At 34.0% G+C, this 118,378-nt stretch overlaps 18 protein-coding genes across 33 annotated transcripts; 9 read left to right on the top strand and 9 right to left on the bottom strand.

The window, feature by feature from the left end:
* The first annotated feature begins 2,432 nt into the window (after positions 1–2,432).
* Positions 2,433–5,758, top strand: LOC120251823 (serine/threonine/tyrosine-protein kinase HT1-like). Its single transcript, XM_039260475.1, has 4 exons — positions 2,433–2,611; positions 2,952–3,805; positions 4,347–4,802; positions 5,359–5,758. The coding sequence occupies exons 2-4, from the start codon at positions 2,957–2,959 to the stop codon at positions 5,626–5,628; spliced, it is 1,575 nt and encodes a 524-aa protein (XP_039116409.1). The 5' UTR covers positions 2,433–2,611; positions 2,952–2,956; the 3' UTR covers positions 5,629–5,758.
* A 497-nt stretch (positions 5,759–6,255) lies between these two features.
* LOC120251198 (beta-glucuronosyltransferase GlcAT14B-like) lies at positions 6,256–8,197 on the bottom strand. Its single transcript, XM_039259735.1, has 4 exons — positions 7,344–8,197; positions 7,168–7,243; positions 6,967–7,082; positions 6,256–6,879 (listed from the first exon to the last, which is right to left on the bottom strand). Exons 1-4 carry the CDS (start codon positions 7,900–7,902, stop codon positions 6,374–6,376), a joined length of 1,257 nt encoding a protein of 418 aa, XP_039115669.1. The 5' UTR covers positions 7,903–8,197; the 3' UTR covers positions 6,256–6,373.
* A 4,106-nt stretch (positions 8,198–12,303) lies between these two features.
* On the bottom strand, positions 12,304–13,540 carry LOC120251207. Its single transcript, XM_039259741.1, has 3 exons — positions 13,327–13,540; positions 13,015–13,249; positions 12,304–12,912 (listed from the first exon to the last, which is right to left on the bottom strand). The coding sequence occupies exons 1-3, from the start codon at positions 13,504–13,506 to the stop codon at positions 12,503–12,505; spliced, it is 825 nt and encodes a 274-aa protein (XP_039115675.1). The 5' UTR covers positions 13,507–13,540; the 3' UTR covers positions 12,304–12,502.
* Positions 13,541–24,531: 10,991 nt separating this feature from the next.
* On the top strand, positions 24,532–28,970 carry LOC120251962. The gene is made up of 9 exons (XM_039260613.1): positions 24,532–24,980; positions 25,085–25,396; positions 25,489–25,702; positions 25,857–25,966; positions 26,071–26,270; positions 26,842–26,945; positions 27,733–27,920; positions 28,003–28,202; positions 28,369–28,970. The coding sequence occupies exons 1-9, from the start codon at positions 24,695–24,697 to the stop codon at positions 28,672–28,674; spliced, it is 1,920 nt and encodes a 639-aa protein (XP_039116547.1). The 5' UTR covers positions 24,532–24,694; the 3' UTR covers positions 28,675–28,970.
* A 3,268-nt stretch (positions 28,971–32,238) lies between these two features.
* LOC120251907 (mannan endo-1,4-beta-mannosidase 2-like) lies at positions 32,239–33,957 on the top strand. The gene is made up of 5 exons (XM_039260555.1): positions 32,239–32,601; positions 32,679–32,876; positions 32,948–33,070; positions 33,160–33,374; positions 33,448–33,957. The coding sequence occupies exons 1-5, from the start codon at positions 32,239–32,241 to the stop codon at positions 33,851–33,853; spliced, it is 1,305 nt and encodes a 434-aa protein (XP_039116489.1). The 3' UTR covers positions 33,854–33,957.
* A 3,274-nt stretch (positions 33,958–37,231) lies between these two features.
* Positions 37,232–38,260, top strand: LOC120251188 (ethylene-responsive transcription factor ERF039-like). Its single transcript, XM_039259725.1, has one exon. The coding sequence runs from the start codon at positions 37,460–37,462 to the stop codon at positions 38,078–38,080; it is 621 nt and encodes a 206-aa protein (XP_039115659.1). The 5' UTR covers positions 37,232–37,459; the 3' UTR covers positions 38,081–38,260.
* Positions 38,261–45,555: 7,295 nt separating this feature from the next.
* On the bottom strand, positions 45,556–51,946 carry LOC120251524 (periodic tryptophan protein 2-like). Of its 7 annotated transcripts, none has more exons than XR_005533435.1 (9): positions 50,643–51,946; positions 49,958–50,209; positions 49,743–49,835; positions 49,126–49,497; positions 47,893–48,237; positions 47,214–47,441; positions 46,941–47,135; positions 46,179–46,281; positions 45,556–46,053 (listed from the first exon to the last, which is right to left on the bottom strand). XR_005533435.1 is itself a non-coding variant. In XM_039260070.1 (9 exons), exons 1-7 carry the CDS (start codon positions 51,846–51,848, stop codon positions 46,962–46,964), a joined length of 2,670 nt encoding a protein of 889 aa, XP_039116004.1. In that variant the 5' UTR covers positions 51,849–51,946; the 3' UTR covers positions 45,556–46,053; positions 46,179–46,205; positions 46,941–46,961. The 7 variants fall into 7 exon arrangements, 5 of the variants coding, with proteins under 5 accessions (XP_039116004.1, XP_039116002.1, XP_039116003.1 ...); XM_039260070.1 differs by having other exon boundaries at positions 46,179–46,205; XR_005533434.1 differs by having other exon boundaries at positions 46,179–47,135.
* Positions 51,947–61,173: 9,227 nt separating this feature from the next.
* LOC120251765 (carotenoid cleavage dioxygenase 8 homolog B, chloroplastic) lies at positions 61,174–64,116 on the top strand. Its single transcript, XM_039260410.1, has 6 exons — positions 61,174–61,513; positions 62,253–62,996; positions 63,147–63,340; positions 63,411–63,600; positions 63,682–63,784; positions 63,872–64,116. The coding sequence occupies exons 1-6, from the start codon at positions 61,220–61,222 to the stop codon at positions 64,015–64,017; spliced, it is 1,671 nt and encodes a 556-aa protein (XP_039116344.1). The 5' UTR covers positions 61,174–61,219; the 3' UTR covers positions 64,018–64,116.
* Positions 64,117–65,714: 1,598 nt separating this feature from the next.
* Positions 65,715–69,681, top strand: LOC120251108 (probable transcriptional regulatory protein At2g25830). The gene is made up of 7 exons (XM_039259648.1): positions 65,715–65,936; positions 66,037–66,164; positions 66,268–66,329; positions 67,502–67,658; positions 67,753–68,030; positions 68,112–68,232; positions 69,237–69,681. The coding sequence occupies exons 1-7, from the start codon at positions 65,843–65,845 to the stop codon at positions 69,327–69,329; spliced, it is 933 nt and encodes a 310-aa protein (XP_039115582.1). The 5' UTR covers positions 65,715–65,842; the 3' UTR covers positions 69,330–69,681.
* Positions 69,682–70,482: 801 nt separating this feature from the next.
* LOC120251178 (dehydrogenase/reductase SDR family member on chromosome X-like) lies at positions 70,483–73,131 on the top strand. Its single transcript, XM_039259716.1, has 9 exons — positions 70,483–70,750; positions 70,826–70,892; positions 70,981–71,009; positions 71,088–71,296; positions 71,556–71,674; positions 72,031–72,135; positions 72,228–72,303; positions 72,551–72,704; positions 72,813–73,131. The coding sequence occupies exons 1-9, from the start codon at positions 70,538–70,540 to the stop codon at positions 72,951–72,953; spliced, it is 1,113 nt and encodes a 370-aa protein (XP_039115650.1). The 5' UTR covers positions 70,483–70,537; the 3' UTR covers positions 72,954–73,131.
* An 11,022-nt stretch (positions 73,132–84,153) lies between these two features.
* Positions 84,154–89,408, top strand: LOC120251506 (protein unc-13 homolog). Its single transcript, XM_039260038.1, has 5 exons — positions 84,154–84,835; positions 85,641–86,504; positions 86,894–87,346; positions 87,768–87,957; positions 88,022–89,408. Exons 1-5 carry the CDS (start codon positions 84,338–84,340, stop codon positions 88,942–88,944), a joined length of 2,928 nt encoding a protein of 975 aa, XP_039115972.1. The 5' UTR covers positions 84,154–84,337; the 3' UTR covers positions 88,945–89,408.
* On the bottom strand, positions 89,250–91,162 carry LOC120251430 (ultraviolet-B receptor UVR8-like). Its single transcript, XM_039259951.1, has 2 exons — positions 90,969–91,162; positions 89,250–90,786 (listed from the first exon to the last, which is right to left on the bottom strand). The coding sequence occupies exons 1-2, from the start codon at positions 91,160–91,162 to the stop codon at positions 89,688–89,690; spliced, it is 1,293 nt and encodes a 430-aa protein (XP_039115885.1). The 3' UTR covers positions 89,250–89,687.
* LOC120251508 lies at positions 90,894–92,493 on the bottom strand. Its single transcript, XM_039260047.1, has 5 exons — positions 92,464–92,493; positions 91,897–91,977; positions 91,603–91,819; positions 91,455–91,490; positions 90,894–91,345 (listed from the first exon to the last, which is right to left on the bottom strand). Exons 3-5 carry the CDS (start codon positions 91,814–91,816, stop codon positions 91,242–91,244), a joined length of 354 nt encoding a protein of 117 aa, XP_039115981.1. The 5' UTR covers positions 91,817–91,819; positions 91,897–91,977; positions 92,464–92,493; the 3' UTR covers positions 90,894–91,241.
* On the bottom strand, positions 92,477–95,306 carry LOC120251507 (ultraviolet-B receptor UVR8-like). 7 transcript variants are annotated; one of them, XM_039260041.1, is made up of 6 exons: positions 95,199–95,306; positions 94,904–95,119; positions 94,761–94,796; positions 94,576–94,664; positions 93,180–94,493; positions 92,477–92,594 (listed from the first exon to the last, which is right to left on the bottom strand). In XM_039260041.1, exons 1-5 carry the CDS (start codon positions 95,254–95,256, stop codon positions 93,216–93,218), a joined length of 1,677 nt encoding a protein of 558 aa, XP_039115975.1. In that variant the 5' UTR covers positions 95,257–95,306; the 3' UTR covers positions 92,477–92,594; positions 93,180–93,215. The 7 variants fall into 7 exon arrangements, with proteins under 7 accessions (XP_039115975.1, XP_039115973.1, XP_039115980.1 ...); XM_039260039.1 differs by having other exon boundaries at positions 92,487–92,623; XM_039260042.1 differs by having other exon boundaries at positions 92,494–92,578.
* A 1,300-nt stretch (positions 95,307–96,606) lies between these two features.
* On the bottom strand, positions 96,607–98,413 carry LOC120251161 (CASP-like protein 3A1). The gene is given in 4 exon segments (XM_039259699.1): positions 96,607–96,934; positions 97,756–97,891; positions 97,968–98,159; positions 98,161–98,413. Coding segments are annotated over 4 exon segments (633 nt in total). The 5' UTR covers positions 98,250–98,413; the 3' UTR covers positions 96,607–96,718.
* Positions 98,414–99,291: 878 nt separating this feature from the next.
* On the bottom strand, positions 99,292–103,257 carry LOC120251802 (peptidyl-tRNA hydrolase 2, mitochondrial). 4 transcript variants are annotated; one of them, XR_005533491.1, is made up of 10 exons: positions 103,171–103,257; positions 102,848–103,033; positions 102,718–102,778; positions 102,522–102,558; positions 101,773–101,850; positions 101,590–101,662; positions 101,145–101,184; positions 100,096–100,156; positions 99,741–99,992; positions 99,292–99,643 (listed from the first exon to the last, which is right to left on the bottom strand). XR_005533491.1 is itself a non-coding variant. In XM_039260455.1 (9 exons), exons 1-8 carry the CDS (start codon positions 103,213–103,215, stop codon positions 100,104–100,106), a joined length of 573 nt encoding a protein of 190 aa, XP_039116389.1. In that variant the 5' UTR covers positions 103,216–103,257; the 3' UTR covers positions 99,292–99,992; positions 100,096–100,103. The 4 variants fall into 4 exon arrangements, 2 of the variants coding, with proteins under 2 accessions (XP_039116389.1, XP_039116390.1); XR_005533492.1 differs by having other exon boundaries at positions 99,293–99,628; XM_039260455.1 differs by having other exon boundaries at positions 99,292–99,992.
* Positions 103,258–105,003: 1,746 nt separating this feature from the next.
* Positions 105,004–106,432, top strand: LOC120251801 (GATA transcription factor 9). The gene is made up of 2 exons (XM_039260454.1): positions 105,004–105,618; positions 105,703–106,432. Exons 1-2 carry the CDS (start codon positions 105,343–105,345, stop codon positions 106,393–106,395), a joined length of 969 nt encoding a protein of 322 aa, XP_039116388.1. The 5' UTR covers positions 105,004–105,342; the 3' UTR covers positions 106,396–106,432.
* Positions 106,433–108,770: 2,338 nt separating this feature from the next.
* Positions 108,771–109,393, bottom strand: LOC120251803 (lachrymatory-factor synthase). Its single transcript, XM_039260457.1, has one exon. The coding sequence runs from the start codon at positions 109,380–109,382 to the stop codon at positions 108,876–108,878; it is 507 nt and encodes a 168-aa protein (XP_039116391.1). The 5' UTR covers positions 109,383–109,393; the 3' UTR covers positions 108,771–108,875.
* Positions 109,394–118,378: the final 8,985 nt, after the last annotated feature.

The raw sequence follows: 118,378 nt of genomic DNA, 5'->3' as shown, positions 1-118,378 counted from the left end.
ATGTTGTGACTGGTTTGAAAGTAAAGCAAAGTAAAGTTATATATTAAAATTATGAAAATACTCTTTAAATATTAATATACATACATACCAAACATAATTTTTTAATAATATATTTTTATTTATTACACTTATAACCATAAATGCTAAAATTTTTTCATTCCAACTTCATGATACAAACCAAAGTTCACAAATAACATAATTAACATAATGTAAATAACATAGTGTAATTTAATAAAATATTTATTAAATATAAAAGTATATAATGTTTTTAAAAATATTTTTTATCATGGAAAAGGGATCGTTTCAAGAGAAAGTTGTATTCAGCCAACGACCATTTTGAGTCCATTAGCGTCGGGTCCCTGCAGTAGGGGTGTTCGACTCGAGTGTCGAACGTGGCTCTCCGAGTTTGATCCCCATCTCGCGCAAGGTGAGGGCACGGTTCAGTGGTGAGCGTTGCTCCCCCACGTGTTCGTTCCTGGGTTCTGGCGCTTGTCGTCTTTCTCCAAAAAACACGTATTCAACAATTCGTCTTTGACCATTAAAAAAAAAGGGAATTTGTCTAAAATTAAATAAGAAAAATCTTCTATTTCAAAAAATTAAATTGCAAATTATAGTAATTAGGATAACATTATTTTGATATAAGAACTATAATCGTCTGCATTAAAAATTAAAAATAATAATAATAGAAAAAAAACATTAAAGTGGGGGTTAATAACCCCGATCCGGGGTTACAATAACCCTTAGGCCAAAGGTTACACAAGGGTAACCATTATAATTTATAATTAATTAATATAATAGGATCATGGATAGTCACACTAATCTATTCTATCGGTTAACCACTTATTATAGAGCTTTTTCACTTACTAAACCAGGTATCCGCGTATTATATTAAGTTTTCACTTAACATATTTCTACTTATTTTTTTATTTTTATTTTTATGGTGCTAACTTTAGTATAGGGGTTAGTAACCCCAATGCCAGGGTTACTAGTTAATAAATCATTTATTATAGAGCTTTTTCACTTACTAAATCAGCCACGCACATATTATCTTAGGCTTTCACTTAATATAACATGTTTCTACATATATATATATATATATATATATATATATATATATATATATATATATATTATAGTAAACTTTTATTATAGAGCTTTTTCACTTACTAGCTATCCACGTACTATATTAGGTTTTCACTTAATATAACATGTTTTTACTTTTTTTTTTTTAAGTAAACCATTTATTATAGAGATTTTTCACATACTAAACTAGCTATCCACGAATTATATTAGGTTTTCAGTTAATTTTTGCTTTCATCTTTGTCTTTTTTTTTTATATTATTTGTACTTTTTTTTTTTAATAAAGTAGTGATTTATCCACTTTATTCCAAAAAAAAAAAATCTAATTTTATATGTAAATAAACAACTCACTCTTATTTGGGGATGTAACATGGAAAAAGTGCCGGGGAGAGTTAGAGAGACAATTACATGAGAGCTTTCAACACTACTCCAGAGGAGTATTTTCTCAGGTAAATCTTCTTTTCTTGTTTTTTCTTTTTGGTTTATTATTATTTGTTTATGAGTGGTGATTGTCATGTTGTTATCTCAACACTAAATTTTCTCCATCAAGATGGTCTTAAAAAAATAATCGTTTAAATAAATAACTTTGTTATTTCAATAAATATATATAATTAAATCAGTAATTATTTTAGACTAAAAAAAATAGAAATTAAAAACTACCTGTCAAAGTATGAAAATAAAACCTCAACATATATGTACCTTCATTTTAAATAAGTTAAAAGTCAAATATATTTTGTTAATAAAAATTCAAACAACCTATTCAAAGAATTCGGTATCAATAAATAAGTAATTTAATTAAATTTTTAAAAATAATAAATAATAAATAAATAAATAAAATATTGGGTCAGCAGTCAACTTGTCTTGCTTGAAGGGCATGCAAACAAAGCAAGTTGAATTCGTAGGCAGGGACGGGAATCCCTCCCACTCACATGTCTCGTGCCCCTGCACGTGATATAAGTTGTAACAAACTCCAAGTCCAACATGCGCAAATAGCAGCAGCATGGCGTGGAAGTGCTGGGAAATTCCAGTAATCACGGACAGCACAACTTACTCATGGAATCCCTCTCCTATTAATATATTTATTATATTTTTCTAAATTTTTTTTTTTGTTCCAAAAAAAGCAATTAATGAATGAAATTGACAGAAAGATTACACTGTATTATTGGATTTGGACAATGTCGTTATAGCCCCTCATTGTCAACTTTTATCAACTCCCTTCGTTCCAATAATTAATTTAATTTTTATTTTTGAAAAAGTTTATTAATAAACAAAATAATAATAATAATAAACAAGGGTAGAATTGAAAAAAAATAAAATAAGTAATATAATAAGAAGAAGGAAAGAGAAGGAGAAGAAGGAGGGAGAGCGAGGACAAAGGCTTGTCCGTCTTTGGTACGGTCTCATATCACCGCCCAAAGAGGGAGGGACGGAAGGGATCCGTACCCGAATGCGTCGTCCTTTTCGTCGTCTTCTCTCCGCTAATTTTGTGGATTTTGATCGAGTTTCTTGGTAGAGAGAAGCTGGATTTGAGGTTTGTGTTTTGAATTTTGTGGGTGTTATTTCCGCGTGGGTTTCTCCGTGTCGTTGGCTGGAAGTGATTCCTGGATGCTTTTTTGTTGGGAAAGATGCGATTTTGATGTCAATGAGCCAGTGGTTGCTTGGTTTTTTCGCTAAATTTTAGTGCTAGGGTTGCGGAGAAGCAAGGATTTTTTTCTTTTTCTTCTCGTTATTTCGAGTTTGATTCGGATTTGGTAATTTGATTTGATTTCAAATTCGTGTATTTTTGAGATTCAAATGAAGTTTTTCTTTCTGGGGATTTCGGCATTGTGAGTTTCTACAATTGAAGGTTGCTTACTGTTCCTGTTGTTCAGGATCAATGGAGGAATTAGATGGTGGCTCTTGGGTTTGCAGAGCAAGGTTCCCCCGCGTGCCCTTCCCTAGGTTGGATACCGTGAAGCTTTCAGAGAGTCTATTATCTGCTCAACAATTGGATTTGAACAAGTCTAGCTTGGATTTGAAGTTGAAGAACCCAAGATCTTTGTCAAAAACTATGAGCTTTACGCCTGGATCAAATGTATCATCATCAGCTGCAACGTCCTCCAATGACCTCGATCAAAAGCTGAAGAAATTGAACGTAGATTCTTCTGAATCAAAGCCAACAACATCAAGGAAAATAGACCCTGATTCCAGGAAATCTAATTTGTTCTTGAATAGGAATGAACGAAGATCAAGGGGAAATAGAAGGTCTGTGTCTCCTCTTCGCAGTACCGAGCTCTCGGATACCTTCAAAGAGGCCAGGTCTCATGGAAAAAGATTCTTTTCACCACCACTGAGACGACATAAATCCCAAAATAAGAGTGTATCGAAAGATGCTTTTGTGCAACATGCTACCAGGGCAGCAACACCTTCAATTATGGACAAGCTGAAAGGCAAGAAAGACAATTCTTGGTCTAGTTGTTTTGATGCAGGTGTTGGGAAAGTCATGGCTATAGAGACTACAGAGGAGTGGTCCGTCGATCTTTCGAAATTATACATTGGGCTTAGATTTGCCTCTGGTGCTCATAGTAGGTTGTATCAAGGCCTTTACAAGGACCAAGCTGTTGCTGTGAAGATCATTAGGCAACCTGATGATGACGAAAATAAAACTATGGCTGTTCGATTAGAGAAGCAGTTCACTAGAGAAGCTACCCTTCTGTCCCATCTTTATCACCGGAATGTGATTAAGGTATGTGATTCTGGCAATTTTTAAGTTTCTGTTATAGTGTTTCTGCTTCGATGTTTTGTGCTAGTTGATGCATGCTACATGTATATATGATTCGGAATTGTTGAGATTGCTCTGATTTCATTCTAGTTATACAAATTAGCTATAAGTTGCCAATGTTTCTTTTTTCAAAAACGAATACAAAGCAATAAAAAAGAGCAATGAATTGGTATTGTCATTAAAATAGGGGAAAATAAAAGAAAGAGTTGCTTCAGAGTCTCATCTGCCAGACTGCCAATGTAAAGGCATATTAATTTTCCAATCTAACTACTCTATGCTGCGTTCAATTCTTTGCCAGCTCAGGGTTTGACTAGCACATGCATATTTGCATTTCTTTGTTTACGTAGAATTTTCCACAATAATAATGAGTTTGTGAAAATCTGTCTATTGAACTTGTTACGCCCTTGTTTATACGGTGATCAGATCTTATAAATATTGGAATTATAAATGAGTTCTAGTGAAAGTTATCATCGCATTCTTCTTATATGTATCTGGTTTGCTACAGTTGGAAGGAGCATGCAGAAATCCACCGGTGTTTTGCATTATCACTGAATATCTCTCTGGTGGTTCCTTGAGATCATTCTTGCACAAGCTTCAGCATGAATCCCTTCCTCTACAAAAACTTATAGCAATTGCTCTAGATATTGCTCGAGGAATGGAATATATTCATTCACAGGGTGTTATTCACCGTGACCTGAAGCCTGAGAACATACTCTTCGATGAACATTTCTGTGTAAAAATTGCTGACTTTGGAATAGCTTGTGAAGAGGCATGCTGTGATGCTTTGGCAGACGACCCGGGGACTTACCGGTGGATGGCCCCTGAGATGATCAAACACAAGTCTTACGGGCGTAAAGTTGATGTTTACAGTTTTGGTCTGCTTTTATGGGAGATGGTAACAGGCACAATCCCCTATCAAGACATGACACCCATTCAGGCGGCTTTCGCCGTTGTTGATAAGGTATGCGTCCTAATCACCATGAATTCTCTTTGGCTTTTTCATTCTGTATTTCATCCATATCTCTGATCTATCTCAATCATTTTCCCTTGGCATTCTTCTTGGCTACTTCTAGGCAATGATCTTGCATTATGCTCATAATTTGAATTCAATTATTTGATTATAATCTCCACAAGGGTCCAATATTAAGGTCTTCTTGGACTTGGTGACATCGAAAACATTGACAATTCTGCAATAGCTGACCATGCACCTCATTTATACATATGAACCATTCTAAAGCAGAGTAGGAGCCAATAAAATATCTGTATACTTTATTATAATCAGTTCACATTTAATATCTCAGTCATCTCTTTGACAACCTCGATGTCAACCTCATCGATTTGTGGTTTTCCACTCATTGTTTATAACAGATTGTTTTCTTCTCCAATGAAAATATAGATTGTACATGCATCTTAAGACTTGTTGACTTTAGGAGATTTTCTCTGATTGAGTTTTAATATGAGAAACATTGGAATCATTGACAAGCTCTAATGACTTGAAATTCAAATTTAAATTTCAGAACTTGCGGCCGGTTATTCCCTGTGACTGCCCTGCGGAGTTGGGATGCTTAATCAAGCAGTGCTGGGCACTACAACCAGAGAAGAGGCCCGAATTCTGGCAGATTGTCAAGGTTTTGGAACAGTTTGAATCTGATGTTGCTCGTGACGGAAAGCTCAGCTCAATACAGAAGTTGAATTTTCAAGATCATAAGAAGCAGCTGTTTAATTGGATCCACAAGCCCAAAGCATCCCATGCATATTTCAGAACTTCTTTATCCAAAATGTCATAACTTCTTTGGTTGTTTCTTCTTATTTCACTTTAGTTTTGATACCCTGTAGTTATTCTGCCCTTGCCTTTTTCTTTATTTCTTGTAGTATTAATCCAGATTGGTTAATTTTTCATTACTAACAATTCCTGCATTTACCGAGTTCTTCTGTGAATATAATACCATTTCTTTTTCAAACACAGATGCAAATTTTCTTGAATTATTTTTTTCCCTTTGCCGTTTCAAACTTTTCTTCACTTCACTTGCATTATTATTTTATTTTTTATTTTTTTTTATCGTTCTGCTGAATGTTTGGTAAAGATCACCAATCTGGTCCTTCATTCCTGGGGACCAACTGTTTGAGAAAGTGTCCATTGACTCCTTCTTAGTGACCATGAGCTTTTGGAATGTTATCACATCACAAAGTGTTGTTTATGCCCGGGCCCCCATCAAACCACAAATGCTTTCTTTTATAGTGTGCCAATTGATTAAGATTAAGGAATTTCTAATTCAAGACTGGTGGCTCTGTTCTTCTGGAAAAAATTTTCCTCAGGACAGCAACTTCTTCCTAAAAAATCAGCTCAAGGATTCTTCACATTTAGTTCCACATGCACAACATTGAGATAATCAATGAACCATGAAAACCAAACCAAACCAAACCAACAACCATTTTTTAATTTATATTAAGTCCATGGCTTTCTAATTTGTAAGTGTAAATGTAATTAACTGATCAAAAGCATTTATAATTAATGTACATACACAAATGATATCATCTACATTGATTACTCACAAAAGCTTTAGACCAAACTATCCGGTTCATAAGCTTAGCAAGCCTTTGTGCACCAGGACCAGGTTGAAGCTTGTTCACATCTCCAACCTTAGAGCAAGCACCACCACCACCTTCACACCAACCACCATAAACAAAACTATAATTCCTCCGGCCACCGAGAAGCTCGGCATCAATCTTGTCGAGCACCGGGTCATCCCTGTTGAACTTCCGGGCAAACGGCACGTTGGCATTGATCATCCGGGGAGCATCAGCAACTGAGAGAGTATGAGGATGCTGCTTTGGTGGTACATCCCATGCAATGTAGTGTAGATCATGGTTAACTGCAGTTGGGATATACTCTGGTGCATTGCAAATAACTGTCTGGAAATAACCTTCTGGAGATGATATGAAGTTGGTGTAATACATGAGTAGAGTTCTTGGGAGATTATCCCATCCCCATACACAGTATTCCACAAACTCTCTTGACAGAACCATCCATGCAGACCCTAATAATTAAATAAATAAATAAATAAATAACCACAAAACATTAAAATTAATGATCTGCACGTCTAAATAAAAAATAAACCAAGTACCAGTGAAGAGTTTGAATGCAGTTGGGGTTTCTCTCTTCTCTGTAATCCAGAACACATCTGACTTCTTAGACTTGTAAAGCCCTGGATCAATTATCAATGGCTTTGCTCTCTTGCTCCTGCACCAAAACCATTCATTACTTTAAAAACAAAACTAGTAAACAATGAAGAATTTAAGAAGGTGATGAGAACGAGTTAACTCACTCTTTCCAACCCAGCCGACTCGTGTGCTCAATGAAGCTCAAGTTCCTTGGTAATGAAGAGAAAGTATGTATAAGATCTGAAATTAACCACAAACATTAATATTAAAACCAATCATATATATATATTAATCTAAACCCAAATCACAACAATTTAATAACAAGTAAATAAATGCTTACCATCTTGTGTGACTAAAGGGTAATCAGAGGCACTGAGATTGATAAACCAATCCCAATCCTTGCTTTTCTTCAGAAGAATAGCACAAGCGTGGAGAGTGTTAGCCACCATTGTTGGACCTCTGTAAGTCACCATATTGGCCTTTGAGATCACAAACACATTCTGAACCACTGCAAAGATTGTGTCATTCCCTACTCTATACACAAGCTCATCTCTTTCCTCCACCGGAGATTCTAAGTCCAAATGAAGAATATATAGATTGCGAGGATGATAAAGACTTCTCACTGTCCTCCATAGCCTATCAAGATCACCCTTTGATCCAGAAACCAAGTAAGCAAACCTCGGAAGTGGAGGTTCAGATGACAGTTTGGATTCAACAAACACTGGAGATGTCCGGTTGAATGAAGATGATGCTGAGAAGAAGGAGTTCATTGTGCTTCCTATGTTCAATGAAGTGATAACAAGGAAAGCAAACACAAATGAACTCATGGCTATTGGTATTGCCCATCTCTTCTCTGTCATCAATGGTGCAAGATGTGATCTTGTTTTCAATGTTTCCATCTATGATCTCTTTGTCTCTCTCCACAGACTTGTTCCTATATATATTTATCATTCAAGGTGGTGGGAAAATGATAAAAAAAGAGATGGGAACAAGAACAAAATATGATCTTTGTGTCTATATATGTGAAAGAATAAACAAAGAATTAAGGGATGGTTATTCCAAAGGCAATAGAAACAAGGATGAAAAGAAAGAGAACAAACAGGAAGAGGTCAGGATTAATAAAGAGATGAGAAAAGATGGGAGGACGTTACGGAGTTGTTCTTGGTTTTCATATGACGTGTGAGTTCTTCTCTAGTTTTGGTGACTTTTATTTTTATTTTTTTATTTATTCTTAATTTTGTTTTTATAATGCATCATAGTTCAGAGAGTTTCAGGGAAAATGGTTGGTGTTTATTGGGGAATGGTGAGGATAAGGTCATCCTCAATCCGACCAAGACGGCAACACACAACTCTTTAACAACTACGTACACGTATATGTGTTTTTTTTGTTGAAATTTTTAATGTTAATTATTTTTTTTTTCCACACAATTCAAGAGGGAAGATAGCTATTGATTATAATGTTTTGACAGGAACAATTTAATGGGAGATGAGTTAGTGTGACTTTCCTCTGTGTAGTCATTGAGATGATGTTTTTTTTTTTCTTGGAATATGATAAATTACAGCAGGATTTGGGGGTAGGTTGTCCCTGGTTGGTGTGGGTAAACTAGTATGGCTTCCATTTTCTACATGTCATTAAAAAAAGTGGATTAACCCTTTTTATGTAAAGTAACTAGCTAGCTGCTCTATAGTTCTTTTATCCAAAAATATTAATCATAATTGGATTAACTATAAATTATCATTAGATACAAAATGGATGGATAGCAAACAAGTGATGGAAATGTAACCTGATTTATTACAGATTTTATGCAATCAGCCGGTGAGGATTAAGAAAAATCCAGTTTTTGTACTTTTTTTTTTTTTTGTTATAAATAGACAACAAGTATCTTTTAAATGAATATGTAACCGGATTTATTACAGATTTTATGGAGTCGGTGTGGATTGAGAATATTTTAGTTTTCTGATTTTTTATAAATTAGTGACAAATGTCCTTCCATTTAAGAGAAATTAAGGATATACATAAATATGGATTTAATAATATCTCAACTCACCTTGAATAAACTTTGAGATTCGATCTTAGGTTTTTCCCGAAACAAATACTCTACATAAAAAATTCAATACCAATAGATCAACATATTGCTAGTAGTTTTGAGTTGATTGGCTTTGTGGTTATTTTTATATGACCATGTTTTGAAAGCATTGTTAATAAAACTAGGCATTTTTCCCACATCGGAGAATTTAAAATTTTGTGAGGAGTTTTGAGACAATATCATATATAAAATAATATAATTAAACAACTTCAACTATTTTATATCTTGGATTTCAAAGGTCATATGACATTTATTACATAAATAATTAGGTGTAATTAATGTTTTTCAATTATTAATATTATAAATAATATAAATAAAAACTTAAATATTATTAAAAAAATTAAAATTATTCTTTGGAACGCTCTCGAAGTAGATTATACATCTACTTTAATAGTACGTATAGATTATCAAATGACATGTTAAAGTATTACCAACAATAAGAAATACATGAAATATTTTACATAATATTATTTAATAAAAATAAAACTATTTGTTGTAGATTTTTATATTATTGACATTTTGGGTTTTTTTTTTTTAAATATAGACAAATCACATATCAACGTTCACTGGTTCACATTTGTGGAGTTTATCTCTCAACACATGTGTTCATCACTTGTGAGAGTTGAGGTCATCGTTGAACATAGGGGGAAAGCACCCCCCTTGGCCCATGATATATATATATATATGTGCAAAACATTATGGACGTCTATAAAGAAATCTATGGATGTCCAATTATCAATTGTTAGATTGCTATCAAACAGCTGACATTAATTAACACTAGTACTGTGTATTGTACTATTCAAACAGTAATTACTGTACTTGTTATTGTATTAACTACTGTTAATTTTTTTTAAATTCTATCCCACACTATTTAAAATAAAAAAACAAAAATAATAGAATTATTATATTAAATAAATTTGATCTTGAGTTATAATAATAAATAATATAACTTATTAAACGTGGATCTTCAAATATTTTTATTTTTAAAGTTTATATATAGATATATTTTTATTGAATTTATACTACATAATTATCAATTTTTTAGGATATTAATATTAAAAATAGTACTAATTAATAAAAATAAAAATAAAACCCTAAAAAAAATGCAATTGCACTCTCAGATTCTTTTAAAAAAAATCATTGCAAGTTGTGTTGTTAGTGAGTTTTCTATATTTGCTCAATATTTTGCTAGTTTATGTTTTATCCTTCATTATAATAATTTTTTTCAGTGTGTTTTTTAATTTTATTATTTATTAATTTAGTGTTTTAATTGAGTTAAATCGTTAATTATGTAATGTTATAGATTTTTTACACCTAAATCAAAATTTGTAGGTGGTCGTATATTTTATATTTTTAAAATATTTATTATTATAATATTATGCTTGAATTAGTGCAATCGTTTAATATTTATAATTTTTTAAAATTTAAATTTAGTACCCTCTAATTTTATTTTTTAATTCCACCATTGGTTGAGGTTTGAACTTGTCTTCTCATTAGCACTCTACACAGAAGATCCAGATGTTAACAAACCAAAAAATTATTGGTTGATCTTTATACTTTTGAGAATATTGTGGTGGAAAAAAAAAAGAGAGAATTTGCAGCCACAAAATTTTTAAAAAAAAATTATTGCATATCAAATGAGTTTTAAATTGAAAACGATGAAATTTTTGTCCACTGAAGAAGATATGCAAGCGAGTGAAATAAATAATTAGGATATGGGACAAGCATGCCATTATTGAGTGCATGAATATATGGCTTTGGTTGAGTTGCTTGACTAGGAGTGACGTTTCTATGGATTTGATTAATTCGGTTGAAAACTTAATACAATTAAAAAATTTATTTTTAAATTTTCAAAACTCGAATCAACTAAATAAATGATTAAAATTGGAATTGAGTAAACAATAACTAAATGTTACAGATTATTACTTTGAATTAAATACAAGCAAAACTTTCATAATTGAGTATAATATCAATTAAGATGTTACAGTTAGATATAATTAGGGTTAGTTGGGTTGATTAGTTTAGGTTTTATTTCTAAAATTATTACTGTAAGTACATGTAGGATTGAACGATTCAAATTATTTTAGTTACTGTACATAAATTGATTGAACCGATCCTCTCTCACACATTAATTAATTATTTTTATTAAAATTAAAAAATTTACATACCCATATAAATATATACATCGAATAAAGTCAAGTCAGAAAGCCAATGAGGGAGAGAGAGAAAGAGTGGGGGGTGTTCTGTTAAAATCAATTAGAGAGGTGATTAATTAGAGGTTTTGTCCCTATTTGGGGTGCCGTTGGATCAACATCAAATACGCCCAGTTGACGCCTGTATCCCCATAACAAGTGGCCTCATATATATATATATATATATATATAATAAACTATGCTCCACATGAACAACATACCTCTTGAAAGCCTTTTGTTCTCTCCTCTATTTTGTTTAGCCTGACATTCAATCATCCATGACTGTTGGTGGTCTATTTGTATTTTTTTTCTTTCCCTAAGTAGTTGTTTCATTCATTTCTATTTGTGTTTTCTATTAATATATGCATGTAGTAGACCCATTTTTTGTTAAAAAAAAAAACAGCTACTTTCTATTTTCACATTTTACAAAACTGCCGCCATCTTAGTAACTATAAACTCCAATACCTCTAAGATTAGATCTAGACTCAAATTAATCCTCTCAACATGAATTATTAAACTCAGACATGAGAAGGAAACCTTATCAATACAATTCACATACATCAAAGTTCAATCACAAAAGCAAGAATCATTTACAAGATTTTTTATCACTCTTTTGTTAACAGAAAAGTTAAAGAGATAATCTAACACGGTCTCCGTCTTGAATCAAAACAAGATAATAATAAACAAAATGAGACTATAGTGACAAGATAACTCTATATTAATTAAAGACTAGTTCAGTCATTATCTCCCTGGTTTGTATAAAGTGAAGATAGCCTTTTTTTTATTAAAATATCTACTTGAAATAGAGGACATCAGGATCATTCCAAATTGACAAGGTGATAACACCAACCTTTAATTATTCTCATTATGATATTCACAATACAAACAAAAGCAACAACATGTATCTCCTTCTTCAATTCCATGTTTCAATGATCCTCACTTTTGATTTCCTTTCTTAAATTATCAATAGTTTCTGCAACCCATACCATAAAAATTAAATATAAAAATAAACAAATAAATAAATAAATAAACAAGAAGATGCTGAAGATGATCACATTTCACAAAATTGTATGTTGCTTCAAGAACAATCAACAGCAGAGAACTTAAACTCCCTCTTCACAACTCATAATTACAGATGGATTACACTCTGTAAATCCAGTCCAAGCCAAGCATGTTAATTAATACAAAGAAGGCAAAACCAAAAAAAAAAAAAAATCAATTCACACAACCTCAACAGCAGTGCAATGCAAATCAAAGGTGAGCATGGAGGCTCTTGGCTTTGGTTGCCGGCCGGAGACGGTGCTGATTGGCAGTGGCACAGGCCGAGGCATTCTTTCGCAGCTACTCAGCCACTTGGACTGCATATACTTGTGTTTCCTCCAAGGTGCCATATGCATCTTGTTATCCTTCATGCATTTCTTGGCTGCCCCGCACATAATCTTGATCACATTGCCAAGTTTCTGAGTCTTGCCGACGAAAACCTCGGGGAGTCTATTCACTAACATGTTATACTCTTCACTGGCCCTCGCCATCTCAAACTCCGCCTTAAAATTCAGCTCAATTACAACTCTCACCGGCCCTCTTTTCCCATTCTTTGATTCCATCACCGCGTCTATAAAACTATGCTCCCCTGAAATTATAATATAAATGCATATATATAAATCTCGGCCTCTTTGTTTTATAAAAAAACAATAATATTTAAACATGTAAGCCTGAGTCTATCAACTCATACCTGAAGGAATGTCGGGAGATCTCCTCCATTTTGACAGGCACAATGCACTGTTAAACCCAGCATCCTTCAAGCGATCGGAGATAAAACTCATCAAGCAATTCCGACATTCTCCGGTGTTCCCTCGATTCGAACAAACACAAACAAGCACCAACCCTTCTTCCCTCAATTTCCTCAATGATTTCTCAATCTCCATCCTTATCCTAGTCTCCAACGAGCAGCACCGGGACAAGGCTTCCTGCAAGGCATTAAGACAAACACCTTGAGCACACAAACAAGGAATGAAGTTAAGGTGTTTGATGAAATGACACCAACCTGAAGGAGCTGGTTTTGTTCCTCCCAAAAGGCTTTACGTTGTTGTTGGTCTTCATGTTCATCATCATCATCACCATCATCATCTCTGCCATTGTTGGCAAGAAAGGTTTCAGGCCATTCCTTTGTTTCTCTTTCCTCAAAGAACTCCATAACCATGTCAGAGAGGCTACTGATCTCCATTCACTTCTGTTTGTATACAAGGAAAGGCTCTGGTTTTGATTCTCATTAGACCATTGGATCATGGGTATATATATTATATACATAGAGAGGGAGGGGAAGGGGAAGGGGGAGGGGAATGGGGTGGGCCCAGGATGCCAACGTGGACAAACGGGACGCCGCGAACATGCGGGGACAGGTAACAATCCGACGTGGAGAGAGGTGATTGGCTGAGGAGCTGTTTGAATAGTTCGGATGAGGCTCAAAACCAGCGAGGATCCACGTCAAGTATCCGCGTCTGCTCCAATAATTATCCTCTGGGTCCCACTTCTCATCACATATCCCGGAATATTCTCCATCTCTAATCGTGCACCAGCGGCTTGATCAAGAATATTCTTTTGTTCTCAGGGCAAATATTAATTTCTAGAAAAAGTTTTTTAAATAGTCACTTAATTATTGGGGTTACTTCTATTTGAGTCATTGAATTATAAAAAATTTTAATTGAGTAGTCTAATTTTAGATTTGTGTTTAATTGGACCATCTTGGCTAACTCAGTTAACGGTGTGCTAACATGACATAACGTAACATGCTATATCATACTCTTTTGCCACATCAACATGCCACGTGGATAAAAATTCTATTTATTTTGGAAATAGTCAACTCATATAATTAATTCTTCATGTGATAAACAAAAAGTTATTTAATTTTAAAATTTTTAAATTTTTAAATCAAAAAGATTTTCACATCATCTATTATTTAATTTGATTTTTTGTCCATATGACATACTGATATAGTAAGAGTGCATGACATGACATACTATGTTAGTACTCTGTTAATGAAGTTAGCCTGGATAATCCAATTGAATATGATCTAAAGTTATGGTACTAAATTGAAATTTTTTATAATTTGGTGACTCAAATAGAAGTGACCGAATAGTTGAGTAACTATTTAAATAATTTAATCTAATATATATATATATATATAACAATGATATGACAGATAGACGGTAAAATTTACTGTACATAGACATGATGAGCAAGGTGTGTACCTTATGCTAATCTAATGATTAAGGTATTTGTTTTTGTGTGAAGGGTCAGAAGATTAACTCTCACCCAACGCATAGTGAGTTAGGTCATTTGAGCACAAACAGTATGGAGGACCCCATGAACCGGATGAAGGGTGTAATATATTCAAGACAAACCCACGCATGCATTAATAATGGTTTACGTTTACCCACTTTATAAAAAAACTCATATATATAAATAACAAAAAAAATATTATTAACATTATTATTATCGATTAAAATTATTGTTATTATGATCACGTAATGAAACATTTGATTCATATATAAGAGTAGAGGAATAATTTCCTCCAAATCTATGATTAAGGGATAAATAGAGTAACTTCCAATGGTGGTTTGCACCCATTATTTAAATAAGGAAATTTGGAGACCTTCACCCTTATCTAAAACAATTAACGCATATTATTGAATAATGGAAAAAAGTTATAGTTACATCATCATTGCATTTTATATAAAAAAAAAACCATTATTAACATTATTATTATTGACAATTGAATAAAAATTTGGAACGTACAGTTGAGGTATAAATACGATGTGCTTGCGGTAGTGGTTTGCGCACATTGTTTAAAAAAAAAACGTTAACTTGGAGGTGTAGGATAACGAACGAGAAACACAAGGACATTAGACCTTCACCCTTATCTAAAACAATTAACACATAAGGAATGGTTGGCATTATTGAATAATGGAATTAATTAAATAAAAAAGAAACTATATCTTATCATTAGATTGTGAATCATATGACCAAAGGTGGCATCATAGTTCCTTTTAATTCTTATCCCCAAAAACGTGGGCCCCTTCCTAACGTGGCACCCTGTGACGTGGCCTAATGAGGAAGCATTGGGTCACTGATTGAGTTAATTTTCAATTTTGTCTCTTGAGGTGGGCCCACTCTTGTCCCTTCTCATAATAGTCCCGGACCACTGAACCGGATAATTTAATGCTTCTTTAATGGTGTTTGAGATCGACCGTTGGATCTAGAATGGATGGTGGATGCTTGAAGATGGGGGTTGGTAACTTGGGTTCGGTGGTTGTAGATGGCTGTGTCATGACTAGACCTAACCATCTTAAAGTGTTTGGGCGGGACCCACAGAGGGACGTTTGGAATCGCTTCCGTGTTTGACGTGATGCCAATATGCCCTTTAACCACATATATAAATTTATAATGGTGTCTAATCCACTCAAACACATCTAACTTTGCCATTTGGATGGTCTATTCTTTTGGACTATATTTCACCTAAATAAGTTTTAATAATAGTAATAATATTAATAATAATATAAAGGGATTTTTACTTGCATACCCCTGTAAAATCATGAATTTGCTTAAATACACTCATAAAAATGATATTTGCTTGTATACCCATACAAATAAATTATATTTGCTTATATGCCCCTATGGTTAAGTTGACTCTTAATGGCGTTAAATCAATAGATGGAATAAGGGTAAATTACTTAAAATAGGTTTTTTATATATCCCTCAAATTTTTTCTCGGATGACTAGGTTGGATGATGTTAAGGGTAATTGGGTAATTTTGTTAAGTTAGATTAAGTGGGAACTATGGTTAATTCCATAAACCCTAACGGTGGCTAACGGTAACTAATGACATGGATATATAAGTAAAAAAGTTAGTTTTATAGGGGTATTTAAGCAATTTCATAGTTTTGCAGGGGTATGCAAGCAATTTTCCCTAATATAAAATATCTCTCTAAATTTTTTTTTAATAAAAATTAATAGTTAAGGATTGTAAAAATAAATGTAGGCAATTCAATAACCCTTACATTTTGAACTGAGAAATGTATATAAACCTTGATATTTGATTGGGGAGCGAATGAAATATAATTCTTCTAGTATGTGTAATAAAAAATTTTCATACAAACTAGAGGAAACCTAAGAATAATAGTTATTTTTTTTGCTCTATTTAAATTTTTTTCATAAAATTACAAACATTTATTTAAATATAAGATAATTATAAAAAAATAATAAATTATAATTATAAATAAAAATATTATTGAAGTACTTAATATTTTTGGATGTTCATCACCAAACTTCAAACTATGCTGGATGCAGTGATATCAAAAGTCATCGACCATGAGTTTATGTTTAAAGTCTAATCCTATGATAGCTGGGTGAAAATATGTGAATGAATCTCCATTATTTTTTGTGTACACACTCTGATAATCATCGTAAGTAACTATAAACTCTAAAACTTAATTAATTCTCAAATTATACCTTCATTACATGTCTTTGTCACTGCATATAGCTAAACTGTATTTTTTAAGAAAAAAAATTCTTAAAAGTAATTATTAGATTTGAATTAAATGCTCCAATTTGCATAAAATTTATATATATATATATATATATATATATATATATATATATATATATATATATACCTTTCAAGCGTTGGAAAACAATTAAAAGTTATTTATAGATAGATTGAGAAGATAAGCCTGCCTCGATTAGAAACAAAGACAACAGATATTTTTAATTAAAAAGCACTAAAGTGCCTAAAGAGTGACTATATCATATAAAGAATTATTTTATACCTGAGACAACAACGTTGCATTTTATATGAAAAAGTAATAAATCATGTCATCTCACTTTTGCCCACTAACATTTAAATATTTGATTTAATTAAATATTTAAATCCCCATTGCTTCATATTTTTTACAATAGGATTTCGGATGGGAATATTTATTTTCATTTAAGTAAAATTAAAAATGCAATTCATGTGATGAAAATGGGCTTTAGGTGTTTAGGTAACTATCATGGTCCATGGACCACTATTGACATCTTAATCATGCAATTAATAAAAAAACTTATTATATTGTTGGAACATTGACTATTTCAGTCTCCCCAAGTTTTCAATAAGGGAAACTCATTAAACATCATTAATTTTAAGATTTAATGGATTTTCTTTTTAAATTCTGTAGATATATTATAGCTTACCAATTAGTTTTGTTTAATGAAAAAAAATACAAAATTATTACCAATATTATAAAATACCCACAAAATGATTGTCACATTCATATGAAAATAAATAAATAATAAATATTACATTACTTTCATGATATCAACTAAAACAAGAAACCCACAATGCATCAAGTTGAGAGAGAATAAAATTTATGGCATATCATCTTAAACCTATAAACTATTAAAAATATTACCATTGGTGAAACATGCTTAACGTTCACATCGAATTACAAATGATTTTTTTTTTTTAAGGATTTGCCATTATTAAGTTTCTCAAATGACAACAAAGCCATCCCTCTCTTAGATAGGGATTGGTTTAACAAATTAAATGGATGAATGTGATTAGAAGATCTCATCTAATATTGCTTCAAGTGGCACTATAATAACATTGGTTAAAATTAAAGAGTCATTATACTAAGTAGGAAAAGATAATACTGTCATTCTCATTCACAAAAAGAGATTAGTTTCATAAACGAGGAACAAGTGTGAAAATTATTGAAGCTTATCCCTTACTTCAAGTTGCAAAGGCTTTGGACGATGATAGTAACTTATTGGCAAGTAGTCTTTTATATATATATATGTGTGTGTGTGTGTATGTATGTATGGAGTATATATTTTATAACTCATATGCAAGCCAAGGCATTGAGTTTAATATCATATATGGGTGATTTTAAAGCAAACGTAAGAAAATAAGAAAAATAACTAAACAAAATTTCATTTTGAAGCCAAGATTATATTTGTCCACATGTATTGTAATACTCTTTACATCTAACAATTAAAAAAAAATGTTAGGTTGTGTTTGATTACAACATGAAAAATAGGTGAAAAAAATTCTTAGAATATTTTTTCATGGAAAACAAAAAATTGTTATTTGATTGACATTATTTTCTGGCTAAAATATCAAGAATTTTCTATGAAAAATTCTTATTCTGTTGTTTGATTGCTCCTATTTTTCATGGAATTTGTTGTTTGATTGCATCAATTTTCCCCAGAAAAATTACATTTTTCATGAATTTTTTTTATATTCTCCAAGGAAATTGTATTTTTGGCTACGTAAAATGCTATTAATCCTAATCAACCATTTTTCTATTTTGTGATCATTCCAAAAAAAAAATTATTTCTGCATTATTGAGTTTAAAAAATCATTATAGTAAATCATTAAAATAACATAACTCATTTATATTCCTCAAAAAGTTGATTTAGTAAACCACAAAATTAAAAATTATCTTTGCAAATATATCAATTGTTTCAAAGTACTCCAACTAAAAGAATTCAAAGTACACATATTTCTTCCATTGAAGCACAAGCACAATTTGAGATATGGATCACTTGCCGAGCTTGTGATTAACCCAAGCATGCAAAAACACTTTACCATTAATCTCAAAGAAAAAACGAGCCTCTTTATCATCATGCACAAATATTTGCATGAGAGCCATAACATCATTATCCTCAAGACCCAATTCTCAGACTTTCTCTAGGATGACTTGCACATTGATGTGAGTATGACTTGCTTGCTTTTCGACCGCATTGCCCATTTTTTGTGAGGATTGAGAAATAATTGTGAGTGCCGAGGCGGAATCATCAATAGGTTTTTAACGTTTACGTTTAGCTCTCGGACCTTTCTGTTCTACTACTTCATTAGGTGCATTGGCTGTGCTTGAGCGACTTAGGTGTACTTCCTCCATTTCATCTTCATCCCCTAAACCAACTCCCACCGGGTTGTTGATTACGGCTTCATTCCTATGAGGAGCTCTGTGGATAATTCTGTTATGGTAGTGTTGCCTCCAGGGGTGTATTTGAGCCGAGCCGTTCGTGAGTAGCTCGGTGTTCGGCTCGATAAAGGCTCGTTCGTGTTTAGCTCATATTGTAAATGAGCCAAGCTTGAACATCATTTTCAAGCTCGATTAATAAACGAGCCAAGCTTGAGCAGCCAAAAGCTCGACTCATTTTGGCTCGCGAACACAGCTCGTGACCAAGCTCATGAACAAGCTCGTTTATAAGCTCGATTGTGACCTCGTTTATATATATATATATATATATATATATATATATATATATATATATATATATTAAGGTGTATATGTGACTATGTCATTGTTGTCAATTTGAGTTACACATATAGGGCTATAAAACTACTATTCGAAGGCTAAGCTCATTAAAAGCTCAGGTCAACTAGTTCATTAAGTTAAATGAGCTCATAAGATAAACGAGCCAAGCTTGAACACCACCAAACTCGGCTCATTAAATCCTGTGAAGAACTCGTTTATTGTATAATTAAAAGCTCGTTTATAGTATCATTAAAAATTTTATTTGTAACAATCATTAATATAATCAAACTCAAATCGAGTTGAGTCACACTTGATAATGATTCATTAAATAAGTTTACTAAATAAAAAAATAAAATATAAAAAAAAAATAGTCAAGCCTTAATCAAGTTAGCTAGCTAAGTCTAAGCTTCGAATTTTCTTAACAAGTTGAGCTCGAGCATGAAGCTCGAAAGAAGCTCGATTAGAGCTCGAGCTCGGTTGAAATAGTAACGAGCCAAGCTTGAACATAAAAAATGAAGCTCGAAGAAAGCTCGGCTCGGCTCGGCTCGTTTACAGCCCTAGTTGCCTCATATAATTATAATAGATCAATGAGGCTTGCATGACTATCATCCAAAACGCTACCCAAAGTTGATTTTCAATTGGTGCTCTCGGCATTCAATAACCTATGTAATTATTAAATAAAGATAAATAAATAATGTCTTAATTAAATAATTTGCTACCCAGTATCTATGTCATGAACATTATTCATATATAACATAATTTACTAGATGTCAATTGGCATAAGCAGCAGATAATGCTAAGATGTCAATTTGGTTAGGTGTATGCATAAACTAACATCACCGGTGCCCAATGGCGGAGCCCGAAATTAGAGAGTAAGGGGGCGAATTGCAAAAAAAAAAAAAACATTCAACTAATAAAATTTTTACTTTTTTTTAATTTTGTACATATGTGAATTTATAGTTTGGTTTATTAAATACAAATGTCAAATAATAAATTTTTACAAAAATTCTACTAAAAATATAATTTTATATATTATATAACTTAATTTGTAAAAATAAAAAAAACTAAAACATAGATTTTTTTAAAAAATAAATAGGTTAAATAATAATTTTTATAAATATTTAAAAAATATTATGTTTTAGATTATAGGTATTAATTTGTTAAAACATGATTTTTTTTAAATAAAAATAAAAAATCTTAAAGAGAGATAGAGATATTTTAAAAATTAAAAATAAAACCAAAAGAGAATGCGAAAAATAAAAACCGAGAGAGATTAAAATATAAAAAGAGATACCTAATTTATAAAAAAATTGGGGTTTTTGAAATAAAAATAAAAAAATCCTAAAAAAAGATAGTGATATTTTTAAAAATTAAAAATAAAAAACCATTTGAGTTTATAAAATTCAAATGTCAAATAATAAATGTTTACAAAAATTATACTAAAAATATAATTTTATATATTATATAACTTAATTTGTAAAAATAAAAAACTAAAACATAGATTTTTTTTTTAAATATACTCGAATATCAATTAATCAAATAATAATTATTGTAAATATTAAAAAAAATATTATGTTTTAGATTATCGGTATTAATTTGTTAAAGAAATTTGATTTTTTTAAATAAAAATAAAAAATCTTAAAGAGAGATAGAGATATTTTAAAAATTAAAAATAAAACCAAAAGAGAATGAGAAAAATAAAAACCGAGAGATGAAAATATAAAAAGAGAGATACCTAATTTATAAAAAAAAATTGGGTTTTCTAAAATAAAAATAACAAAAACCTAAAAAAAGATAGATATATTTTTAAAAATTAAAAATAAAAAACCAAAAGAGAGGGGAGAACCCCCTGCTTTCCCCCAGCGAGACACTCGGCGATGTGGGTCTTGCGGAGTTTGGAGGTAGCGGGGCGGTGGAGCTGGAGCTTAATTAAAAAAAAAAAATTTAAATTGTTTCTCAATTTATTTTTTTCAAATAGCTCCTTAGTTTTTCATGGAAAAGTTTTCATTGGGTTGGAAGAGGAAAAAGTGGTTAAGTGACTAGATTTATGGAAAAGTTTCCTATGGGAAATGTTTGCAATCAAACAACCCATTTGACTAGAAAATCCTTGATGGAAAATTTTTTCATTGGAAACGATGGCCAATCAAACACAGCCTTAGAGTTTGACACCAGAATTCCATTAGACCCGATCCAAAAACACTCACAATACGACTTGTGATTTTTCTGTGAAATCTTTTATTAGATTTGTGGTGACAATGGAGGGATTAAATTGATATACTACATCCCGTAGTCCACCACTGATCAATCTTATTGTATTGCAGTTGCAGGACCAAGTTCCCACAGTATGAACCTGTTCAGAGAATTTAGACAATTCGATTGCAGTTAAAGAGTAAGGCCTTAATCCAGATTAAATCCAGGTTATTCCGATGTTTAATTGAACGAACCTTCATTTAAATATCTCCCAGGATTTTATTTCATCACAGGTTTATGGGAGTGGTATAAGAGGGAAGACCTCTTTAAATCACTGTTTTTTCATACATAACGATTCAAATTCGAAACTAATTACTTAAGCAATATGAGTCTATTATATGGATCCAACTCTTGTTATTATTAAGTATTTTTAATAACGATTCAAATTCAAAACTAATTGCTTAAGCAATGTAAGTCTATTATTATATGGATCTAACTCTTGTTATTATTAAGTATTTTTAATATTGTGGAAATTTTTATATTTTTGCTTGTTATAGTTCATTATTTATTTTAAATATAATATTTTAGATAAAGATGATAGTTAAATTTATCTAATAGGAACTAGATATTCATGACAAACTTAACGTGCAAGCGTTCAGTGTGGGCTTTAGTTGACTCTTATTCACCCCAGGTCCCCAGCAAATTAGTAAGAGTTAGACCTAAACCTAAGTCCAAGTCCTTTACTTAAATAAGAGTGCATGTTTAGGCGACATTTATTATCTCTGTTTGAAAAATTGCATCTCTTTAGTTTATTAATATAAGTGATTTATCTATATTTATAAAAATAATTATTAAAAAAAAAACACAAAGGCATCTTTAAGTTACAGTTCTTCATTGTTTTCATCACTTCATAAATTGATAGTACCATGAGACACTGAAATGTTGTTTTATTTTTTGCATTGAAGAATCACATCCTGTAAGATAGGTAACAATTAACTTAAATATAATTTTCATCCTTTTAAATCATAGATCATCTTTTTCTACTTTTTTTTTTTTTTAAATAAAGAGCTAAAATCTTGAGATGATATGCATATTTAATTTTTTAATTTGAAAACCAAAATTACATGGATATATAATCTTATCATTTAAATTAACTTATATATTAAATATAATTTGAATAATAAATTCGAGACATGTGCACGTCAACCAATTCTAATTACTATAGTTTTTTAATAAACTCAAAATATGAGAACACCAGCATAAGCATTTCCCTCCCTTCTCTTGCAATGATAAATAGTGTTATTTTCTTAGTATTAATTGTCTATTGTCCATATCGAGAACTGTTTTAAAAAGAGGAACCTTACGATCACTTGTAAATTTGTATAAATCTTAATCAAATAATTTTTGTAGGTCCTTATTTAACAAATATATATTATATATATGAATGTTTTTTTAATTGCACTGTAAAATGAGCTTAAGTGGGTGATAAAAGCCGAAGGCTACATACACAAACTCAAGTACATTTCAAAACCTGAAAGTTGGGCTCTATTGGCATGGGTTGGATCTCATTTCAAACAATAGTTTTATGAATATAATAAAATTTCTAATCTTAATCCCTCAACTAGGACATGTATGGATTCGGTTTTAGATAATCATAAATTTGCAATCTATCTGTTTCAGATAAATGTCCAAATATCTTCATAAGAGTAAATATAGGCCCGGCAAAACCGACAAAATTCAATATTAAATTTGATCCCCATCCAACCCTATTTTTCCTTTTTTTTTTTAAATAAACTTTTTAACCTGATCTAAACACATTTTTAAGCTTTAAATGGAAAAAGTAAAAATTTAAAACCAATGATGATTTAACTATTTTTTTAATATATTTTTTTAAATATCGCTTTTCAGTTGATAAACATCGTTACTCATTTCCTAAAGTTCATTATATATATATATATATATATATATATATATATATATATATATAAAAGAATTATAATGTGTAATTGTGTATATATAATCTATTTGAGTTTTTAAATTTAAATACAATTTTTTTAAAAAAAATAAACCAAGTTCATCAAAGATATCCAAAAAAAAAAAACAGAACACTTATTTTGAGAGATAAAAAATATATTAGTTTTTCTTAAAAAAACTAAATCAACTTCGATTATTTCGGTTGTTCTTCCTTGTTTGTTTATACACGTGTGTATATTTATTTTATTTACTCAAGCCAAAGGAACTCCCTCACCTACCATATCAACCCCTCTTAAATTGTATAAAATAAATTACAATTATAATTAATTAATTAATTAATTAATTAATTAATTATTACCAGCAAAATCCTTAATAACTACGAGGAGAAAAAAAGAACAAATCGTTAAAAACTGTGATATGATAAGTGGAAGGACATATCATATAAGATCTCCATTAAATATTTTTTCTATAATTTAAAAGAATCAAATCTAATATATATCATACCTAAAATAAAAATTTTAAAAAAAAGGCTAATAATGCATCGGCACGCTTGGGTAAATCTATTCCTATATTTTTTTTTAAGTAATTAATTATATGCCAAATAAATGTTTGTTGTTTTTTTCTTCTTTTATTGATTTATTAATATTTATTTATTAATAATTATCATAATTTATGATAAATAAATAAATAAATAGTAAATAATAATAATAATTAGTTAGTGGTTATTTGTTAATTAAAAATATATAATTAAGGTAGTGCAAAAGAACATCCTGAATCTACGAACAAGAAGACATGCCCGCATGAATCCACGAACACTCTTCTCTTCGATCCTTCGAATCCCGCATTGATCCGATCGCCATTGTTGCTCCTCTCCAGAGCTTCGGATGCGAAAGAGTGGCAATCTGGGAAGGCGATGAGAGGGCGGTCGCCGCCGGCCCAAGGGGCACAATGACCGGAGGCTCACTTGGCCTGCGCTCCGGTAGTTATGGCTCTCTACAAGCCCAAATCAACGGTTCCTCTGCCGTCGTTGCCGTCTCGCCGCTGCCCACCCACTCCACCCCTCCTCCACCGCCGTCAGCCCGGAAGCCGTCCAAGATGCTCCTCCCTGGCTCGCGTGATAAGGAGCGGTGCCTTGCCTGGATCTGTAAGCTCGCTGGTCGCCGCCGCGTTGGGATGCTTCTTCTCCTCATTGCCTCTGCTGCCGTGCTCCTCTCCTTCTCCATCGTGTCCAAAGGTCCGTCAGATCCATCCTGGCTCAATGCGTGAACGCTGTAGCTGATGATCTGTTTGTGATTATTTCTGAGAAAATTTTAGTTTTTGTTATTTTTTTTTTGTCAGATTACGATGTTTCGGCTGGTTCCGAGACGAATCTGAACTTCTCGGATCAGCTGAAGAACATCACGAACATCGGAAGAGGATCTACTGGGTTTTCTCGATCTTCTTTGATTCCTTCTCGAGATGACAACCGGGTGAATTCATCTCCACCGCCACCATTTCTGGGTTTAGAGCAATTGCAGGCCAACATCGAGAACGAGACTTGGAGTAGTCCTGCTTCTCTTCTTCAGCATTACCAGATCCCTGCACGGCACCCTTGCGAGCATTTCGCATTTCCTCCACCGCCTGCTGATAAGAAGCGCACTGGCCCTCGCCGTGAGTTTGAGTTTCTTTGCTAATTTGAATGAATTGAACTCTTGGAAAGGTTCCCAAAGTGTTGATGATACTGTTAAATTTCGTATTTTTAGCATGTCCTGTTTGTTATGTACCCGTGGAGCACGCCTTGGCCGTCATGCCTGCATCTCAATCACCTTCCCCTATTCTTCAGAATCTAACTTATTTCTCTGATGAGAATCTGCTGCCCAACGAGTCAAATGCTAGTTCTCTTTTTGGAGGACAACCATCACTGCAGCAAAGAAATGAATCTTTTGATATAAAAGAGTCTATGACTGTGCATTGTGGGTATGTATTGTTACTCTCAACTTTGCTTTTTGTTCTTCTTTCAAAGGTGGCGAATTTATGCTTCTCTAAGTGTTTTATTTGTATCTCCTGTTTGGTGTTGAATTGTTAAAGATTAATTGCCTGATAATCTCTCATCAATCCTGCTATATATTAGATTTGTTAAAGGAAAGAAACTTGGGCAAGGTACTGGGTTTAACATGGACGAAGATGCTCTTCTTGAGATGGAGCAATGCCATGGAGTGGTTGTGGCTTCTGCTATATTTGGTACTAATCAACAGCTTTATTTGTACCACTTATTTTATACTTTTGTTTTGCATCTTTCTCATGCTTTAATAATAGTGGTCTGCTTCTACTTAATTTTTGACCAGGAAACTATGACATTCTCCAGCAACCAAAAAACATGAGTGATTTTGCAAAGCAAAATGCTTGTTTCTACATGTTTGTTGATGAAGAAACAGAAGCATATATAAGGAATACAAGCACCTGGAATGACTCTAATAGAGTTGGCTTATGGAGGGTGGTGGTCGTTCGAAATCTTCCTTATACTGATGCAAGACGCAATGGAAAGGTGCTCTTTTTTTTTTTTTGCTTTTCAATTTTTATGGATTAATTAGCTTTAAAGAATTTTAATGCGAGGCGCAGCTGGTTATAGAAATACGATGCTTACAAATCTTGCTGTATGGATAATTATGGGTAGAGAAGAACCAAGATGCGTGTACTGGCCTTGGTATTATTAGATCCATTCTCTTTCATCAGATTATCATTACCTAACAAGCAATATCATTACAACCATGGTTATGCTCATTGAAAGCAAAAATATGGTATATACATACTTAGAGTTTGATAAAATTGTATCTGTTGCCATTTCTGATAACAAAAACATATCTAGCAATTTAATTGAGTGCTCTTTGTTCTTAGGTGGAAAAGATTAATCAATTTTCATAACAACAAACCTACAATTGTACAGGGTATATATAGATACACAGTTATATAAATATGGTAGCTATACAAATATAGATACAACTGTATACACAGCTGTATTCCCTAACATTTGTCAACTGTAATGATTTTATTAAGATTCTGTTTGCATAGTTGAAATGGTACTTCAAATGCTTCATTGTATGTTTTTACCTTTGCAGATTCCAAAGCTTTTACTTCACAGGATATTCCCTAACGCTCGATTTTCTATTTGGATTGACGGGAAGCTTGAACTTGTTGTGGACCCTTACCAAATCCTGGAGAGGTGTGTTCCTTGTAGAATTTATTGCTCTTTATATATATATATATATATATAACCTGAATCTGAACATGTTTTATGCCATTTTAGTTACTTCCTGCAATTATTACCTATAATATTTTGTCGTACTTGCCCTTACCATCTTGGATTTTAAGATGTCAATATATTTTGTCATGTAAATTTAGTAATTATTTTGTTTTCATATTTGAACAGTAATAACTAATGCAATAAATATATCTAATAATGTAATTGCCACCTATCTCCCTCTGTTTGCCAATCACCCCTTAATACCTTCAAGTTTTTCCAGGTCAACCATGATCTTTGAATCCCGAGTTCTGTAGAGAGTAATCTTCCTTTTTAAAGTTGCTTATCTGATATTTTGCTGGATATATTGATAGATTCCTGATTTTTCCCCTGCATCCTTATTTTGTATTGGTCCTCTACTTCGTGCATTAAGTGCCACTATAAGGCAAAATCTTCTTACTCAGACATGACAGAGACAGAAAGACAACCAGATTTGTGATATATTAGAAGTTAGTGGACCAATCTTGCTCTATGTACTGTTGATTTATCAACTTATCAAATGGGGTTGAGTTCTTTTAACCTGTCTGATGAATTGTAGCGGGTGGGGAAGGGGATTGGCTGGCAGTGATAGCCATTGTTAACTGCATGTCATCCATACTCTTAATGGAGTTCTCCTCAAAGAACATGTTGATGTGTTGATTTTATGGACCTAAGATACTGTGATTGGTGCATTTCATGCATTGTAATAAGTAATTCTTTGATTATTTAGGTTCTTATGGCGGGTAAATGCCACTTTCGCTATCTCCAAGCATTACAGACGCTTTGATGTATTTGAAGAAGCTGAGGCTAACAAAGCTGCTGGAAAGTATGTCAATGCCTCCATTGATTACCAGATTGAGTTTTACAGGAGTGAGGGTCTAACGCACTATTCTTCAGCTAAGCTTCCAATTGTCAGCGGTAAGTGCTGGGACTTGGTATTTTCTAAGTTTCCTAAAGCATTCTGGTGTTTCATTGTTCTCCTGGTTCTGTGGACCTGCAGATGTCCCTGAAGGCTGTGTCATCATAAGAGAACATACTCCCATAACAAATCTTTTCACCTGTCTCTGGTTCAATGAGGTTGATCGCTTTACTTCAAGAGATCAAATCAGTTTTAGCACTGTAAGAGACAAAATTATGGCTAAAGTAGATTGGAGACTGAACATGTTCATGGACTGCGAACGCCGCAACTTTGTAATTCAGGTATTCCCTTCTCATCCAATGAATGACTCAAAGGAAAGTCTACCTGACTTGAAACTGCATACATTAGAGCATGTCCTGCTTCTTCACTAATTATATTATGAAAATATCCTGGAACTTCGACACTGTGCTTTCTCACTTCCAATTGAATTTGTTCATCTTCATGCAGGCATACCACAAAGATTTGCTAGACCAGAGGAAGTTACAATCATCATCCGCACCACCACCTCCAAATGCTTTGTTGTTCAATGAAGCATCTCCTAAATCAACAACAAGTACTGCAGTTGAGGTTGGGAAATCAACTGAGAGTGCTGCAGTTCATGTTAAATCAACTCCGGAAACTACAGTTGAAGATGGAGCTGGTAAAACCCCTGCTTTAAGGAAGCCGCCTCCAAGACGTGGGAGAGACAGGAAATCAGGCTCAAAACATCGCCGTCCCAGACCTCTCATTCCTAAAGACTTCACTCCAGTCTAAATTTTGCGTCGAAGTTCCTATTACTGTCTTTCACAATCATTCATTTGATCACCGCGGAGAATCAGGCTGTTCTAGTAATACTAGGCTCTAATTTGAGAGAAGATCCATCCATATTTTTTTGCCCAGAAGTGTTGATATCTATTCATTTTATTGTAAATATCCTCATTTAAAATAAGTTCTCATTAGTTGCTGCATTCATCCCACAGACCATTTTTTGAAACTTGTTTTGATTAAATGGAAACAAAGAAGTAAATGACAAGATGGTTTTTGTTCTCTTTCGGTAGAATACCCTAATTGATCCCTGTATTATTTTAAATGTGCCCCTTTAGTCCCTCTTGTTTTATTTGTCCTTGGACGGTCCTTTTATTATTTCAATGGATAAAATCAAGTCCCAGCCGTTACGGGAATTAGATTTTCCGTCTGTGAGGGCTTACATGGCATTTATATATATATATATTATATTATTAAAATATTATTTTTCAACCTTAAAAAAGTGGATCCGGGTCCAATTCGGACCCGGATCCAAAACTTAAACAAAACATTAACTTTTAAAATTAGTTTTATCCAACAACCATCATCCTCTTAGCCGCTATCGTCGTCACCGTGGTTGTCGTCATCCCAGTTGTGATGGCCGTCGACGTTGCCGTCGCCGTCGCAACATGTAGAAAATATCAACAAATTTTTCTTTGCACATAGGATAACTCTTCCTCCACATCAAGGATGCCCACCTTCATCGCCGTCGGCAACCGCCATCACCGTCGATAACGTAACTGTTATCGCCATCGCCAACAACTATTTTGCATCGGCAACCACCGTCACCAAAATGCTCATGCGAAAATTTATATATTTTTTAAAATTTAAGTTCTAATTTCAGATACTAAGTTATTGTAAAATATAAAGAAGAAAGAACGGTTCATCAATATTGATACTTCTCAATTTCTAAGCTTTTGTTGTGCATTGAATTCCCATGAAGATCAATTTCTAAGCTAATGAAGATTAACTCAAATGAAATCTCATCAAATCATTTATTTGAAGAATATAGAAAGCAAAGAAAATGTAAATAAATGTAAGAAAATGAAAATAAATGTAGTCCAGAACATGTGTTGCTTTTCTGTATTCAATAAAAATTAACAAAACATTCAAAAGTTTTCAACAAAAGACAATGGATTCAATTTTCACTTAGCTGAGAAACATAAGAATATATGAAAGAGTAATTATGATGAACAGCATCATTGTAACATCCTGTTTTATATACATGAACAAAACACCATTCCAAATAAACAACATGCTTCAAAGTACATTGATGATGCCAAAAACCATATGATGATATCAAAACCCCTTTGTCAATTATTCTTTGCATGCTTCAAGGATTAGACTTGTCTTTGGTGGTTGGATATGTTATGCTTTGTTGCGTAGAGAGTTCTGGAAACACAAATGATGCAGTGGTCTGTTGTTCAACTTGTTGTTCAACTTCTTTATCTTGGTTTCTCTTTGCAGCTGCAGTAACAATTTTTTTACTCTTCATTGTCTGCACAACATTATAATGAATAAGAAGATTTACAATATTTAAAAGAAGATTAACACCATTCCAAATAAACAACATGCTTCAGTAAAATTAGGACAAAATAAAAAAAAAATCTTTATATTTTAATAACTAGATTGAAGCTTTTGACCACACTGATTTTTGGTCTAAGTAAAAATTCCACAGTTTATGTGAAAAAAGAATAATGCAAATGGTATATATTCATCATATGCATAGTTATATGATAAAACATGAATGGGTGCTCAGGACCTTAAATATTGCAGGATATCTGCAAGGCCTCCTTTGTATTTTTGGAAACTCAACAACCATCCTAAGGATCATAAACATTTTGCATATTACTGAAAAAAATAGCAGAGCATCAAACTCAAACACTACTAACACTAGATTGAATTGATGACACCTATTGCCATTTCTATGACTTGCAACAGGGTTTATCCAATGTATGTCTCTAGATTGTTCAAATGGCATATATAGAAACTAGGAATTGAAACAGAACAGCTTTATAGACAAGTGTCACAGAAGCGTCACACTTGTGTTCTTATATTAGTTTTGGGATTGATTTACTTGACATCATCAACCATCCTGGAGGATTAGAAGCATTTCACATATTACTGGAAAAAAAATAGAAGCATCAAACTCAAATTACTAACACTAGATTGAATTGATGATGCCTGCTGCCATTACTATGGTTTGCAACAGGGCTTTATCCAATGTATGTCTCTAGAACGCGGCTAGAAAATAAGCATCAACTTGTTAAAATGGCATATATAGAAACTACAGATAAAAACATAACAACGTTATAGGCATGTGTCACCAAAACGGCACACTAGTGTGTTCTCATGTTAGTTTTTGAATTGATTTACTTGACATCATCAACTGCAAATTCAATAAAGCTCATCGGCGAGAACCAGATTTAGGGTCAGGGTTAGGGTTAGGGTTAGGGTTGATAAATAGAAACACAAAGAAATGAGTATCAATTCCCTTACCTTCAATGATGGCGTAGGATCCTCAGTAGTCTTCCGGATGAATGCCTAGCCGGGGAGCGGATCCTCAGTCGTCTTCTTGTACAAAGGAGCAGCAAGGATTGTGTATCCTTCTCTGGTGTCTACAATGGTGGCAGTTTGGTGTGTGTGGCGTTGACACTCCGGTGAGATGATCCGGTGAGATGATCTGGCGAGAATCGGCGGTTGGGACGACAATGGCGGGTGAAAGAGTAAAGTTGGTTAATGTTTTGTTTAAGTTTCGGATCCGGGTCCGAATTGGACCCGGATCCACTTTTTTAAGGTTGAAAAATAATATTTTAATAATATAATATATATATATATATAAATGCCATGTAAGCCCTCACGGACGGAAAATCTAATTCCCGTAACGGCTGGGACTTGATTTTATCCATTGAAATAATAAAAGGACCGTCCAAGGACAAATAAAACAAGAGGGACTAAAGGGGCACATTTAAAATAATACAGGGATCAATTAGGGTATTCTACCTTCTCTTTCAATTTCTTCAGGTTGTAATTACAGGCTTGTCTCATCATCAAGATGACAAAGCTCAAAACAAAATTAATAAATAAAAGAAAATTAATAAAGAGAAAGGAATCTGCGTTGGTATTGCAGGTCGGCATTTCAGATTTCTTAAATTTATCTCTTTAGTTTAATAATAGCTTAATTTTATACATCAAACTTTATTGTCATAATCTTAATTTTACCACCATTGATGTGGCCATCAATCTCCAAGCATTTGACTTGAAGGTGTTTTGAACTTTTGTTTTCTTCTTCCTACTTAGTTTCAAAGGCATATTCCTTCAAATAATTTATCATTATACAAGGCAAAAATGTATGCACAATTTGTTCTCACTCATTTGACTAATTTTTTTTTTTCTCTTTGGTGTTAATTAAAACTGTTAATTTCATGCAAGTTGGATGACTCCATTTGGAGCTTTGAGAGAGAACTCAATGCTTCATAATATAAGCTATTAATGCAATGGAGAATTGAAGGATTCCCATTTGGTTTCAAAGCTATGTTGTTTTCATCCAATGGAGTGTTGTATCCTACACTTGGCCTTGTCTTCTGTGTCACATTCATATACATGTCTTCCAAAGAAAATTTCTTCCAAATTGTAGTAAATTCTCAGATGAGCAGTTTTGTAATGAGGAATGGGACTCAATTCATGGTGGATGGGAAGCCTTTCTATGTGAATGGTTGGAACTCTTACTGGCTCATGGATCATGCAGTAGAGGACTCAAGCAGGCCAAGAATCAAAGCCATGTTTCAGGCTGGTGCTAAGATGGGTCTCACTGTCTGCAGAGCCTGGGCATTCAATGATGGAACTCACAATGCTCTTCAAGTCTCTCTCAGCCACTTCGACGAACGGGTTTTTAAGGTATTATATATGCAGTTATATTGACTACTGAATTTCTGCTGAAAAATTAATATGATCTTGTTTGAGAGGATTTACAGGCATTGGACTATGTTATTATGGAGGCTGGAAGATACAAGATTAAGTTGCTTCTTAGTCTGGTTAATAATTTGGATGCATATGGTGGGAAACCTCAGTATGTTAGATGGGCAATAAAGGATGGCATTAGCTTCAATTCATCAGAGGATTCATTTTTCTTTGATCCGGTTATCAGAAGTTATTTCAAGATTTACTTGAAGGTATTGTATACTGTACTGTGAAGTAGTTGATAAAGAATAATAAGTTCACTCATTTGTCTCATTTTTTACAGACTGTGATAACTAGGAAAAATCACTTGACTGGAATTGAGTACAGAGATGATCCTACTATCTTTGCATGGGAATTAATGAATGAACCAAGGTGTATATCTGATCCAACTGGTGACACTCTCCAAGTATGCCTTTTAATTTCCTTCAATTTGTAGAATCAATAGTCATTGAAAATGAAAGCACATTAATTTAATTCAAATAACATGAATTGCAGAAATGGATTGAAGAAATGGCAGGATATATAAAAACAGTAGATAAGAATCATCTAGTGACTGTTGGACTTGAGGGATTTTATGGTCCCAGAAACACTCCAGAGAAATTGAGTATTAATCCAAGCAAATGGTATGACAGTACAGGAACAGACTTCATCCGAAACTCTAAAACTCCGGCAATTGATTTCGCTTCGGTCCATATATATGCTGATCAATGGTAAACAAACAAGCATATATACACACAATGTATATACTCCTCACTAATGTTAATGATTATTAATCATTTGTAGGTTGATTGGAGCAGAGCTTGAAGAGAAAATGAAGTACATAAACAAATGGATAATCTCACACATTGAAGATGGAAACAAAGAGCTGAAAAAACCAGTGCTACTCACTGAATTTGGACTCTCAGATAAGAATAAAAACTTTGATCATTCACATAGAGATAAACTCTACAAGTCCATCTTTGACATCATGTATAAATCTGCAAGAGAAAATGGAGCTGGTGCAGGTGCATTAATTTGGCAACTCATGGTCCAAGGAATGGAAAAATACACCGATGACTATGTTATTGTCCCCGGTGACCGGCCATTTATCGATAAACTTGTAAAGAAACAGTCATGCCGTTTGTTAGCATTGCAAGATGCTAAACAAATGAGAACACATAAACAAAATGTGGATCAAATTTGTTCATAATTTTTTTTTTCTGCAATTGAAAACTGCTGCACATTGTCATCTACCAATGTTGCAAGTAAAACACACATATCAGAGATTAAGACAAAGAGGCTCAATAACAAGGGTTGTTGGTCTGTCAAGTGGTTATTCAAGTTTTTTCATGTATCTTTCCAACTTTTTTGTGGAGTGATTGGACATTGATATAATGGAATAGTCATCATAATTTTTGAGTTTTCCATGCATGCCATCCAAATCAGTGTCTTTTTCCAAGTAGGAAGCTTCGGTTGGGTTACTGTTATTGTAGCCAACTACTCAGACCTAAAGTTTAGAGTTGCCAACATGATATTTCATTTTGGAAGTTTCAATTAATAAATGATTCTTGATTTAGTGCTAATTGAAAGATCAAAACCATTTTTTTTTAATTTGAAGTAGCAAAAGTAACAATTGGGTCCACTTGATACACTTAATGATGGCTTTGTTAATCTTCCTGTTTTATATATTTCTTTAAATTTTTTTTATTTAATAAATATAATTTATTTACATCTTATAACTAATGATATGATACTAAATAAAATAAAAATATGTACATGAATATCTCCGTATAGATGAAAATTTGGAGAATATACTGTTGTCACCCTCAATTCCAAAAATTTAAGGAGTATAATTTCTTTAATCATTTACAACTGATGACCACTTCCAACTTTCTCACTCGTTTTTATATTTATTATGGTCACACCTACTCTCACTTTAGATGAACTTTATGATTTTCTTTTAATTTTATTTTATATCTTCTATATATTTTTTTTAGTTTTATTTGGCTGTTATTTTTTAAATAAAATATAATTTATATATTTTATTAAAAAAAATTGGAGAGTATAACAAATACATTAAGCAATGGAAAACACAATTAGAAGACTATTGGGCAATTATGTGATGTGTATAGACAACACGGTTGGTAGGGTACACAGTGCAAGACTGCGTCCAATTAGATTTCGTCAAAGTCATCACTGTGTTCAGTCGAGTGGACCAGGGTTACAATCACAACCGTCCAAATTAACACGTGGGCTCCACCTACTTATCAACTGGTCCTCAAGACTGGAACCATGTGGGAAAGCCCCATCTGGCACGTGCCATGAGCCGGATAAGAACACCTGGACGGATTTTGTCCTTTATGTTATGTTTCTCTCTCTCTCTCTATATATATATATGTAATTTATTCTTCTCAGTTTTAAATATAAAACAATAATAAAAATAAAAATAAAAATGAATACTCAAAGGTGTTTTGTGATTCTCCAATAAAAGATTGAGACTGAGTCTATTTTTTTTAAAACAATTTATTCAATTTTTTTTAAAAATGATTTTTTAAGGAAATAATAATAATTTTGTTCTAAAATAAATTTTAATCATTATTTTTAAATATATTTTACTGTAAATATTATGAAAACTGTGAAATAATGAGATGCATAATCAACAATATTGTATGTTAAGTTTAACATTTTTACCAATATATATATGTTTGATTTGAGTAATGTTACATAAAATAAAATTTAAAAAAATTCAACACAAACAAAAATACACACCATTACAAAGTTTATATATCAGTCGATAATTGTAAAACATTGCTTGAATAAATCTACATATTATAGATTTTGAGTAAAAGACAATTATGTAAACATATTAAGTTATATTTTTTTAATGATTAAAGAGGTATTAATTTTTTTTAACTACTAAAAATCTCTATAATCACCAAACTTAATAATTAGCATTCAATTAGTTGAAGAAAAAAAAAATCATTTTGGATCAAAAGCAGTTTTTTCTTTTATTTAAAATTATAGATAAGTAACAGATTTATAGCTGCATTTATACTCTTAAGAGAAGAATGAAATACTAACTCTCCTTAACTACTTCCACTCTTCTATTTCAAAATTATAATGATATAATATTCGATTTTAGTTGAGAATATAATTTGGCTTCCACCAACCAACACACCTTGATTTCTAGCCTCATAATCCATGCATGGTTCTAAGCTTAGCTCAATTAATGAATTGCTTCTAAAACTTTGGGTTCTACTATTTCTACATCTAGATCCACTTGTTTTGATTTAAGGTCCACTGAAATCTTTAGCTTTAAATAAAAAAATTAATTATTTTTTGTCATGTTTGGTTTTATAATGTTTTGGTAGCCAATGATATGTGGTTCGAATGAAGTCAATTATGTGTGTGCACTTAATTTTGATGGTACAATTCCAACAATAAATAATGAGTTGGTCCATTTTATACTGTCAAAAATAATAGTGATAAATATATATAAACAAGTCATGATCTACTTTCATATTAATAATACAAAATAATAATTTGTTATTTTATTATAACAACCTCCTTCTACTACCCACTAAGAACATCCTTGTTAAGTACACATAGTGTTTTTTAAATTATTTTCAATTTAAATTAAATTCTCAATTTATTAATTCAATGAACAATGGGCCATTTCATGATATTAATCAAGAAAATACAAAAGTAGTGTAGGCCACTGTTGTGTGGTGCTCTAAGGTCAAATCATGTTCCTAAAGATGATTGAGGATAAGAACTTAACTTTTTTCACAATTAAGACAAAAATTTTAGCCAATGCGAAGAATAATTAACATGCAAGAAATATTGTACTACCCTCTTGTTTATTTATAAACAAAAATTAAAAAATAAGAACAACAAGAGCAATTAAATATATCAGAAAAAGGTTGATAAAATAAGATGGTGTGGTGTATCTATATGAGACGTTCAAAAAGACTTTTAAAGAAATCTCATCACAATTAGGTGGCTGATTTACATACTCAAGTAAACACTCCAAGTAAACTATCTTTATATATATATAAAGAAAAATCTTATCACTAGCTTAATAAAATAGCTAGATAATTGGCCCACTTCAAGTAATCTAGGGGTTTTAGCATTCTAAAAACAATTCAAATCATATCAAGGCCTTGTGATTCTATTATTAATATAATCTTCTTTTTTAAATTTCATGCATACGTACGTTCAACTTTACACTTAATTATATATAACTACCCCAAAACACACAAAATAATACTTTAACTTAAATTAACATATATTGACCCTAACTTGTGTGCATGAAAAATAGTTAAACCCTAAAACAAGATATTGTGCTTAAAAGATGAAGAATCTCAGGAATAAAAAAATAAAAAACCATACAAAAGATTGAAAACAAAAACATAAACAGTAGTGATATACAACTCAAGCAGGAAGATGATAAAATAAAAATAATAATAAATAAAAAACAGGATTTAATGAAAGACAATGACCTTAAAATAAAATTGTACCAAAGTGTCTGGGTCCCGGTCCCCTCCCCTTGCCCTTCCCTCCTTATGTTGGTTATCACTTAAAGCCACACTCCCTTCCATTAATCCAAACTCCCAACCTCCCTAATAAACCCTCCCTCCACACTCCCTTCCTTCCTTCACTCACTCACTCACTCATTCATTCATTCATTCATTCATATCATTAAGTCCATGCATGCAGTGCTGCAACTGCATCTTCATTACTTTCATTACTTAGCTCTCAATGACTATAAGCTAGCTACAACAACAACAACAACAACAACAACAACAACAACAACATGAGTTCTTGTGAAGCAGCAGAAGAAAGTAGAAGCAACTCCATGTCACCAGAATCCTCACCATCTTCTTCTTCAAACCCAAACCCGAATCCGAATCCCAAGTCTAAACGGGCCCGGGACGGAACCGGGCGCCACCCATCTTACCGTGGAGTTCGGATGCGGGCATGGGGCAAATGGGTTTCCGAGATCCGCGAGCCACGCAAGAAGTCTCGTATCTGGCTCGGCACCTTCCCAAGCCCCGAGATGGCAGCTCGAGCTCACGACGTAGCCGCTCTCAGCATCAAGGGCCGAGCCGCCGTCCTCAACTTCCCTGAGTTGGCGGCTTCTCTCCCTCGCCCGGCTTCACTCTCTCCTCGTGACGTCCAAGCCGCCGCCGCCAAAGCCGCCGCCATGGACCCAGCTTCTTCCCAATCCCCCACTGATGATGACCTCTCCGAGCTCCTCGACTTACCCGAACTCGCCGGCTCCGTTCTCGGCTCAGCTGAGCCGTGGGCTTACCCTCCCCCTTGGTTATCGGGCTCTGATGACCCGTACCCATGCCCGTACCCGTACCCGTTTGATTTCTCACCCGACCCGTTATGCTCTCCTCCCTCCTTCGACGAAAGCCTTTTATGGGATTAATAATTATAATAATAATAATGATGATATTTTTATGTGTGTATATATATATATATATATATTAAAACTCCCTTTTGATTTTTTATTTTCATGAGGGGGTAGAAGAAGGGAATGAATGTGATTAATGGTGTTTGATTTGTAAATGTTGATTTGTAAAGGAATGTGATTAGATTTTTTTGGGCATTGCATGTGTTGGATTGGTTGGCTTGTGTTGTGAATCTGTGATCATTGTTTTGATTCCATTTTTAATTTATTCTATATATTGCTGTTTTTATATGAAAGAGAAGGAGTGTGTGATTCTTTGTCTTTTTGTCAGTTGAGGATCTTTTTATATATTTCATTGTTGGTCTCTTTCTTTGTGTGTTCATTGATACTGTCTGAGTTTGTACTGTGGATTGTCAGCCAGTGTCATGTCCTTTGTGTATTACTTGTGTTCATCTTTTTGTTCATTGGACTCATCTCTGAATTATTTGCATTAATGGTTCTCAATGTTTACTCTCAATTTTAATTCCATCTTGGTTTTTTTTTCTCTTTTTTTATACATTAATTTATATATCAGAATTAGAAGAAGAAAAAAAAATGAAATAATGTCTATGAGATTAATCTCATCCATGTTTTCACTCATTAATGTATTGAGATGAAGTTGAGGTGTGAACAGTGAAAACTCTCTTTATTTTGCTTTCAAGGTTTGGTTTCTATCTGAGAATCCAATGTCAATGAAAAATAAAGCATTGAATTCAAACCAAAAGCAATTGCCAAATGAATTATTCTGAAAACTTCTCTCAACTTAAGTTGATGTCAAAATCCAACATTCATGTTTTGTTCTTTTGAAAAAAATAAGAATCAAAATGAAAACAATGATTCATTGGGTACCTAGTTTAAAAGTCAATCAGCAAAGAATTAACATTATCAAATGAAGACTCTTTTTGAAAAAGACAATTTAAAAACCATGAATAGACTGGTGGGGATCAGTAACATTATTCGAACAATGAAAGAGACTTAACAATGTAGATGCTTGCTTAATGGCCATATATATCACCCACACTTGATGCATAATTCTCAGAAATTAAAATAAATAACTAATTAATCCATATTACTTTGAGTGTAAAAAACTGAGATGAACTTCATTATTTGAAAGATAATTTCACTTGTTTTAACATGCATGTAATTAAATAATATATGTCAAGTATAAATGCCATTGATCACTGTTCTTATGACTTGCACTTGCACTCATATCATTTAGGAAGACAGAATCAAAACTTGGTTTGAACTTCAAAGAAGAGTCCAAAAAATTCTCAAAAAGATCTAAGGCCCACATCTCTCAACAACTTAAATCTATCATCACCAAGAAAAACACATAAGTATGACAAATTTAAATCATATTATTGTACACATTAATATCACCTTCACCCCAAAGTTTGAGTGAACTTTGTACTTTGTTTAACCATGATGCTTTTCATGAGGACTAGTTCATTCATTTTTCAAAAAAAGAGGAAAAAAAGAAACACTGTTACATTAATATATCATCTGGTCTTTCTTTTTAAACAAAATCTAGTGGGCATTTGATATCATATATTAGCAAGTTGTCTGAATTTTTTATGGTATCTTCCAAGGTACTGTCCCTAAAAATATTAAGAAGAATGGCAGGTTTGTCTAATTACAACTAAGTCCTTCATATGCTCTAATCACATGATCACAATCTAATTAAAAGTACATAATCAAAGTTTTGTACACCACCAAATTAAGTTTTGTATGTGATATTAATTTGGATCTAGTCACTATCAGAGTTTTAGTGCTATTTCACCATTATAAAAGGATATATGAACTACATCTAACCAACAAAAAATAAATAAAATTCCATTATAAATAAATGAAAACTATAAACTCATACATATTCATCCATATTCAATCAGAGCACAAGGCAATATAATATATATATATACACACATTAATATATGGTTCTTGGATATATGCTGTGAATATGTAAGTGCCACATGTAATGTTTCAGTAAGTGTGTTATGAGAAGGATGACATGCATATGGACTATAAAGACACATCATGATTCTGCATAAACAGTACACTTAATTTGCAGAACATGAATTGAAGACATATACAAAAGCAAATGCTCATACCCCATACTTATTATTCCTTGTGATGTTGATCAGGAAGCTGCTTGGCATTTCATGAATGATAAGTTGGAATCCACCCTTAGATATGATACTCTGCCTTTTTCTTTACCAAATTTGGTCTTATCATGTTTGCCACTGCTTCTAGTACATCTATCTCTTCATATTCAAATTAATCATGAAAAAGAAAGTAAGCAAGTATATATGTGTATATATATATATAACTTTAAACTGGTTTAAAGCTTAGGAATGAATGTGGTATGTTTTCCTATCCATGGACCACATTTCCTTAAAACTCAAAAACAGTATGCAATAAAGAGTTGATGTGGCCTAAACATTGCCAACCATTTCTTGTAACAGTAATCTAATGCATGATCCAAAACAAAATCTCACAACTTGGTGAAATGTTTCACTGTCATTGGATTCCTAATCTCATGCATGGACAATATGACATTTGGCATTCCTTGTTGCCATTTGGGTTTAACCTCCTCATTAATTCTAGCCATCTCCTCCTCATAAATTCATGGTGCCTAATTAAGTGCCCCATTTCAGCATAGGGCTATAGCCATTGAGATGAACTTAATTATATTTTTCTAATGTTGTTTAGGAGTAATATAGAGATTAGAGTTTACTCCCACAAGTTAACTTAAGCCAAAATTAAACATTCAAAACATAAAGAGAGAAATCAAGCTAGTAGTAACTAATTATTTCATTGTTATCATAAGGTTATGGACCATTTATTTATTTATTTTTAACTCATGGTCCCTCCAAAGGTTGTGGGTCTGGCATTGTCACCAATGCCAATAACACCATCATTAGCTTCTTCTTTCATGTCATTAGACCCTTTAAATAGATTTGGTTCATTATTAACATTATAAAAGGTGATACTTTTTAGTGTGATTAGATTGGGATAATGTAATATAATAATATAATATATATATATATATATATATAGTGATAGTATAGAAGAAATTATTAAAGGATTAGTGATTAATGAGAAATAAAGTTAGGTGGTCTAGCTAATTCAACTAGAAGATTTTTAGAGTGGAGCCATTCTTCACTTCACTTTGTAATTTTATTCGCTCACTAGAAAGGAAAGCTGGCGCTGACAACGTCTTCTAGATACGGATTGATAGCGACTGTCGGCAACGTCCTAGCCCCACACGTGTCCTTTGAGATTCAAACACTCACCAAATTTAGTGGCTGAGATTGGATTTTTAATGTAAACATAAATAGACCGATCAAACATTTTTTATGCCAAACAACCTTGTTTTAATTGTTTTTGGTGAGATGGCTTTTAGAGTCCAAAGGAAAAAAATCAATTTATTAAATAACTAAAGAGAAACTCGAGGGATTAACTAATTAATGATAATTTGTTTTAAAAAAAGGATTGATGATAATTTTATAATAATATGATAAATCTAATTAATATTTAAATGAGGGAGAAGGTTTTTTTCATTAATTTTCAAACTAAATATGAGGTTGTTTGAAATTAATTATTGTTTTCTTTAGTTAAATTATTTTTTTAATAAAATGAATAAATTATAGTTTATTGAGTAAAACGACAAATGCGAAACAAAATAAGAGTTAATAAAGTGACAAACCATATAAATTTTTTAAAAAAATAAGATCATTAAATAGTAAACATCCACTGACGATAATGAAAAAAGTGTAAGCAATAGAAGAAGAAAAAATATGCAACAATTTACGAGCAGTCGGCATCAATAGCTCACGGCCCACTTAAAAGGTTACTTAAATCTCGACAAATATTACAAGGAAGTCCTTCTAAATCACTGGTTAAAGACCCTACACGATTGATGTTTTTTCTTCTTAAATAATAACTTTAATATTTTAAAAATAAAAATATATTTTTACATAATTTTCTGATCATGTAGCTAATCAATATATTGATCTATTTCTGATATTTTACTCTTAAAATAAAGCATAACGTCCGTACATTCTTAAAAACAACAATTGGGAATATTAAACTTTTTTTATAGTAGGACGATTTATTTATTATATTTATAGGCAAATGATCATTATATTATTCACAAAGTTAGGCAATAGTTTATCAAGCTCATATGATCCCTTTTGTGAATTGATTGAGACTCTCCTGAAGTCAAATACTCCAATCATTATGTAGATATTTATAGCAAAGTTTATTTCCCACTTGAAGAACAGTAATTGATATTGTTTGATAGATTATAGAAAAAAAAGACAAGAATTGAATACTAGTGATGGAAAGTAAAGCGTCCGCAGATGATGTACAATAACTTTAATAAAATTGGACGCCTGTGATTGATTCAGTTACTATGCTGAGATTGATTGCATGGTTCATATTAAAATACTGTATATCCCACTTTTTACTGTGCTTATAAATAGTGCATATTGTTACTGTTCATAAAATGGTGTGTAGCCGTTGGATTAAAATCCAACGGCCCATATCAACATTCACAGATTACAAATCTGTGAACGTTGACAGAGGATGCATCCTCTATATATATATATATATATATATATATATATATATGTATATATATATATATACACAAATAGTGGGAGATTAATTTAATTAGTCTTTGTCTTGATAATATCTAAATCAAAGAATCTAACGAAAAACAGTGCTGAAATCCAAAATATAAAGAGGATGTGATGTTAATGCCTTAATGGTGACAATATCTTGAAATTAAGTAGCACTAATAATAAATAGGGTGGGTAACGTACACTCACTAGCTTTCTGTGGTCACTCGAGAGAAGTTTGATCAACTGGTAAATCCTTTCATTAGGAAGGAAAATTATATTATTATATAAACTACATGGTTTAATATAAGTTTAAAAAATTCATAATAAAAGTTTAGTATCATGTTTCACTTCTGTGGATGTTTGGATAGCTCAAAGAAAAATGACACAAGTTGGAAGATGTAATTATCACAGCTAAATAAAATCTGGAGTTTCTGAGATCTCAAGAGCGTGATTCTAGTGATATGACAATGAACAATAATTTACCGAATACAACTTATCGAATTATGTCTAAGCGTTCACTGACACCTTCAAGGAGGACAGATACCTGGTCTCCTGTTGTGGTCTCCATTTTTTATTGATATTTCTGTGGAATGTATTTTCATATATGTTTTTAATATTTTCTTTTATTTCAACCCGTCTATCCACACTTAATAGATTTGTTAGATTTGTTCTTAACTTTCACGTCTCATCTATTTATTTTATTTTGTCAATCTTGTTTATTGTTTCATCTACCAATATTTTTACATGTATTACTTTATTTATTTTAACAAATTTGTAGTTAATTCATCTTCTCCAAAAAAAATTTAAAATTTAAAATTAAAATTTTTAAAAATAAATTTTTGGTTTTTTTTTTTTTTTTACAACTACTTTAAGCTGGACAAAATATGGACAGAATTATAAAATAGTAAGCCTCTCTTAACATGCATGTATAAACAAAGATTTAAAATCAAAACTATTTACTTTTTACTTAAATTCCACCACGTGCATAATTCCCGTTCGTCCATAATTAAATAAGACATATGAAAAACTGTATCTGTTCCATAGTATTTTATTTGTATGATTCGTTACTGTTTGCTTTTTAATGGTGAATATAAAGTACATTTTAGCAAAAAGGAAAAAATCTTGAACCCTATTTGATCTGACAATTCAATTTTACTACTATATTTAAGTTAATTTAAATGGGGGCTAACACAGACAGTTCACCATTATCTGTTCTTGTACTTAAGAAAGGAAAATAATACAATCTCAAACTCTAAATGCCCACCTTATTATTTTCATTATTAATTAGATTCATTGAAACAATAAAGACAAACAATGCAAGAAATTGAGGATTGTGCTGACATATATATATATATATATTAAAAACACACACACACACACACACACACAGGGCTCAAAATGGTTGGCAAAAAAGATTCTATGTGAATATTATTATATATTCATGGTTTGTTTGATAAGCTAAGCATTAAAAAATGCAAGCTAGTGGTTAGTGGTGCCTATTTCCATGAATTCAAGATGACACCAATCAAATATCTGAATAGTAGTACCATAGTGGGAATAAATGAAAAGCCACTTGCTGTGTGTATCCTTCTACAAATGGAATAGAGGTATCATCTTTTCACCCTTTTTAAAAATACAAACAACCATCAGGGACCACCTGTCCTTCTATTATATAATAATAATAATAATAATAATATATGCCCGTTATGTTTTACTATACTACACCATCAATAGCGATGTAACACCAAATGGTTGCATTTAGAGGTTGGTTGCATTTAGAGGTGGACACGGGCCGGTTAACCGGGTCCGGTTCACCGAAAACCGGACCCGGAACAGTCCCGTGCTACAGTAAGACCCGCTTGGCCGGGTTACCCGGCCCGGCTTTTGTAAATAACAAAAAATTGCCATGGATAGAGTTTGAACCAAACAACTCACACTTAGAGAAAATAAGATTAACCAATTGGCCTATAAATTTTTCTTGTTTTAAAATAAAACATAAATAAATATAAAGAAATTGCAAAATATTTTTTAAAACAATAAAAAATTTAAAATAATTTATAATAATAACTTAAAAATTTTTAAGACATATCAAAATAATTTTAAAAAGGATAAAAAAACTATATTTTTAATTTATTTATCTATCAAATTAAATTATTACCACACCTTTTTAAGTGCAACAAAATGTATATATATCAAGTAGTATTTTTATTTTAAATTGAAATTATCATCAACTTATTTATTTATTATAATTAGGGTTGGTTCTAGATTTCACTTTGGTCTATAACTATAGGGTTATTATTGTGCTTATCATGTTATCATTGAAAAAAATTACAAATCAAAATAATATGATGTTAACTATTATTCAAATATATATTTTTTTTTACTAATATATTTTTTTATAAATTGATATACATAATTTAAAAACAATTTTTTGTAATTTTATTTTTTTATTTTATAAATTGAAACAAAATAATTTAATATATATGTGACAAATAAGAGTGCGCTATTTAAGAGAATTTAAGAGTGTGCATATGTAGGGACTCAGTGCTTATGAACTAAAAGACGATTAACAAAATAATTATTTTTAAAAAAAATATTTATGAAAATTTATTGTTTGATAATTTGATATTTTACTAATTGATTTTTATAATTTTTTAATTTATTATATAGTTTCTTAATTTTTTATAAATTAAATATATATATGTAAAATATTTTGATCTATATCCTACTATATATAATTTTTTCCAATTGTAGCTCAAGTGGTTGGGTTTTTGCTATCCAAATTCAAGATCATGGGTTCAAATCCCATGACCAACATGCACTAGTATTAAAAAAAAACAATAACATTAAACCGGGTTTGACCCGGCCCGCCGGATCCCGGGTCGTGAAAACTCCAACCCGTAACCGGCCCGTCTACAGTATAGGCCGGTTTTCCGGACGGCCCGTGCCCATCACATGCTGTCAATTTGATAAACAGTTACAATGTAATATCGCCACATGGACAAGAACTAGAGGTTTGTGATGACATCACTCACCATCAGTACGATGTGCGAGTGGTCATGCGGGGACACCATCCCTGTAACACAGGGCAAGATGATAACCCGGTCTGGTTAATGGGTTCAATTTCAATGATACCGAAAACCAGTAACAACAAATAAAACAAAAAAAAAAATCGCTTGTATGATCGAGAAGAAAATGACAAATTAAATTTACAATGTGAATATGTATTTTCTCCGGCACCAAGCTCACTGATGACCACTGGTACCCGATTCCGGCTGAAGAAACTGGGTCCATGGAAGACGATGTAGCCTCTATTAATCTTGAACTCTGTAAATCAAACATATTGCGGAGGAGAATTATGAGGTGCATTGCTGATATTTGATTAATAGAAACCATCGACGTGTTAAAATTATGTACTTCCATCTATGGGGAATACGATAAATCAAACATACTAATGTGGAGAATTATGAAGTGCCGGACTGATATCCCATCAATAGAAAGCATCACCATGTAAAAATTCAGCAAAAGTAGCTGGTGAGACTGGGGACAAGCATTCTACCAAAAAAAAAACATGGAAAGTGAATTGTGGAAAGAAAAGTTAGAAAGAACTGAAAAGTTATGGCATTAGCAAAACATGACTAGCATAAGGCGTTGCAGTCACAACCTTGATTACAATAAAGAAACAGGCAGGCATTGATCATAATTGTCCTTGAAACTATATAATAATAGGCTCTTAAAACTACCATTCTGGTCTAAATAATAATCTATCCTATTTATATGAAAAGCAGTAGGCATTAAATGAATAAATGAACAAGTAGAGTTTAGTGTCAAGAGTAATTAATTGGTACAAAAGACGGAATACTTTTGCTGAAAGAAATCAACCAGCCTCAGCTTGTCTTCATGATGCTCATGATTGCTACAATTCTTCACAAATCAAATCATTAGAAACAAGTTTACAGCATGAGCAATTTCAGCAGTTACTCTCAAACAAAACATAGACAACTAAGGAGATTGAGTGAATCCCTATCTTGCCACCTCATGATAGTTTATAATTCTAAAGTGGAAGGAGCTGAGACATTATTATATTTTTATCCAAACCAGTCAAATTTGCAAGTGAGAAATGCAAGATGTGGGGGATTGAGCACTATGAAGAAAGAATTTTCTTTAAAAAAAAAAAAGAATAGTGACATGGACCTTCAAATATTACTTACTACCTGGGCTTTTTGCAAATAGTACTATTGGGTTTTCTCACTTGTGGAACATAAATACTGGAGCATATACTCATTGGAAGAACATATGTCAGAAAGATCTTCATGAATCTTTGTAATAGCCTTCTGCATGGATCTCAAAGATGGAAGAAGACTTCTAGAGTTCTGTTGGATAGAATGACCATGGGCTTCACAAAGGTCCTACCATGGATCAAGGTAAATCAGATGCATGAGTGCAAGGGCACAGTTTTAATGGAATAAAAAACACAGAGCATATACCTGGCACCACTGAAGAATAAATTCAAGATGGGGACAACTTTCCAAGAGATCAGCTAAAGCCTCAATCAGCCTCTGCATGTGCTTGAATGGTATGGATAGAGAGACCGCTTTTATATCCAGTGGATTCACTGAAAATATGCATTCCTTGATTAATGAGTCTTCATTTAGACGAAGGCTGAGTAACAATGCCCTTTGTGGGTTTTCTGCCATAAGAGCTTCATTTACAGCCTGTGCAAGTAGAATTGCTCCTTAAGTCAGTTCCAACAAACATAGTCCAAGCAAGATGTTTAAGATGATTATCAGTAAATTCTTTTCAGAAAAACAGTCCAAATCATGCACAATTTTTGCATTGGAATGATACAGAAATTGTAAGAAATGATCACACAATATTTTTCCATCCTTGTTCAAGTACAAGCAGAAGAGCAATTCAGACAAGAAGTCATGTGCCAAAGTAAAACACTATCAAGATGACCCCTTACAGATTCTTGGGGGGCAAGTAAATAGACAAAAAAGTTAGGATGAAAAGGACAGTGGGGAAAAGTAATATTAAGAAAACAAGAATCATGATCACCATATAATACATTCTTGAAAAGCACCAAAAATTTGATATTGCAATATGTATAATAAGCGCTTGTATGAAAATACATAAAATATGAATAGCACTCAAGCAGAGCCATACCTCAGGTGTGACATCAATGTCAAGATCTGTGGGATCAAACACAAATGAGTCATCAACAGAATACAAGATAACCCCCTCAGTAGTTGCCGCTGCCCAGCTTCTTCCTGTCGGTGCAATTTTAAGACATTTTGTACGAACAGTAAGCCGACCCCGGTTTGGCAAAGACCCTGGTAAATCACCACCTAGCTTAACCCTTGTTTGCCGATCAACACCTTCATTAATATCATCATTCTCGTCATTGATTAAATCCACTGGACCAGCATCTGTCATTCTTTTGGAGTTCAAAAAGTCGAGAACTCCATCCAAAGAGAGATTCCGAGTTATTTGAAACCTCCGAATCAATACCTGAAAGTATCGCATAATTACTAAATAATAAATATGTAGATCATTAAGTTCTATTTATTAAGACATATTTTACAATGCCATTCTTAATCAACAACAAAAAGAAATCCAGAAGAAACATTGCACAAGTCACTGGACTAAAGGAAAAAATTTCTAGATATAACTAAAGAGGATAGTCTCTCACATACTATAGTGAGGAGCAACAGCATCTTTTAAGATACTCATCCAAACACAGAATCTAGCACACAGAAAAATTTCTAATAGTAGGACAATTTGCTTGATGGACAATACAAGGGTGTAAACTGAGCACTTCAAATAAGTAACGCTGAGTTTTAGAGGAATTGCTTAAATATTAATAGAAATGTCTATATTCTCTTATTATGAGCTTAACCAAGAATGTCAGCATACACTAGTTATTTTTTAACAAAGCTGAGATCAATCAACTAATAAACTCTACATCTGCAATGAAGCTAAGAAATAAATTTCAAATTTGCGTTGAGAAACAGTAGAATTGCAGATATATAACCCAGTAACCTCCAAAGTCACACACAACTCAATCATGAAAAAGCACTGGGTTCCTTATTTTACATCGTAAAGGCCATAAGAGAAATGGCCCCTGAAAAAGCTGTCAATGGAAATTTACTAAATTACTGCTTCATTTCTAACTGAAAGATATGGTCATGTTATAAACTGATCCAAAGTATCATGGAGATAACGTAATTTATTGTTTTTGGTTTTATTGCAACTAAATTAAGTAGAAAAACTTTAGTCCTTAGCTTTAAAAACGAAGGATTCTATTGGAAAAAACTTGTAACCTTCAAATCAATAAACCAAAAGGATAAAAATAAAAATAAATAAAAGAAGAAGAAGAAGAAATGTGTGATGTCCAACCTGCTCTGAGATATCATACATGCATACATACTTGCTATTCCCTCCGGCTAAAATGTAACTCCCATCAGCAGAATAGCATAATGTTGTAAAGTATTTTCCTGAACTTGAATTGGCCGCTGAACGTCTGTCAGTCATAAGTCGCCCACCAGCAATATCCCTGCGGCCCTCAATAGTGTACATCAAGATGCCATCCATAGGATCCCAGAAATGAATTTGGCCATCTAGTGTGCTGCAGGCTATTTGCTTTCCATCTGGACGATAAGCCACAGTAAGAACATCATGTAAATGTCGAAATGTCTCAACTGCACCTTTTCCGTCAAAAACATCCCATAATCGAACTGTTTTATCCCATGAAGACGATGCCAAAACAGCCTAAAAGTAAAGCATAAACAACATCAACGCAATATTAGGGTACCAATCTACAGAAAATAAAGGATCCAACTTGACATGTAAATATAATACATTAAAAAAAAAAATTGAACAAGAATAATAGCATGGAATAAAAAACATTGTTACAAAAAAAAGTGTGTTATTAGTATTGCCTATGATAAACTAAAGCTAACCATTGCTGTTCAAATTATGCATCCCAGGACACACAGAAATCAAAAGTTGCTTACATTTGTTGGTGAAAACATTAACCCATGAACTGGGCCCTCGTGACCACTAAGAACATCCAACAATCGACCAGTCTTCATTGACCAAACAAAAATCTGAAAGTCCATGTAAATAAGAAAGAATCAATCATATAACCAACCAAACTCATCCACACCAAAGACAATTTTTTTCTTTTCTTTTTTATCTTAAAAAAGGGAAAGAAATAAAGGATAATTACCTCAAAGGAATCCAGAGTTCCAGCACAAATTACTTCACCACTTACATCAGATGCCAAAGAGACAAACTGCCTAGGTGAAGGAGTAGTAAATGTTCTAAAATTTCGATAACGAAACAAATCCCAAGCACGAACTGTCCCATCTAGAGAAGCACTCAGTAGACTATGGCTATTAGGCATAAAATGGACAGCGGTGACAGCATTAGTGTGCTCAGAGAATGTTACAAAACAAAAACCTGATGAAACAGTCCACACCTACAATTCAAATACCACATTAAAGCATACAAGGCGTAATGGCATAAACACAGGAGTTAAACTATCAAAAAGATTAAGAACTGAATGGGAAACCATATAAGTGTTTGCTTCTTAATGATCATAAAATTTGTTCAGTATATCCAAATAAGGGACGGGTTGAAAATCTGTACGAGCATTTGGAAGTGCAACATCCACTATTGACAAACATTTCAGACATTTACCATGTAATTTGTGACCAGAACAGAAAATAGCAGCACTGAAATCTAAATGAACAGTTCAGGTTTCTAATTATAAGTCTAATTAATTAATCAGCTCTTCAAAGCTCCCTGCTTTTTCCATCATAATAATGGTTTTGCCTTAAAACAAACCATCAGAACTAAGTAAAGATAAATGAAATCTGAGATTTGTAACAATAAATAAAAGTATCGGTTACCTTAACTTTGTTGTCATCGGCCCCAGTAGCAAGCATCTGTGAGTCAGGTGAGTAAGCAATACAGTTCACATCAAAATAATGTCCTTGTTGCTTCAGTATGTAAGTCTCAGAACGCCACTCCCACACAAGAAGCTGCCCAAGTTTTGCACAGCCAAACACCAGCCAATTACCAAGCTGATTGAAAACAGCAGTTGTGATTTTCTCCCTTGATATAGAAAGCAAGTGAATGCAAACGAAGTCTGGCATCTGGTAGAGCCCAAAAATCCCATTTGAGAACCCCACGACCACCATATCTAGCTCCCGATGGTAATCACAGGCAGTCAACTTCGCCGGGGTTTGCATGAAGAAATCCTTCTTCACCAGCTCCCATTTAGCCCGGTTCAAAGGGATTTCAGATTCTCCATCACCAAGCCGTCTTTTTCTACCATTTTCCTCAAATTCCTCCATACTTTCATTGTTGTTCTCTCCTGGGGATCTTTGTTCAGGGGTGCCAGGGGATGGCGGATCTAAATCCATCCGTTTAGAGTCATCAAGATGCTGGCTTTCATCCAATTTCCAAGTGAAAACAGCCCCATCTTTAGATATTGTATAGACCCGGTAAGCATTATCATTCTTCTTCATTGCAAAAAAGGCGCCAACAATGGACTCCCTGTGTCCTAGAAACAGGTAAGGCTTTTTAGAACCCCCGTAGCTCTTCAAGCAGTAAAGCCTAACAGTGAGATCCTTAGACCCTACTAGAAGGTACGCCGAATCGGGGCTCCAATTGATCACCGTCACGTCCGCAGCACATGGCCGGAGCTCGTGCACACGCTCGAAGGGAAAGAATTCTTTGCGGAACCCTGGTGACCTCCAAACCTGAACGCGGCGACCGATAGCAACAGCGAACAAGGCACCATCCGGCGAGAACCGCAGAGCGGAGGCAGGGCCTTTAAGCGTCATACCGTGGAGCAGCACGCGGCGGCGGAGGTTGACATAATACATGCGGCCGGCATCATCGACGGCGATGAGGAAGTGGCCGTCCGGGGAGGCGTCAAGGCGAGATAGGTTGGTGGAGGCCTCTAAGGTGAGGGTTATGGTCTGTGATTTCACGAGGTCGGTGGCGGCGATACGGTTGCCGATAGCGGAGAGAAGGGTGGAGTTCTCCGACACAACTGCGTTTCCTCCACGGTACGGCGCTCCGAGAAGATTTTGGAAGCGGAAATTCATGGCGGCGGCGATCAAGGGATTCGAGCGCTAGGGTTAGGGTTTCGAATGAAGGCGACGAAGGAGAAGGGGAGATAGCGGGAGCCGAAGTGCTAAACCCTAAACCCCCACGTTTGAAAGCATGGGCGGGTGCAAGTTATGGGCCAAGAAGGCCCAGGCCTAAATCTTAGGCTTGGGCCCAAAAATTAGGGGCCAACACCGCCCAAAAACACCATAGACACCCTTTGCTTCTTCTACAAAGCTTCTCTCCCGATCCACTGGTTTTTATCTTTACTTATTCACCCTTGTAAATTTTCATTTTTATCACATGTCTCCGAAAGGACCGTCTCATAAAGTTGAAATTGTGTTGGTAACCCCCTAGAGTTTTCAAAAATTATTTACATAGCATAAAATGGTGGTGCTGTAAAGACCATTATAAAATTTTAATGAAAATTATTGTAATTTTGATGGTTTTTATTTATTGCCCTTTGAAAGCAAAAAATTTGTTATTAAATTCATGCTTTATTATATAACAAAAATTATAGTAATCCTACCTTAATTATTGACAAGAATTAATTTTGCTTAGTTATTTCAAATTATGTTGGTGAACCCGTAGACTTTTCAAAAATTATTTACAAAGAATAAAATGGCGGTGCTGTAAAGACCATTATAAAATTTTGATGAAAATTATTACAATTTTAATGGTTTTCATTTATTACCCCTTGAAAACAAAAAAATTGTTATTAAATTCATGCTTTATTATATAACAAAAATTATTGTAATTGTACCTTAATTATTGACGAGAATTAATTTTGCTTAGTATGCTATATTGAGCAAAAATATTTGCTAAAATTGATTGAAAAAAATAATTTAATAATATTTTTAAAATATGGGAAATTGGAGGATTCAACTCCTCTCGTTGGTGGTATTTTATTGTATTTTAAAATATTGTGCTTACTATATTATTTTAAATTATTAATTAATAAAATTTTTATTAATTGAATTTTTTTTAGTTTGCAGTTCCCTTCTCCTCTACTCTGTGTAATTTTTGGCTCTGCCCTTGCTTGCAGACTTGTATCGATATCTTGATATATATATATAAAAAAGAAAAAAATTAAAAAAAACTTGGCTTTATGGACATAATTTTGGGGCATTATAATGTCTTCAATTGGGTTGAATTAGATATATTTCAAAAAAAAAAAAAAAATACATATAAGAATAAATTTCCATAAGCCAAATATTTTCAAATACGAAGTGGAAAAACAAAATAAAATGTTTTTAAATTTTAAAGAGAAGAAAAAACAGAGGTGATGATTTTTAAAAAAAAACCTGTCTAACACAAAATAAGACCTTGTTGAATTTTTTTTTTTTAGTTTCCCTTACCAAAATTATACAAAGTTAAATTTGTATGGGTTTTTTTTCCAGTAAGACCTTTTTTTTTTTTATTAATTAACTAAATAACTCTATGTGAAATTTATTCATCAATATGAGTTCCAAAATATCACATCATGCTATGTCATAACTCATGTGATGTGATGAGTTGGCCTTTTATTTTGGAAAATCACAAAAATGAGATTTTTTTATTTTTAAAACATTTTTAAGGTTATTTAAAAGTTATTTTTTCAATCACATTTATTTTAGAAAAATATGTTATTATTATATATAATAATAATAATAAACACATTGAAATAAAAAAAAAATAAAGACAAATAGTTTTAAACAATTTAAATCACAAAAACGTTTTAAAAAACATGCAAAATAAATAAATAATTCATATTTTGATAATAATAATAATAATAATAATAACATATTTTTTCAAAATAAATACTATTGAAAAAATTTGGTTTTTATAAAAATAATAATAACTTAAAAATGGTTTAAAATAAAAAAAAACTCATTTTTGTGATTTTCTAACAAAAAAGATGTGAATGAAAAAAACCAATACTCTTAATATCTCTAAAAGGTCAACTCATCGCATGTGTGATGATATGGCATGATGTGATGTTTTGAAACCCGATTTAATGAATAAATTTCACATGGGGTTAATTAGATAACTAAAAAAATATTAAGGTCATATTGAAAAAAAAAAACCAATTTTTATCGATGAAAAGTTAATCATCCAAATATTTTTATTTTGAAATTAAAACCAAAAATGCTTTCCAAATGAAAATAATAGAGATCCCAATGACCTCTTAATCTATTGGTACAGTGTTTGTGTTATTAATTGGGATGCAGGTTTGAATCAGAACTCACTCATAGTGAGAGTACATATATGTTGAAATAGTAACTCTATATTTGTGCACATCTACATGGCTTATCACCATCTTGTCAAAAAATAAATTAAAATAAAATAGTGGAGATTAGTAACCTCAGTATAAAAAAATGAACATGCAAATTATAAATCGCCACAAGATATTACAATTAAGAATTTTTTTTGAAGTTTGATAAATGGTCGAAATATATTTTCATATGTATTTTTTATATATATTTAAGAAATGAAGTATTAGATTAAAATAGCATAATATATATAGTTCTATTAAAAAATAAGCTATAACTACAAGTAATTATCCATGCATAATCCAAATCAAAGGTTGCTTATTTTTGGAATTAAATCGCCAATATCCTTGAGAGAAATTCATGCTTTATATATATACTCCGTTTCCAACATTAATGATATAAATAAGATTTAATTCATATAACTCTTCCGCATATGGTGACTCAACCATAGTTAAGTTTAATTAACCACAAGTAGCAAATTGGCTCACTCAACTATATATGGTTTAAAATTAATGAGTAATAAACCAAAATGAAAAGCTAACTGAATCATGTTTCATCTCTGGTCATAGATGCTTGTTAGTGTCATTATCTTGAACTAATTAGAAATAATTATCACCCTTACAATCACACACACGCAATCATTTTTTTATTTTTATTTTTTAGCCTTTAATTTTGATTATAATACACTTGACGTACTGATTACAACTTATTTGATAATTAATTTAGTAATGGTGATCTTCCATTGAATTCACCAAATCATCAAGGATGATATGTGTAGAAAGCTAAGAATTATTTAATGATATAATTAACATCTGATTGAACAAGACTTTAAATAATATATTCTTGATAAGCTAATTAAACTTCATTATCAGTTTAAAAATAAACATTATATATATATATATTCTTCGTGTAAGTATTTTGAATTTTTTATTTAAATATCATAATTTTTAATTAAAAAAAAAGAATGAAAGGACATAATTATATATATAATGAAATAAAAGGATAATTATCACAATAAATCAATGATACTGTTCAATCTGATGGAATATATGGTTGGTGCTATTTCACCTGATTTATTGTCAAAAATTGCATTAAATCAGAGAAGTATATACAAGATAAAGAAGTTAGTGTGGTAGATAAGAAATTAACCCTATATTTATAATTAATGATCAGGGTTAATTTGAAGGTTTTCATGAAAATTATGCATGTTCTTAATTAAATCAAATTTGGATGGTATAGCACTGTTTATATATGAATAGATTCAAAGCATCTAGTTTATTCTGTCACTAATTATTATATATTAAAGAGAGAACAAGTGCTGAACTTCATGTCAGGGATCAATGATCATGCATGCCACAAATTAATCAATCTCTCTCTATATATATGATGCTTTCATAAATAATTCATTTGATGATGGACGTGCACACGCCATACAAACTAAGAATATAACCATTATGCATGCCACGTCCCAATTAGGTAGCAAATGAACCAATATTTTTAATTTATTTCAGTTATATTATTTATTTATCAAAGAGATCCAAGTGCTAACTATTTGCTGTTACTTTGATTCCAAACAATCATAAATGTTAAACATATATGATAACCTCACTTTTCTTCTGAGTATACATAATTAAATTGATTGACAAGTTAAGAAAGAAACAAACCTTCCCTGATGTTATTCTAAATAGCATTTAGGAAAATGATCCATCTATTAGATCTTTTTCCAAACAACTAGTTCTCTATAATCTAAGTATAAATTCAAAAATGTAGGCAAACCTCATATTCAATTATGTATAATTAATATCTCAACACATATATATGTGCATTCACACTGTGTGCGTTGAAGTTTGATATAGATACAAACACCATAGTCTTTACGCAGAAAATCTAGTACCAAAGATTAAAAGATTTTTGTTTTTTTTGCTTATATTGTTTTTGATAAACCAATAAATCATATTTATAAAATATATATACTCCAAAAATCAAGACAAACACTAAAAAACAAAAACATGATTAAACTTTTCCAAATCCCATCTTAGAAAAGTAAGTTACGTTTGAGGCTTGGGGGAAGAGCCAAAACTTCAAGTTTAAGATTAATTAAAATTTGTAATTATTTATTTTTACCTTTGACTTTGTATTTATTAATTATGTGCAAGGGAGGAAGAAACTAATTAATGAATCAAGCTTGTGGCATTACCTTTCCATATATGTTCGGCAAAGTTCCAACATTACTTTTGAGACATTGAAATAAGGCTTTTAATTTTAAATTGTTAAACATTAAATAAACTATAATCCATAACTTTTACCTTAATGCCAAATGGAATTAATGGCAAAGAGCTAATTTCTTCTTAATTGTAGTCCTTGGAGCATACACTTGACATTATTTAGGAATTAGAATTAAATATAATTTATAAGATCATGACAAATAAATGTGATCATAATCGTGATAATATGTTAACATGTGGATGTGGGGTATCAACGGAAATTCTCGTTTATAAAAAGTGTTGGAATAATTAACATTCTCATGCAGATTAAGTTTATAAATATAGATGCAAGTATATATGTAAGTTTAGAAATCTGATTCCATTAGTTTTAAGTTTATAAATGATCATTTGTGCTTGAATTAAGCACAAGTGGTGTGTTTGATTCACATTTAATTAATAATAATGACAACCACTTGGCAGTGCAGTAGATTATCATATGGTCATGAACGGGCAGATATAAGGCTCGATATATGTACTTTGTATTATAGCAGTACTATTTATCAATTTTTTTAAGGTAAAGTTGTTTATGATACTGTTTAAATAAATTTCTACTGGATTCTCTATAAGGGTCATATCCCTTCTTTTCAAGGTTGCATTGCAAAGAAAATTTATTAGCTCGGTGTAGTTTTTGCAAACCTTTTGGGTACATGAGATAGAACTTGTATTACTCCATGTGATATTTAACTGGGTTAATAAATTTTTAAAGAGTTAATAAGACGTCGTAATTTGTGCACTTTTACCTATCCTTGGACAAACTCTTAAGCAGCGGCGGAGCCAAATAATTTATTAAGTGGTGTCAATATATAAGTATAATATGATTACATATAACATTAAAAAACATACACAAACATATATAAAATAGTTATGTTAAAATAATATAAACTTACAAATAATAAAAAAATCAATAAATTTTGTTTTAAAGACTAAAAATTGTAACTCACTTAATCAAATTATTTAATATACTTTGGACGGTGAAAAAAAATCCTATCATAATTAAGAATTTAAATTTAAAATTAAAAAAATTAGGCAAAATGATGGGAGAGCAGGGAAAATATTGATAATGATGGAGATAATAAAATGGTTTTAATTTTATATTTTCTAAAATTGTTAAAAAAAATTGGGTCTTTTTAATTTTATTTTTTATATAATAACCCATAAGTTTTCATTTTTTTTTTTTTGCACATTGATCCCTGATTTTCTAATCTTGTGGGGTCACCCTACCCCTAAAGGGGTAGGAGGGGGGGCGGAGGGGGGCTTGTAAAAAAAAATTAATATAATATTATAGAAGTTTGTTTATTAATTTGAATGCAAGGGAGCTATCTAAAGTAAACAAATTAACACTTGTCAAATTAATATATATATATTAAGAGTGCATATTAGAATAATTAATAACCTCATGTGAGTTAAGTTAGTAAACATAAGCATAAATATATAAGTAAAATTCATATTCTTATCTTAAGTTTTTGAGTTGAATCAAATCATTTTGTTTAACATGTTATCGACTTGGTTTATATAAAAAAATTTAAAATAATATCAATTTGGTCAATTGTTTTATTTTGAATGACTCAAATATATCAAATGAGTATATTAAAATAACTAATAATTTCACAAAAAATTAAATTAACAAATATATATATATATATGAGGACCCATCATCTAGGGACGTCCCTAGATTTCAAATCTAGGGATGTCCATAGTAGTCATTAGATGGTAATCTAATGGCTTTTATCATTATGAACAGTAGAAACCGCGTTCTACAGTGTTGTACAGTGATCATGAACAGTAAAAAGGTGTACAGTGTTTATGTAAACAATCAACCATCAGATGATGATCCAACGGCTTAGATTTAAAACATCTCTAGATTTCAAATCTAGGGACTTACCTAGATGATGTTTTTCCTATATATATATATATAAAAGTTGCATGTGTTTTTTCATCTTGGTTTCCATCTAACAAACGGGAATACGGAAAAACAATTTTAAACCACCGAAAAAACATAAAAACCAAAGCCCATTGAAACAAATGAAAACAAACATTAGCCAAAATTTAAGGGAACAATTAAAAAAAAAAGCAAATGACGATAAGCACCACTTGGTTAATGGGCGTTAAAGAGATAAATAGGTACAAAAGTACAACGGTTACTGTGACTTGACAATTTTTAAAAAATTTATTGTATGAGAAAGACTAGCTAAGACACAGGATAATAAGAACCTGCCACGTGTACACTATAATGATAAATCCCCATAACCATAAAAAGATGAAGAATACATTAATTCTTTAAACAATAGAACCCAATGCACAATAAATGACCAAAATTATACAGTATCAAATCTTAGTAAATAGTAAATAAACAGTATTTTTACAGTACCTCAAGTGCATAGTTATGACCCACACCTACCCATTCAAGTCCAAAGTGTTTCACCACTAAACCATATCAATGTTTGCCCACAACAGTTTAGAAGAATTATCTAACAACGTCACCGAATTAAAAAAAATAAAAATCTTCTTCACTGTTATTTGATGGTATTTATTGATTCTTTCTATTTTGGTTTTACCAAATCAGAGATTTCATCTAATTGATAAACATATCACCATCATTACATTAAATTCTCCACTAATAAAGGTAAAAACTCACATTGACCATATCTAATTTAGCCGAGCTCCCTTAAAATTTAGCCGAATTATAGCATGTAACCAAAGCAATTAATGAAGTCAAATCCACTCAATTAGGACCCCCAAATGTTAGGCACTAATTAGAGCGGTAGGGAATTCATTGGGTCCAAATGCCGGAGCATGGGGAGCCTCTTAGCCATATCTTTCCACCATGACAAACTTGGGTCCCATTCTCATGGCTCTGACTTGCCAAGCTAGTTGGCCGACACTTTGTTTATAGGGTCCAAGTGGGCAGACATAAGCCACTAGTGTTCCAATTGTCCTTTGTGACTTCCTACACCTCACCTTATTTTTATTTTATTAATTTTTACAAACTAAATATTTAATATATCATCATTTATTTAGTTCAAAATGCTAAATGCTCATGTTTATATATGTTTTATTTAAGTTCATATTCAAAGATTCCTCTCCAATTTGATTCTCATTACATTCCACACTCATCATGATTTTCATTCACGCATTTGTCCTACCACTAATCTTTGTTTTTGTTCAATATATATATATATATATATATATATATATAAAGTTAAGTATTGGAAAGTGATTTAATAAATTAATATATATGTCGGTCTACTCTATAGAATATTTTTATTTTATTTGTTCATGTCGCCACTATAATTTCCACTCTTGGCTTTTCTTTAATTTTTCTTCCCTAAAAACCCCTTGACAAGATTAATTTATTGCTCTTGTGTCATCATCTCAATTAAATTGCTATGCTTGTTGTTTATTAACAAACATATATACGAACCTTTAATGAAATATTACTTTGTGAATAATCATTAAACAAGAGCTTGTTCAAAAGCACTGTGAATTGTTCATGCATGCATGCAATGCATGGCATTGTTATTCTCCAAAACTCACAGTGAAACCTAAAAGAACATTTAATTAATTTCAAAGAAAATAATATATATAGGACTTGGTACACATATGGATATTCTCATGATCAAAAGAAAAAGAAATGAAATGATGAAATGGGAATCAGGGGCAATCCACCATAGAGCCTTTGAGGGAACAATGAGTGGACATTATCCCAAAATTCTTCATTCCTTTTTTTTTATTTTAATAAAAATACAGAAAACCACTTATACCAATTCACTATACAGAAAAGACGAGTAGTAGTTCATGCTAAGCTGTAATATTAACTAAAATATATATTAATTATAATAGATATAGATCTGTATACACACTGTAGAAAACAAAACACTCATGGAGAACTCAAACCACTGAGAGTGCTTAATAAAACGCAGAAAATATAATATAATGTATATATATATAAACGTAGATATATAAGGAAATGTCATGGAAGAACATGATTGCAGTCTAGAGAGGAGGGTCCAAAGGGGGCCAACATAGAGGACCATCTTTTCCCCACCACCATCACCACTTTGGGCGGTAAGGGAGGGGGAATCAACCATAGATTCCTTTTTTTTAATTCTCAGTTGGACATCCAACTCAATTAATACCGTTAATTCATTTCTCCTCTTGTATATATATATATATATATATCATTAATGGAAAACAAGCACCAACCATGCATTTCCTCTCATATATGATGCACATGACTTCATTGATTATGACTTCAAGAGTGCCTGTAGTTTTCCAACCATATAATGACGGTCTACATGTTTTTAACACTTCAAACTCAAACAATGAATAGAGTGAGTGAGTGACTGAGTGAGAGAAAGAGAGTTTATATGGCTTGTAATTTTTTAGGTCAAAGGGGAGCATTCATATGCCATATCCGTAATATCTTTGTTTGTTTTATAAGACACGTGCATGCATTGCATGTCAAAAGATTTCACACTAATGTGATTTTATAGTAAATGAAGTATAGCAGCAAGAAGAGTTTTACACACACACACACACACACACACACACACACACACACACACACACACATATATATATATATAGATTAATTAATTAGGTAATGACTAGTTCTATGTGATAATTATATTAGACAAAACCATGAGGTTGTTAGCCATAACATATATTTTGATAACTTCTACATGAGCTCGTCCTTTTCTCCATGAGAATTCGGCCATTAAGATTCCTACAGTAGCCAAATGTTGGCATTGCTAAGGCCTATATATAGTCCTAAGATCCCTTCACCCATTGACACAAGACTAAGAACCTTTGCCTCTTATCTTGACCCATATTAGTAACTACTAGAGTCCTCTCATGGCTTCTTTAGCTTTCTCTCCTGCCAACAAGGCTCCGGTATCATCGCCGGTTAGGCGTGAAACATCGATAACTCACCGTCGAGGTTTTGCCAAAGCATCACTGCCTTGGTGGAGGAAGCAACGGTCATCAGAGTCTCAAAGAGTGAACTTTGCTACTGAGACACTAGTCTCTGCTCCCCCGGTTACTACCGAAGATGTTGATCACTCCGGGAAGCTGGCGGCATGGACTAGTATCCAGCGTGAACGATGGGAAGGCGAGCTCGTCGTTGAAGGCAACATCCCTCTATGGCTGGTATATAATTAATTTTAGCCTGTTTTATATCTGAATTAATCTTCAATCTTAGAGATATTAATCATTGAATTTAATTGATTATTAAGTTTTTATTGTTACTGTTTCATTATTGGCATTAGAGTTTTTTTTTATTTATAAAGTGTACAGTGAATGAGTCAAAACTGGTGATCTGGTGATGAAATAGCATGCATGTTCCTTAGTTGCAGCACGCACATGAACTCTTGTAATTCATGTGAAAATTTTCATTTGATGCTCTTCTTGTCATATATATATATATATATATATATATATAATATGTCTATTTTCTTAATTACAAGAGATAAAGGTTGAATTAATCTTTGGAATTGGCCACTAATATTAATTTAGCACGTTGGTTTCTTCTTCCCACTATGTGTGATGGAAATTTTTTTTCTGTTTTATTGGGCATTATTGTTTAATTTATTTATTTATGCATGCAGGACCACCTTCTTTGTTAGGGTATCAGCTTTCATGTCATATATAAATCTTTCCTAGTTACCATCAAAGTAAGTAAAAAAAGTTAAAGAAGTAAAAAAAGATTAAACTCTCAAAGGGACAAAACAAACACATGATAACAATATTTTTCCATTCTTAAAATTTCTCTAGCATATGTCACTATATCATCAACTAAACAAAGATCAAATCATACATATAAATACACTTGCATTGTTGCATGTATACTCCAAAAGTTGTAACCCAAATGAAAACCATATCATTTCAGAAAGGAACGTACTTAAGAAATGGTCCAGGACTATGGCACATAGACGACTACAACTTCAGGCATTTGTTTGATGGCTATGCAACCCTTGTCCGTCTCTCCTTCAACAACGGTCATCTAATCTTCGGTCACCGACAGATCGAATCAGCTGCATACAAAGCAGCAATGAAAAACCGTCGTCTTTGTTATCGAGAATTCTCCGAGGTACCAAAGCCAGACAGCTTCCTATCCTATGTTGGTGAGCTTGCAAGTCTCTTCTCCGGCACCTCCCTCACCGATAATGCAAACACCGGTGTCGTCAAGCTCGGCGATGGCCGTGTTGTTTGCCTGACTGAAACAATCAAAGGCTCAATTCAAATAAACCCTGACACACTAGACACAATTGGTAAATTTGAGTACAATGACAACCTTGGAGGGTTGATTCACTCAGCTCATCCAATTGTGACTGAGACTGAGTTTGTGACACTGTTGCCGGACTTGGTGAGGCCAGGGTACACAGTGGTGAGAATGGAGCCAGGTAGCAATGAAAGGAAAGTTATAGGAAGAGTGAATTGCCGAGGAGGGCCGGCACCGGGCTGGGTACACTCTTTTCCGGTGACCGAGCACTACGTCATTGTGCCGGAGATGCCTTTGAGGTATTGCGCTCAGAACTTACTCAAGGCTGAGCCAACACCATTGTACAAGTTTGAGTGGCATCCGGAAGGTGGCAGCTACGTGCATGTTGTTTGCAAAGCTAGTGGCAGACTGGTAAGTCAGCAACTCAGTCCCACCAATAATTTTTTCTTTTAATCTTTTATTTTAGAATAAATTTATTTATTTTTTAAATAATTAATATGAGATTATTAGTTAGTCTAACATCATGATGATGAAATTGATTGTTTATATGACCATATGAAGGTTGCTAGTGTGGAGGTGCCACTATACTTGACATTCCATTTCATAAACGCTTATGAAGAGGTTGATGAAGATGGTAGAGTTGTTGCTGTCATTGCTGATTGTTGTGAGCATAATGCTGATACTAGTATTCTCGATAAACTTCGCTTACATAATCTCAGATCATACACTGGCATCGACACTCTTCCTGACGCAAGGTAACAACTAGATGTAAACCAAACATATTATTTGAGCCCAATTCAATTGACAATTGATTTGGTGTGACAGAGTGGGGCGATTTAGGATTCCATTGGACGGAACTCCGGTGGGGGAGCTGAAGGCAGCATTGGACCCTGAAGAGCATGGAAGAGGGATGGATATGTGCAGCATTAACCCGGTTTATCTCGGGAAGAAGTACCGGTATGCTTATGCTAGTGGCGCTCGGCGACCTTGCAATTTTCCGAACACACTCACAAAGGTACATGATAAGGTGATTGTGTTTATTTGTTTTGTTTTACTAGAATTTGATTCATAATGGTTCATTCTTTTGTTAAATTAGATTGATTTAGTGAAGAAGAAAGCGAAGAATTGGCACGAAGAAGGTGCCGTGCCGTCCGAGCCGTTATTCGTTGCTCGACCCGGTGCTGTAGAGGAGGATGATGGTGAGTTAATTTCATTCTGAACAATGTGCAAACAAGAATGAATTTTAGTGAAAGTTTAAGGATAAATTTGATTGGTTATATGTGCAGGGGTTGTGATATCTATGATTAGTTGCAAGAATGGAGAAGGATATGCATTGATTCTGGATGGGTCTTCATTTGAGGAGATTGCAAGAGCAAAGTTTCCCTATGGACTTCCTTATGGGCTGCATGGGTGTTGGGTTCCAAAGGAGTAGAAATTCCATGGAAACAAAGAGGATATAATAAGAAATCCATTGCTGGAGTACTGGTTGGTCTTGGTTGGGGCATTTCGCCGAACACCTTGCGTTCATGTTAGTTTTGTTATGATAATATAGCTTTGCTATATATATATATATATATATATATATATATATATTTGTTTCTTTGTATATGAAAGGTCTGTTGTTCAAATGCCATTTGTGGCCTTCTTTGTAATTGTTTTTATATATAGATAGATATATACATGTAATTGTAAATGGGTTTATGAAATTAAAACTTACTAAAATGATGCTGTCAAGTGATATAAAACCTCAGTTGTTTGGCATGCTGTTAATTATAATGAGATATTTGTTGTTGACAATCATGTTATTTAATTTGTCTATCATATTTAGATCTTTTGGAAGAAGTTCTTAATTCTCTTCCATTAGGGTTTAATCATTTTTGCCCGGTTTAGTTTGATAAACAATTTTTGATATCCCTTTAGAGGTTCATCAAAAACTCGGCATTATAAAAAGTTAGTGTTTTGTATTCTTGAGTTATATGTTTTTTTTGGTGTTTGAAAACTTTTGAATTGGTGATTTCCTGTTGTGGGACATTTGTTGAAACATTTTATTTGAATATTTTTTTTAAAAAAATGGATGAATTACCCTAATTCATTGAAAAAGAAGGAAAAAATAGAAGGAAAGTAAACAGCCATACAAAAGAAAAATGAAATAAAAATGATAATAAACAGTCCACTAGGAGTGAAGATCAATACAAGAAGTTGAAACAAAAGCAACACATATGAACAATATTGAAAGATTAAAACTCAACAATACACCCTCGATTTAGGGGGTAGCAGCATCCTGAAGATGCTCCATGCTAAGCTATATTACAACATTTATTGAAAAAGATGGATGAACCACATTCATTCAAAAGAAAATAGAGAAAAGAAAATATAAAACGAACAAGAATAAATCTCGCATAGAAAACATGAAAGGGAAAAGAAAAACTAAGAAAAACAACTACAGGTCCATCGGAAGCGGAGAAACGAAAACATAAAAACATTAGACGAGACAACAATTAAGAAAGTGTGACATTGCAAATACTAGACTTCCTTCAAATGTTGGTATAACTCACCCTGCTCTGTAATTTGGACAGATCCTCTGGAAAAAACTATAAATTTTCTATAAGATTGAGGTTTCTTATGATCATCAGATTTCACCTAGTCACTGCTGATGTTTAATTCAATTATTTTTAAAATAAATCAATCACATGCTTTTTTTTTTGTTTTTGCATAGAGCCTTATGATTACAAAAGCTAAAAAAATAAAAAATAAAAAATAATAATAATTAGAGGAGGGCACTCTACTTATGAAAGAATTTTCTTGATTTTGTGAGTTTCTTAACTTCCACCTCAAAAAATTACCTACTAGAACCAACCATAGACAATTAAACAATATTTACAAGACATGAGTAACTGAAATTTTTTCGATTGCCTTAGGCAAGTTTACTTTTTCTCTCGTCTCTATCTTCCCTCCATATTCGATGGATTTATTTGTTTTTCTTTTACCCACTTTTATAATGTTCCTTTCAATGAAATATGGTTTATCCAATCTATATATTAAAAAAAAATCAAGTGACATACTATAAATTACAAGAGGAAAGGCCAAGACTATATAAACATATAAATGATTGACCCATACTACTGCCCAATAAAAAGACTCGTACCCAAGAACGAATGATTTGAAGATATATATATATATATATATATATAATTTCTTCGGCTTGGCAATTCAACAAACACCTAGACTACATCCTGAATGACCTTGAGGATTCCGTGATGGCATCGAACGTAAGGGCTCTTGGAGCACTCCTCCATAGAGTCTCGCTCTCCTCCTCCTTGGCACCCCTTAGCAGCGCATCTGCTCTTCGCGGCAAGCCTTCTTCTCATTCTCCTTCTTCTTCTTAATCTCTATTTCTATCTCCTACTCTTTGATCGCAATGATCTCTTGTAACTCTGTGTATTGAGTTCAGGAATTCGATGGCTTGAAAGGAGTCCGCTTTCTTTACCATCCTCCGAAGTAGCCAGAAGAGCGAGGAGGATATGGGCCACTGGCCCTGTTTGCATGGGCAGACGCTCTTGCAAGATCGCTGGAAGAAAGGTTGGTGCTTTCTTTGTTCTGATTGATTTTCTGTTGAAAAGATAGAGTATTTGGAGTTCTTGCAAGTTCGCTGCATTACTTTGTTGGTGAATTCGGTTTTCAGGATGCTCAAAACTTGAAGAAGATGAAGCGCAACTCAAAAATCGGAAAAGAAATTGTAGCTGCGTGAGTTTATGTTTCACTCTTTGATTAAACAATCGAAGTCCACATTACATTTATATGAAATATTACACCATTTCATTGTCTGGTTAGAGTCTTTATACTCTGTTGACAGACATTAAAGTAGCATGCACAAGTTGAGCTTTTCCTTATTTTGTATGTTCATCAAGCACATGCTTGCTTATTTTTTCATGAACATAGAGAATGTCTACTACATTTACGAGCTTTGAAGATTAATGCTGGATTGCATCAGTAAGGCCTTGAATTTGTTTATTCCAGTTCACTGATTTTGAAAGCAATTTCAGTTTATGATCTGAAATATTTCACCATTTCATTGTCTAGTTAGAGTTTGTTTGCCCTATTGACATATAAGGTAGCATGCTCGTATTTTCATGAGCATGGAGAATTTTTACTTTTATATGCTTCGTTTTGTTTGTTCATGCCTGTGCTGGACAATTTATACATATTTATACATGTATGTACATTGCACGTCACTTAATGATGCTTATGTTGAAGTTCAGAATATCAAGATGTATGCGGTGAAGATAGGATCATAATGCTTGGTGTCTAGAAATACATTCAACCTGGTTGATGTTAGAAATAGTGGGGAAAATGTCAAACAAGATTATGAATGGCTTTGCACACAAATATTGTGCAAGCTTAAGGATTATTTGTCCACACTTAGTTGTTGTTGGGTTGTGACAAAATCATCTAGGATAAACAAAGGCAAAAACTTAATTTCTATACCTACAAGAGTACAGAAACCCCCAAGAAAGAGAGAAGAAATAGTGTTTTCAACAAAGAACAAGAGAAAGGAAAAATGATCATGAAAAATTCTATATATTTTCTCTTCAATATTTCAATATATATATATATGTTTTTCCACACTCACAATGGTTAGAATTTAGTTTCTAGCCGTTAGAATTTAAAACCAAGTCAAAGATGCATCGCTTCATGAAAACACACAATTCTGCCTGTGACCGGCGGGCGCCTATCACTGGCGTAGGTCATGAAATCCTTTTCACTAATTTCTTCTTTTGCTGCGTTACTATCAAACTTATCATCTAGCATTCTAAACTAACTATCAGTTGTTCCCCTTTTGCAGGGGATACATATTATACACCTATTGTGAAGGAATTTGACATCAGAATGCTATTCTTTTGTTTCCCATGTTTCAGTGTTAAAAAAGGAGGTCCAAATCCAAAATCAAACACGGTCTTAGCAGCCGTGTTAGAGAAAGCCAGAGAGCTTGATGTGCCTAAGGAAATTGTGGAACGTAATATCAAAAGAGCTTCAGATAAGGGGCAAGAGACATACATTGAGAAATTCTATGAGGTGATTGTTGCTCTGGAATTTTTTTCATGCTTCAAGACTTTAAAAATTGTCATTTGAAATCTGATCTGGGCACATTATTGACTTGAGGAACCAGGTATATGGTTTTGGTGGTGCTGGGATGGTAGTTGAGGTCTTGACGGATAAAATAACTAGATCAGTGGCTGCTGTCCGAGGAGTGGTGAAGGATTGTGGGGCAAAACTTGCTGATCCGGGGTCTATATTATTCAAGTTTAGGCGGGTGCGTGTAGTAAATGTAAAAGTAGCTGATGTGGACAAAGATCAATTGCTTGCTATTGCCTTAGATGCCGGTGCTGAGGATGTTATTGAACCTACAGTTTACGATGATGATGATGAAGAGGATAGCTCAGAAAGGTATCATAAGATTACGAGTGACACTGTTCTTTTATCTCCTTTATTGAGTGTTCTTATTCTTACAGTTGGTGTATTTTATAGCTACTATAAGATTGTGACTTCAGCCGAAAATTACACTGATATACTATCTAAACTGCGTGATGAAGGAGTAGCTTTTGAACCAGACAATGGTTTTGAGCTATTACCGTTAAACCACATTGAGGTATTTTTTTTCATCTTCCCTTGTTGCTTTTCTTGTGGTCCCTTTTTCCCATATGGTTAGATCACTCTTGAATTGCATTGCATTGGTGCCTGAGATCTTTCTGTAAAACAGATCAAATCTACTACTACTTACAGCAAAAGGCTGGACTTCCAATGTTCTGCAAATACACTTTTATGAATTATAGTTAGGATATCTAAGGCCAAGTTACGGCCATGCATGTAACAACCACCATTTCCATGTTGACATCTTTACAAACACTTTTATGAATTATAGTTAGGATATCTAAGGCCAAGTTACGGCCATGCATGTAACAACAATCATTTCCATGTTGACATCTTTACAAACATCATTAATAATTTTGAATTATTTTAACACTATATTGCATATTTCAGAACTTTCTCTTGAATTTGTCTCACATATTTATTATACTTCAACTGTTCATGTAACAAAACCATGAGTCTATGAGACAAAAATTGCATCAATTCAAGTTTTTATAGATATAATACCAGTTGCCTCTGCCCTTTCTGAGTAAATTCTTATCAATGAGAAACATCTCATGGTCCTGAAAAATCCAATAGCCAATGTAACTACCACTACCTCCTTGATTAACAGTAGTTAAGCAGTCATTAGTGATTTATGACTTGTAATAACTTTTTTGCATGTTTGATTTAATGCATGATAATCATATCCTATGAATACTTTGTAACAATTTGCAACTTCAATGTAGAGGACATGCCTAATTTATGAATTTGGCAAGAAATGGCGGCACCTTTAACATCTTTCTTTATTATCAAGAGTGTTTGCTATCCTGTACAAGTGGTGTAAAACTTATCTAAAGATTTCTTTCTGCCCTTAAATGAGAATGTGAGGCAACTTGTATAGATGCTATTGATGCATCATTAGCAATGACACTCAAACCAAATGACTAATGCTGATATATTTTGGTTCAGTTAATTCCAATTTCTGACCAAATGTTCTGTGGTTTATCTGCCTACATTTGGCAGGTGGATGATGAAGCTGTAGAACTAAACAAGGAGCTCATGTCTAAGTTACTTGAACTTGATGATGTCGATGCTGTTTATTCTGATCAAAAGTGATTCCTTTGATAATTTAACAATTATATACTTAGAGAACAAAATAACATTTTTATTCTGCAAATTGCTGTGTGGTTGGAAAAATGACTGTTTCTTCATTTGGTCAATTGCACTATCAATACCATCTCCTTATCTGGCTGATGCATAAAGAAATAATGAGAAGGACTACGACGACGATGACGGTGCAGTGAAGCCATGATTTGTTTTGTTTCAGTACAAATGTGTGGTTTTTTAAAACCCTTGGCTACAATGTTGAGCTCAAAGCTCTATTTTTTATTTTTATTTTTAATCTTTTTATTGATAAATGTAACACTTGATTCAAGTTACAGTGGTTGGAAAGAGTTGTGCTGTTTTGTTACAAAGTATGTAATTCTTAAAGAATTAATACTGAAAAAAATGCATTAATTAAACAAAAAAAGAAAATTTAAATACACTGATAATACCTCGAGATTGACACTTGCCTCGAGATATGACTTAATTTCATTTGGCATTTGATCGAATTATTTATCAGAGCCATCCTTTGTGCTGTTGCATGGCTCGTTTAGCATTTGATCGAATAACTTATTAGAGTCATCCTTTGTGCTGTTACATGGCTGGCTCCAGGTATAGGTGACTAAAGCCTATGTCTAGTCTTACACTTTTACATAGTCTTATAATTTATATATATATTTTTAAAAATTATATTTAATATTATCCTATTCACATAATTAAATTAATTATTACTTTAAAATTTTTATTTTTTTAAACTATAAAACTTAATTTATGATATTTACAAAAAAATCATATTTAAAAATTATATTTATTATCATCCTATGTATCCATATAATTATTTTAAAAATATTTATTTTTAAAAAATTAAATTTAAAATTTTATTTACTATCATCCTATAATAATTTTATCCATACAATTTTTAAAAAATTTAATTTTTTTTTTCAACTATTAGGTCCCTTAAATTAAAAAAAAATATTTAAAAATTTTATTTGTTATCATCCTAAAATTCCATCTACATAATTATAAATTTTAAAAAATATTAATTATTTTTAAATTTTTTTAGAATTTAAAATTTATCTTATTTAATTGATTTATGATAATTTTATATATATATATAATTTATTATTTAATTAAAAAAAAAACATTTACTTTGCCTAAAGCCCTTTTCTCTCGGCCTTGCTCCCGCTCCAAACCTCGTCCCAAGCTCCCGAGCTCCGGCCATGGCCGCGCTCAGGATGCTGCTCTCTAGTGACTTCTGGAGGATGGCAATCTTATGGATGCTGGCCCTCATCTCCTCCTACTTCCATCTCCTTCTCACCGCTCGCTTTCCCTGCATCCTGCGCTGCCACCACCGGACTCGCTCCTACCCTCGTTGCCGCTTCTCCTCCGCGCCGGACTCCATCATCAAGCGCCCTGTTTGTGTCGTCACTGGTGTATGCCTCCCTATTCAATCCTTTTCCTTTCTTTGTGATTTAGTTCTTTGATTCTCTTGTCTATTGGAAATCCAGGCGTCGTCTGGCTTGGGCGCTGCTGCTGTGCGCGCACTCGCCTCTCAGGGCTATCATGTTGTTCTCGGTGAGTTTCTCTGTTTCCCTTCTTTCAGGCATTTTATCGAATATCTTTCCATCCAATGGCAGCTTCTTCATCTCTGACCTCTTTCCAGTTGGCCGCTGCCTTCAATTGCTTCAAAAAGTCAGTTTTCAAAAACCTTGCTTTTCGATCTTGCTGCTTATCCATTTTGAATCTTTTGCTTCTTTGATGTGGGTTCAGACCATTGGAGAAATCAAACAGCAGGATGATGATGCTTCATTGAGTGCCTTTGAGGTTGATTTGTCATCCTTTAGTTCAATTAAGAAGTTCGAGAGTGGAATTAAACAATGGCTTTCGGATTCCAATCTTCACCCTTCTATTCAGTTGTTGATCAACAATGCTGGGATATTAGCTACTTCATGTAGAGTTACATCTGATGGATATGACCAGTAATTTTCTCAGGACTATATGATTTTTAGCTTGTTCAATACCATTGGTGCTATAGTTCCATGCTCTTGAAATTATGAAATTTGAAGTTGGATATAGAGTGGTGTTGATTTTAACTGCACATATTGGATAAATAGAAGTTGCACTGAGAAAGTTTCAGATTAGTATTTAATGACTAGAAATGCCATTTATGGCTTTATTATTGTCTAAAGATCAATTCTATGTGATGTGCCGTTGTTAATTTCTTTTTGGAATTTTCAGAATGATGCAGACAAACTTCATTGGCGCATTTGTTTTGACCAATCTTCTTTTGCCATTACTCAAGATCAGCCCAGTGCCCTCGAAGATAGTTAATGTGACATCATTTACGCATAGATGCAGTAAGTATTTGTTCTAAATTTTGATATTCTTTTTTAATGATCCTTTGCCCACACTAAAATTCTTGTACTTCTAATGGTGGAAAATAATTGCATGGATTTAGCTTTTAGGTTTCAAGAACCTTTTGTTTGGTGCGTTCAAGTCACTCAAATTCATAAGCATGGCAAAGGGTTTTCTTTTATTGTTGTTTTTTTTAGAGGAGTTTCTCATAACAGTTGTTGGTCTATATGTGAGCTGGTATATTTGCTTCTAGTTTTATCTTATGGTAGAACTACAAACATAGAAGTTAAAAAACCTAGTTGTATAATCCTCCTGCATGAGTTACTAACCACTAGAAATAACTGTTTGTTTTCTGTAGTATCTAATACAGATTTGAATGAGGGAACTTTAGGTGGGAAGATCTTTGATTGCTTGCCAACCTCAGGAAGCTATCCTTCTGCTCATACTTATGAGCTTTCCAAATGTAAGGCCTCCCTAGATGAAGAAAAATTCAGCAACAAAAGAATTTCTATACATCATATCCTTGTTTCTCTTATCTGGCTATTTATATGGCAGTTTGCTTATTGCTGTTCTCATATGAGCTTCATCGGCAGCTTCATCTTGTGGATCCATCTCCTAATATCTCTGTCATGTATGTATCCTCAATCTCTTGCGGCATAAATTATACCGCATTAGTTTGTTCATTGTCTTGAAATTGGAAAATAGTTGCATCATGAACATTGAACAATGGTTTAGTGCTGTATGTTAATGTATTGACAAGTGGCTGATATAGCACAATTATGATCTGAAGTGTAGATCTATGATAGCGATATTATGGCAAACTCTAGCATTATCTTTACAAAGTGACAGACTAATTGTTTACAATTAATGTGTATTAGTGCCGCCGATCCAGGTGTGGTAGAAACCAAAATTATGCGGGAGATTCCTCCAATCATATCTGAATTGGCCTTTAAGGCTCTGAGAATCATGCGACTTCTGCAATCGCCTGAGACTGGTGTTGATTCTATCATTGATGCTGCATTGGCACCGTCTGTGAGTTATTTATATCAATTTTTTACCCGACAGAAGTTACATGGAATTTGTTCAGTATCATGAAGAGATTGTAAGCTCTTGTATTTTGTCGAATTGTTCATATGTCAGGATGCATCAGGCGAGTACTTCTTTGGAGGAAGAGGTAGAACAATCAGGTCTTCAAAGCTCTCTTACAATGCTCAACTCGGTAAAAATCTATGGACTCGATCGATGATGCTCTTTGAAGAAGTACAGAGTTCATTCCATTAGCAAACAAAGACGAAGAAAATTATAGTTGAAGTAGATCGGAAATGAGGTTAAACAGGGTACACTGTAAGCTATATTCAATTTTTCAGTTTTACAGACAGTTTATAAATATAATTATATCTTTTTTTTAACCTTTATTAATGATAATTGAAAAGTTCCAAAACATTTTTTAGTTTGTTTGATCTCTTTATGATTAGATAAAATAAATTGTAAACTTTCCAGCCCTGATGAATGAAGGATATGAAGACCTTGTTTTATCCACAAACATGCCATAGAGAGTTATCTCATTTGATAAACCTCTTTATATAGAATTTATTACATTTACTTATAAATTTTTTTAATCTATCCCAATGTATTTATTTTCAGGAGTGTTTTTGTTTTTGTACTTCCAAGTTCCAATTAATTAGTGTGGACCATGATCTTAATGAACCATACTGAGCTGATTATTAAAAGCCAATAATAATGATAATAATTTGAATAATTGGCTGGAAATAAATAACTAAATATATTTGCTATAATCCAAAACATGAAAATAATGTCAAAAGGTCTTCTTGATCACTTCGGAAAAAAAATACCAAACTAACAAAACAGGGTGGTTTACTGGTTTTGGAGCTATCCTTATGTTATCATCTTTTAATCATTTTTATTAATCATGTGATTAGAATTTAATTAATTAAAATGAGGCTCCTGTGTATTCTTGTATTAAATTAAGAACAAAGGAATCTAGTCTTATGATAAGATTGGGCTGCGACCGTGACGCCGTGACAAGCGTTGAAAGGCACCCACCGCCTAATTATGAGCCAATATATAACGACCAACTCAGCAGAGTACTAATTAAAATCCTAAAATGAATTAAAATAAATCAAGTCAATTTTTTTATACATCTACCACAGTACCACCGTATCATTGAGTCTTAAAAATGCATGAAAAAAAGAACCAGGGATATAACCCAGTGGTATTAACTTAACATTGGTATTAAGGGGTTTCGAGTTTGGATCCCTCGTCTCGTAATGTATAAAATTTTATATGAACTAATTGTGTGAGAAGTATTCTTCCTCTTCTTAAATAATGTATGATAAAAAAAATTTATCTCTATAAAATCTATAAGTTATCTGCACCTTCATACATTTTGTCTTTTAACTAACTGTCTTTTGTATCTCTTGTAAAAAAAATTGAGTGAAAAAAATTATATTATTTTAAATACATTTTTTAAATATTTAATATTATATTGCTGTAAATAATATATATATATATATTTAAAGCTATACCTATACCAACTTAGTAATTAATGGATTTGGTATTTTTCTCATGCGCCTGATTTATCTTCCCTTTTTTAAAATAAATAAATAAATATCAAAGAATAAGAAAAAGTAGTTCTCTTTGTTCTAAGGTCTAGGCTTCCAGCAGGACCACATGTATCCTCGCATTGCCAGGTCATGTCTTGGTGTCGGCATGCCCATTCATTAGAAATTTAGAACCAAATTAAATATATAACCATTATTATCATAATTAATAAATATTTTTTTTTAAAAAAATTGAGATTAAAAAAAAAAAAAGTAAAATATTTTTTTTTAAAAAAAAATTTATCAATTTGAACATGCTGTTGAATAAATAACATATTAACATATCAATCAAGCATCATTCTTGATTTTAATTTAATCAAAACCACTCATGCTCTCAAAGTGTTCGATGATATGCCTGTGTGAAATAGTATAATAATGAGCCACCAACGCCAGCAACGCACGCAAAGTGTTTGATAATATTTCCGGGCATGTGTCTTTGTGTCTTTGAGTGAGTCCACTGGTTCTATTTAACGACAAGGTCTACCTACTCTTCATTGCTGCAATCCTTGCTCACTCTGTCAAGTTGTTTTTTTAAAGTGGATAAAGCACGATTGTATTAAAAGAGAAAAAGCAATCTGAAAAGAAAAAGCAGAAAGCAGAAATAAGCTCCACTGAAGTAAAAAAATAAAAACAGCACAACGAGAAAAAGCAAACACTGAGGCAGACGGGCACAGCGATTTGAGACAGGGAGGAGAGAGGGACTCCTCCAAGACACAGCAGCATATCAGGAGGACAACTAGCCTGAAAACTCATCGTGCCTGTCGGAATCCGGCTCCTCGTGAGGGAGGTTTGAAAACTGGATACAGCGCCTAACCGCAGCAATAAACTCCTTAAGCTTGTGCATCTCCCTAACAGGAACCACTGAAATTCAAGAGAGATACATGTAACAAATTTTTAAAAATAAAACAGGCAAAAAAATAAACACTGACATAGTTATTTCTAACAGCCAAATTTGCCGCAACAGAAGTAGAAAACAATGCCTCAATTTGCTGTCTTTTTTTCTGCTGCAGCACAGAGAGTATATATATATATATATATATATATATATATAAAGGTCTCTTTTGGAAGCCTCAGATAAAGTGAAGATGCAGTGCTTTTTATGCTCATGATTCTTTCATGCTTCTCTTCTGTTTAGTTGTTGTTTTTGTTGTCTGCTTTGATTGTTGTTATTATTGTCCATAAATTGTTTGTGTCATTGTGTGTGTGTGTGTTTTAAAAAAATTTCAGTTTGTTTTAACACTTGGTTTCATGTCGGAACCCATGTGGAACTCGAGCAAAAAGTAAAATTCGTTACTTTTTAGAAAATAATTGCTTAATAAATTGTTATTTTTTATAAAATAAATAACTCATAATTTTATTAGATTAAAAAAAGGGAAAATTACTGTTCACCCCTCGTAATTTTCAAAACTTCCCAAAAACCCCTTCTACTTTTTACATACCACTGGACAGATTTCTTCCAGTTAGTGTTTAACTTCCCTTTTACCCCCTACCGTTCACTTCAAATGGGTCCATGTTGTGAAATCCCATTTTTTTAGCCCGAAAATGGTGGGAAAGGAAAGCCAAATCACATCGTGTTCAACCTTTTTGAGAGCTTTCGCTTGGTTTCGATAGAAAATGGCGAGGAGTTACATTACATCTTGTTGTTCTCCTCATTATCATACCCGAAATATATAAATCGGTTTCTCGAACGGAAAAATGAAATTGATTTCCATCGGATTGGTCAAGTGCACTTCATCTTCAAAATGAGTCAGTAGTCGATTTTTATTGTCGAGGCAGGCAGTAGTGCCATTGTCGTCTTCTCGTTTATGGTTGTAGAAAGTTGTATTACGACGAGAAGAACGATGAATTACTGACGAGTTCATTTCGTTTAGTAAAAGTTCTTCTCGTTTATGGTTATCTATTTGTATATTTTTAAATAATGTTTAACTATTTGCTATTATCCGTTTAAATATTTTTACTAATATGTTTAATAATTATCATATCCGTTTAATACTTCCCATCTCCGTTTAACATTATCTTTACATGTATAACTATTCATAAACGTGTAAATTCTCAAAGTCTCGCAGTAAAACGGTGATCTTTTTCGCTTTGATCCGAATTGTTGGCATGTGGCACGTGGCGGTGGCAAGGTTATGGTATCCCGTGCGTAAGAATTAATGACGGCATTAATTCTTACGCGACGTAACATAAATTTCCGAACACCCGTTCGTTCTCATCGATCAATGTCGGCCACTGCTGCGTTTAACTTTTTTTCTCGGATCACGAAGAGTCACCGCTTGTGGACTTCACACCATAAATAACCGGGAAGAACCCTCCCCACGGACAACCACTCCTCGTCGTCCTCATCATCCTCCTCCTCCTCCTCCTCCTCTTCCTCCTCTTCCCATGGACAACCACTCTATCTCGAAAGGATGTTTTCGTGAGCCTTCTTCCTTATCTTGAGAATCGATTAGCCGTAATCACCGAACCAGTTAAACTATCTTTTTCGCCTGCCGAAGTCCTCTCATAATTGCCTCGAATCGCAGAGGATTCTCCAGTGCTGGACGACTGGGAAAGCAATTAAGAGAGCATTTCGACTTGGGTATGAAAAGAAAGTTTTTCACGTATCGCGTGATTGCGGAGGATTCTCTAGAGGAGGAGATCACGAAACATCCTTTAAGACGAGGTTGACATTTACCACTGAGACTTTCTCGTTAACGCTTTAAGAAAATTACGTCGACTGTCTGTCTACGTTACGTGTTTAACTATCGGGATCGTCGCTTTAAGTCCCTACCATGACACATCGATTAATAGTCGCTTTTCATGAATGTGTGTTGTTTAACCTTTTTTTAATGTTAGTACGCTTTTGCGAGTTCGAGTTGATGCGCTTGTTATCGACACCGTGAGCATTCGAATGTACAGACACTTGTTTCGTTATACGAGGGTCGAGTCGTGAGTGTCCAAAGTCCGAGCGGACGTTGTAAATGTTGTAAATCTTTGTAAATGTTGTAAATGTTGTAAATCTTTTATAAATAAAACGAAACAATCGTGATTTTGACTGTGAACTTCGAAATTTAAACGAGACCTAGTAAAAAAACAATGTGGGAAACAAAAATGTCATCAGTAAAACAATAGAAAAAAAGTTAAACAATACTCAAGTTACTCTTTAAACAACGACAACGGTGTTTAAGAAAATACGTAAATATGTTTTAAACAGTGACCAGGGAGGTACCCATCTAGCAACGCTGATGTCGATGAAAGCATTCAATTTAAACAATAACATATTATTTACATGATATGACTTTAGTTAAACAGCTAACAGTTATTTTTAAACACTATATGTATCTGCTTTAAACATAAAAAGCTTAGCGCTTTACGAGAGACTCGTGTTGAGTCGAGAACTTTCATTCGAACGATGACAACATGTCTTCCTCACGACAATGACATATATTTCCCTTTTTGCCCTTGGGATGGAGGGAAAAATACCGCCCAATCACATCACGTCTAGTCCCAACCTCTATGCATACAACTCATGCACTTTTTGTTTGCGCTCGACTGCCGTTTGTTCTTTACATCTTCTACTTCTTCTTCGTCGTCTTCGTTTTTGTTCTTCATTTCATTTTGGTTTGTACGATTTGGTTTTCGAATCGATATATTATGGAGAGTTTTTGTGGTATTGCTAGATTCAACGGGAGGGAAGAGTACTAATGTTCACGCCTCGAGACTTCTTGGGAATTGGTGTTAGCGAGATATGTGAGCGATGGGGTCTCAAGTTTCTCTTGTCGAGGTTAAGTTCATCACACCGAGATGGATATAAAAAGCGGTTTGCCCAATAGAAAAGCGATGTTGACTTCCGGCGGATGTGCCACGTCCCACTCCATCTTCAAATGTCTCTGTAGTTGATCTTGTCGTCGAGACGAGAAAATGTGCTTATCGTCGAATCCTAATGAAAACGAGGTTTTACTCGTTGTGAAGTTCCTTTTCTTTTTAATTATTCGAGTTATGCGGGTTCATTATTGTTTAAATATGTCCAAAATCATTTGGTTAACATATTAGTACTAGTCCTTTACGTTATTAGTTAATTGTTTAAGTATTTAATTTAACGTTTAACTATTGTCGTTATCGCTAAACATTGTATTCTCCGCTTAACATATCGATCTTTTCATTTGGATCAAGTGTTGCGGGTGAATTCGATTCTGCAGAGTGCTCCCATTCATCCCCATGGTGACCACTGACGGTGTGGGATGTCTTCCTTCCTCGTCGGATCATTCAAAGTGTTGTCGTTGGATATTGGTCAACGTTTGATGGTGTCGAACATTTCGAGGATGTACTTTAAATCATGCTAATCAAAAGGAATTTTGACTTCAAATTCATAAAGAACGAAAAACATCGACGATCGTGTGGAATGCTACTGCGATGGTTGTCGTTGGCGCCTTCACGCATCAAAAAGAGTATAACAAAAATACTTTCGAATCAAGACAATCAACCCGTCACACACTTGCGGTGGTGGCATAGGTTCGGCGTCACATCCGAAAGCGTCCCAAAAAATGGGTTAGCGCACGAGTGATTCGAAGCTCGAGGACCGATCCCTCAGACAAGGCCATCGACATTCGTAAGGACATGTTGCGGGGAACATGGTGTCCACATACCATACAAGCGAGCTTGGTTGGGGAAAAGAGCATGCCGGGTGGTCCTCGACGGCAGTCGACATCTCCAGCTATGATCTGCTTTGCTTTGGTATGTGGATAAGGTGGCTCGAGACAAATCCCGTGGCGATGCGATCGTGGAGAGAGGCGGTGATCGTTTTAAACGTGCATTCTTTTCTTTCAGCGCGTGTATTGTGGGATTCAAGAGGGCTTGCAGGCCGCTGCTGTTTCTCGATGGTACCCACCTCCTTGGAAAATATCAGGGTACACTCATCAGCTGCCAGGGGAAAGATGGTAACAATGGTTTTTTCCACGTCGCCTTCGAGTATAGTCGACAACCCAGACCGACGCCAATTGGACTTGGTTCATATCTAAGTCAGGGCGATGCCTTATACGAGGGTGGAGATTATCATGAGATAATTACCTTCGTGGTCGGACAGTCCAAGGGCCTTGTGAGCGCAATTCGAGAGTCTTCCCTTCTTCGCCACACGCGTCATCGCCTTCGACATTTGGAGGCCAATTTTATGAAAGCCAAATGTCGGACTTGGGAAGGCATTGAGGGAGGAGTCTTTGTCATATGCTTCCGCGATTGCGTGGGCATCCACGGCTAAAGATTTCGATGATACCGTGAATGAACTGCGCAGGCCATATCACCCAAGCTCATCATCGTTGATTAATAAATCGAGATATGGCACATCGGGTCGAATTATCTGCTCGGAGGTGATCGTTGGGGTGAGATGTATTTGAACGTCGCGGAGTCGTTCAATGCTTGGATCAAGGAAGCTCGTCATTTACCGGGTGACGAAAATGGTCGACTCCATAAGGTCTCGCGAATGTTGATTTACACTTAACATTTTAGTATTACCCTTTAAACATTCTCAATCTTTGTTTAATTACACTTTTTCCCGACTTTTAAATATTAATCATTTCGTTTATTTATTTACAATAATGTTTAAACATGTTGACGAATTATTTAACCATCACCGCTCTTTGTTTAACCTTATTTGCCGAGTTCGAGTTGACGCGCATGTTATGTAAATCGCGCGTGAAAGCGTCGACCAAACGGGAGACCCTACTTACGCCCGTACATACATTCGAGGTTAGAGATCATTGTTGAGGGACGTACCGAAATCTTCGTGTTGGTCGTCGTGTCGATGATCGCTACGGGTCGATCGACCAACGCAAAGAACTCCGTGGATCTCGCCATCGAACTTGTTCATGTCGAAGCGTGCAAGTTTATGGTATCCCTTGCGAAACATGCTAGCAGCTAATAATGCATGCAGACACCAACGTACATCTTTGATGCCGCTGATCTCGGCAGATCCGGTTCCCACCGGGTCGACGATTTCATCGAGAAGAGAGTCAACGACCTTCTCAACCGCAGCAACCGCCACATCATCTACGATGTCCTCCACCGTCGTGGCCATGTCATCAACGGCGATGACTCAAGAATGCGATCGACCGATGGTGTATGCTATTGTTTCATCGTCACCCCGACGGTGGAGACAGAGGCGAGATTGTTCTCCTCTTTTTTTCGCAAGTCTCTTCGAATGTGGCCGCCTTGGAACGACCTTCCCGATGATGTCGTCGTCGTCAAATTCCCGACGCCTCGCTCGTCCCGGGTGCTTCGGTTCTTTTCGAGGGATGGCGCGAACGGTTGTGAAACGCCCTTCCGGTACCCACACGAGCGATAGTCGAGGAAACTCGGTCATCAATATCTGGCGTACGCTCGCATAAGAGTTGCGGTGACATCTTCGCCCAATGTCACGGCTGGGCACTGCCACGGTCGGAGGGGCTGCCATGGTCGGGGATCGTCGCTGTCGTGGTAGGGAGGGTTGTTGCTAATCGCGGGTAGGGGGAGGGCTTCTCCGGCGTCGAGGAATGCGTGCGCGTGGTGGGCTGGAAGTAGGAGAACGGCGTCCAGCGCGCACGATAGAGGCTGCCCTCTCATCCTGCCTTCGAGCTAGTGGTTCCGGAGCAATGGCATCCATCCGTCGGTTGGCGCCAACAAATATTTCTTCTTCAGCATTCGCCGGAACCAGCTCAGGAAACTATATATTTAAACGTTATAGAATATAATTAAACGGAGAACAGAATATTTAAACGGTTATTAATAATAGTTAAACGGTAAATACTAAAGTTAAACGCTAAAAAAATGTTTAAACATTAAAGACTTATGTTAGACATTGTCCATGATTTATTACCTCTTTTCCATCGAGCGATGACAAGCTCGTTTCTACCGTCGCTTGCTTCCGGTAAGTACTTTCACCGTAGCACAGCATCCTTGGGATCTCTCAGAACGGACTTTCTTCCCCGCTCCGGTCACTTTCAGTAAAACCGGACGTTAAGCGCGACCGAGCAACCCTTAATGTACTCTCGTGTTGGTCTTCTTCCCGCAGCATCTATCTTGCACTCGGGCGCCGCTAGTGGAATATCCTCCATAAGCCACTCGTGCGTCGCTGCGCCCACTGCAGATCGCCTCCCATGGCCGGTAGATCATCGACGTAATCAACGATCCGACTCGAACCGAGCATGATGTATTTGGGAAGAGGACTGTCCCCCATGAGGTACACCATCGGGAGTTTGACAAAAATTATCTTCTTCTCCCTCCGTCGAACAAGTTGCACTGCGAGTGCTCTTGATGGAGTCTCTCGTGCTCTCGTAGGTCTTTGATAGATACCGGCCTTCGAACGCCGACCGGGTTTTCTTCTTCGAAGACCACCGCTCGCTATCGCAACGCATGACCAAGAACGAGGGCCACATCTCGAGGTCCGAAACTCGCAGAGCTTTCCCCGATCCCCGAATTTATTGGTGCGACCATCGCATCTTTGCAAAAGAGAATCAAGAAGGGCCTCTCTTGGTATATGGCTTCTAGCTCAGTGAACGCCGCAAACGGTGTCCTTCGAATAATCTCCCCAGATGTCGAGGGGTCATGTTAACTTTCAATTCGACCTAAGGTCTCCACAACCCGTGTCAAATAGCAACGCCCATTAACTAGGTCGACCGCCATAATCACAAGCCTCGCAGATTGACAAAAGTTTAAGCGTTAATATAAGGTTTTAAACGGTAGAACTCGCTTATTAAACAGAGATATAAAATGTTAAACAGAGACCCATTTTGTTAAACAGTAGACGGAATACTTAAACAGAGACAACAAATGTTAAATCAGTAACATCTCATTTCTTAAACGTCAACCTCATTTGTAGAAACCGCAACCATATCAAACGAAACGGAAATGTACATTATAAATATTACACTAAATCATAACAATCGAAAAACTATTTTCGATGAGTGTATACATACGAAAATCGCAAAACAAAACAAAACCCCTAACCGAGAAATCTCCTCGCAGACTAACAAAACCCCAGTAGAAATCCCCCTGCAGACTTCAATATCTTCCAACAAAAAGCAGGAGCACAAAACAAAACCGAAAAAAATCTTTCTTTGAATGTAGCAGCTTAACATAAAAACCATACTCAATACCTTAGATCAGAACCGATGAAATGCCAACTAGTCATGCTGGGGGACTTCTCCTTGAGATACTGCGTGGAAAGGGAAAAGTCGATGAAATGGCAATTACAGAGGCTTCACGGTAGAGACAACTCGAGACGACTTGAAATGGAAAAAGTCGAAGACGTGAGTTGAGAAAAAGCAATTAAACTGCTCCAATAAATTGCCTCTCGGGGTTACCCTACGGAAAAACCCCCACTTCCTCTCAAATCGCCGAGATGGTCTGCACCCACGACTCCCCATGCAAGGGCATTTTCGTCCAAAAAAATTTGAAACTCACTCCGCTCACATCCGTTACGAGGGTTTGGGGGTTTGAAAAACATAGACTTTTAAAAAGGAGGGGTTTTTGGGGATCAAAAACTAACGTGTTTTTGGCAATTTTACAAACTTAAAGGGTTTTTTTGGCAATTTCCACTTAAAAAAATTACATCGCCTAGAAACTTACGTTATAAATATAAGAAGTGGGTGCATGATTAATAGAGATGGATTATTAGATTAGAAAGGGATGAGAGAGAAAAAATATCGGACAAAGCATTAGATATTAGTGATACTCTGAAAACAATTGGCATAGAAGGTTGTCCATCATCTTAGGTGGCACACTGTTAGGTTTAGTGTCTGAGCATCTTTAACCAAGTCTGGTATTAGTCATCATTTTCTCAAAATCATTCATAAGAAAGCCAAAAATATTGAGATTTTATTTTTATAGCAGAGACTGAGTTGTCCAGCTTGATTTTTTTCTACTTAGAGAAAAACATATGATCGAATTTGTTGTTTTTATTTTTTGTTCTTTTATAAAATGGGTAAAACACTATTTATACTATTCATCATGCGTAAGGAGAGATTCGAACTCTCAACTTTCCACATTAGGATAGATAAAATGAAGGAAAAACAAAAATTTTAAAATGCAATTATTTCGTTTTAACCAAACACTCCCAACAAAAGTTTTCAAGTACTTGAAAGTAGGTTTTTTAAAGCTGAATTTTTAGAGATCCACACCTTAGCTAAGGTACTCAGGTGTTGTATGAGTCTGAATATATGGCCAAAATAATTTCATATGTGAGATAAAAATTGGAATCAGAGGACAACATCTTTTGGTATATTAACACTAAGTCTCATAATAATAATACAAATGTGTTAAAATATTAATTTATGTGTGCAAAATATTTCTGTTTTTATAAAAAAAAATAAAATAAAATAAAATTATATGAGTTAAAATTTTAACTTTTTTATATGAGCACTTGTTTAAATTTTTGAAAGAATAAAAAAGTAAAAAAAAAAATCATCAAATCCCTTTCATTTTTTCTTCTTATTCCATTCTTGATTATAAGCAAAGTTTCATTGTCTTAAGAAATCTAATTCATAAACGGTTAAAATTCTACTTTTAACCTCTTTTTTTTTTAAAACATTTTTCCTCAACCATTTTTAGACACCCCCACCAACTCAACCACCATCAAAATAATAAAAAGAAAAAAAAATAAAGGAAAAATAAAGAAAAAAAAAATCCCACACTGAGATCTCATCCCATCCATTGCTTTCTTTGTTGTCCCTTTCCCATTTCTCTCCTTTATCTCCTCCCAATATATTCTCACTCCCATTTTTTTTACATTCCCACCCACTACCGCAACAATCAATGACACCAAAGCTCTCATCCAGTTCAACTCAACACTAAAATAACAGTGTAAAAATATCAACCCCTTTGCTTCTTCTTCCTTCCTCTCTCTCTCTCTCTCTCTCTCTCTCTCAACCTTTCCTCAAAACCCTCACTTTTCTCCATCTCTTTGCTCTTATTCCACTCCTCCGACGCGCTTGCTTTCGTTCTCTCCAGAGAAACAGAGAAGAAGGCGTTGAGAAGAGATCTTCAAGAAGGGCTCTTTCATCTCCTTCTCTCTCTCTCTCCTCTCTCTCAAGAATGGCGCATCTCTTTGGGGGAGGCGCAGTTGCTTCTCGCCGGGAATCCGGTGGCGGATCGCACCGTTTCTCGGCCTCCGCCGTAGCTGCTGCACCGCCGGACTTGGCGTCTCCTTTTGGTGAACTTGGTTGTGGATTATCAGATCCGGAGCTCCGTGAGACTGCTTATGAGATCTTTGTCTCCGCTTGCCGTTCCACTAGCTCTAAGCCGCTTACCTACATTCCGCAGTCCGAGCGCACCGATCGCTCGCCTTCTCCGTCGCCGTCGTTGACGACATCGCCGTCACTGCAGCGGTCGCTAACGTCCACAGCGGCGAGCAAGATGAAGAAGGCTTTGGGGTTAAAGCCGTCGAAGAAGAGCCCCGGGAAGGAGGGAAGCCCTTCGAAAGCGCCGAAGAGGCCGGCTACGATCGGGGAGCTTATGAGGGTTCAGATGAGGGTTTCGGAGCAGACGGACTCGCGGATCCGGCGTGGGTTGCTCAGGATCGCCGCCGGGCAGGTATTGGCTTTATTTTGTTCTAATTTTGCTTTCTTTTCCAACAAATTGGTTTTCGTTTGTTGTTATTGTTAAAATATCTTTTGCCTTTATATTTGTCATTGTGCCTCAAATTAGTGGCTGATTTTTTTTTTATTGGATTCAGGGTTTATTGCGGGTTTGAGTTCATTTCTTCTTGTTTTGCGTAAGCTTTGTGTTCAGTGCTACTTCTGTGCGTGGTTTTGAGCTTTTCTTCTAATGTAATTCCATGAATTTTATACTAAATGCTCACTGCTTTCAATCCATTTTTCATTATTTTGGTTGATAATGGACCATGATCAATTGGTGGTCTGGAAGTTCTTACTGCTTTAAGATTATCCTTAGAGATTAAACTGGTAAAGAACATCCTTTGATTGGCTTAATTGAAGTCAACATCAGTTTTGCTAATATCTTTGGTTTACAACTGTAAACTGGTGGACTCATCTGTATAAATGTGGTTTATCAGTTCAGGGCGCCACTGTTATTATAGGGGCACTATTTGATAGTTTTCTCCATAGGAATCAGTGCATGTTGTTCGTTAGGATTGTGTTTTTCAGAGTTTTTCTGGGTCACCTTCTAAGTTCTAATTGCTTCTATTGTTGGTTTTTGAATCATCAAAAACATTATAGTTCATGAACCACAGGCCTGGGTGATGGTATTTTCTTTCCTTCGTGCAACTCCTTTTGCAAGTATTTCCTTAATTTCTAGCAGCTCTTTGAGAAATGAAAACATAAGTTTTGGCAAATGTAATTGTAAACTCCTTGTCTTCTTTTTTGTTTTGTGCAAATAGCTCGGAAAGCGTGTAGAATCCATGGTTTTGCCTTTGGAGTTATTACAACAATTCAAAGCATCAGATTTCCTTGACCCGCAAGAATATGAAGCATGGCGAAATAGAAATTTAAAAGTTCTTGAGGCTGGGTTACTGGTATATCCTCATATTCCTCTCGATAGGGGAGATGCTTCACAAAGACTTCGGCAAGTCTTACGTGGAGCCTCAGAAAGACCATTGGAAACTGGAAAGAATTCCGAGTCTATGCAAGTCTTACGAAGCGCCATTATGTCTCTAGCGTGCAGATCTTTTGATGGGTCTGCTGATATCTGCCACTGGGCTGATGGGAATCCTCTCAATTTACATTTGTACCAGAGACTGTTAGAAGCTTGCTTTGTTAGTGGAGAAGAGGGATCCATTATTGAAGAAATTGATGAAGTAACTGAATTGATCAAAAAGACCTGGATAATCCTAGGAATAAACCAGATGCTGCACAATCTTTGTTTTTTGTGGGTTTTGTTTCACCGTTTTGTTACAACTGGTCAAGTAGACACTGATCTGCTATTTGCTGCTGATAACCAATTAATAGAAGTTGCAAAGGATGCTAAAGCAACAAAAGATCCTGCATATGTAAAGATACTGAGTCCAACTCTGAGCTCAATAATGGGGTGGGCAGAGAAGAGACTTCTTGCATACCATGATACATTTAATCCTAGTAACATTGATTCCATGCAGAGTATTGTCTCCTTAGGGGTATCAGCTGCGAAGATCTTAGTGGAAGATATCTCTCAAGAGTACCGTCGGAAGAGAAGGGAAGAAGTGGATGTTGCTCGAACCAGGATTGAAACCTACATTAGATCATCACTTCGCACTGCTTTTGCTCAGGTAAGGCCAATCAGGTGTTGCAAGATGATATGTTTGTTTGTGATTCTAGTCATCATATATCTGTTGTCAAAACAAGTAACAACATAGTTGATCCTCATTCTACAAAAAAGAAAAAGAAAAAAAGACTTCTATTGAGGTTGAACTGATGATGTTTATCTGCCTTTAAAGTATGGGTAAAAATATCTAATGCCAAGTGTTCAATCTACTACATAGTCTGCACTTGGTGCATACACATAAACTAATACAATATTTCTTTAGTTTGTTGGGTAGCTAAAAGCATTGGATTTTACTTGAGCAAATTGGTTCTCCATGAGCTTGTGTTATTGATCTCCCTAGCAAATTAGCTATATTTTGACCTGGTTATTTGCTTTGATGTTATCTTGTGACAGAGGATGGAAAAAGTAGACTTGAGCAGGCGTTCATCTAGATCTCAAACAATTGCTCCCATTCTTTCCATCCTTGCAACGGACATTGATGATTTAGCAAGCAAGGAAAAAGAGGTTTTCAGTCCAATACTGAAAAAATGGCATCCTTTAGCTGCTGGGGTTGCTGTGGCTACTCTTCATGCTTGTTACGGGAATGAGCTAAAGCAGTTCATCTCCGGTGTCATGGAGCTCACACCAGATTCCGTTCAAGTACTTAAAGCTGCAGACAAGTTAGAGAAAAAACTTGTGCTGATTGCTGTTGAAGATTCTGTTGACAGTGATGATGGCGGCAAGGCAATTATTCGTGAAATGCCTCCATATGAGGCAGATTCTGCTATTGCCAATCTTGTGAAGTCATGGATAAAAACCAGGGTGGATAGACTAAAGGAGTGGGTCGACAGGAATTTACAACAAGAGGTTTGATTTTGCTAATCATTTAGCTTCTCTCTTCTTTATGTCATGTACAGCATGCTTAAATGTTAGATGTCCATATATTGATGCACCACGCCATAAATATGCTCATGGCATCCATTTGAACCTTCCTGTGTTTATCTAGAAATGCATATTACGAAATCCAAAATACATGCATATTATGGATCAATAGATATAGCATTCCAACTAAACTCAATAGTTTGGTTGTTATTTATCAATTTGATGAGCATCTTAAGGTTACCCTTTGTATATAACACTCTTATTCCTGGTGTTAGTTGCCAGGGCTACCAATTAGTGCTAGACTATCTTGCTGATTTTTAGTTAACCTGTGTGTTTCAATTTCTATTTTTTCTTGCCATTCTATGCACCTCTTACTTCCTAATACTTTTAATTCATTTTTCTACAGAGTTGGAACCCAAAAGCAAATAAGGAAAATTTTGCTCCATCAGCTGTTGAAGTTCTGAGGATGATTGATGAGACATTAGATGCATTTTTCCAGCTGCCTATACCAACTCATCCAGCCTTACTTCCAGAATTGCTTATTGGGCTTGATAGAAGTTTGCAACATTATGTTTTGAAGGCAAAGGCTGGATGTGGTAAGCTTCAAATGTATGTTCTTCTTCATTCACAGTAAGTTCTAACTATTGCCTTTATAATTAGGGAATCGAAATACCTATGTTCCTGCATTACCTCCATTGACACGGTGTGAGATTGGTTCCAAATTATGGAAGAAAAAGGATAAGTCACAAAATGTACCGAAAAAGAAGTCGCAGGTAGGGACAACAAACGGAAATGATCTGTTCGGTGTACCACAGCTATGTGTGCGCATGAATACCATACATCATATCAGAATAGAGTTGGAGAACTTGGAGAAGAAGATAATAACTTGCTTAAGGAATGTTGAGTCTGCTCATGCTGACATTTCAAATGGATTGGATATCAACTTTGAGCTCACTCTAGCAGCTTGTCAAGAAGGAATCCAACAACTCTGTGAATCTACAGCGTATAAGGTGATATTTCATGATCTAAGCCACGTTTTGTGGGACGGATTGTATTATGGAGAGATTGCTTCTTCAAGAATAGAACCTCTGCTAAGGGAACTGGAACCAATGTTGGAAATGATATCCACTACCGTGCACGATAGGGTGCGAAGTCGCGTTATAACAGCGATGATGAAAGCCTCATTTGATGGGTTTTTGCTAGTTATCCTTGCTGGTGGCCCATCTCGAGCATTCTCTCGGCAAGATTCACAGAAATTAGAGGAAGATTTCATGTTTCTTAGAGAGCTCTACTTGGCTGATGGCGATGGGTTGCCAAGGGAATTAGTTGAGAAGGCTTCAGCCCAAGTAAAGAATGTGCTACCGCTTTTCCGTGCTGATACTGAAGGCCTTGTTGAGCGATTCAAGCATATCATCTTAGAGACCTATGGTGCTGCTGCCAAATCCAGGTTTCCTCTACCTCCGACTTCCGGGCAATGGAATCCCAACGAAGCCAGTACGATTCTCCATGTTCTATGCCACAGAAATGATGACACTGCATCCAAATTCCTGAAGAAAACATACAACCTTCCGAAAAAGCTGTAGGGCTTTCTTATATGTTTGTGTATCTATACAAAAATAGTAACTCAGATCATCAGGGTGCTCCGCAGAGCTTTATTGGTCTTGAGAATCCACCATGTGTAAGCATCACTCTTGACATGAAAACTCATCTTGATGCGAGCCTTTGTGTAGTTGACCCCTGGTGATTTTTACATAACTGATGCGCTTGACGTGATCTTCGGTATCAGAGTTTGCTGTGTGGTTGTTGTGATGTCTGATGGAAGAAAAAGATAGAAGAGTATCCTTGATATTATCTGCAGCCTTGGTTTATCTTGACATAGATGTTGTTACCCCCCGTTCCAAGTCTTAGATGCGTTCTTTGGGTTTGTTTTGTCTCAATGTTTGAGCAGTTTCTTTTATTTCTTTTGTTTTAATTCTATTTCTTATCACTAGCTATATTGTATGTGTTTAAAAGAGTGAAAGAAATGAGTTGTGAATATTCTTTACCATTTATGCAGTCCTTCTGGTAAACGATTGAGAATTACAGACACAAGATATCTTCTGTATTTATCATTATGATAGCTTATGTTCTTTCTATGTGAAAGCATTAACGACCCTCAAAACTTTAAATCATGTTCATGAACAGTTCTCATATATATATATATATATATTTTAAGTTCAAAACTAACGCAAGTACCTTTAAGCCATTATTTTTCTTCCGGAATTATTATCCTGTAACACTCAATAGGGGATATTTTGTTGATAAAGAAGCAGGGTTCACATGATCATTAACTCATGGTCTTGTATATGAATGACTCCCCTGCAGATGGAGATTTGAGAGTCTCTTTAACCATCTCCTGCACTCGTCTCTTCAACAGCTTGTCTTTCACACTGGCAAGCATGTTACTATAAAACATCTCCATTCCAGCAAGCTCATCGTCGTCGGCTGACTCTAATAGAGTCTCCAATTCCTTTCCAATATCATACACGCCAGAAGAGCCTTGAAGATATTGAGGAAGGTTCTGATCATCCAACTGTTTTCCGAAAATTAAAACATGCGGCAATGCTGCATACCGCTCCACAAGCATCAGTTTTGATAGGAGGAATTCAATTTCCTCACTAGTACCAGTTAGTTTTCCGGCTTCCCGATTTTGAGGCTCGGTTCTTGCATTCTCAGCAACCATGTTGTTCTCCTTTTCGTCTTTATCAGGAGGTGGCCATAACACAGGAATCGGCGTAAAACTATCAGTCGTCATACCATGTCCCAGCACGCCACTCCGGCCTCTACCCCAAGCCCAAACCTCATCCCCATTATTGGCAACTACAACTGTATGGGCAGCACCACATGCAACCTTCGTCACTACATCAGCGTGATGCATTCTTATAGGAGACAATGCATCCCCGGCATCATCTCCTTGTAAACTAGCATCAGGACATAACCCAAGACCTCTCTCCATTCCCCATGACCACACATTACCATATGCAGCTGCAACACTTGTGTGGAACAGCCCACAATCAACAGAACGCAAATCCTCAGGCAATCCCTTGACGGCTCTTGGAAAACATTCATTCATAGTAGTTCCATGACCAAGCTGCCCATTGTCTTCAAGACCAAATGTCCAGCACTTGTCACGTGGCATTCTCTCCGCAAGCAATGCAGTATGAAAAGCTCCACAAGAGATGTCGAACACCCAACTCTGATATTTCTGGTCGAACAATCTGATAATTTCCGGCTTACTTCTGCTTATAATATGGCCCAATCCCAATTGTCCATGATTGTTGCTACTCAAAGAATAACAAAGTGGATCAGTGCCAACGACCTTCGGGTCTATTGGTACACAGATCGCCGATAGAGCTCTCACCGAGTGGTGGGAGTTCGATTCTCGGCTGATGGCACATTTTTGGGAGTTGTGAATAGTAATTGTAGTACGTATGGTTCAGTGCCACGTAGGCGTGGGCCCGTCCCCACTTGTTCGCAAGGCATGCTGCGTTCCCCGGATCTCAGTGAGTTCACTCCGCTCCTCTTCCAAAAAAAAAAAACACAAAGTGGATCAGTCTCATGCAAAGGCCAGTCCTGTACCAAAGCCACAACATGTTCATTTCCACATGCCACCTGCACAACATCACGGCCATGAAAATACATTACAGGCCTAGGAGAAAGACATCTCAAGAAGCCGAATCCCTCATCTTCAGCGTTGCTTGGCTGAGGACAACTACCCCACATCCACAATCCACCACGAGTATCAATTGCAAACGATGACATTGCTCCCGCATTCACTTTATGAACTTATATACATATCACCCAAATAAATCCTACAAAGTTCTCAAAAATTGAATTAAGTTTATGTACTTGTATTTGTTACGCTGACCTTCAAACCAGTTGATTTCAATTGCTGAAAGTGCTGTACTAAACAAGGGATGCGTTCTCCACCGAGAGATGGCCAAGCTGGCCATCCATACCAACATCAAGGATTCAATGCAGTATACTTCTATGATGAATATTTTTTAAAACTATATCTATATATATCATCATGTAACTGTATATAAAAGGATACAAGCATTGTAGCCCCATGACCAGACAGATCCATCAACTTCCATAAAAGAACAAGAAATATAATCAACAAAGGTGGTACCAAAATTCAATCTTTTTCAATGGTGGCTAAACTTTAGCAGTTGTTAGAGATCATAACAAGAACGCAATACCTTGTAAAGCAAGGCTGTGGTAAGCGCCAGCAGAAATCTCTACAAACAAGGGTCGAGAACTGTCACTTTTCCCTGAAGAAACACATAAATCGCTCGTTTTCTTCTGGGAAGAGGCATCAGGGAAGTAGACATGGACGGTGGAGTGCTCATCGTGCTCTTTCCCGGGTTCCCAGACGGCCGAAGGTGCCTCTCCCCCAAGAGAACACACTTCCATCTTCTGTGAACGACCAGAAGCTGTTTCATTGATTTGCCCAAATCAAAAGCTTAGTAACACACGGATCACAAGCTTAGTACCTGAGAGTGCAAGTGTGTGAGCTTCTCCGGCGGCGATTTGCTTGACTCTGCACGACATGATGTGCTTCAGGGTTCAGTGTCCTGCAGTTGGCAATAAGAACTAGGATCAAAAACATGATGCTTAACTTTGAAGAAAAAAACTAAAGAACATGATGCTTTTCTTTTTTTAAACAATGGACTAAGTTAAGTGTCAAGATAGCACAAAATAGGATTCGAACTCATCTTCACAGCAAAACGAATGCTTTATACTGGAGACCCAGTGCCAATAGACCAAACAATTATTAGCAAATTTATATAATTTCTATGAATAATATAGACCTGAAAAAAAACAAAGAACCGGCATATCTCACCACAAGTCACTGTATGCGTGGCATAAATAAACACCAATATTCTTCACCATTCACAGAAGAAGTTACTACATTACATCAGATGGACACAACCATGCTACATGACCGACTATTGTCATTATAAAGACACAAGCTGAAGTATTGACAGCCAAAGCACATCAAGAATAGTAGAGATGGCTAGAAACAGACAACTGAGAAAGGCGAAGGTGAGGGATACTGCCATTCGATCACAGAAATGATGAAGGGGTTTGCAGAAGTCTGCGAGGGCTGAATGCCATATCCCAGTTCGGTTCAGGTTTGTCACCCCTGCTGCAGCCGAGCCTGCACTTATATCACTGCGTATGCAAACACCTGCAACTTGTGTAAGCCCTTTCACATTTCTGCAATCATAACATACACAGAATGGAGCTATATACTTACACTCAAGAGGCATTCTTCAACAAAAAGATGTGTATCGTACGAGCTTAATTCCACCAGAAAGAATTAAAATGGAGGAAACTAATTCAAGAATTAGTTTGATATAAGATCATTGAATAAAACCAATAAGCATTCTTTCAACATTGCAACAAAATGGAAAGGTTTATACTTGATAGACCATTAATGAGAATGCCAATTGAAGAATGGACCTAATTTGAAGATCACTGATTGATTACAGCCTTAAAATTTTAATCATGTTATTTTGGTATTACGAACTAACAAAACAACTTTATATTACAGGTTAAAATTGACATTTTTATAATCTTTAATTCAAAACAAACGAATACTTCAAAAGTTAGAAAGGACCTTTAGGCCATTATTATTATTATTATTATTATTATTATTATTATTATTATTATTATTATTATTATTATTTTTCATAGAGGCATAAACCCACAACATCACAGCTTATGAAGAAGCCTGGGGAAATTATTATTATACAACACTCATAGGGAATACCTTATTGATAAAATAAGCAGGCCTCACATCAGTAACTCACGGTCTTGTATATGAATGACTCCCTGCAGATAAAGATTTAAGACTCTCTTTAACCATCTCCTGCACTCGTCTCTTCAGCAGCTTGTCTTTCACACTGGCAAGCATGTTTCTATAAAACATCTGCATTCTAGCAAGCTCATCGTCATCTGCTGACTCTAATATAGTCTCCAACTCCTTTCCAATATCAAACACACCAGAGCCTCGAAGAGATTGAGGAAGGTTCCGATCATCCAACTGTTTTCTGAAAATTGAAACATGGAGCAGTGATGCATACCGCTCCATAAGTGTCAGTTTTGATCGGAGGAATTCAATTTCCTCACTAGTATTAGCTAGTTTTCCAGCTTCCTGATTACTAGGCTTTGTTTTTTCATTCTGAGCATCCATGTTGTTCTCCTTGAAGTCTTCATCAGGACGTGGCCATAACACAGGAAACGGCATGAAACTATCTGTTGTCTTCCCATGTCCCAGCACACCGCTCCGTCCTCTACCCCAAGCCCAAAGCTTATGCCCATCATCAGCAACAACAAGTGTATGGGCAGCACCACATGCAACCTGCTTCACTCCCTCAGCACAATGCATTCTTATAGGAGACAATGCATCCCCGGCATCATCACCTGTAAAACTAGCATCCGGACATAACCCAAGACCTTTCTCCATTCCCCAAGACCACACATCACCAGCTGAAGATACAACACTAGTGTGGAACAGTCCACAATCAAGAGAAACCAAAACTGCATCCTCAGGCAATCCCTTAACAGCTCTCGGTAAACATTCATTTGCAGTAGTTCCATGACCGAGTTGCCCATTTTCTCCAAGACCAAATGTCCAGCACATGCAATGAGCATGCTGACCACCACCGGACTTTCGATGCGTAAGCAATGCAGTATGAAAGGCTCCACAAGAGATGTCAAACACCGACCACGGACATTCCTGGTTGAACACATTGATAATTTCTGGCTTACTTCTGCTTATAGTATCACCCAATCCCAATTGTCCATGATTGTTGTTACCCCAAGAATAACAAAGCAGATCATCACCACCTCCAGTGTGTACTTCCCCTGCAGTTACCAAAGCCACAACATGTTCATTTCCGCATGCCACCTTCACAACAGAGCGGCCATAAAAATCCACTACAGGCATAGGGGAAGGATAACTCAAGAAGCAGAATCCCTCGTCTTCATCATTGCTTGGCTGAGGACAATTACCCCACGTCCACAATCCACCAAGATTATCAATTGCAAATGATGACATTGCTCCTGCCTTCACAGAACAAACCTGCATACATATCATACATATAAATCCTACAGTGTTCTGAGAAATTGAATGAAATTTATGTACTTGCATTTGTTACACTAACCTTCACACCAGTTGATTTCAATTGCTGAAAGTGCTCCACTAAACAAGGAAGAGATACGTTCTCCACCTCGCTATGGCCAAGCTGGCCATCCATACCAAGGTCAAGGATTCAATGCAGTATACTTCTATGATGATTTTTTTTTCTCTAATATATATATCATTATGTAACTGTATATAAAAGGATACAAGTATTGTAGCCCCATGACCAAACAGACCCATCATCTGCCATTGAAGAACAAGAAATATAATCAACAAAGTTGGTGCCAAAATTCAATCTTTTTCAATGGTGGCTAAAATTTCGCAGTTTCTAGCGATCAAGAACGCAATACCTTGTAAAGCAAGGCTGTGGTAAGCGCCCGCAGCGATCCCTACACACAAGGGTCGAGAACTGTCACTATTCCCTGAATGAACACTCGGATCGCTCGTCTTCTCCGGGGAAGAGGCATCAGGGAAGTAGACACGGACGGGTGAGTGCTCGTCGTGTTCTTTCCCGGTTCCCAGACGGCCGAAGGTACCTCTCCCCCACGAGAGCACGCTTCCATCTCCTGTGAACGCCCAGAAAGCTGTTTCACTGATTTGCCCTAATGAAGAGCTTAGTAACACTAAGGATGACAAGCTTAGTACCTGCAAGTGCAAGAGTGTGCGCTTCTCCGGCGGCGATTTGCACGACCTTGCGCGACATGATGTTCTTCAATGCTCTCAGTGTTTAGCACTTGGGGATAAGACTTGAGATCAAGAAAAACAAAACATGATACTTATTTATTTGATTATGTATTTATTTAAAGAAAAAAATTAGAATTATATTTAAATTTATTTAAGTTTATAAAAAAAACAACTATAATGAATAGATCGACCCAGAGTCGAATATAGGATCAACCTGAAGATTGCGTAACAAAAGATTTATTAATTCAATTTAGTTCCTGAAATATTTTATAAATACATATACAATAAGATTTAAGATATCTGATCAGATAAATTAATTTTTAAGTGATTGTTAAACCATTATAACTAATGGTATGTATTTGTCTCTTTATCTACACGTCGACATTTTGTTTTTTTTTTTTTAAATGGAGCCGTACTTGACATTTTATAGGTCGCACTTGCGACCTTTATATAAAAAAAATTATCTAAAACAAAGTTACCAATCATGTTTGCCCAGCAGTTACCTAATCATCATCATCATTAAATAAAGACTGCAGCATATGCCAAGTTCACAAGCAACCAAGGCTATTCATTGCAGGTCAATTGATTTTCCTGCCTTCGCATGACAGACCTGGATACACATTGATAGCACAAATGAATCCTGCAAAAATCTGGTAGTTTGATTGATATTTACTCTCTCGTATTTGGCAGACTAGCCTTGGAAGGAGTATGTAATTTGTCTATTTTTGATTCCTCCACAAGATGAATAGAATTGTCCTCCTTACCTCACCTATCTATTATTATACAAGCATGGTGATCTTCTCATCACTCTGAAATAGCTGTCTTAATATGAATATGATGAATGATTTTCTCTACCTACCATTGAATAACTATATATAACAATATACATATATATATATATAAGGATACCATTTGGTGCAGTCCCAATTCTATAGCCCTCCTCTGCCATTAGACAACAAGAGATCACTGCTAGAATAAATTCACCAGAATCAGTCCAGGTACCAAAATTAAATGTTCTTTGAATGCTTCCCATGATAGCTTAACTTCAACACAAACACAAAAAGGGTAAATCTACCCAGATTCAATGAAATACCTTTGAATGCAATACTTTGTGTAAACCAGCAGAGACCTCTCACCATTCAAGGAACACTTGGACAAGCCTGTTGTTTTCAAATGAAAAGCCAAGAATTGGTACCTGTAAATCTCCACTGGTGAATTTCCTCGTTGCAACACATGATTGCTTTTCCTCCTTGCAAAACATGAGCTTTATCCTTGATTCTTTTAATTTTTAAATTTTCTAAATCTATTTAATTTCTGTAATGATCTTGACCCAAAAGAATTGCCAGATTTCACCGTAAACAACTCTATGTGAGACAGAAATAAACACCAACCATTCACAGAAGTTGCCACATTACATCAGATAGACAAAACCAGGCTACATGAAAGACTGTTTTCTATATAAAGAAACAAGCTGAAGAAATTCAGTAGTTTGACAACCAAAGCACATCAATAACAGCAGAGACGGCTAGAAACAGGCAACTGATAAAGGCGAAGGTGAGGGAGATTGCCATTCGATCACAGAAACGATGAAGGGGTTTGCAGAAGTCTGGGAGGGCTGAATGCCGTATCCCAGTTCGGTTCAGGTTTGTCACCCCTGTTGCAGCTGAGCCCGCGCTCATCATCGCATATGCAAACACCTGCATCTTGTGTAAGTCCTTCAAATCTCTATAATAATAACATACACAAAATGGAGCTATATACTTGAAGCATCATATGACATTGTTCAACACAAAGATGTGTATTTGAGGAGTTTGATTCCACCAGGAAGAATTAAAATGGAGGAAACTACTTCAAGAATGAGACTACTATGAGATCATTGAATAAAATTTACAACTATTCTTTCAACATTGGAACAAAATGGAATGGTTTATACTTGATAGACCATTAATGAGCATACTAATTCAAGGATGAACCTAATGTCAATATCATTGATTAACTGTAAAGTCTATATAGCAAAAAAAGCATTTTTTCAACATTGGAACTAAATGGAAAGGTTTATACTTGATAGACCATTAATGAGCATACTAATTCAAGAATGGACCTACTCTGAAGATCATTGATTAACTATAGAGTCCATATAGCAAAAAAAAAAGTATTCTTCCAACACTGGGGCAGAATGGAAAGGTTTATAGTTTGATAGACCATTAATCAGCATACTAATTCAAGAATGGAACTAACCTGAAGATCATTGATTAACTACAGAGACTATACAGCAAAAAAAGCATTCTTTCAACACTGGAACAAAATGGGAATGTTGATACTTCATAGACAAATTAATGAGCAAACTAATTAAAAAACGGACCTAATCTGAAGATCATCGATTGACTACAGAGTCTAAATAGCAAGAAAATATGTGAAAAAGATTAGCACTGTTTCAACATCGGAACAAAAAGTGAAGGTTTTTTAAGGAAACCAATCTGTCTGAGATCATGAACTTTGGGTTCTAAGCTTGAAATACCTGATCTCCAGCGAACAAAGCCCAAGCGTGGCTACGAGAAGGGATCACAGGCACCATCTTCAGCATCCTCCTTCCGCTCAGCGCTAGCTGCAGCACTGAATGCGCCGCCACGGCCGCAGATATCCCCACCAAGTACCTGCAACTCATGAAGATCAGCAGAACGACAGCATTCCCTCAAACAAAAGGCAAAAAAAAAAAGGGCATTCTCGTACTCTAGAGAGTCGGAGAAGGACCACTTGGAGTGGAGCGGGAGCCGGAGGCCGTAGAGTTCGATCTCGCCGTGCTGCTCCGCCGTGACCATGAGACAGAGCGACACCAGCGATGACGCCAAGCACGCCACCCTCACCGCAAACCCCGTCATTTCTCGGCTCCGCGAATTCATCATCGGAGAACGCTGCCCTCGGCATGAGTGGCCCACTCATCGTGACAGTGTCCGCCTGCTTCGTCCCCGGCATCTGGATGCCCATCTCCGCCGGCGCCGTCTTGCCGTCCATCGCCGAAACCTTGATGGACGTCGCCGTGGATGGAGACTAAAAAGGAGGGAGGAGGTGTGTTGGGGGTGGTGATGAAAATGTCTTGTCTGGATGTACACGTGGCGAAATCGAAGCGGTTGGATTTTGTCAGTGCGCGTGATTGCATGGACAGAAGCAGGCACCGGAAATGATGCAGTGGTGCTTGTGGAATCTAGCTGAGCAATATTTTTGTAGAAAAATATTTTAGTAGTTTAATTAATTATTTATTATATATTTTTTTTAATATCAACAGCTAAGCAGACAAAATTCATTAAAAAAAAAAACTATGATTATATATATATATATATATATGAGAAAAGCGATCAAATTTCACTAGTAAATAAAAAAAATTAAAAAAAAACTTTTTCATTGTATCATTACATATGACATTTTAATTATTACATGATGTTAAAAAAAATTCATAACCCAATAATATTAGCCCAAATCATGATTTGAAGATCAAATTTTAGATCTGTGTAAATGTCCTGCCATGACTATATATAAATTTATTATGTTTGTAAAAAAAATATTACATGATAATTTTGTAGATAGTAATTTTTAAAATATATTAATAAAAATAAAATTTATATTTACTCCATGGTTTTTCTTACATTTTCCCAAAAACAGAGATTCTTATTGACCCTTTTATGAAATTTAGTTGTTCAAATTAAATTATGATGTCAAGAGAAAACAAACATGATATATTAGATGAAAGCATTTTAACGTAATAATTATTTAAACCAAAACCATTAAAATAAGATAAAGTCATATATCAAAATACATGAAAGTTTTCTTTTTAATAACATGAACAAATCACCAACCTTCACAAATGTTGTGCCAGAAAATTAATACCTTAACCTCTCACATGAAAAAAAAACAAAAACAAAAAACAAAAACAATTATCATCCTCCAAACTTCAACAGTTCAAAGTGATAAATAAATAGGTAATGATTCTGGAAGATTAGTTTTCTCTTTTTTTTAAAAAAAAAAAAAGTATTGATTGTGGAATAAAAGAATAAGAGGGAGAAGAAGAGGTCATACACTAGTCAGAAGAGGACAATTTTCACAAGTCACACAAGAATCCACATAGAGCACAAATTTCACAAGGAAAAACAAAGTTAAAACCTGTGACTTGTTGGAAGCTTATGTTAGTCAAGAGTTTGAAGCTCTAGTCCCAACAAAAGCACACACAAGCAACTAAATGTCACCTATGTTGGACTATAGCCTAAACTTACAAACAAACAGGTGCAGAGCAAGGGGCATGATAAACTCTATAAACATAATAAAGTACTGCCAAGGGATTTGGTAGGCACTCTCCATCACTTATGGTGTCACGGACTTCTCCACCAGCTCCTTGAAACCTGGTTAAACAAACACTAGCAAGACACGTTGGCAAAATTATAATAACAAGCTCTATTTGTCTTTGGATCCAAAGAAGAACACAATAATTAGTTCAAACATGGAGACTATTACACTGAAATTAGAGCCAAGGTCTCAACCTCTGCTTGCAAAAGTGTCTCTCATCAAACTTGTTTGACTCTTCATCAGATGTAGAACAATCTTGGACATGAATCTTTTGATGCCATTGGTTTGCATCTTTCAATTAGCAATTAGCATTGCCTTTTTCACCATTTAAGTTTTCACCAATTTTGTTTTTATCTTCTTCATCATGCTTGCAGCATTAGATAAAGAAGATTTTATATTTCCTGGACAAGCACTCCTTATCTTCCACATGGCACAAGCAAACATAAATAGAGAGTGTAAGCAGAAAAATCCTTTGATCATGGCAAGACAGATTGCATTAAGAGGGGCAAAACAGTGTTCTCACCACTATTGTTAAAGAAGGCGCAATTTTCCGGTGACGGAGTCAATAAGACTCTTTCGCCCTGCTAGGAGATATTTAATGAATTAGCTGTTCTTTAAAAACCCTCACAAGAAGAAATCGATAATAAATGCAGAAACATCACATTTAGACAATTGGGATGTGTCCTTCTAAAGTGCTTGAAATTATCAGTCAGTTGATAATTAAAAATAGGATTTTGTTCAATGAACAACCAAGCAGAAAAGAAAGTATCTTTTCTAGACATCTTTCTAGACCAAATAATGTTATCTTCTTGAGTATCTAAAGAAACTTTTGGGCAATCAATTAATGACAGTTGATATTGTGGGAACAAAATGTTTGCTGTCATTACTACTGACATCATTACATCTTCGTCAACAATCCCATTTTTAAGATGAGGTATTCTAGAGTAATTGCTTGCTCTTAGAAAATTTGACAACATGATGGCAGGAAGGGCAAATTTAAGTTGTGGTGCTCACAGGCTTCTGGTTGGGAGGTAATGAAGTACAGATGCCCTAGTTGGGTACAGTATGGATATCTTAGCCTTCTAAAGTTCACCCCCACCTTGGGTTCTTGTGTAGCAAATACTTCTCTCGTTCTTACCTCAGTCTCAGATGGGTAGCAACAAGATAAGAAAAACAAGTTTGGCATGGTACAAGTATCTATTCCCATCTATTATTTCTGTAGTTTGTCATGTCTTAACACCAATAATACATTAACAATTGGTGATGAGATGTAGGTCATATGAAAATGAGAGCACTTAAAATGTTGACCAAAGCAATTAAAATGTTGCACTATCACCTATGAGATAACAATGCTCATGGACTGTGCCTCACTGAAGAGACATGTCCTTCCCGCCGTACATAAAAAAATACTATTACACTTTCTGTTATTATTAAGGTAGTTAAATAAAACTAGAATCTGTCATTAGCATACATAGTTAACTGACAAAGTGTTACAAGTTAGGCCTTCCCAATACAATGCACACAAAATGAGGGCATAAATGGGACAAAAATATATACATCCAAGACAGATACCTGGCCCGATAGCAAGAACTGTCCTTGAACCAGCTAGAATCTGTGGAAAATGTACTTAACATAAGATTTTGAACAGGCTATTATTAAATATCAAATAGCATGAAGTGCCACATGAAGTAGAACCTAAGGTGTCTGGAAAACCAAAAGTAATGGTGTTAAAGAAGGGTGCATCAGAACTGATCATATGAAACTACATTCATCAACAAGCATTAATCATAGCATCAGAATATGGACCGGGAAAAAAATTGTTGCTTAAGCTGTAATTAAATATGAAAATGAATCCACTAAGGAAAACCAACAACACAGAACAAAAGTCAGGCATGACATTGACATCGGTGCAAAAGACATGAAGATTGATGATGTTAGCTTGTTAAAGAATCAAACAGGTGCAAGAATAGGCAGGTAGTGCCATATGGCATTCAAATTTTAAACAGTAATCAAGAACCTGCGTGCGCCCTGCATCAGCTACAACAAATGTAGGGAGACCACACCGATCAGCTGCTTCCTTCAGCTTATTCCTAGCAAGGGCACATGAAAGGAAACCTCAGAAAAAATTATGAATAATATTCTATTTACTTCTAAAACTTTAGATAAAGTGAAAGAAAAGAAAATAAGATGCCTTACTAACATTTCCTGTTGATTTTTGCAAGAGAGAACTATTTTTGCTTGACCACTATTTTCCCACTGTCTCAACAAAGATCGCTGGCTGTAATAAAAAAACATAATCAGCACATAGGGACTTATCATAATTACCATCCAAAAAGCAGCCCATAAAAGAGAAATGGAGAACATCGAGAAATAAGTTCACCTGAGTAGCTTGTGATCCTGTGAACCAAGGAATATAGGTTGGTCTACAATAGTTATCTTATGTGGCTAATTTTTTCTTGAAATATTTGGTTAGCAGCTAGAGTGCAGGACAAGCAGAGGGAAAGAGTCAAAGTATCGCTACTCAAGCTGTTCTTTATAGGTTTGAACTTTAAACAAATGATTTCAACTCAAAAATAAAATTATAAGCAATGCAATAATAAAGTACAATTTTCTCAATTGTTTGCTTCAAGTTTCCAACAACTTGATAACTCAACTAGTGTATCGATTTTCTAAGGACTGCAATGACATTCTATCTGACCTGGGTGAGCTATATATTAATCCAGATCATTTCTTTCTCGTTGGATAGTGTTGTTATTCATTTTCAAGTGAACTTGAGAGTATAATCAATGAGTTGCTTTCCGTCACAAAATATTCCGCTAGAAAGGTTAGATGACAGGATGTCTATATATCTTTGTAGATGCATTAATGCTAACTGGAAAACTACACATCATAAACATAGAAATAGCATTAAGCAACAGACATCAAATGCTATTAGAGAAAAGTTAGCACCTTTGCAACAAATCTGCATACATGCCTGTGGCGGCATCTGCAACATCAAAATAAACCACATTACAAATAACTAAAAGATCATAACCAACAACATTCCCAAATTACACAAAGCATGGATATAAAAATGATAAAAACAAAGTTCATGTCATAGGAATGAGGAAAAAAAAAGATCTTTTCAGTAACTAATGGATCTTACGAGCACATTGAGAAGCAATTTTGCCAGCTCCCATCTTGAGATCTTGTCTAACTACTAACACCTGCACAGAATAGTTTGAGACGAGGACCAAAAAAGATGGAAACATGAGGAGCAATGAAAAGAAGGGTACCATCTTAAGCTCCTCACCGCCGCCATCTGAAGCTGTCTTCAGCTGCTTGGACAGCGTTCTACCTTTCAAACTGTGACCTCGATAGGACGCCGAAATGTCAAGGAACAGGCCCATAAGGAATCCGATTACGAGTCCCGGAACAAAATTCTCCGGCTTGAGACCACGGGCGAGCCATGGCTCCTCTCTCTGGCGACGGGAGAGCGAGAAAGGGAAAGAAAGAGATCAATGTTAGACAAAATATGAAATCCTACAACGCAAACCATGGATTCACAATAGAAACAAAGAAATAGAAAAGCTCAACGGAGAAGAAGAAGAAGACGTACACTTCTCGAGGGCTGCTCCGACGAACTCCGGCGAGGAGGAAACATTATCTTCGCTGAAAACCGAAAGCAGTGAAAAGAGAAACCCCAAAAGAGTTTCAGAAAAACCCTCTTCGCGGATTCGGGCTAACGGGTTTAAAACCCAGATCTCAAGTGGATCCGGGTTAACGGGTTAACCGGTTTTATATTACTAGCCATAAATTACATGAATTTATTTATTTAAATTCTTCTATCAATATATTTTTTATAAAATAGCATTACTCTCAATATCTCCCCAATTAGTAAGTGTTCAAAGACTGTACCAGTTGGTCACTGAGAAACACCCAATTTAGTATGGGGATCAGATGCACTTCCTTTCTGCAATTATTATTGTATTTGCGTGAATCGATGACACTCTTGAATAATAAAATGTATAATTAAAAGTAGCTGTTTTAGGCTTTCCTCCAATAAATTTATAATTTATAATTTTTTTTTTAAATATCTAGATTAGTTCTCATATTTTTTTATTATATTTTTTTAGTCCTCCTACTTTAATTCAAGCTTTTTTTAATTTTTTTCTACTCTTTAAATAAATACAATTAAATCCCTCATCTACTCATTTGAACATGCTCAATTAATAACTTTTATTGTTCATATATAATATGGTTCATACAAAAGATAAAGAATACTATATTTTTTTCAAAAATTGTGCACATTATAATTATTATTATGGATGAATTGTGTAAAAAAATTAATTATTTTTATGATTAGTACAAAGTTTTGGAAAACTTAATTGCATTTATTTAAAGAATTAAGAGATTAAAAAAGCTTAAATTAAAATATAATGACTAAAAATGTATAGTGAAAAAGTACAAAAACTAACTTGGATATTCTATTGTTTTTCATTTTTAATTTATTATTGCTCTTTCATATCTACTATATATATATATATATATATATTTTTGTATTTTTTTTAATTAATACACATGATTTATCTATATTTTATATATATATATATATATATATGATTAAAGACCCCCACAGAGTAAGCTTTATAAAATTTAAAATTAAATAGAGAAAATTCAATGTGCTGACTTAACACCAAACACCGATGATGGCTTTGAGAAATTTGGAGCATCGGCGAACATGCAAAGATTATTATCATCTTCGTGGCACCCCCAGTTCGTGACCGCGACGTGGATTGTTCCGATGCGCACGTGCGGAAGAGAAACGTGCTTGAGCGGACACGCAACCATTGAAATCGTTGACCACCTTTCGCACGTGGCAGTGTCACCACCCTCACATGCTTGCTGACATCCACTCACGTGCCCCTCCTCACTGTGTCATCAATTAGTCTCAATATAATATATACTAATAATTTATATATATATATATATATATATATGATAAAGAAAAGCTAAAATATCGATCTCAGAAAATAGCAGCACACTAGTAACTCCTTTCCTTTTCTTTCCTTTCAATGCAAGTAAATTTTTTTTAAAATAATAATAATAATAATAATAATTTCGAACCAGAAACCGAGTCATCAGACCGAACCCGGGTGACACGGTCTAGCATCTGACTTATTCCCCAGGAGATGTTGCCACGTGTAGACTAATCCGGGATCCAATGGCTAACTCTCTCCGCATCGTGAAATGTGGACTAATCACAACCGTCCGATAAATCCCAGTTCATCTCTCCGCATCGTGACAGTAAAAAACCGCTGGCGCAAAGAGTGTTAAAAAAAAACGCAAACCTCCAGTAAAAACGCCAGAAACGCGTTTCCCGACATACAAAGTGAAAACAAGAAACCCTAGAAATGAAAACAAAGAGAAGAATCCGGAGGGAACTCCACGAGTCACGGCCATAGCGACCCGGAGATCGGTTCTTAAGGAGAAGGGTTGGATTGATTCCCCGAGTTTTCCTCGTTTTCTAGTTTTCGATTTTTCACTAATTTCTCAATAATTTAATTTTTAATCTCTTTTTTTAACAGCCGTACAACTTTATTACAACTCCAGTTCCCCGGCGGCTCATTTATTAATTTTACTTTAATTTTATTTACATAACTGTCCTCCATCTTCAGTTGTTCTTCATTCTCGCTTGAAAACGTAAACAGAACCAAATTGAAGGAACGAGTTGGAAATTATTGAAACTCGGTCTTCGTTTTCGTTTTCATTGTTTTCAAACCAAAACGAAATGGAAGAGAGCGAGTGCGTTAGCGGTGGTTTATCTTCGCCGGAGAAGCTCGTGAAGGAGCACTTCATCGTCGACGAGCTTCTCGATTTCCCCAACGACGACAACGACGACAAAGTGCTCTTCACAGTCGACGATGAGAACGTGTTCGACGCGGAACCAGTGAACTCATCGGAATCCTCCACCGTCGCCACCGCGAACGCAGGAGGGCCGAACTCAAAGCTCACCAGCGACGTCAACGCATGGCCGAACTTTCTCTGCGGGGATCTCTGTGAACCAGTAATGAATTCACGCTCTTTCATGAAACCAAATACCATAAAAAACGAAAATTTTTTTGGTTTTTGTTAACAATTTGATTGACAGTACGAAGAGTTGGCAGAGCTGGAATGGTTATCAAACTTCGTAGAAGAATCGTTCTCGAGTGAAGACCTGGAAAAACTCCATCTAATTTCCGGCACAAAGGTCCAAACTGAAGCTCAAACAAACGGGATGAACACCAACCATGGCACGCCGGAGCCGGGGATTTTCTTGCCGGAACCGTCAGTCCCCGGCAAAGCACGTAGCAAAAGGTCTCGTGCTGCGGCGTCGACGGCGTGGTCCTCAAGCCTTCTCGTCATCTCACCATCAACATCGACTTCTTGTGAGTCCGAGCTCTTGGTCCCAAACAATAACGGAAATGCAACCAAAAAGCAAGGAAAGAAGAGAAGAGAGACGCCGGAGAAGCCGAGCTTGGCGGCGTCGGACGGGAGGAAGTGCTTGCATTGCTCGACGGACAGAACGCCGCAATGGCGAACGGGGCCGTTGGGGCCGAAGACGCTGTGCAATGCTTGTGGAGTTAGGTACAAGTCCGGCAGACTGGTGCCGGAATACAGGCCGGCGGCGAGCCCTACGTTCGTGCTTTCTAAACACTCTAATTCTCACCGGAAAGTTATTGAGCTCCGGCGTCAGAAGGAGATGAGACAACAACAGAATCTGATTTCTGGCGCCGCCGCCATGACGGCTGCCGGAGGTGGTGATGAGTTCTTGATTGATCGCCGGATTGGGCTTGAATTTTAGCAGGTGGTTTAGAGAGAAGTATGGTTTTTTTTAATTTAATTTATTAGTTGGAGAGTTAATTTTGTAGCTTTGTTATTGATTAGGGGTTTGATGTGCTTCTGTGGTTTTTTTTTGCTCTTGAAGAAGCTCTTTTTGTTTCATTTTCTTTGGCTTTTTATTTTGGGGTCTAACATTAATTCTAAATCTTTTTAGATTATTTTTAATCTGTGTTTTTCTGTTTTAAGAAAATATTTATATGTTATATGTATGATCCCGCATTTTTTTTTTTTACAAATACAACAAACACGCACATGTCAAGAGGCACATGTCAAGAGGCATGCGTACATAAATTAATTGATGCCTCGAATGCGCCTCATGGACATGTGAAGAGAGTGTAACATCATTCTTGAATTAATTTTTTTAACGTGAATTTAAACATTATCACTTCTCATGTTAGTGTCTCTAATAATTACTTAAATCAAATGGGTTTATGTTGTGATTTTTTTTTGTTTTATGTGATTTTAAAATTTTGATGTATAATTTATGTGGTTTTTAAAAATATGATAAATTTATTATTGTAGCCGCTACTAATCCTATTAGTAATAATAGTCATGTTTTGACATGAATTTATTTAGAAAATTTAGACAAATTCATTTAGAGAGGTTTAGATTTTTTTATTGTTATTTTAAAATTAATCTCACATTGACTAATTGATGGAGAGTTTATATGTGCATATACGCAATGGACAACCATCTCTACTTGACCCTTTTTTTGGGTGGAAATCCAAGTTTGTGTGCAATATATGTTTTTTTATAATAGTATTACATTCTATGCTATAATAACTAATTCATCATTTTTTTAAAACTTATTTACAAATATAAAAATAAATAAAAATAAAATAGGTTGTCAACAATTCTGCAATAGGAGAAAAATTGTGCCCCTTTAATCATTCAAGATTTTGAATATATATATATATATATATAATCAATGTATATAAAATAGAATTAAATAAAAATCAAGACAATTTCACATTTTTTTCATTTTTTTTGTTTTTTAGCATTTTCCTTTAGTTGTGGTCAAGAAATAAGAGTCCATATGATCTTATTTAACAACATCCCTCACAGTAATGTCAAAAAGTTAGTCTTTTGTTGGGGAATATAATTATACTTTCTTACTTTTTATTTCTTTAAGTTAAAAAAAATGAATGAATAAATAAAAATAAAACAATAATGTGGATGTGCTCATGGGAAAATCCAAGACCAAGAAGCAATTATCTAATCCCATTATGCTTCTTGCAAGCATAGTTGTGTGTGCCAATCATGTTCAAATTACAAAGGTACATATACATGGGTCCATATGGGAAGGGGACATACCTTAGCCTCAATCACATGCCACTAAATAATTAAATTAATTTATTAATCCTTAATAAAAGTAGTTAATTTAGCCCCTAATCAAGAGGATAAGGTCAGATAAGTGCTCCTCCGTAGTCACATATTCCCATGTATATGCATGTACTCTATTTTTGTCTCAATTTGTTCATGTTGAAATTTTGATAATATAATTAATTTATAAAGTTTCAAGTACTAATTGAATGTGCATGCAATGAGTATGGCAGCCCATTCTATGCTGTTAGCAGTGATGAGGTGCATGGAATCCAAATTTGGTGTTTCTCTTTGGAGTGTTCTTGTCAAAATTTTTATTCATAATTGTTGAGTTTTATGGTTAGAGATTACAGATGAAAATAAATAATAAGACATGTGTGACAATGGAGGTGATAAAATTATTTATTTTTGACAAGAAAAATAGCCATGGACTTTTCACTAAAGAGAATATGAAAAATCACTGAAGTAGATTGAATTTTTTTTTTAATTTTAAATATTTATTCATTATGAGTGGAAAAACATGTCACTTCCCTTACTTTACTATTTTTTATCTTAAAATTTTAAGTGTTTAATTAGCCAAAAAAAAAAACTTCATATCTAAAAAGAAAAATAAGATATTATTATATATCTAAATATTGTTTTAAAACCAAACATTGTATTCACAAATATTTAGTCATCTTTTATACATACATATAAAAAATAATAAATAAATAAAACCATCAATATTCTCGAGTAACATTAAAAATTCAATAAAAAATATTTCTAATATCTTCCTTTTTTAATTTATTTACATAAATTGAGTTTTTTTATAAATATAATATTTTATAATAATGATAATATTCTATCAACTACTGCATGATAAGACCAGATTTAGAAGGTTCAAGATGATACAAATGAAACACATGCATTATTAACAAGTAATTAAAAATTAATAATTATTTTAAACTAAAATAGATAAGTCATATCAAAGATGTGTAAAATGTGTAAAGTTATTTTCTAAACACAGTACACCCATCTTATATGAACTAACTAAAGTTCAAATCCATATTCTCACTAGAATATCAACCCTTTATGCAAATATTTTAGTGACAATAAATTTAAAAAATTATTCTTAAATTATCACTTGTTAACTTGATCTTCAACCCTTCTTGCAACCTCATTGGCCATCTTCTCCAAACACTCAACAAACTCATCTCGGGTCCAACCCCTTATCGGATCCGCCACAAAGGACCATTCCAACCCGCACCCGTTATCCTCCTCGCAAGCACCCGGATCCGAAACCACCCGGATCGTCGCCGAATAGGATCCGAACCCTTTATTGGTCTCCAAGATCTCGTAGCTATAGCTCCGGATTAACGGGTCAAATGCTGTTAGCTTCTCCTTGGACCATCCGATAGTGCGGTTGTTATCGGATCTGTTAACGGGTCCAGCACAATAGCGGATGCAACCCGGTTGGCCTTCTTGGCCTTCGAGTTTGTAGCACGTGTGGATGGATGGGACCCACTTATCAAGGGTGCAAAACCCTTGTAAGAGAGACCATGCTTCTTCTGCTGTTGGACCTCTGAGCTTGGCTTGGACCCTGCCTTCCCATTTCGGATCTTGATTTGGGTTTGGATCTGAATCCATTATGACTATATATATATATATAGAGAGAGAGAGAGAGAGAGAGAGAGAGAGAGGGGAGGTTGAAGAAGGGAATTAATTGCATTTCATGAGTTTATGAGTTTGATGTTTAAAGGCATAAAAAAGTTGGGTTAATGGACAATATTGAAGATAAAGTTTGGTAGGTTGGATGATTGGCTTTATAAATGGAATAAAATATTTTGAAGATAAAGTTAGCCATTGAGAAGGGGCCACTTTTAGATGCTCAATTATGTACTTCTCCTTTTTGTTTCTTTTTTTTTTTTAAGTGAGATTAACTAATAGAATTAAAAACAAAAACAAAAAAATAAAAAATCCTACATGAATAACAAATTTGGATGTAATTGGACAACAATCAGTGATTAGATATTCTTACAATAAGAGAAATGAAGCACAAAGCGAAGAAAAATTATGCTTGAAAACAAATAAAGTTTCTAAGTGATGACAACCATGTAAAATCATTCTTTCATCGTCACTCTATTGGACTAAATCTCAATGTGCATTTGATGATTTTGGAGTTGTTTTTGAGAGCACGGCTAAGTGCTGAAGATGTGTGTATAAACAGTTGATGCTACGTTTTACAGTCATCGTTGAATTCCTAACTTGATATGTTTCAATATTGGGCTTTTTGAGGGTCTACTTGGTTTTGGGTTTTTGGTATTATTGTTGTTTCTTTTCCCATATACACATAATGAATTTAATAAGGTCCATTTAGCTAAAACAAATATGATAAAACAAACTTTTAAATAAGAAATATTTAAAAAAATAATAAATTTTATATAATAAGGTTTACTTTTATAAATAAGAAAAAAAATCAGAAACTATTTCATTGTTCCATCTGTTTGTTTTATACTTACTATGTATCTTTCCTCAAGGCCGGCAAAAATACCAAAAATAAAACACTTCTTCAAAGATGGGCATTGACCAATTGTTCAACTTTTTACCATTAAATTAATTAATTTTTTTGAATGTGAACCAAACTTCATGTTTAACTTAACCACTATTTGCAGTGTGATTGAGATAAAAAGATGAGCTTATCTAAAGGAACATTTAATAAAATCAATAGCAAAGATATCTTAGCAAATAAATTTAATCAAGTGACATTAAGAAAAAGGGAAATTTCAGACCCTTGCATCACTTGAAAAATAAATAAATTGAATAATATCTTGATGAGATTTTAGCTGATGCAACTTACTTAAATAAATGCACCTTGTTATGCAACTTGTTCCAAGTTGAGGGTGAATAACACATCATGCTCGTCTCAAAATAGGCACAACTTAAAAAATATCAATTAAGAAAAAAAAAATAAAGAATTGAAGGAAGGAAAGTGAAATCATAATAAAAAAAAGTTAATTGCTAAATAGTCTTAATTATTATTGACAATTTACTTAATTAGGTGAGATAAATTTGAGGAGCAAAATTTTAGTTGAGTTTCTTATTGAAGATTTTTATTTAAAAATGTAATAATGAAATTAATTATTTATGTTTATTTCGCGATGATGGGAAAAAAAGTATTTTTTACATTATTTATTTAGTTAACAATTTTTTGATTTATTCAAACTTCTCTTTGTTTAGGGTGTTTGTGTCTTTCTTGAAGATACAAATTTAAATTCTAACTCAAATATAATAAAAATACAAATAGGTTTTGTAATAGATAAAAAAACAACTAGTAGGATAATTTTTTACAATAAAAAATAATTATTGATAAATTAATAAGATTTTAAATCAAGCAATCTTTCACATAAATTTTTCCCAAAAAAAAATTGCCTGCATGCACCCTTGTGAAATGAATAATTACTAGTTTTGTTGGTGGAAAATCAACTTATGTATTTTTAAAAAAATTAACTGATATTTATTTTTTCACACTATTTTTTACAAGCATTAAACAATTTTCCGTTTTTGCAAGCTATGCAAAGAAAAAAAACCGATTTAATATTACTATAACGTGAAAATATAATATAATATATAATATATATATATATACACACACGCACACATATATTTTGAATTATTTATCCCTTCTTAGGCAGTAATCACAAGATGAAATAACATAATATATATATATTTAATAACACACAAATCACGACTAATATTATCTTAATCCCATTTGTTAATTAACTACTTCATGTTTCCTCTTTATAAGCACATATATCCTCTGCATTGCAATAACTCTCACCATTCTCCAATGGACTCTACCGGAAGCTCATCGGCGATAAGCCGGAGATTCTGGCACGTAAAACAAACAGTGTACTGCATGATGGACCTTCACCTTCTTCTCCGGCGCACAAAGATGGCCGGAAAAACCATCTCCAAACTGCTCACATTCCACTACAAAGATAGACATTTCTATGCACTTTCATGCAGATATTCAGAGCCAAACATCTCCTTCTACAACCCAAAAGGCATAGAGTTCAGTTGCAGCAATACACCGGAACAAAAGAAAGGAAGAAGACATCATAACCATCACCATCACCATCATCATCATCATGATCAGGACTTGGAGAAATATGATGTGAAAGCTATAGCTAAAGCATTTGATGTTCTTAACCGGAGGAGTCCGGTGGTGAAGGTCAGTGAGTCGCCGGTGATGGTGAAAGAGGAGTGCTTTGAAGTTGATCATGGAGTTGGAAAGATTGATAAGCGAGCTGAGGAGTTTATTCGGAGTTTTTATGAGCAGTTGAGGTTGCAGCAGTTCATTGACGTCACGCCGGAGAGCTTGCATGTTTGTTAATTAATTAGTATTTGTTTGCATGGTTTCTAGCCTTTTAAGTTTCTTCTTCTTCTTGTACTTCTTCTTGGTGTGGTTTTGTTTTAGGGTTTTGATTTCTTGTTATTTGTTTGGTGGTTGTTGTTGATGATGAATAAATAATTATATATGGAATAAATCTGAAGAATAAGTTTTTTTTTTTTTGAATTTTTATTTGTATTCCTTAATTTTATTTATTTATTTTAATAAAATTAAGGTGTGAACTTGCTCTATGCTTGTCCATGTCCCTGACATGTGGTTATCATATTTCATAAAAAAATAAAATAAAAATTGAGGTGTGCTTTTTGGGATTAGATGGGGATGAATGAGTTTAATTAATGATTTTATGCAATATGTCTATTATGGAAAATAAAAAGTATTTTGATAATATATTTATTTAAAATAGCTGTATAATTTAATTTCAAAGAGGTTTGAAAATAAGGAAAAAATCTTTTTTTTAAGTATCTATTTATATTAAATATGACATTTTTAATAAAAAGATTTAATGATATTAATTTTGTTAATGTCATTAAATTAGTTTTATACTAAATAATTAAGTTTGGAAAGTAGAAATCTTTCCTTATAGTATTTGTTTAGAAAAGATTTAACAATATTTATTTGGTATTATATAAAATACGGGATCTTCTTAATAAAGAAAGATTCAATGACATTAATTTAGTTATGGCCATTAAATTGGTTTTATATTAAAAAATTAATAAGACTTTCAAATGAAAATTAGTAGTCTTTGAAAAGCGATAAATCTTTCTGAAAATATATTTCAAGTATTTGTTTAATTAGAAAAGATTTACAATGTTTATGTGGTAAGACATTTTATGTGGGAAATAAAAAAACAATACGAGACTAATAGTTAATATTTCAGGAAAAATAAATAAAAACATTTTGTAATTTATCTATACTTAAAAGAAATTTAAAATTATAACCGAGTGAATATAACAAATTTTGTTTCAGAAATATTATTTCAAAATAAATAAATAATATGTAAGTGCATGTTGTAATTTAATTATTGTTAAAAAAATATATTTAATGTCATTAATATAAATAAGGGCAGTAAATTTGTTTGCCATTAAATATTTAATAAAACTTTGAAATGAAAACTAGATAGTCTTGGGAAACTTTCCAATGAAAACCAACAGTTATTGGAAAGTGGAAATTTTCCAAATGTTTTTTTTAAAAAATTTGTTAAGAATTAACAATTTATTTGATATTACATTAAGTATTGAAAAATAAAAAAAATAATAAGGTGTTGTTAGTAGAAAAGATTCATTGACATTAATTTTGTTAAGGGCTATTAAATTAGTTTACTATTAAACATTTAATAAAATCTTTGAATGAAAACTGATAGTTTTCGGAAAGTGAAAATCTTCCTAATTTTTTTAAAGTATTTGTCTATATAAAATTTAATAACGTTTAATTAGTATTACATATACATAGAAAAAAACAATACAAAACAAATAGATAATATTTAAAGAAAAAAGTAATATAAGAGTTATATCTCCGGGGGGACTTTATAATTATCAAGTTATTATTTCGTCATTTTTTTAAAGTGCAAGTTTTTCATATGAACATTAAGCTATTTCATCATTCCTAGTTAAGTGTGAGTTTTTCATAGTTAAATGAATTTAAATTAAACATTATTTTTTATATTTCTTTACTTTATTATGAAATAAACATTATTATAAATATTTATTCTACATAAATGTACATATTTTAAAATTATAAAATTTGCAAAACCCCCGACAAATGCTAGGGTATTATTCTAGTATATGTATGAATTGAATTTAACATTGTACCTAAATGGAGGAGTTCAGATATGGATTTGTTTTCGAAATAAAAATTAATTATTTACAGTAGTTTTTGAAGTCCTTGTGTTTTTCACTGTGTGCGCTATCTCTTGGGATTCATCTCAGTCTAGTTTTAGTTTCTTTTTTTGAGTAAAACAGTGAGAAACACTAATAGAGCATTGAATGTTATTTTCTAAATTTGTCATTTATATTTAATGTAATTTTATAATTTTTAATAAATTTTATTTAACTACGTATTGTTAGGGGTGGTAATGGGGCGGAGAATCCGTGATCCCTACGGGGACTCGATCCGACAGGGACTGGGATTCCCCAAATCCCTTCCCGCTGGGGGTGAGGACGGGGGTCAATCCATCCCATGTTTTCCTAAACGGGGACGGGGGTGGAGAATGCTCTTCCCGCCCTGTGAGGATCCCCGACCCGATTAATATATATATATATATATATATATGTATGTATAATTTTTCCCAACATTCAATAATTCAATGACCTAAATAATGATATAAAAAACTCTAATTTTAATTTAATTGGACTAATAACATAAAAGTATTTATTTTAAACTAATAACAATTAAAATTAGATATGAGAGGTTTTATATAAATTCAAAGTCGTAAGTATATTTGTTAAGTCATCATTGTATTTGATTGTAATGACATACTACCTACTTGTATGAATTCCAAATTTTATGTTTTGCTTTATATTGACAACCATTTGGAAATTTTTTTAAGCGTTTAAATGTTTGGTTTGATAAGCTTGTTGAGCTCTATGTTGAGTAGTTTTAATATTAACATATTTTTATGCATATATATATCTATATATAGTAGGGTTTTCATGTTTCAAATGTAATAATATGCTTGTAAATAGAAAATCCCCGTGGGGATCCCCTCTCCGTGTGGATGGGGATGGAGAAGCAATTTTCTCCCGTCGAGGGAATCGGGGATGGGGAATCCCCGTCCCCGCCCCGCCCCGTTACCATCCCTACGTATTTTACTAAATCATATTTTAAATAAATATAATATTGAAGAGCTCTCTCTCTCTCTCTCTCTCTCTCTCTCTCTCTCTCTCTCTCTCTATATATATATATATATATATATATATAAGAGACATCTAATGTGAATGGCGCATTGCTTAGCTAGATGCATGAATATTGAATCAAGATGCCCTCTGAAGTTATTTGTGTTGGTTTGCAGGTTGTTTCCAATTTCCAACCTTATAAAATACACACTCAAGTCAATTAAACTTTTTTATTATTATTAGTATTGTTTCCATTTATTTGGCATTGTATTGTCGCACATATTATGTTGGAATTTTGATAGATTTATCATGCACTTTGTCCATATTCAGTCCTTTTTTTTTATTAAAAAAAATTGTTTTTTGGGAAAATCACATCAAGGTGAGTTAATTTTTTTTTTAAGTCTTTTGTTTTATCTCAACAATCAAAGTGGGAAAATTAGTCAAAATTTAAATGAGATGGTGTAAAGTGAGATCATTTAATTCCAATATACAACTTGCCTTCTGGAAAGCAATTGGAAGCGAAAGTAGGGATTAAAAACTATAAGAATTTTTAATTAAACATTTATTTATACTAATAAATGATACGCGAGATAAAAAACCATTTATTTTATTCGCTAGTGGCAGAAAAACAAATGAATTTCTCGTAAAATATTTGCCACAGTTTTGATTTTTTTTTTTTTAATTATAAGATCTTACAAGAGAAATATATATATATATATATATTATGATCTACAGGTTGGTAGTGTCTTAAGAAGCTTCACCATATTATTTCAACTAGTTTGACACCTTCACAGCGACTACTTTCTTCTCATTTTCTTTATTATTATTTTTTTAGTTTCCAACCTAAACATTGATTCTTGTTTTTTACCAACGGTCTTTGGGTCAATTGGTATCGGGTATTTTACGTAGGGCGTTCATTTCAGGGAGAACCCGAAATCGAACCTCATGTTCTACGTAAGATGAGAGTACGTGGGTCGGTGTTGAGCCTTGCTCCCCACACGTCGCTTGACGTCACTGGCTTTCTCAGAAAATAAAAAAAACATTGATCGCTTTTATCTCAAAGAGAATCATAAGCACTAACATTTGTGTGTATATATGAACTTGTGTTAATTTACTGATTAAATGTGATAAGGTTATAATATTTTTTTTAATTATTATTTTTGATAAAATAGATAAATTATGTGAGAAACCAGCATAGATGAGAAGTTAATATTTTAATTCACTAGTATTCTTATCCTCATGCATGAGTTGCGATGATTTAAACTTATTTTTTAAATAAAAATATGAATACTTTATACATGAGACTCAATGTTAATAGACCCATAGGTCATTAGTAATGTATGACTTCTCATTTGATGATTCTTATTGAAACTTATATATATATATATATATATATATATATATATATGCACACACGGACACTGGGATGCAAAAAGAAATGTTTTATTAGTGTGAAAAGTGAGAGGTTGAGTGAATGTGAGAAAACATGTACCATAATAAGCTAACTTGTCTTCTAAATACCAGCTTGTTTTATTTTTTATTTTTTTGATTTTTGATTTTTGATATTTGTTTGTGCTTATTTGTAAGGTTGCTGTTTTAAACTGTGTGAATCTTTACTACTGAAACATTCCCTCCAAATAATACAAATTATGATAACAATCAACATTTAAGAGCAACACATGGAGGCCCTGAGTCCTTGTTGAATCAAGTTTCCTTCGAATGCAATATTGATTTCTCTAGCAATATTTTGCTTTTTATTTTTTATTTATTTAATTTTTATTTTACAAATAGATAAAAAGCGGCCTCTATTAAAAAAATAAAATAAAATATGGACAAGTGTGGAGCATAACAACAAACTCAACAAGCACTTATATTCTCATCTTGTGTGATCTTTGGTGTCTGATTTTAGATTTTTCTTTAAAACAAATACTTTACGCAAAAGACTTGATAGTAATAGATCATAAGACTGTTGACATATTTTGCCTTTTAACCATACATAGTTAATACTTTGATCATTCCTTTATTCCCTTTTCACTAAGGTAGTGTTTGTTTTGAATATTTGAAGTTACAATGTACCTTCAAATACCACATCCAAAAATCTTTTTGTTTGGTTTGAAGGATTTTAAAATACCAAAGTAAAACCAATTACTCCAATAGATGTATTTGGACTTACGTCCAAATTGGGTGTAAGTCGAAATCCTGAGATTTGAAAATCCTTAGGTGATATATATACATACACACACACACACACATACACATATATACATATATACATATACAGAAATATATACATATATATACACATACACATATGCATAATACACACATACATATACTCATATATATATATATATATACATGGACATTTATATATTTATATAAACATGCATAGGTATTTTTACATATGTATACATACATATACTTATGCATATATGCATATACACACACATGTACATGTATATATATGCATATATACACAAATATACATATGCTCATATACATCTATGTATAGATATGCATATACATATACATATACATATACATATACATATACATATACATATATATATATATATACATATGTATATATATATTTATATAAACATACATAGGTATTTTTACATATGTATACATACATATACATATGCATCTATGCATATATACAAACACATACATATATGCATATACATGTATGTATGTATGCATGTGCATATATACACAAATTACATACATATGGATACTTATACTGTATATATATATATATAAATTCATATACATATATGCACATATCCACATGTGTTTTTCAATTCCAAATTTACAAATCGTTTCAAACAAATATAAAATTTTATAATCCAGTAATTCCAGTTACATTCGACCAAACACAAGATTTGAACTGCATTGTATTTTGAAAATCAAGTATTTTCCAGTTACATTGTAACTGGAAATCCACTGCATTTACAATTATATCTAACCAAACGCCCCCTAAAAGGAAGCTATTGGGAAGTTATACTGATCTAAAAACCTTTAATTTGGGATCCAAATACTCACTTTTAATTCAATTCAATTCAAAATTTATGGTTTTTAAAAAGCCTCTGCTTTTATGCTAAGGCAATTGCCCTATATTCTATTAATTTAACATGCTTAATTTTTCAACATTGCATTTTGTATACATAGCAAAACTTGAAATCACGTTAAATTTCTCATAATATTCCTCATTTTTAATGTTTATTTTTGAAAAATTGAGATTATAATCTATACATACTGTGGTGTTTGGTTGAATGTAATTGTAAATACAGTGGATTTGCAGTTACAATGTAACTACAAATAATTGGAGTTTAAAATACCGTGAAATCAAATATGATGTTTGGTTGGATGTAATTGAAGATACTGTATTATAAAAT

Source organism: Dioscorea cayenensis, chromosome 20 (genome assembly GCF_009730915.1).
Source record: "Dioscorea cayenensis subsp. rotundata cultivar TDr96_F1 chromosome 20, TDr96_F1_v2_PseudoChromosome.rev07_lg8_w22 25.fasta, whole genome shotgun sequence".
Classification (NCBI taxonomy): Eukaryota; Viridiplantae; Streptophyta; class Magnoliopsida; order Dioscoreales; family Dioscoreaceae; genus Dioscorea; species Dioscorea cayenensis.
This window is presented reverse-complemented; position numbering and strand designations above follow the sequence as displayed.

Excerpts from the sequence above, each read along its gene's own strand:
- LOC120251207 (XM_039259741.1), bottom strand. The coding sequence starts at position 13,506 with ATGGAGATCAGTAGCCTCTCTGACATGGTTATGGAGTTCTTTGAGGAA. Across the intron at positions 13,250-13,326 it reads AACAAAACCAGCTCCTTCAG|GAAGCCTTGTCCCGGTGCTG; the intron begins GTTGGTGTCATT and ends AATGCCTTGCAG. Across the intron at positions 12,913-13,014 it reads ATCTCCCGACATTCCTTCAG|GGGAGCATAGTTTTATAGAC; the intron begins GTATGAGTTGAT and ends TTATAATTTCAG.
- LOC120251962 (XM_039260613.1), top strand. The coding sequence starts at position 24,695 with ATGACCGGAGGCTCACTTGGCCTGCGCTCCGGTAGTTATGGCTCTCTA. Across the intron at positions 26,271-26,841 it reads ATGCAAGACGCAATGGAAAG|ATTCCAAAGCTTTTACTTCA; the intron begins GTGCTCTTTTTT and ends TTACCTTTGCAG. Across the intron at positions 26,946-27,732 it reads CCTTACCAAATCCTGGAGAG|GTTCTTATGGCGGGTAAATG; the intron begins GTGTGTTCCTTG and ends TTGATTATTTAG.
- LOC120251507 (XM_039260041.1), bottom strand. The coding sequence starts at position 95,256 with ATGTCGCGCAAGGTCGTGCAAATCGCCGCCGGAGAAGCGCACACTCTT. Across the intron at positions 95,120-95,198 it reads GCACACTCTTGCACTTGCAG|GAGATGGAAGCGTGCTCTCG; the intron begins GTACTAAGCTTG and ends GGGCGTTCACAG. Across the intron at positions 94,494-94,575 it reads TGAAATCAACTGGTGTGAAG|GTTTGTTCTGTGAAGGCAGG; the intron begins GTTAGTGTAACA and ends ATATGTATGCAG.
- LOC120251506 (XM_039260038.1), top strand. The coding sequence starts at position 84,338 with ATGGCGCATCTCTTTGGGGGAGGCGCAGTTGCTTCTCGCCGGGAATCC. Across the intron at positions 86,505-86,893 it reads TTCGCACTGCTTTTGCTCAG|AGGATGGAAAAAGTAGACTT; the intron begins GTAAGGCCAATC and ends ATCTTGTGACAG. Across the intron at positions 87,958-88,021 it reads GAAGGCAAAGGCTGGATGTG|GGAATCGAAATACCTATGTT; the intron begins GTAAGCTTCAAA and ends CTTTATAATTAG.
- LOC120251524 (XM_039260067.1), bottom strand. The coding sequence starts at position 51,848 with ATGAATTTCCGCTTCCAAAATCTTCTCGGAGCGCCGTACCGTGGAGGA. Across the intron at positions 47,442-47,892 it reads ACATTGATGTCACACCTGAG|GCTGTAAATGAAGCTCTTAT; the intron begins GTATGGCTCTGC and ends CTACTTGCACAG. Across the intron at positions 47,136-47,213 it reads TTATTCTTCAGTGGTGCCAG|GACCTTTGTGAAGCCCATGG; the intron begins GTATATGCTCTG and ends GATCCATGGTAG.
- LOC120251823 (XM_039260475.1), top strand. The coding sequence starts at position 2,957 with ATGGAGGAATTAGATGGTGGCTCTTGGGTTTGCAGAGCAAGGTTCCCC. Across the intron at positions 3,806-4,346 it reads ATCACCGGAATGTGATTAAG|TTGGAAGGAGCATGCAGAAA; the intron begins GTATGTGATTCT and ends GGTTTGCTACAG. Across the intron at positions 4,803-5,358 it reads CTTTCGCCGTTGTTGATAAG|AACTTGCGGCCGGTTATTCC; the intron begins GTATGCGTCCTA and ends TTTAAATTTCAG.
- LOC120251907 (XM_039260555.1), top strand. The coding sequence starts at position 32,239 with ATGTTGTTTTCATCCAATGGAGTGTTGTATCCTACACTTGGCCTTGTC. Across the intron at positions 32,602-32,678 it reads TCGACGAACGGGTTTTTAAG|GCATTGGACTATGTTATTAT; the intron begins GTATTATATATG and ends GAGGATTTACAG. Across the intron at positions 33,071-33,159 it reads CAACTGGTGACACTCTCCAA|AAATGGATTGAAGAAATGGC; the intron begins GTATGCCTTTTA and ends CATGAATTGCAG.
- LOC120251803 (XM_039260457.1), bottom strand. The coding sequence starts at position 109,382 with ATGGATTCAGATCCAAACCCAAATCAAGATCCGAAATGGGAAGGCAGG.
- LOC120251188 (XM_039259725.1), top strand. The coding sequence starts at position 37,460 with ATGAGTTCTTGTGAAGCAGCAGAAGAAAGTAGAAGCAACTCCATGTCA.
- LOC120251178 (XM_039259716.1), top strand. The coding sequence starts at position 70,538 with ATGGCCGCGCTCAGGATGCTGCTCTCTAGTGACTTCTGGAGGATGGCA. Across the intron at positions 70,751-70,825 it reads CTGTTTGTGTCGTCACTGGT|GCGTCGTCTGGCTTGGGCGC; the intron begins GTATGCCTCCCT and ends TTGGAAATCCAG. Across the intron at positions 72,136-72,227 it reads TACTTATGAGCTTTCCAAAT|TTTGCTTATTGCTGTTCTCA; the intron begins GTAAGGCCTCCC and ends TTTATATGGCAG.
- LOC120251198 (XM_039259735.1), bottom strand. The coding sequence starts at position 7,902 with ATGGAAACATTGAAAACAAGATCACATCTTGCACCATTGATGACAGAG. Across the intron at positions 7,244-7,343 it reads CCCTTTAGTCACACAAGATG|ATCTTATACATACTTTCTCT; the intron begins GTAAGCATTTAT and ends GGTTAATTTCAG. Across the intron at positions 6,880-6,966 it reads TGCATTCAAACTCTTCACTG|GGTCTGCATGGATGGTTCTG; the intron begins GTACTTGGTTTA and ends TTTAATTATTAG.
- LOC120251802 (XM_039260455.1), bottom strand. The coding sequence starts at position 103,215 with ATGTTTCCTCCTCGCCGGAGTTCGTCGGAGCAGCCCTCGAGAAGT. Across the intron at positions 101,185-101,589 it reads CTGATGCAGGGCGCACGCAG|ATTCTAGCTGGTTCAAGGAC; the intron begins GTTCTTGATTAC and ends CATTTTCCACAG. Across the intron at positions 100,157-101,144 it reads AGTTCTTGCTATCGGGCCAG|CAGGGCGAAAGAGTCTTATT; the intron begins GTATCTGTCTTG and ends AATATCTCCTAG.
- LOC120251765 (XM_039260410.1), top strand. The coding sequence starts at position 61,220 with ATGGCTTCTTTAGCTTTCTCTCCTGCCAACAAGGCTCCGGTATCATCG. Across the intron at positions 62,997-63,146 it reads GCAAAGCTAGTGGCAGACTG|GTTGCTAGTGTGGAGGTGCC; the intron begins GTAAGTCAGCAA and ends GACCATATGAAG. Across the intron at positions 63,341-63,410 it reads GACACTCTTCCTGACGCAAG|AGTGGGGCGATTTAGGATTC; the intron begins GTAACAACTAGA and ends TTGGTGTGACAG.
- LOC120251108 (XM_039259648.1), top strand. The coding sequence starts at position 65,843 with ATGGCATCGAACGTAAGGGCTCTTGGAGCACTCCTCCATAGAGTCTCG. Across the intron at positions 67,659-67,752 it reads ACATTGAGAAATTCTATGAG|GTATATGGTTTTGGTGGTGC; the intron begins GTGATTGTTGCT and ends TTGAGGAACCAG. Across the intron at positions 68,233-69,236 it reads TACCGTTAAACCACATTGAG|GTGGATGATGAAGCTGTAGA; the intron begins GTATTTTTTTTC and ends TACATTTGGCAG.
- LOC120251801 (XM_039260454.1), top strand. The coding sequence starts at position 105,343 with ATGGAAGAGAGCGAGTGCGTTAGCGGTGGTTTATCTTCGCCGGAGAAG. Across the intron at positions 105,619-105,702 it reads GCGGGGATCTCTGTGAACCA|TACGAAGAGTTGGCAGAGCT; the intron begins GTAATGAATTCA and ends TTTGATTGACAG.
- LOC120251508 (XM_039260047.1), bottom strand. The coding sequence starts at position 91,816 with ATGGAAGTGTGTTCTCTTGGGGGAGAGGCACCTTCGGCCGTCTGGGAA. Across the intron at positions 91,491-91,602 it reads CCACAGCCTTGCTTTACAAG|TTGATGGATCTGTCTGGTCA; the intron begins GTATTGCGTTCT and ends CTTTTATGGAAG. Across the intron at positions 91,346-91,454 it reads GTCATGGGGCTACAATGCTT|CTTGGCCATCTCTCGGTGGA; the intron begins GTATCCTTTTAT and ends ATGGATGGCCAG.
- LOC120251430 (XM_039259951.1), bottom strand. The coding sequence starts at position 91,162 with ATGTCATCGTTTGCAATTGATACTCGTGGTGGATTGTGGATGTGGGGT. Across the intron at positions 90,787-90,968 it reads GTGGCTTTGGTACAGGACTG|CCGAGAATCGAACTCCCACC; the intron begins GCCTTTGCATGA and ends ATGTGCCATCAG.